This window comes from Bubalus kerabau, chromosome 16 (assembly GCF_029407905.1).
Source record: "Bubalus kerabau isolate K-KA32 ecotype Philippines breed swamp buffalo chromosome 16, PCC_UOA_SB_1v2, whole genome shotgun sequence".
NCBI classification, from domain to species: Eukaryota; Metazoa; Chordata; class Mammalia; order Artiodactyla; family Bovidae; genus Bubalus; species Bubalus kerabau.
This window is the reverse complement of record NC_073639.1, coordinates 75,757,272-75,888,675: the sequence shown is the minus strand read 5'-3', so window position 1 is coordinate 75,888,675 and position 131,404 is coordinate 75,757,272. Positions and strand designations below refer to the sequence as shown.

The 131,404-nt window shown below is 56.8% G+C and overlaps 2 protein-coding genes across 9 annotated transcripts; both read left to right on the top strand.

Moving 5' to 3' along the window:
* Positions 1-9,765: 9,765 nt before the first annotated feature.
* SPECC1L (sperm antigen with calponin homology and coiled-coil domains 1 like) lies at positions 9,766-96,258 on the top strand. 7 transcript variants are annotated; one of them, XM_055549714.1, is made up of 18 exons: positions 9,766-9,915; positions 17,464-17,668; positions 32,673-32,862; positions 36,557-36,710; positions 40,084-41,720; positions 42,663-42,870; positions 54,249-54,322; positions 55,432-55,607; positions 58,093-58,256; positions 59,469-59,560; positions 61,030-61,120; positions 66,826-66,909; positions 69,003-69,159; positions 69,639-69,861; positions 71,739-71,841; positions 91,491-91,607; positions 93,526-93,585; positions 94,651-96,258. In XM_055549714.1, exons 3-18 carry the CDS (start codon positions 32,710-32,712, stop codon positions 94,683-94,685), a joined length of 3,528 nt encoding a protein of 1,175 aa, XP_055405689.1. In that variant the 5' UTR covers positions 9,766-9,915; positions 17,464-17,668; positions 32,673-32,709; the 3' UTR covers positions 94,686-96,258. The 7 variants fall into 7 exon arrangements, with proteins under 7 accessions (XP_055405689.1, XP_055405690.1, XP_055405686.1 ...); XM_055549712.1 differs by lacking the exons at positions 9,766-9,915; positions 17,464-17,668 and adding an exon at positions 10,197-10,961 and having other exon boundaries at positions 40,084-40,119; positions 40,201-41,720; XM_055549715.1 differs by lacking the exon at positions 69,639-69,861.
* A 4,291-nt stretch (positions 96,259-100,549) lies between these two features.
* Positions 100,550-116,010, top strand: ADORA2A (adenosine A2a receptor). 2 transcript variants are annotated; one of them, XM_055549717.1, is made up of 4 exons: positions 100,550-100,721; positions 101,379-101,547; positions 107,605-108,174; positions 114,366-116,010. In XM_055549717.1, exons 3-4 carry the CDS (start codon positions 107,849-107,851, stop codon positions 115,258-115,260), a joined length of 1,221 nt encoding a protein of 406 aa, XP_055405692.1. In that variant the 5' UTR covers positions 100,550-100,721; positions 101,379-101,547; positions 107,605-107,848; the 3' UTR covers positions 115,261-116,010. The 2 variants fall into 2 exon arrangements, with proteins under 2 accessions (XP_055405692.1, XP_055405694.1); XM_055549719.1 differs by lacking the exon at positions 100,550-100,721 and having other exon boundaries at positions 100,921-101,547.
* Positions 116,011-131,404: the final 15,394 nt, after the last annotated feature.

Below are 131,404 nucleotides of genomic sequence, written 5' to 3'. Positions count from 1 at the left end.
GTGGGACCGTTTGCTGCTGTGGGGTCTGAGGCCTTAGACCTCAAAGACCCTCGGAATCAATCCCTTTGCTTGGTAGGTGGGTAAACGGAGGTTGCACGGAGGCCCCCTGCCGCCATCTCTGCTGTTTGAAGAGCAGAGACAGGCTGGGGACGTGGTGTCTCCATGCGCCCCACAGGCCAGCTCCCTTTCTCCGTCTAGACGCTAGACGTGGCCAACCGTGCTGGCCTCAAGCCGAGGCCTGGTGTCACACACGTACCCCGGGCTGATGAAGACGGGCAGGATTTTGTGTAGAGACCTCAGGAGAGCCTATATACCCCCCACCCCCCCAAAAGAAAAGAAGGCCCCAGTGGCCTTAAAAGGAATTATTTCCATGATGGAGCAAATGATGGGCTGTTCCCAACAGCTCTGAAAAGATAAACAGAAAAAGCGAGGGGCGACAGACACAGCAGCTCTTGAGGCCCAGACGGCCTCCCGTGGCGAACGCCCTGGGTCAGCGGGCAGGATGGGGGCCACGCAGCACCCCGGGGCAGGGAGCCCACAGCAGGCATAGCGCGGTCTGCAGGCGGCCACGGTCATGGTCCTGAAAGACGGGGCCCTGCTGCATCTGAGATGCCCCAGGCTGGGAAGGGAGACTGCTTGTGGCGGGGTGGGGCAACGCTGCTCCTCCGTGTGTCCCAGTATCACAGGCCACGTGTCTTGGAACAGACCTTCTGGGAGCCTCTCTGGCCTGTTCAGCCAGATCACTGAGGGCTCGGTCTGCACACCAGCTCCCTTCCGTTCCCCTCCTGTGGCGGACCTGACCGGAAACTCTTCCTTGGGATTTTCAAGTCCCTTGGTAGATGGGAGCCGGGCTGCTGAGATAAAAGCTCTGTATATGTGCTAAGTTCCTTCAGTCGTGTCCAACTTTGCGACCCCGTGGAAATGGAGCCCGCCAGGCTCCTCCGTCCACAGGGATTCTCCAGGCAAGGCTGCTGCAGTGGGTTGCCACATCCTCCTCCAGGGCCTCTTCCCAGCCCAGGGATCGAACTTGCGTCTCTTGCATCTCCTGTGTTGGCAGGTGGATTCTTTTACCAGGAGCACCAGTTAAGAAGCGCAGCTGCTGGGGAAGGGTAGATTCAAATGGGATTCTGGCTGAGGAAGGGGCCTGAGGGGTGGGGTTTACAAGGGAGCAGCCCACCTCCACCCCCTGGGACGGGGTGGTGGGGGTGTTGCCTGGATCGTGGTCGGCCCAGACCTGGGGCCTCCCCAGGACTCGGGGGTGTGAGGCTGTGATACCTGACTTTTGTGTGTGTCCCCCATTAAGATGATGCACCCCTGAGGGGCGCTCCCCAGGGTGCCTTACGGTGACCGCCGGGAAGAGGCTCCGGGGGCTTGTGGTCGGTGGGTGGCGGCTGCAGGAGCCTATCCACCAGGCAGCCTGGCCTCTGGCCCGTTTGAGTCTCAGGCCACCTGGTGTAACCCCGCCTCCGACACCCCCCCCAAGCCCGCACCTCAGGAGTTCCAGACTCCACCGCTCCAGGTGGTTACAGATGGAGCTGTGCTCCCAGCTTCAAGTGCTGAAGCCCTAAGGCCCAGCAGAGGTTAAGGGTGAAGCCCTGATCCACAGGCCTTATGGCTTCATAAGCAGAGGACGAGAGAGGGCTGCCTGGCCGTCCAGTGGTTGGGACTTTCAGTGCTGAGGGCGCAGGTTCGATCCATGGTTGGGGAACTAAGACCCCATAAGCCATGAGGCACGGCTCGGGGGGAGAAAAAGAGCGTGAGAGGCCAGAGCTCTGTCTCCGCTGCTCACAGAGGAAAGGCCGTGTGAGGACACTAGAGAAGCCGCAAGCCAGGAGGAGACTCCGGGGGAGGAACCAACCCCCACGGCACCCTGACCTTGGGCTCCAGATCCATGGGACACCCGTGCCGGCTGCGCGAGCCCCTGGCCGCGGTTCTCACTGTCACGGCCGCCCGGGTCCGCCTGGGCCCACCGGCCGGAGGCCTCTGGCTGTTCTGACCCCTGGCTGCGGACCCAAGCCTGGGACCCGTGTCCTCCCCGTGCCACTCCGGGAGCACGGCCCTCTCGCCGGGCCCCAGGGTGGGCAAGTGACCGCACTGAGCTCGGGGAGTGCTCACCCCCACCCCCAGCCCGGTCCAGGCCAGCGAGCCTCATGGCTCTCCCGCTGCTCCCCCCGCCCCTGGCTGCCACGGCCCACTTCCCTCACCAGGCCCAGGCCAGCCTGGTTCTGGCTGGAACCCCGGGCCTCTCGCGGCCAAGCCAACCCACTCCCGGCCCCTCTTGCTGCCATGGGCGGGCCTGCTGACCCAGTTAAATGAGCCCCCCAGGGTGCCTTATGTTTCCTCAACAGGCTGGTCCTTCCTCCGGGTCTTTCCAGAACTCCTCGGAACCACTTTCAGGGCTTCCTGCAACCCCGGCGTGTTTACACAGAGCCGTGCTTTGGGTTCCACGCGGGGTAAGGGACTCTTATTCTTAGGTCCGCCCTCTTTACCCCTTTGCTTAACGTCTCCCCAAAGTGAAAGCTACCCTCGCGGGGAAAATTTTTCAAAAAAAGGGCTGCGAGCCTCGAGATTGATTCTCAAAGAGGAGACACGGGTGTGTTGGGAGCCTTGGGGTGTGTGCAGGCTTGTCGGGAGGCTAGTTTGCAAGGGGGCCCTGGCGGCTGAGGGAGGGGCCCCAGGGCCCACAGGCCACAGTGGGGGCCATTCACATAGGTCCTTGGGCCCCACTCTCCTCACCCGCAAAGCGGGTTTGTTTTTGGGTTTTTTTTGGCCACGTGGTGGCTTGTGGGATCTTAGTTCCCCAACCAGGAGTTAAACCCAGGCCCTCGCAGGGAATGCGCCGAATCCTGACCACTGGACCGCCAGGGAGCTCCCTCCTCACCTGTAAAATCGGGTTTTAATCAGACACTTTGGCACGGGAAAGGGCCACAGGCAAGCGGAGGAACATGAGTGGAGGCTCAGGCCCGTTTGGACGGAATCCCTTGATCCGGCTCAATATCCCTCCGCCCCTTCCATGTTGTTGTTTCTCGGGGCCCTCGTGGAGGTGGAACGGGAGGCTGGACTAGAGTGAGCGCTTCCTATGGATGGGGACCCAAAGCTGAGGGCAGTCAGTTCAGTTCAGTCGCTCAGTCGTGTCTGGCTCTTTGCGGCCCCATGGACTGCAGCATGCCAGGCCTCCCTGTCCATCACCAACTCCCGGAGTTCAGTCAAACTCAGGCATCGGTGATGCCATCCAGCCATCTCATCCTCTATCGTCCCCTTCTTCTCCTACCTTCAGTCTTTCCCAGCATCAGGGTCTTTTCTGATGAGCCAGTTCTTCACATCAGGTGGCCAAAGTATTGGAGCTTCATAGCATCAGTCCTTCCAATGAACACCCAGGACTGATCTCCTTTAGGATGGACTGGTTGGATCTCCTTGCAGTCCAAGGGACTCTCAAGAGTCTTCTCCAACACCACAGTGCAAAAGTATCAATTCTGTGGCGCTCAGCTTTCTTCATAGTCCAACTCTCACATCCATACATGACTACTGGAAAAACCATAGCCTTGACTAGACTGACTTTTGTTGGTAAAGTAATGTCTCTGCTTTTTAATATGCTGTCTAGGTTGGTCATAGCTTTTCTCCCAAGAAGCAAGCATGCGTCTTTTCATTTCATGGCTGCAGTCACCATCTGTATTGATTTTGGAGCCCCCCAAATAAAGTCTGACACTGTTTCCACTGTTTCCCCATCTATTTGCCATGAAGTGATGGGACTAGATGCCATGATCTTAGTTTTCTGAATGTTGAGCTTTAAGCCAACTTTTTCACTCTCCTTTTTCACCTTCATCAAGAGGCTCTTTAGTTCTTCTTTGCATTCTGCCATAAGGGTGGTGTCATTTGCATATCTGAGGTTATGGATATTTCTCCTTGCAATCTTGATTCCAGCTTGTGGTTCTTCCAGCCTGGCATTTCGCATGATGTACTCTGCATATAAGTTAAATAAGCAGGGTGACAATATATAGCCTTGACATACTCCTTTTCCTATTTGGAACCAGTCTGTTGTTCCATGTCCAGTTCTAACTGTTGCTTCTTAACCTGCATACAGATTTCTCAGAAGGGAGGCCATCTCTTTAAGAATTTTCCACAGTTTGTTGTGATCCACATAGTCAAAGACTTTGGTGTAGTCAAAGCAGAAATAGATGTTTTTCTGGAACTCTCTTGCTTTTTTGAAGATCCACCAGATGTTGGCAATTTGATCTCTGGTTTGTCTGCCTTTTCTAAATCCAGCTTGAACATCCGGAAGTTCTTGGTTCATGTACTATTGAAGCCTGACTTGGAGAATTTTGAGCATTACTTTGCTAGTGTGTGAGATGAGTGCAATTGTGCAGTAGTTTGAGCATTCTTTGGGATTGCATTTCTCTGGGATTGGAATGAAAACTGATCTTTTCTAGCCCTGTGGCCACTGCTGAGGTTTCCGTGTTTGCTGGCATAAAGAAAGCATTTCCGGAGCCCTGGTGTGTGCCAGGCTGTGCCCTTGGGACGCTCTCTGTCTCCAGGGCCACAGACATTACTGTTTACTAGCCGTGTGACTGCGTGTGCAGAGAAGCACAGGGTGCAGGGGCTGCTTTTTGAGGTGGGGACCTATTATTTAGTTCTCCAACATTCCTGACCGGTGTGGGAATACCGGTATTCTTCAGAAAAGAACTGGAGGTGCAGAGAGGTTGAGGGCCATGCTCGAGGTCACACAGCCGTCCCGGCCCGAGTTTGGGCTCAAGTCTGGGGGCCAGCAGAGCTGTTACATAGGCCCCCTTCTTGCTGGCATCAGTCTCCCTGACTGTGAAGTAAGGCGCCTCTTTTTCTGGCTGCGCTGGGTCTCAGTGGGAACACTTGGGATATCTTCGCTGCCACACGGAGGACCTTTTGTTGCGGCGTCGGGGATCTAGTTCCCTGAGCAGGGATCAAACTCAGGCCCCCTGCGCTGGGAGCATGGAGTCTTACCCTCTGGACCACCAGGGAAGTCCCTAAGAGGGTTTCATGTTCTCTGATCTTTGTGGGCCATGAGGAAGGGTGGCCACCTTGTCCTGAGTCGGTGGCCCTCCTGTGTCTCCTCTGGACTGCCCCCCTCCCCTCCCCACCAGGCTTCAGAGCGTGGCCGCCGGTACGTGAGTCCCTTCCAGGGCCAACAGCGCAGCCGCGGAGGCCAGGCAGCCCATCTCGGCCTGCGGACACTTCTGCGCTCTGCGGACAGCTGCACGTCCTGGGACACAGCAGCCCTGGCTCCTGGAGAGGCGTGAGTGGAGTCCTGGGCTCGCTGTCCTGGCATGCTAGGAGCCGACGACTTGCTAACTGCTGGGGACACCTGTTTTCTGATGAAAACTTGGCCTGTGGGCCCTCCCTGTTTGGCCCCTCCAGCTGTGGAGCAGACGGAGCAGCTGGGCCCCAGTAGGGTGGGCAGGGTTGGGGGTGGGCGTCTGGGGGGGCCGAGTCGGTCAGCGGGGAAACTAGAGCACAGGGCTCAAGGGCCTTCCAGGTTGCAGAGCTCCACCCATCTCAGCTGCAGGGCCGGCAGGGCCTGACCAGGGGGCGATGTCCGCCTCTGAGGCTGGTCATCACACCGTCCCAGATCCTGCCACTTGGTGGTCGGGGCAGTGGAGGCTGGGCCCTGGGAGGGGCTCCCATGGTGACAGATGTTCTGGACAGCCCGTGCTTCTGGCCAGCAGCGGCCCAAGGTGCCTGCTCTTCCTGCCCCCTCCACTCCTGGTGAGCAGAGGAGGAGGAGGGGACAAGGTGCGGTGAGGCCCAGCCACAGGCCGGGGTGAGGTCTGGCCAGGTCTGTGTACCCCACCTGCAGACCTGTGACCTCTCCTCTGACCCCAGCACCCCCCAGGCCTCCCGGCCTCTCCAGGTCCCCAGGCTCTCAGGGCCTGCCTCCCAGTCTTCCCGCATGTCACTTCCCAGTCCCAAAGCTGCAGTGACCGGCTTCTGTCCACAATACAGAAGCCAAGTTCGAGGTCTAGCGGGGGAAGCGCTCTCTGCCTCAGATCCTCCTCAACTGCCATCTCCTCCTGGAATCCTGCTCATGCCTTCAGGACACCTGGGCCCCATCTCACCTGATTCGGGACCAAGTTACACGGCTGCCTATCCGGAGAGACTAGGGACCTGGCCAAAGCCCTCTCTCACGCCCACCCACCCCCTGCACAGGTGTGCAGACTGGCTGCTACTCAGAAAATGTCAGCAGCCCCTTTTACTTTGGAATTCCAACGGCAGAAAATCTAACTTCGTGGTTTTGACGCATGAAAAGTAATTTGCTGTGTATCAGAAGGGTCATGGGAACTTGATTCCTAATGTTAACGAGTAATTTTTTAAAAAAGTAAAATCGTGACTCTTATACAAATATAAAATAAACATATATCAAAGAGTCTACTGAACTCATTCATTAAGTGAGGGAACCGGCAAGATGTTACCATCAGTTGAAAGGAGACACAAGGTCAGACACATTTACAGAATAGAAATGTTGAAATGAACTTGGAGGCAAAACTGGTTTTTCCACTGTGGGGGAGGGTTGTCCCAGGACAAGAATTATTTGCATTGCTATCAATCTTCTATATTGCAAAGGAGCTCAAAGACAATACAAGGCCCAGGAAGTGAAAAAGCGAGAAAATGTTAGTGGCTCAGTCCTACCTGACTCTTTGCAATTCCAAGGACTGTAGCCCTCCTGGCTCCTCTGTCCGTGGAATTCTCCAGGCAAGAATATTGCATTTGGTAGCCATTCCCTTCTCCAGGGTGTCTTCCAGACTCAGGGATCAAACCCAGATATCCTGCACTGGATCGAACCCAGATCTCCTGCACTGCAGGCAGATTCTTTACCACCTGAGCCACCAGGGAAGCCCATAAGGCCCAGAGCCCCCCAGAATTCAGAATCAGATAACCTAAGGGCGTGTACCAAGGATGCATATAGCTTCCCATTGGCGATACCAGGAATGTTTTTTTTGCTTAGCTCAGTTTTCATTCCACAAATAGCTCACAACTGGAGACAACCCAAATGTCCATCAATAGAATGAACCACGGCATGGTAAATTCATACAGGGCGGTGATGCTCATTTCGCATGCCACGGATGCACGCAACAAGATGGATGCGTCTTGCAGACTTAATGTTGAATGAAAGAGTGACACAGGAGGATACTTGCTACAGGCTGAACACTGTCCCCTGAAGATACCCAGTGCTTCCCTGGGACCTGTAAATGTTAGCTAATTTGGAAGAGTCTTTGAAGATGTGATAGATTAAGAATCATGAGATGGGGGGTTTATCCCCGACTATCTGGCTGGGCCCTAAACACCAGCATGAGTGTCCTTACCTAAGAATCAACGGGAGGTCTCACACAAACACAGCAAAGACCACAGCCCAAGGCAGAGGTTGGAACGAAGCAGCGACAAGTGAAGGAGCATCAAGAAATGCAGGCAGCCGGCAGAAGGCAGAAGAGACAAGGACCTTCCAAGGAGACTCAGAGCTGCTGACTCCCAGGGGTTGGACTTACCGCCTCCAGAACTCTGAGATGATATGTTCCTGTAGTTCTAAGCCACCCAGGTTGTGGTAACTTGTTACTGCGGCCCTTGGAAATCAATACGATAGAATTTCGCATGTATAAGTTCAAAATTGGCCCATATTCATCCTGAGTTAGAGGTCAGAATGTGGTGACCCTTGGGGAAGTTGCAGTGTTGGCAAGGGAGAGGGGAGACTTGGCAAACAGCTCAAGTTCTTTTTCCTGACCTTCAGATTTTTGTATTTCATTGATTCATATACTTATTTTGCATACGTTTATATTCAGTTCAGTTCAGTCGCTCAGTAGTGTCCGACTCTTTGTGACCCCATGAATTGCAGCACGCCAGGCCTCCCTGTCCATCACCATCTCCCAGAGTTTACTCAAACTTACATCCAACAAGTCGGCGATGCCATCCAGCCAACTCATCCTCTGTCATCCCCTTCTCCTCCTGCCCCCAATCCCTCCCAGCATCAGAGTCATTTCCAATGAGTCAACTCTTCGCATGAGTTGGCCAAAGTATTGGAGTTTCAGCTTCAGCATCAGTCCTTCCAGTGAATATTCAGGACTAATTTCCCTCAGGATGGACTGGTTGGATCTCCTTGCAATCCAAGGGACTCTCAAGAGTCTTCTCCAACACCACAGTTCAAAAGCATCAATTCTTTGGTGCTCAGCCTTCTTCACAGTCCAACTCTCACATCCGTACATAACCACTGGAAAAACCATAGCCTTGACTAGACAGACCTTTGTTGGCAAAGGAATGTCTCTGCTTTTCAATATGCTATCTAGGTTGGTCATACCTTTTCTTCCAAGGGGTAAGCGTCTTTTAATTTCATGGCTGCAGTCACCATCTGCAGTGATTTTGGAGCCCAAGAAAATAAAGTCTGACACTGTTTCCACTGTTTCCCCCTCTATTTCCCATGAAGTGAATTACAGTCTAATATATTATGTTCGTCTTTTATATTAGATTGTCCTCCTCTGTGCAGTTCTTACAGGGCTGGCGTTAGGTCTAAATGATGATGAGACCTGTTTGAACTGTAAAGGCCAAAACGGATGCAACGTGAATGCCCTTCACGGTCACCAGGCATTTGCTGGCTGCTGGGCATCACGCCAAGCTCCCTTCATGCATTATCCCACTTAATCCCCAAAACCCGTAACAGCTCCCATTTTGTCGATTAAGAAACTGAAATGCAAAGACAAATGGTTCGAAAGTGAGGAAGCCAGGATTTAAACCCAGGCTGTCTGGTGATGAGGACCATGAGTCAAGTCCTACCCACATGTTGGATTATCTCCAGGCTATTAAACCATCGTGGCTATTCTGATTTTTTTTTAAAAAGGTACAGATCATGATGTAAAGTAGGCCATCAGGGAAGCCCATAGTAGACTACCATTTCCATTTGTGGTATATATAAAAAGAGAATCAAAAGAAGCAATCCGGTTATTTTGGATATTTGCTTATATTCATAAAATTTTTTTAGGAGGATATCAAGAAACTCAATGCAGTTAGTTGCAGCTGGGAAGAGCAACTACAGCAGGGGAGTTGGGGTGGAGAAGGCGCTTTCTGAACTTTTAAACATGTGACTGTATTAGAAATTTATTCAGAAGCAAAAAGGAACAAAGATTTATATTAATAAAAACCACCAGAGAATTACGTGAACAACTTTACGCCAATGGTTTTGAAAACATGAACACTTTCCTGAAAACATATAACTCTGTAAAGATGATATGGGAAGACACTGTCTAGACTTAGAACGGCTAATGTTGTGCTTATTTTAAAACCTGCACCCCATCTCTTCCAAGACCTCCGGGTGGTACCGGGAGGGCAGGGCTTCTGTGTTTTTCTCACCCCTGTCCAGCTCAAGCCCAGCACTGTTCCTGGCAAGCTGTAGATACGTGCTGCATGAAAGCTGGACCTTTGGGCTAAGCCGAACCTTGGGACAGGATGGGGGGAGCGCTAACGCATCACTGGGCCACGCTTGGAACAGCCGCCAGGAAAATCCATCGCCAAGAGCATCCGCCACCCGGAGCGCCCGCGAGAAGCCTGACGCATGCGCAGTGCTGCCCGAGACCAGTCGGACGGTACGGCGCCTGCGCGATTACGGGCCGGGGGGAGGGGGGACGCGAACGGGGCCGCGCGGCCGGCGCCTGCGCAGCGGCGCCTGTGGGCGGGGCCTGCGCCGCGCCTGCGCAGTCCTCGGCGGCCGTGGGGGGACGGGCAAGAGGCGGGCCCGGGGGCGGGGGCGCCGTGAGGGAGGCTGGGCCGGGCCGGGCGGACGGCGCCGCGGGGTTGGCTGCCGCCCTGAGGCCGGACTCAACGGATTCGGGCCGCGCCACCGGGCGAGCTCGCCGCCCGGCCCCAGCCCGCGGAGCCAGCGAGCGAGCGAGGCGGCGGCGGCGCGCGGTAAGAGCCTGCTCCGGGCCCCCTCAGCGCGAGCGACGGCCGGCGCGCCTCTTCTCCTCCGCGCCGCCCGCGCGGCCCGGCCCCGGCGGCCCCGCGGACCCCGGCGGCCCGCGCCTGCGCCGTCCCCTCCCGGGCCCCCCAGCCCGGCGCGCGCCTGCGCCGGCCGCTCCCCGGCCCCCGAGCCGCCCGCGAGGCCGTCGCGGCCGGCAGCCTCGCCCCCCGACCCCGGCCGCCCGGGGCCGGGCCGGCTCCGCGCGCGCGCCCGCCGCCGCCCTCCCCTCGCGCCCCAGAAGCGGCCGGGGCCACCGCTCCACAGCCCCCGGCCAGTAGTGCTCTGGCCCCCCAGCCCCCGGCTGGCTCCCTGGCCCGGGCCTCTTGCGGGCTCCGTTTCCGTCGGCCGCGCGCCCCCCACCTGCGCCCCGCTCTCTGCTGGCGGGGTCAACCGAGCGGGCGGAGGGTCCTTAATTCTCCAAACCCGGTTCATTGCCTCCGGTTGAACGTGAATATTCTAGTTGCCGAGGACATCTTTGCATTTCCCGCAATCTGGTCATTGTATGGCTTCAGTGGTTAACGCTTAAGGCATCGGAGTTGGTCTCTGGGCAGCTCCCCTGGAGATAGATGACTTGGGAAAAAGAAATCAGTGACCACATAGTTTCGGCCTGCTTAACAAAACCGAGGAAGAATCCCTGTGATCACTCAAACGCAAGAGAATCTGGGTTTGCTGATGCCCTTGGTAATTCTCCGGCAAGCACGCGAGGACCCGAGGGAAATGACCATAAATTCGTCGTCCTGTATCGATTATGGGGGAAATGTCTTTTTTTTTTTTTTTAAGGCATCTCCAGACATTGACAATGTTTCGTAAATTTGCAAGAGATGCAAGAAACTACAGATAATGTTTGCTATCACCCCGGGAGCTGCATCTTGAGATGAAATCAGAGCCTGGGGGCTTGGTAGATACAGCAGACATCAGTACCTATGGATAGCTTATCAAATAAAGACATCGATGAAGGGTGTACGCTGTGAGGAGAAGTGGGGTATTGGCCTGGGTAAGATTTTTTTTTTTCCTATAAAGAGATAGCTGGGCCGCTGATTTTTTTTCCTCTCCTTTTCTCCTTTGATTGCGCTCCAAGCAGTCTTTAAAGACTCAACTTGAGACAGCTGGAGGACGCTCTTTGCTGAATTGCCTGTGCGCATTCTTGGTATGTAGGGATTTCCTTGACGTTCGTTTTTAGTAAGACCGAGAACATTGTGCCGTGGTAAAGCTTTATCGCTGCGCACCTTGGCAGCAGTCCAGGCACCTGAGTGTCCAGTTCCGCATCACAGTGAGTGGAAAGTGATCACGGTGCTTGTGGCTAAGGTGAGGCCTGTATCAGAATTTCTGTTTTAAACTCAGCCTTTGGGGGTGCGTATCCGCCTTGCGTCGTCTTGAGACGGGGTTTCTGTGAGGCACAGGCTCTCTCTACAGCTGACTCGACCCAGCGCATCTTGTATTCCAGACCGGGTGTGCGCGCTCAGTCACGTCTGACTCTTGACGACCCAGTGGACTGTAGCCCGCCAGGCTCCTCTGTCCGTGGAATTTTCCGGGCAAGAATACTGGCGTGGGTTGCTATTTCCTACGCCAGGGGATCTTCCCGACCCAGGGATAGAACCCCTGTTGCCTACGTAGGCAAGAGGATTCTTGACCACGAGCGCCACCTGGGAAGCCCGTATTTCAGATGACTCAGATGATAATACTGCTTTAGTTCAAAGTAATTATCAGGGTTGGGTTTCGTAATGCATTAAGACTTGGTGTGTAACCATACACATATTCAAATCACGCGGCTCACTTATGCGCAGTTATTATGCAGTAGAGGAAAAGCGACAAGGTGTTAGGCGAGGTAAATGCTCTTTGTGGCTTTGGGCAAGTCAGCTTTCCTTTCTGGGCGTCATTTCCCCACGTGTAAAGGTGGGATTTGGAAGTGGAGATGGAAGGGCTCTGCTTGAGGTGTCGGCTTTAATGTTCAGTGGCTCCTTGGCTACTTCGTCCTCTCCAGCCAGAGGTAGAACTGGGCCTTCTCACCAGTTCCATGACACTGGTCCTTCCTTAAAGATTGGAGAGGTGGTGTCGGAAAGCTGGGGTGAACAGACCATGGTCAGGCCATGAAACGAAGTGTTGAGTGGGCTTCAGTGTGTTAAAGAGCAAGGACAGTATAGAGAGTTCTTTGTAAAACTAAATTTATTCAGTTAAAAGGCTGTTCTTTCTAAAAATGTCATTTTCTTGATGTTAAAGCATCTTTTATGGCATGATGGGGATAGTAAATGGTGGTATATGGGATTGTAAATGGCAACTACAAGGTTCGTTTCCTTATCACAATAAGATTTTTTTAGAAAAAAGAACCTAAAATCTATTGTTTTGCTATTGCAGTGAGGGAGTTTAGGAAAAAGTTCCTGGGGCTTTTGCTGCAAAGAAGGTTAAAATATAGATACTTTTTAAGAGTAAATATGAGCTTACTTTGTGGTTTGTCACTCGTTTGTCACGATCCACAGGCAGCTAAGAAGGCTCTGTTATGTATTAACGATACTTCTATTCTGATCACCCTTTCTACCAGATATAAAATGTCAGGATATTCGTGGGTGTGTGTGTGTAAGCCCAGGCAGGGGAATTCCTCCCGGTGGTTGGGATTGTTCATGTTGAATAGACTGGCTGCTGAGGTAAAGAACCCCTGTGGGGATTCGCAGTCCGCTGGGAACTCTCAGTACTGTGGCCCCAGTCTTGGCTGTGAAGCACCGTGACATCAAGAAGTTACGCTGTGCTGCTGGGAGACGTGGCTGGCTTCGTCCGTTTTAGAGTGGATGTGTAACAGATGGCCTTTGTGTCCATGAAATCTTAAACATTTTTAAAGATTTAAAAACTCTTAGCAGATTTAGAGTTATTGTAAGTTTTTTTTGTACTTTTAAAACTGCAATGTATAATGTGTATCAGACATGCATTTTTAAGGTGTCTCAAAATATTATAATCTCTAATTCCTGAAATACTCATTTTCGCCTTGGAGGATGGACCGGTCTCACTCACCTCTGAGTGCTCCACTTTCGGAGGAGAATGTGGTAACTCTGTAAAGGACATTTGTCCACAGAAAAGAGGGCAGATGTGTTTTTCCTGACCTTTCCTCACGTCCTCATTGTTGTCCTGGCTTTATTTTTTTGGTTAAATCCTGAGGTTTGCTCCTGCCTGTCTTTCTAAAATGTTAATCTGCTGAGTTACTTCCCCGCCCTGGCACAATTTAAAACCCTTCAATGCCGCCCCCCCCAACCCCCCCACCCGCCCCCACCCCCCGGTACCCACACATCTCCTGCTGGAATGCTCTTCATTCACCTCGTCCTGCAAAACTCGGCTCAGAGTCCCTGCCTGCAGGGCCTCCCTGGCCCTGTCTTCCGCAGGCCCGTCCAGCCCCTTCGCCTTAGGGTTTGGCCCCTGGTGCCTGACGCAGAGCAGGGTGCAGAGACCCTCAGGCGCAGCCCCTCCAGAGGTCCACTGGCCTTGCCAGCCCTGCGACACCTCCCAGCCACGCACGCCAACTTGCGGAGTCCATTTAATTGTGTCTTAGCGTCTCCTTCAAATCTGGCTTCTTGATAGAGAAGACTCTGTAATGTCTGTTTTATCAACAGAAATGAGGCGGGCATCATCTTTACTTGTTGCATATTGTCTCCTTTCCCCTCCTTGCGTGCCTTCTGCCGTGTGGTTTTTAAAAATCTGATGTTACTGAATGGTAAAATATTAAGAAATGATATCAAATTTCAAGTTTGTCTTTTGTGCATATAGCCCAGGGAAAACAGGAATGTTAAAGGGGAAAAAATACTTTGTCTCTTAAAACAAAACAAACCAAAACCCATATTGCACTACTTGTCAAAAGAACTGAGTTTATACCAAAGAAAAAAGAGAGAGAAATCCTGATTAAGTTTAGAAAACAGGCAAAGAAACTGGCAACAGGGTTAAAATTTGTCAAGAAATACTTGTTAAAAATGAAAGTTGTCCCTTTCTTCCTCTCTCCCTTCTCATGTTCTTGGAGAAAGTCCCAACTCAGCCATTTTCCCGGGACACCTTGTCTCCCAGGAAGTCTTGAGGCAGTTTGTTAAAGCTGCTTTTTTCCACAGCAGTCACAACTGGACTCCTTTCTCCCACGAGGGACCCTTTTCCTCCCACGCAGGAGACACCAGTGTCCCGAGTCCCACTCCTTTCTTTCCCTGAAAGTGTCTCCCGGCCACAGCTGTTGTGCTCACCAGGCCCCAGAGTTCTTGAGCAGGAGATACTGAGTTTTCTCCTTGCATACTTTTTTGGAAAACGAAAAACGAAACCTTGATGGGTTTGTCTCAGTCTTTCCTTGGCCTCACAGCTCGCCAGATCTTAGTTCCCCAACCACAGATTAAACCTGGGCCTCCAGCAGTAAAAGCACCAAGTCCCAACCACTGGACGCCGGGCAGTCCCATGATTCAGGTCAGTCTTCAGTCTTCCATCCCGGCTTCTAGTTCTCTCTTCCTGGGGTCGGTGTTTTCTGCAGACCCCATCACGCCATTGCACTTGCTCAGCTGTGCTTCACCTCTCCTGTTACACATTATCTGCTGGGGTTTTCAAGCCTGGTTCCTTCATTTATATTCTTTTTTTGGCCGCACTGCGAGGTTTGCAGGCTTAGTTCCCCAGCCGAGGGTGGAACCTGCACCCCCTGCATTGGAAGCTCAGAGTCATAACTGCTGGACCACCAGGGCAGTGCCTGGTTTATTCCGCTTTTGGCTGTTACGGATAATGCTGCTGTGAACCTCCATGTACAGAGTTCTGTGTGGACAGATGTATTCTCTTGTCTTAGATGTGTACCTAGGAGTGGGATCGCTGGGTCACATCATAGCAACGTTAAGCCTTTAGCGTCATCACCAACTGTTCTCCACAGCTGCTCCATTTTACAGCCCCTCCAGGCCCATGTCACGTTCTGAGTTCTCCACTTCCTAATCAGTGTATGGGTATTCGGGGGTACTTTTAAAAACATGGGACATTTTTGGTCCTTCTGCTTTTTGTTTTTCTCACTCACTTGATACTTCTGGAAATTCTATTAAATTAGCTCGTACCATTCTGACTCATTATGATGAATAGCTTCATAGTCTTGATAATATTCCATAGTGTAAATATACTGTGTATTCATTCAGTTCAGCAGATAGTAAGAGGCTGCTATGTATCAGGCACCGATTTAGACTCGGAGGCGATAAAACATGATGCTCTGTGCTCTTAGGGTTTACTTTCTAGTAGGGGTGGGAGTGAGACATCAAGAAATAAACAGGTAGCATAGCCTAGGGTTTCACCAGGGCAGTCTGAGTCTGTGGCAGCTTTCTGAGGAGCACCTATGAGTTACCAAGGCTAGACGGCCCTAAATGTTGTTGCAGGTTACTTTAAGGAGAAGGTAGAAACATTTTCGTAAAATAAAAAATAGGAGAAAATAAATAAAAGATCTAACTGGTTAATGTGGCTGAAGAGTTCTGGGTGATCCACTGATCTGTGGTCGGGTGGTCAGGGCAGGAGTCCTTGGTGAGCGAGTTAGCACGTTTATGAATTGCATCCAAGTCCTCGTACTCCAGTGCTTTGGCCGCCTGATGTGAAGAGCTGACTCACTGGAAAAGACCCTGATGCGGGAAAGATTGAAGGCAGGAGAAGGGGACGACAGAGGATGAGATGGCTGGATGGCATCACCGACTCGATGGACATGAGTTTGAGTAGGCTCCGGGAGTTGGTGATTGACAGGGAGGCCTGGCGGGCTGCAGTCCATGGGGTTGCAAAGAGTCGGACACGACTGAGCGACTGGACTGAGCCTCTTACCCTGGTGCCGAGTAGTAGACGCCCCTCCGTGGGGCCAGGTGAAGGACGTGGGGGTGCTTTCTGAAAGGTGCTGGGCTGGGCTGAGAGGACTTTGGGGGGACGTGGCAGAACTTCGCACCCCAGTCTTGTTTTCTTCCTGAACCTTCTGTATTTATTATGTGGCCCTTTGAATTATTGAGGTTGTCCCTCCAGTAAAGCCTACTCTAAATTACTCGTGGTGAAGCCTAGGGAAAAGCCTAGGGAAAACAGTTTGGATCATCTGAAATGGTTAGGCCTGGAGGGCATTCCCTCCAGCGAGGGCAGCTTTGTATTGACATGCAGCCTAGCTGGGCCTGCGCTGATCCTTCTGTGTTGGCCCTGGGGGTCACGCAGGTAAAATAAATGTTTGGTTCTATTTTGGTTTTTTTATTTGGCTTTGAAATGAAGTTAGAAATGCACATGTAGATGCACAGTTACTCACCCTTCTTGTTACCCATCCAGGTAAGAGGCCAGCTCCATCATCACGGGATGCTGGTTGTCTATGAATAATCAGAATGTCACTCTAATGAATAAAATATTATCCCGCAGAAGTTTTTGGGGGCAGTTCGGTTACTAATGTGCCTTGTATTTTGAAAAAGCAACAAAACAAAACACACCTGCAGGCTTGTGTTGCAGTAATGTTCCTGAAGGTCTGGTGTAGTGTAATATAATGTACTGTATATAAATGCCAGCCCGGTGCTGCCTGGCTGCGCAGGCTCCTCCTCTCCTCCTCCCCTGGTTCTGCTGCTGGCCCTCCTTCCCACCCCCAGCACACATGTGCTTACTGGGGTTGGGTTCTAGCACTTTATTTACAAAACTAGTTGAATTCATAAGATTTATGAGGTTTAGGTTATTAGTAGGTGGAATCTAGTGAGCCTCCATGGCAGCGTGGTTGAAAACCACACATCCCACCTGTACTGTTCGTTAGAGGGTCCTCTCACAACACATTTTAAAGTAGTTAGCATGACTGTTATTTTCCTTATTTTATAAATGAGGAGACGAGGTTAAGAATGCAGAGTTCACCAGGGGCCACGCTCGGTTTTGAGCCCAGGTTTCCCGTGTTCTTTCCACTGTGATCTGCTTTTCAGCTGGAATGCTCTGCCCTGCGGTTGAAGGAGCCGCAGCGCCCTGCCGCCTGGAGAACAGAAGGTGGGGCTGGGCGTTGTTCCTCTTGAGGTTGAACTGTTTGAAGAGCCTTCACGTGGAAAGAGCACTGGATTGATTTTGTGCTGCTTTGGCAGGTCCCCTAGTAAACGGCAGTCACCGTCGCACTGACGTTCGGCTCCACGTGTGAGAACCTGCCCGAGAACTGAAGGGGCCCCTTGTGACGAAGGCCGGCGGGCGGGGGCCAGCCGCGGTGCCCCCGGCCTCACAGGCCCGCCCCGCTTCCCCTCCTCTCCCGAGTCTCGCCTCTCCTCCCTGCAGCCCCTCAGAGCCAAGCTCTGCGTACGGGACGGTCGTCTGATAGTTACTGGTGGCTTTGGTTCATTTTTCTCACGTATGCAGTCCGTCTTCACTCCTTCCATGTTTTAAATACAGTGACAGATATGAATTTGGAATTTGTCATTTTTTTCTCCAATGCTGTTTCTGTAGGGATTTTTTTTTTAAAGCTGGAAATAAAAATTGAAGGCGGGGGATTTATTGCATGAGAGTTTCTGCTGAACGGCTAACAAAGGGTTTCCTTTCTCCCCCAGGGTTTATTATACTCAGAGCTAACCCCTCAAGGCCGCTGTGCTGTTCCAGTCCTCGCCGCACGTGGCTGCCCATTGCGTGGGCGCTGTGTCTGTCCGGCCAAGGCGTCCCGCAGGTGTGGAGAGAGTGGTCAGCCGCGGCCGCATCTGCATCGAGGCCACAGAGTGGCTTCCGAGAAGGGCTCCCCGTCCCTGAACTGCCTTGCAGGTGAAGCTTCAGAGCGTGGTGAGGTCGGGGAGAGGCCTGTCCCCCCTCTAGCCGCTGGTTGCTTTGTACACAGCAGTTACTGTTTCGTCTGCCTTGTTGTCGGGAGCCTGGAGCTTAGACATGTTAGCCCTGCTGCGTCTCAGGAGTGAACCAGGGACGTTCCAGGTGACTGGGGCTGGAAGGGGTGGACGGGCGACTGCCCTGCAAAGGAGATTCCCTCAGGAAACAGGCCAGTGAGAAAGTGAGCCCGGCGAACTCCCCTGCGAAAAGTTCCCTGCGATGCTCATGAAAGCCGGTGTTCCCCCACTGTTCCCTGGGGCCCTGAGAGCTGCAGCGCGGTGCCTGTCAGAGGGTCTTCACCAACCCAGCCTAGTGCGGGAAGCCCCCGTTCACCTGGTGTCTGCTGCTGACCTCCCAGCCCGGCCCCGCGCGAGTGGGAGCCTTTGCTGAGCGGAGGGCCCGGCCGTGCGGTTGGCCGTGCGGTTGGCGTAGGGGCCTCGCTGATTATTAGCTGCCTCGGAATCTGTTGCTGGAAAGCTTTCACTCACTACTGCTCTTCCTGCCTTCCTGGACCTTTTGAAGTTTGAAAACGGCTGTTTGGAAAGAGGAAGTAAGAAGTCAGGATGAGGGAATTCGCCTCTGTGGGGCAGGGAGGAAGTCTGCAGCTCACCCTTTGGTGGGACTCCGGGCCTCCACCCAGAGGTGTGAGAACTGACTCCTGGACGTGAGTAGCGTGTCCAGAGTCGTGCAGCTAGTGCGTGGTGGAGCTGGCGCTTGGACCCAGATTCCGCCTGAATGACCCACGTGCTCTCCTCTAGTGCACGATCTCTCTTGTGTTCTGGAGTCCTTAGAAGGGATGATTGCTTTTTAAGGCTGAAATAGTTAAATTACTCATTTACAGTAAATCAGCTTAGATAGGCAACGTTCTCAGAGGTAGGATTTGGTCCTTGGAGGAAATGTTTTGAATTTAAGAAATAGTTTTGGAGGGATAGAATCCGAAGACCCTCCCACCGACTTGAGTTTGGGGTGAGCTGCTGTGCCCTTTGTAGGGATGCCTCTTGTCCTTGATATCTGTTACTAATAGCCCAGAGTCTGCTAAATCAGGCAATGTTGTTTTCAAGTTTTACTTGTTAAGAATTAGAATGAGGTACTAGGAAGAAAGATTGATCTCACGTGTTCTGTTTTCTTGACACACGATGGGTTGTGTCGTATTGAATTTCTGATCCGTGATTGAGTGGGGAGTTTGGGCGTGTAATCGTTACTCACGCAGTAAAGACAAACCGCGTGGTCCGCAGTTGGCAACAGCCGTCGGTGTGCTTGGGGCGCACGGTGCGGCTCAGCGTTCCACACGGAAGCAGGCACCGTGACATTTGGATCTCAGGAGGAAGTGCTTGCCTCGGCCTTCCTCTTTCCCTCCTGCATCCTCATCCTGCCGCTGATAAGTGCCCTAGCGGAGTCCTTCATGCGGTTGCAGGACGTGGTGAGGGGACGTGCCCTGTGTCACGGGGGTCTGGAGAGCGCTTCCAGGATTTCCCCTGACACGCAGGTCCCTCCAGTGGCAGATCGGGCCCCTCCGGTCCTGGCTTCGATTCCGCCTCTCGGATATTTGGCTCCCCTCTCTCTGTGTGGTCCTTAGAAGATGTGCGTGGCACTGGCCCTGCCTCGCCTCGGGTGTGGGGCCGGGAGAGGCCTGCCCGTGCCGCCCTCGTGTTCACCGTGTGGGAAGGCGCGCCTTCCTGCCATCCGGGGCCTCCGAGCGGCGCCTGTCCTGAGACTGCTTCCAAGGCAGGGGGCTTCTCACCCGGCGGACTCTGGACTTGCGGATGACGGGCCAGCGGGGAGCGCTGTGTGAAGCAGGCGCCGGGTGCAGCTGGGCACCAACCCCAGCGCGTGGCCTTGAACTCTGGGTCTGGAGCTCTGTGGAGGACTGGCTGACCGCGCCTCCCTCCCTACTGCCGAGCCTGTGCCCAGCTCTGGGTTGCCAGGTGAGCTCCTGGACGCCAGCTGCACTTAGGTTGCGGGTGAAGAGCGAATACTTTCTGGTCCAGGTGCGTCGCAAAGGTTGCGGGACGGCGTGCAGTGAGGCCTGCTGTGGTCCCAGTGCCGGGGGACGGGGCTGGGCAGGGGCGCAGCGTGGCCTCGGCAGGCTCCGGCCTGAGGTGTGCAGGGGAGTGGGCACGCCCTGAGGGGCTGTCACGCCTGAGAGGCGGGTGGTGTGGAGTGCTGGGGCGGAGACAGGGGCTCCAGGCTGTGCTGCCCTCCTGGCGTAGATGCTGGAAGAGGGCTGCAGGAGGGGTGGGCACAGAGACAAGGGTTGTGTTGGCTACCGCCTGCCTTGGGGGCTGGTACTCGTCTCCACTGGGGTTCGGCGTCTCACGTCTCACCACAGCTGCGCCTGAGACTGAGGAGGGCAGCCCGTCGTGGGGAGCCTGGTCGATGCTGCTCATGCCCTGCCCTCGGCGGCCGGCTTCGGGAGGCTCAGGTCTGCGCGCCTCCGGGTGAGAGTAGGGAGGGGACCTGCTGCGCGTGGAATCCAGGGCAAAGCGCCCGCAGGCAGTGGGCCCTCAGGGTTAGTCCCCGCCTTCCCTCACCGGTGTGCCGTCGGGGCGCCGGGCCATAGTGGCTTTTCACTGTCCGTCTGGGGCCGTGGGTCTGCCCGGCAGCGAGCGAGGAGACCGCAGGAGGCACAGGTCAGCGCGAGCCCCTGCAGCTCCGAGCCGCCTCCGAGCGGCTGTCCTTTCCCAGAAAACGTGGTTGGAAACCAGGGGTGTAACTGGCCCGTGTCATAACTGCTCCCTGTTCTTCAGCCAGTTCCGCTGGGTTGGCTTTCTCAGCTCAGCAGGATGTCTGTGCAGATGAGACCCTATCTGTGGTCTGCTGCGCAGAGACGAGCATCTTCCTTCCCTCCTGGGTTTAAACCGGGCTTTTTGTGCCCAAGTCTTTCAGCCTGGACGCTGTTGATTTTGGGGTGAGGAGTGCCCTTGAATTGTAGGGTGTTCAGCACCCCAGCTGCGACACCAACAGTGTCTCCTGACGGGGCCGAGTGTCCCCTGGAGGCCGGACCGCCCGCGTGGTGACCGCTGCCTGATCCTCCATGGGCAAAGGGAAAAGGGATCCTTTCGGTTTTTCATGAGTTTTCATTTTATCTAATCAGCAAAACACTTACTGAAAAAAGATTTCATTTTTATTAAACTGAACTCAAGTTCTAATCTATTTTAATTTGGAAAGACTTTCTTTGTGCTATTGGCAAAACATTTCTCAAATCTGAAATTTTTAGCTTTTTTTTTTAGGGATTTATTATATTGTTGCTGCCGCTGCTTCTAAGTCACTTCAGTCGTGTCCGACTCTGTGCGACCCGGTAGATGGCAGCCCACCAGGCTCCCCCGTCCCTGGGATTCCCCAGGCAAGAACACTGGAGTGGGTTGCCATTTCCTTCTCCAGTGCGTCAAAGTGAAAAGTGAAAGTGAAGTCGCTCAGTCGTGTCCGACTCTTTGCGACCCCATGAGCTGCAGCCCACCAGGCTCCTCCATCCATGGGATTTTCCAGGAAAGAGTACTGTTGTTACATTTGAATAATTAGCGAATTACAAAAAATGTTTCTTTCTGTATTTCAGAGTTAAACATGTTCAAATATATCGAATTGGTATTTTTAATTAAAAGTATGGCCGACAGTTAATTTTATGAATACAGTATTGTGCAATTTTGTAACTGCCTGCCAAAAATCTGAGCATAAAGCCATGGTTTGAAAGGATCATGAATAAACATTTTCTTTTTGTAAATATTCAAAAACCTTGGCTGAGCAGGGAAAGGAGGCTCAAATTTTCTTGCATTCTGGGAGTTTGAACTTTGGGAACTGATTTGTTTTGGACTGAATCTGGAGAAATCATTTGTGTACTATAGCCAGAAATTCTTCTGGGCTGTCTTTTTCCAGCCGTGTCACTCGTCTGGAATGTTAAGCATCGGCAGTAGTTGAGCGGTCTTTTAGCAGCTTGTATTAAAAAGGAGGTCTCCAGGGTGGATCTGAAGCGGGCTTCGTATAAGATTAGGGTTGGTTGGTTTGTTGTTTTTGTTATTCTTTGCAAGCAGTAAGAAGACGACTTAGAGTTCTACGTTTGAAAAAATGCAGGGAGCTTCTAGTTGTTTTCAGATATTCCCTTGTGTTAAACCCTGCAGAATAATAGAAATGGTGAGTTCGTGTAAGTGACTTTTTCTGTGACCAGAGCGAAGAGAAGCAGACTCGCACTTGTGGATTTTTGTTGCTGGTAGTTGGTGCCTTTCTCCTAGTGTCTGGTCAGTAGCTGGAGTTCAGTGACGAGCTCAGACTCAGGGCAGGCTGCTTACCTGCCACCCTGGCCTCAGTCTCCTCTTTTCCAGGCACATAGGGTGGCTTCTAATCAACTGTGCTGGTCTGGGCAGCACATCTCTCCCCCAGCAGCCTGCTCTGGGCTTAAACAGCAACACCAGCAAAGTGTCTCAGCCACCTCATTACTGTCTGACTCTCTGCCCTTCACAAAGCTGCATTTTTGAAATGTTCTTCATCCTTGTCTCCTACTCAACCTTTTATTCCATTCCAGTGACATCTGACTTCTCTCCAGCCGTCCCCGCCCTTCTGGTCGACTTCAGTGTCCACTCGGGCACGTGGTCCTGTGGATTTGCCCCCCAGACCCCTCGCTGCCAGCGTGGCCAGGCAGAGAGGAGGTGGCTCTGAGGGGCAGGGGTGGAAGTGGGAGAGGGGCTGCTTTTTCCTTTCCCTTCCTCTGTGGCCAGGAGAGCGTTTGGAGGGGAGCGCACACTTGGGGTTAGTGGTGGAGGTGGAGGAGAGGCCCACCGGAAGGCCGCCTTTCCGTGGGGCCGGAGTCTGCGTCACTGGTTTCTGGGAGCAGGGAGAACGCCTACTAAATGTGCACATTAGTCGATGGGCCACACCCTAATTTTAGGCAGGCAGTAAAATCTGTGTTAAAAATGAGAAAATTTCATTTCCTCTACCCTTCCCCTTCCTTCTCCCCACTGCCACTCATGGTTTGTTCTCTCTGTGAGTCTTTTAAATGTTTATTTTTATTATAACATGGGGTTGCAAAGAGTCGGACACGACTGAAGCGACTGAGAGGCAGCAACATAACCTTTAAAAATTGTGGATCACGATACTATACATCTGTGGTTTGTGTAATGTTTGAGCTAAATCGCTTCAGTCGTGTCCCACTCTTTGTGACCCCATGGACTGTAGCCCGCCAGGCTCCTCTGTCCATGGGATTCTCCAGGCAAGAATACTGGAGTGGGTTGCCATTTCCTTCTCCAGAGGATCTTCCTGACCCAGGGACCAAACCCACACCTCTTACGTCTCCTGCATTGGCAGGCAGGTGCTTTACCACTAGCGAGCGCCACCTGGGAAGCCACACTTATGCAACAGTAAGTGGTAGCTTGTGCTTCTATTAAAGATGGACTTGAAGGAACTCCCTGGTGGCTCAGTGGATCAAAATCCACCCGCCAGGGCAGGGCACATGGGTCTGATCCCTGGTCTGAGGAGATTCCATGTGCCGTGGGACAGCTAAGCCTGTACGACACGCCTGCCCTTTAAAGCCTGAGCTCCAGCACTGCGGAGCCTGTGACTGACTCCCGAAGCCTTGGAGTCGCACCCACTGGACCACCAGGGAAGTCCTTCCAAGTCTGTATTTTTCTTTTTTAATGTACATCTTTAAATGTACTTTCTGGTTGTGTGTTAGAATTCACAGATTTAAAAAATGTATATGTTGAGGAATTCAGAATAGAAAGTCTGTTGCATTATGATTTACTTAATTAAAACATTTCTAATTGAAGTAGTTTTCAACCTTCTGTTGGAGTACTCATGATTTTATCAATTGGTTATTTGTTTTGATATATTTAGCAACATTTGCTCACAGGCTTCAATTTAGTTTGCTAAATTTCCATTTTCCCTTGACAGTGATTCCTTCTTAGTGTTTTAAGTCTCTTTTCTTAATTTAAAATTTTAATATTCTTACATTTTGAATGTGGAGTTTGTGAAGAGAGAGAGATATTTAGATTGCTTGGATTGAAACCTTTTTTTGAATTTTAGTGGAGTGTTACCAATATATAACATAAAAACACCATAGCTAATACCCAACACCATAATTTAAACACCAAAGCAGTTTCCTTTTTTTTTTTTTTAATGGTTCTGATCGTGGCTCTGAGGGTATGAATTATGAGATAGAACGTTTGAATTTCTGTTGCTCCTAATCCGTCCTCCTGGCCTTGCCAGCAAGGCCGGCAGAGTCGGCGTGACTTTCTGAGGGCTGTGCGGGCGGGCCTGGGGCCCCAGTGCGGCCTCCTGCTCACCCTTCCGGGAGCCCCGCCACGCACTGGCCGCGCTCCTGGTGTGTGGTTTTCAGTGGGCCGGGGGCAAGTGCTGTTTGTTGACATCGATGTGCCGCAGTGTATAATTTAATGCAGTAGTGAGTAAAAATAATCTTTAGTCATTCCTGATGAAGGGTTTCTCTGACAGAGAGTCCTTTGAGTTGCTGCTTTTGTTTTAACAAGGCATTAGTCATACTTGGGGCATGCCGTGTGTTGGTATAAATCATGCCAGCTCACATTTGTGCCATCCTTGCTGTGGGCCACCCTGCTGAGCACTGGGGGGTTCATTATTTCATTTAATCCTCCCCAAATCCTTATCAGGTGGGTAGTATTATTGCCATCCCATTTTATAGATGAGGAAACAGATTTCAGAGAGGCCGACTTACCTGCCTCAGGATACAGGTTTGATCAGACACCGCAGGTGGGGCAGTCTCCCAGTGGTGGTGGTTTGGTCACTAAGGTATGTCCGACTCTTGCGAGCCCATGGACTGTAGCCCTCCAGGCAGGAATACTGGAGTGGGTTGCCATTTCCTTCTCCAACGGGTCTTCCCGACCTAGGGATCGAACCCCCATCTCCTTCTTTACCAACTGAACCATTAGGAAAATCTCCCAATACTGTTTTTTTTTTTAAATATCACAGTGGATTTAATAAATGATCTTTTTTAGGGACTCCCTAGTGGTTCAGTGGTCAGGACTCCATGCTCCTGCTGCTGGGAGCGTGGGTTCGATCCTTGGTCGGGGAACTAGGAAGCTGCGAGCCTCGAAGTGTGTCCTAAATAAATAAATCAATAGAAACTGTCAATTAAGTAACAAATCCGTTTTTCTTTACTGAGCCGTGCGGCATGTGAGATCTTAGTTTGCCCAACCAAGGACCAGCCAGGCCCCCTGCAATGAACGTGCAGGGTCTTAACCACTGGACCACAGGGAGGGCCCCACGGGTCCATTTAAATAGTTGTAAATACCAGTGCCCTGAGTGTAACAGGGGAGAGTGGTTCTATTCGGAGGGGACTAGGCGGAGCACAGAGGCCTTCAAAGGAAGAAGTGGCGAGGGGTCAGGATCCTGGCGCGGCTCCCCGCGGGAGGCCGGCCCCTGTGGTCACCACGTGGGCTCCTGTGGGCGCCGTGCCGGGCCCTGGCGGTGCTTCTCGCCAGGGATGGCCGCAGAGCTCCCTCGTGGTTCCCAGGACAGTCCTCTCAGGGAGGAGCCTTCCTGATGCAGGGCAGTGACGGTTAAGGTAAATCTTCCGGTCCTTTTGCATTATTTCTGAAACGTGGTTAGTGTGTTTTCTATGGGTGGATGGTTGGGGAGGGTGGAGTTTCTGAATCACTGAGAAAAATTGCCGCCCCCAATCCTGGGTTCTTGCTACACTTTTCTGACCTTTGAGCCCTGGTGAATAACTTCTAGAACAAGGATGGTGGGATTTTTGTTCTCTTCCTTGGTCTGCACGTGTTATTTTGTATAGTAACTCTGTAAATTGGGTTTTATCGACTCTCCTTTCTGGGAAAGGAGGCAGCGCGAGTGGGCGCCCCGCTGGGGCCCAGCGCTGTGCGCTGTGCTGAGGCCCGAGGTGGGGGTGCGGGGTCCGCGATGCAGCCCAAGCCCTCATCACCGTTTGCTCTCTGCCTGTGACATCGCCATCAGGTGCGAGAAGCGCGTTAAATTGGAAGGGTTTTGGAGTCAGGAGGTAACCGTCGAGATTCCTTAAACTCAGCCTCCTTTTATTTTAGGTGAGGATCTTGATTGGACAAATTACTTAGATTGAAAACAGCACTTTTTACAGGGAGAGCTAGTGGGTTTCAAGTCAGAGTCAGAATTTCAGAACGTCCCAAAGGCTGGACCTGCAGCTGAATTTGACCTAATGATAGTTTTGACAGATCCAAGTGTAGGGCTTTCTCAGAATGTGAATGACGCAGCTGTGGAAGGAGAGTGGTGGAGTGTTTGCTGTCCGGTTTCTTCAGCGTGTCTGTGTGTTTGGAGAGATTCATACTAAAGTGTTATCAGTAGGGGAGAAAGGAAAGCAACTCAGCAGGGGTGTGTGTGAGAGGACCTTGTAGTATTGGTGAGGGCGAGGCCCCGCGTCTGGAAGGGGGAGGTGGGAGCAGGCGGGCTCTGCTTGCAGACCGGGTCCTCCAGCGTCTGGGAGGCGGGGGTGCGGCCCTCAGGTCCGGGCGAGCCTGGGCTGAGGGCGCTTCTGAGCGTGGAGCTCGCTCTGGGGGCAGCGAGGCCCTTCCAGCCCCTCTCCCCGAGCGCCTCCGTGCGGCCTTCGGCCTGCCCTGCACAACCCCAGGTTTCTCTGTGGGAAGGACCCCAGTCGGGGCGGCGCCACCCTCAGCCCCCTTCTCTGTTCTGAGCAGACGCAGGTCTGCAGGGGCCTGTGCGGTCGCCGCCTCTGCCCTGTGCCTCCCTCCCCACTCCCGCATCAGCCTGCACGTGTACAGACCTCGGGTTTCAGTGGGATTTGTAAAGGGTGGCCCTGTTCACTTAGGCACCTCATTCTTCCCCCGGACTGTGAGCCCCTGAAAAGTAGGTGCAAGTGAAGTCGTGTCCGCCTCTTTGCGACCCCATGGACTGTAGCCCGCCAGGCTCCTCTGTCCATGGGATTTCCCAGGCCAAAATACTGGAGTGGGTTGCCATTTCTTTCTCCAGGAGATCTTCCCAACCCAGGGATTGAACCCGGGTCTCCCACATTGTAGACAGATGCTTTACTCTCCGAGCCACCAGGGAAAAGTAGATATCTGTGTCTTAATCAGCTTTGGGCGTTCATGCATTTGTTTGTGCCTTGCTGCACTTGCTTCCTCTGGTGACCAAGGCGAGAGCAGATGAGCCCAGGAGGGCCTTGGAATGAAGGAATGGAAGCCCAGACCCTACTATCCTCCCCTCCCCATGGTGTGACTGTTGACGGAACAGCATCACCTGTCTCCCCTCCTGCCCCCCGGGGAGACAGCGTCTGCCCTGCTTGTCCAGTCATCAAATGACCGCAAGACCCCTGTTCAGTCGGTTCTCCCTTGAGCTGGCCCGCTGTTTTAACAGCGTCTCCCTCTCTAATAAACTTTATTCCCTCTCATTGTGTCTCATATCTGGAAATTCTTTTCCAAACCGCACCTGGACCACGACACTTAGCAGAGAACTGGTGTTTGGCTCATCTTGGTACAAAATACACGTTCAGTGCCTGTTGAGGAAGCATTGCCTTGCCTCCTGACTTAGTGGTCAGCACCGTCCGCCTTCTGGCCGGGGCGGGGGGACACGCTGCATGTGGGGTTTCCTGTAAGTGGCCTCCAGGATACTTTGCATCCTTAAGAGCCGTGGTTTGACTTGTAAGCAGTGTTTGATCTGCCGCTTGTGGAAGGCGGGGTGGCCCTTGGTTTTCCTTCGGGGATTCCTGACACCTGTAGAGGGCACGCCCACTTCCTGTGTGTCTGGGGATGTGTAATTAGCTTTAGGCCGGGCTCCTGGAGCGGTCAGTCCTGTCCGGGAACATCCTGGTGAGAGGTCTGGCCACCCAGGCTGAGCGCGGGCACTCCTATAAATGGGAGCAGTTGTATCTCTGCCCTCGCCTAGCAAAGAGTTCTAAATGAAACAGTCGCAGGCCTCTGCAGACGAGCAGGACCGTGGCGCAGGTGTTCACATTTACATCTATAACGTAACACATACTGATTTGGACCTGGTGCTAAGTTTTCTACGATCTCTCCGAAAGGTAGCTTTTATATTGAATAACGTAGTAATTAATTACACCTTCAAAATGAAAAAGACGGGTCAAGAGGACCAGCACTGGCCCCTAGGACAAGTAGATAAGTCTAGAAGGGGAGGTTGAGGGTGTAGTTTTAGCTTGTTGAAGTGAAGTGAAGTCGCTCAGTCGTGTCCGACTCTTTGCGACCCCATGGACTGTAGCCCACCAGGCTCCTCCGTCCATAGGATTTTCCAGGTAAGAGTACTGGAGTGGGGTGCCATTGCCTTCTCCAGGGGATCTTCCCAACCCAGGGATCGAACCCAGGTCTCCCGCACTGTAGGCAGACGCTTAACCATCTGAGCCACCAGGGGATCCTTGCCCTTAATAGGGATCATTTTAGAAAATTGTAGCCTTTTTTTTTTTTACTGACCTGTCTCAGCAGTTGGTGGACACTGTTGACATTTTACGGGTGGGGGCCCTGGAATTCTAGATGCAATGAGGTGACAGTTCCGGGTATAAAAACTCCTCCTGAAACCTGAGAAGCTCGGAAATATCTTGCTAAATTATTTATGTGGATAGAAACAAACAAACTTATGACTGAGTCTAGAATCTTATTGCACCAAGAAAGCTTTTTTAAAGTATATTTTTTTGATATACGTGGAATTTTCCAAGATTGCAATTACTGTAGACACTGAGGGGAAATTGTTCTGTTCTCAGCTTTTTGAAGTGTGTTAGGGTTCTCCGGAGACAGAGATGGAGAAGGAAATGGCAACCCACTCCAACATTCTTGCTTGGAGAATCCCATGGACTGTAGCCTGTCAGGCTCCTCTGTCCATGCGGCCGCAAGAGTTGGACATGACTTAGCGACTAAAGCACCACCACCACGGGAGAGAGCCGGTAGGGCAGAAGCAGCCTTGGTAAAAGGGCTTGGCTTCCGCAGCGATGGGGGCTGAGTCGTCCCGAGGCCTGCAGTTGGCAGGCTGGGCCCCCCCGCCCAGAGACTTGGTAGCAGAAAACACCAACGTCCCACCTCAAGCCAGCGAGGAAGAGTTCCATCAGACTCCAGCCTTTTTCTATTCACATCTTCACTTAGTTGGGTAAGGCCCACCGACATTAAGGAGAACAATAAGCTTCACCCACCCAGTGAACTCAATTATTGATCTCAATCAGAAATGCCCTTACACCTAGAATACTGCTCGACAGAATGTCTGGGTGCCCCGCTGCTTAAGTTGACAGACGGTTAGCCGTATCCCACGAGTGTGGCTTCCCCTTTCAGAAGGCGACACTCTTAGAGCGTGTGCGGGAGACAGCGAGTGCCCAAGCTGCAGGAGCTCGGGCCCAAGTCGGGACTGTTGGTGCCTGCCATAGGGGTTCCGCCCAGAGCTGTGGATGTCTGACTGTTTAGTTCCTAGTATACTCTTGCTTGAGCAGTTTCCTGTCGAGATTCATGTGCGAGTTACTATAAATCACCTTCACATTGTTGGCACATTGTGTGGACATTTTTAGGAAGAACGTGTGTAATGAATAGGCTGTCTCTGGATTTCATCTCAGCAGTAACGGTGTGCTTACATATCTGTTGGAGCGGGGACCCGGGTCAGGCGGTGAGAGCCACTGGCCCGAGAGTGTGCCTGGACCCCACTTGCCAGCGCCCCGGGCGGTCTGTCTGCATCTCAGCCCCGAGGGCCACTGCCGTGCGCGTCTCGTCTCAGGCGCCTGCGCACCGCCGTCCCCTCTTTACCTTGCCGGGCGCTGCACAGCACTGGGGCCTGCCTTCCAGAGGTTCTGGTTTGCGGCCGTCGGTTTCCCTGAAGAGTAGCACTATTCAGAAGCAATTCATATGCCACACACCTCACCCACTAAAATGTAAAATGTGGGAATTATCTGGCGATTCAGCGTTTAGAGCTGCATGCTTTCACTGCTGAGGCCGAGGTCAAACCCTGAGCTGGGGAACTGAGATCCCGGAAGCCTCACAGTGCGACCAAAAAAAGATGTAAATTCAGTGGTTTTTAGTATATTCACAGGGTTACCACCGTCACAAGGTGAGTTTAGAATGTTTCATCCCGAAGAGAAAGCTGTACCCATGAGCGGTTAGTACTCTTGTCTCCTTCCCCTAGGCAGCCTCTGTGCAGCTTTCTGCCTCTGGGTTGGATTTTTCTGGAAAATTTGTGTAAGTGGGGGTCACAGAGCACATGCTCATTTGGATCTGGTCTTTTATCCGGTACCGTGTTTCCAAGGCTCATCGTGTTGTGCCAGTTACAGCCGAGGAGCAAGTAGTTCACTGGGTGGATGGACTGCGTTTGTGAGAGAGAGAGAGAGTGTGAGTGTGTGTGTGTGTGCGCGCGCGCGCGCTCAGTCGCATGTGACTCTTTGCGGCCCCGTGGGCCGTGGCCCACCTGGCTCCTCTGTCCATGGCATTCCTCAGGCAAGAGTACTGGCGTGGGTTGCTATTTCCTACTCCAGGGCATCTTCCCGACCCAGGGATCAAACCCACCTCTCCAGGTGGATTCTTTACCACTGAGCCACCTGGGAAGCCCTTACATTCTGTTTGCTGCTGCTGCTAAGTCGCTTCAGTCGTGTCCGACTCTGTGCGACCCCATAGACAGCAGCTCACCAGGCTCCCCTGTCCCTGGGATTCTCCAGGCAAGAACACTGGAGTGGGTTGCCATTGCCTTCTCCAATGCGTGAAAGTGAAGTCGCTCAGCTGTATCTGACTCTTAGTGACCCCATGGACTGGAGCCTACCAGGCTCCTCCGTCCATGAGATTTCCAGGCAACAGTACTGGAGTGGGGTGCCATTGCCCAATTAATGGACATTTAAAATTGAAACAAAATGTTATTTGTATGCAGAAAGCATGTAAACACAGAACTATATGATAATGTATATCCAGTAAGTAACAAATACATGCTAATAAGTAGAAACTTATTTAAATGCTAGCAAAGAATTCTGTCGTGGTTTAATTGGTCATTTTTGAGGTTGTTTGGGTTGTTTCCTTTTTTTTTTTTTACCATCGTGCATAATACTCCCATGGACATTGGACGTCAGTTCCCGTGTGGACACATGTTTTCACTGCTCTCGGGCGTGTGTGCGGCAGGAGGACTGCTGGCCTGCGTCACCTCCTGAGGAGCTGCCAGGCATTGCCTCTGCCGGCAGCCTGTGAGGGCTCCGGCCGCGCCGTGGCCTCACCAGCGTTCGTCAGCGGCCATCTGCTCGCCCGTAGCCACCCTTGGAGTGGGGAGCGGCTGCTCACTTGGCTGTGCCTCTGGGCAGAGGCAGTGACGGTCGCACTAGGCGGACTTCAGGTGCCCAGGAGCCACCCGTGGGCAGCACAGGCGGGCACAGGACAGCTGCATTGTTGCAGTAAGTTCCCTTGGGTTGTGCAGACCAAGGAAAAGTTTAGGGACTGGGAGTGGGGCTGAGTGGTGTGGGAAGGAGGGCTGCCCTGGAATTTGGAGCAGAGACACTTCGGGGAACCATTGACAAGACAAGAGACTTAGAAAAGAGAAGGTGATACAAAAGGAAAGAGAGGCTGAAGGAAACGTTCTTAGGATCTTGATTTTTCTACAAAATCGACTTAGTGATAGGTCCAACCCAGTTCTTTGCTGGTACAGGTAGAAGAGCGGAGTCGCTGGTCGGCAGGGTCAGCATAGCCGTGGTGTGTGTGTCCTGGGAGGCGTCTGTCTGGGTTACTTTCAGTGTCCTCCGGGGGCCTGGAGGGAGCCTGGAACGAGCAGCTGGTGGGTCTGAAGTCTAGGGAGCGTCGGCCTCGGGCCAAGCGCTCATGGCGTGCGGAAGAAGAAGAAGGCAAGCAGACAGTGATCTGATCACCGAATACAGCATTTTCTGGAAGGAATAACTGAGAAGTTGGGGGGAGGCCAGAGAGGAGCCCGAGGTCTCGCTGTGCTTCCCTTGTGGGGTGTGGTGGCAGTCACAGCGTTCTCTTTGCTCTGAGGCCTTACCAAGGAGAGGTGGAGCGGAGCCCCTTCCTTCTGTCTCACTGTTCCTGCCGCCAGACCAGTTGGTACAGTTTGCGCAGATCGGGCAAGATGACTCGGGAGCGTTTGAGCAAAGTCTGGGTGAAGTGGTCGTTGAGGCTGTTGGAAGGGAGCTTTTCTCTTCCAAAAGGTTATTCTGTAACTTTCCCTTTATTTCTAAGTGTGTAGAAACCTTCCTGAAACAGACCAGCCTCTTTTTTGTGCTCAGCGGCACTGAGTGCAAAGGCCCTTCTGTTCACAGCAGACTTTCACTTCTGTTAGTTGTGTGACTTTCTTTACCCAGACCCGGCCAGCGTGTCTCCCCAGACACAATCTTGCTGCAGAGACTGCATTCCGGCTCTGCTGATAGAGGTGTGCTGGGCGGCTGTCTGGCCACGGCTCTGTGTGCTCTCTGTTCTCCAGGTCCTCCGAGCTGTGAAGCCCAGTCTCTTCCAATCAGGCGGGAAGTTTCCTGTCACGGTTCTCACAGGCGTACAGAACGCCTTACTTTCTGAACGAAGCGTTGAGTCTTATGTTCTGATAGGGCATTTTGGAGCTTCCTCTTGATAAAAGAGAGATGCTGGGAAACATTTAGATCCTGATGCTGGAGTTTCTGGGCTGTTCTGCTGGTCTGTGTGCAATGTCAGGACAAATATTTGAACCCAGGACTGTGCTGGATAATTTGGAAAGCGTGATCCCCGTGGGGACCTGTAAAGCGGCTTGTGCTCACTGCAGGACGGTTATTGCTTCTCTGCGCGTGCGTTGAGTTGGCCCCTTCCATTAGAGGTCTGGGGTCTTCTTTGTACTGAGAGAACCAGAATGCAAAGAGTAACTTCCGATCAGTAGTGTTCAAGAAGGAAGTGCATTCTGATTAACTAGTCTACGAATTTTTCCTCATTTTCTGTAACGACATCTAGCTTTCAGACATTTTTATTTCATGGTAAGATCCTTTGAAAACAAATTTCTAAAGCACTTTCTTGCCGTTTTGTTCTCGGGATAACGCCGTTTCTCTCCACAGATTTGCCTGTAAATGCATCGCGGAGAGGCAACCCAGAATGAAGAAAGCAAGCAGGAGTGTCGGCTCAGCGCCTAAGGTGTCGGGGACGAGCAGAGTGCAGGCAGCGGACAAAACCAGGCCCGAGAGCAGCTCCTCAGCCTCTGCGGGCAGCAGGCCCGTGAAGCCTGGGGCCACAGCAGCGTTGTCGAAGGTATTCGTGTGACGTGTTTGCGCGCACGGCGGGTGTAGGAGGAGCATGTCTCCCTGTGTTGGGCCCGTCATTACCAGCGATGCCGGGTGGCAGCTCGGTTGTGAGCAGAGCGCTGTGCCTCCGGGGAAGGGCCCCCTTCCGGGAGCCCGCGGAGCATGGCGTGGAGGCAGTCATTTGCAGGAAGAGCTCAAGTACTGAGAAACAGTCAGCTGTCTGGGAGAGCAGGAGAGTGGACTGCGCCGTTTCCAGCAGGGAGACGCTGCTGCTGCCTGAGGAGGCTGATGGGGCGCACACGCGTGCAAGGTCTGGCTGGATGGCCAGTGCGACATTCCCGAACCTCCGCACGGTTCTTCTTCCCGCTCCACCCTTTATTACACTGCCCTGAAGAGTGTGCTGGTTGGTATTAATCCCACGTAGAACTGGGTGGTATCAGTGTAGGTAGAGCGTGACTCGTGTTCTCGTTACACCCCTTCCTTTGGAGGCTGCTTTGCTCCCTGTTGGTCACGGGCGTGATGTGTTCGAGCCTCGGCTCTGGGGCAGGCTGGCCAGGCTGGCCGTGCGCCCTCGGGCTGCGGTCAGGTTGCAGCGGTGCACGGGCCGGCCTGCGAGCAATGGCAGCAGGCTTGTGCGGCCCGGCCCGGGAAGCGCCCTCGGCCCACGGTCCATCCCCGACAGGGCCGGTCTCCCCGCGGCACTCCCGGTGTCTGTGGGAGGCTGCTGCGGGCCTTTTTCTGCTGGTCTGGTGTTGGGTTCGGTGGGCCGAGGGCCCCACGGTCTTCCTCCAGACTTTCTCAGGCCAGAATTCATCGTGCCTATTCTTTGCTTGCTTGTTTTGGGGTGGAGACTTTGCCTCTGCAGAAAACCTGGAGCGCATTGCTGCTTGTCTGATGGGGAGAAGCCAAGCAGTGCCTGAAACACAGGCTGTCCAGAAGCCTCTGTCCACTCAGGGCTTCACGGACTGTGACCTAACTATTTTAAGAAGTGCCTCGCAGGGCGCCTCACAGGAGCAGCTGATGAGGGACTTCCTCGCATGTGTGGAAAGATCTAGCAGGATCTAGATCTAGTTTTTCTATCCCAAGGTTGTCAAACCTGAAGACAGACTCATTCCAGGGGCTGGGAGATGCCTCCAGGTTTCTCCTCGCTGGGGCCGTGCTGAGTGGCTGGGTGTCACCCTGTGACCCTGGGGTGATACCCGGAGTTCACCTTTGCCCTGCTTCCTCAGTCTGAATCAGCACACTGAGCCATTTCCTCTGCGACAGAGCTGCCTCTCCTATAGGAGAACCGGGGTTTTCTGCCGGCCACTCAGTTGCTGGGCTGTCTTTGCAGCGGAGCGCCTGTGTAGCTGGGTGACCTATGACTTACGGGGCTGGAGGAGCAGGTTGAAGCGTTGGCTCGGGACGTGCACACGGCCAGCCGGGTTGCCTCTTCCTCGCTGGCAGGCAGCGTCTGTGCGGTTCATTCTGGAGCGCGCCCTGAGCGTGTCAGGTCTCGAGAGGCTTGGGCCCCGTTGATAGCCCCTGGTCTTGAGCAGTGAGTCCTTCTCCACCGTCAGGCGGAGAGAGCCGCGTTCTCGCTGTGCGCCCGTGTCTGTGGCCTGGGCTCCGCTCAGCTGGCTGACTTGTGAGGAGCTTTGTGCGCGCCGGGGAGGGCACTCAGGAGGGCGCTGTGCCTCCACTGCAGCACATGCTTTCACTGTTGGAGTGAAAGGTAAGAAGGAAAGAAGAAAGTAGTGAAAATGGAAAAATTGGAAGAAGCAAAAGGGCCTGGAGAGCCCACAAAGCTAAGCGTCGCTCTATCTTCCCTGCACGCTTCCCTGTGCTGCTTCAGTAGATGGCCACGTCCCACAACCGGATTCACGCCTGTCACTGATGAGCTTTGATGATTAACCCCAAGAATGAGGTGTCGGACGTTTAATCACTTGGGTGCTGTGTGCACACACCCGCTCCCGTGGACACCCACACGAGGTCTGTCGCTGCCCAGCACTCGTGGACCATGTGGCACTGTTCCTGCGGTCATGGGCTGTGGAGATGTGCCTTTTTCTTTCTTAAGAAATAACGTCTTACTTTTTCCGCCCCGGGTCTTCCCTGCTGTGCCCAGGCTCGCGCTAGCTGCAGCGGTGGGAGCCCTCTCGAGTTGCGGTGCGCAGGCTGCTCTCTGCGAGTGTGGGCTCTGGGCCCCCAGGCTCCAGCGGCCGCGGCGCGGCTTCCGCAGGCGCAGGCTGTGGGCTCCCGAGGGCACGGCCTGCAGAAGTTGCTGCACGAGGGCTCCAGTTCCTTCGTGGCTGAGGCTCTTCCCAGACCAGAGGTGGAGCCCATGCCCCCGCATTGGCAGGCAGACCCTCGTCCACTGCAGTACCAGGGAAGTCCCGTTTCTTCCTTTTGTTTTTTGGCTGCAAACAAGGATTGAACGCAGCCCCAGCATGGAAAGTGCTGGTTCCTAACCACTGGGCAGCCAGGAAGCCCCCGAGTGTACGCGTGTCTGCTTCTTACTTCAGATGTTGTTTGTGGCTAGGCCTAGTAAGATGCAGGGGAGGACCACTTCACCTTAGTGGGCAAAACTTTTGGATCTTTATTTGTTCAAAAAATGATTTCATTTATTTTTGGCTGTGGTGGGTCTTCGGTACGCTTCGGGCTCTCTGGTTGCGGTGCTGAGCCGCCTGCTGCGGTGGCCCCTCTTGTTGCCGAGCGCGGGCTCCAGGCACCCGGCTTCAGTAACGGTGGCATGTGGCTCAGCGGTGTGCGTCCCGGGCTCCAGAGCACGGGCTTAGTTGCTCCAAGGCATGTGAGATCTTCCCAGATCAGGGATCAAACCCCCATCTCCTACATTGGCAGGTGGATTCTTTACCACTGAGCCACCGGGGAAGCCCTGGTCCTTTGATTTAAAAGCACATTTTTGTTTTTTTTCCTCCCGTAGATCTTTAACTCCTCTGTGTTCTCTCTCATTTCTAGGAGAAGTAAAATCAGATTTTTTCACTTTTTTTCCTCAAGTAATAATTTTATGCCCAACCCAGTTATCTAGAGTACTTGTTTCCTTTTTAAAAAGCTCACATGTTTTTCCGTCATCTTCATAAAGCATAAGTAAATCAAATGGTCTTTCTCACGTAGAATGATCATTTAACCCTCACTGTAACCATAAAGTCTCTAGTTTTTTATTTGTATGTTATGTGGACTTTTTAAAAAATCCCCTTCTTTCAATTTTGGCTTAGGCTACCAAAAAAAAAGTAGATAAACCTTAAGAAAATAAACTTGAGAGAAACTTCTATTAGATGTTGGCTCCATCACTGGATCACTTCAGAGCAGTGGGGCTGCTTCTCGAGGAACTGCCCGGTGGCGCGTGCCGGCTCCGCGGCTCCTGCTTGCTGAGTCACCGCTGAGATGAGGGGCAGCAAGTAGGGTGTCCTCACCTCTTCTCACCCCGCACTGAATCTGGCACGTGGGGGCATATGGTGGGCTCCCATGACGTCTTTGAGTCCATTGTGATCTTCATATCTTTAGAAAGAAGTTGCAGCTGTTTGTGAGCCAGCGAGAAGGTTCCGTTTCTGCAGCACCAAGGCATGTGCTGCCTGGTAGCTGCCAGGAGGTCTTTGCAGAGGCCTTGGACTCAGCCTGAAAGTCAAGGACTTTGGTTAGGGTCAGAATGTTATTTAATCTCGCTTTATCTAACCAGCTTGTTTTTAATCTTTTGTTGCTTCTAGACCAAGAGCAGTGATGACCTTTTAGCTGGGATGGCTGGAGGGGTGACCGTGACCAATGGTGTCAAAGGCAAGAAGAACGCCTGCTCTTCCGCCGCGCCGTCCGCGCCCGCGCCTGCCGTGAGCGCTGCAGAGAACAGGCCCAGGACCAGCACAGGTGCGCGCTCGGCGGGGTCCCGCAGGCGGGGCGGCAGTGTGCAGGGAGTGCCGCTCGGTCCTGGGCAGTGTCTGGCCTGTGCACAGCTGTCTGGTACTTCACCTCCACATGCTCATCACCCTGTCACTTGAGGCCGCTCTCGGCGCCCTGACGCCCACCCTCAGCTCCAAGCGTCACCCACACATACCTGATCATCTCTGAAGGATAAGTGCGTGTTTAAAACTATATTCACAGTGCCATTACCAGGCCTTAAAATAATCACTTCTCATATCGTTATTCAGTAAATATTTAAATTTCATACTGTCTTATAAGTGTTACATACATACACTTACTTATTTGTCTGGATTAGGATTTACCAGGATTCACTTAAGGTCCACATACAGTAATTGCTGGTGTCTCTTAAGTCTTCATTTTTAAATCTGTGAGTTCACCCCGCCCCTTTTTTTCCTCGCAATTTAGCTTTTGTAGAAACTGGTTGTTTGACCTATAGAGTTTCTGGATTTTATTTCCTCCTTTTTGGCCATGTCATGCGGCTTGTAAGATCTTAGTTCGCTCACCAGGGATTGAACCCAGGCCCCAACAGTGAAAGCACGGAGTCCTGACCACGGGGCCTCCAGCGAGTTCCCTCTGGCGATCTGGATTTTGGTATTGCGCTCCTGTGATGCCCGTTGCCGTGTTCCTGTGTTCTCTCTGCTCACTGTCAGTGCCCCTGGATTTAGAGCCTCGATGGGGCAGATTTAGGGTCCTCCCCTCCTCTCGCCCGCTCCTTCACGCAGGACTGCTGTCTGTCCATCTGCCCATGGTGTCTGGCTGTCTCCCGCTGCCTGACGTTAGCAGCCTCTGATAGTCAGTGCCTAGATCCATTCATTCCAGTCCTGCCTTTCTTTCTTCCTTCATTAGCAGCAATTTTTTTTTTTTTAAGGTTTCATTCTGTAATCCGGAGAGTAACACTTTCATATGTTGCTTCTTACACTGAAAGAAAAAAACTTGGAAACTTCCAGTAGTCTTAAGATACTGTGCTTGTAGTAAGTGTGTGAAAGCAGATCGGCAGAAACTAGAGCAGGCCCTCCCTTGCTCTCGTCGTTCAGGTTCTTGTCCCCTCTTTGTGTACTGGACTTCCTCCTCGGCTGGCGTGCCAGCTGTGCCCTCGGCTGGGGTTCCAGCTGTGCCCCCCGCCTTGACCCCGCATGGCCTTTTCCTTCCACGCAGACCCCGGCCCACGCCGACTGCGGCGCCGCGGTTAGCAGGAGGGAGCGTGGCCGTCCTTACTCGGCTCAGTGACAGGTGTCACTCCATCTTCTCCTCACCGCAGCCCTGGAGGTTGAGGCCATCCTCAGGGGTGTCATTTAGAGGCTCTCAGCTCAGCATCGTGAGAGCCCCGCACAGAAGCTGCAGTGCCCCGCCCAGGCCGTGCACCCATTCGCTCAGTGAATGCTTCCTGGGCGCCCGTTCTGTGCCAGGCCTCAGAGCTGGTGATGGAGCACCCTGGACCATAGGTCTCTGCCCTGGAGCCCGGGTCGTCACCACATTTAACGCTCTGGCTTGTGTGCCGAAAAGGAGGTCCAGTACTCTGACCCCTCGTATCCCTCCCTCCCCGGCCTTCAGGGTTTCCCTGTGTGCAGACGCCGCTCCCCTGCTCCCGCCTCGCACCCTCGCAGGCTGCCTTCGGTGGCCACTCCCCGGGCCCTTTACCGCGTCTCCCCTTCCCAGCCTCCGTTTGCAGTCGCTCCTCTGCCTTTGAAATCTAGTGCAGATTTGTAATCCGTCTCGGTTCTTGCGGAGAGCGTGCTTTTCGCCTCAAGCGTGGCCTCCCTGGGCTTCGCTGCTCCGTCTGCCCGCGCTCCTCCTGCTGCTCTTCCTCCTCCTCCTGCTTCACGAGGCGCCCTCTGGCTTACTCTCCGCCACAGTGCTCTAGAAGATTCACTGAACATTGCTGCTGCTCAGGGCCTGTGGAAGCCTTCCTCTCCTGCCCCATCTGCCACGTGGCCTTACTTTTCCTTCCTGCGTGCGATGCCTCATCTAGCGCCTCGTCCCCGTCTGCCGAGGCCTCCAGCATCCCCTGCCTGCGCTCCCCTAGCCGCGGCAGAAGCAGGGGCTTCCCACAGCGTCCCCCGTCAGGCAGAGCTTCCGCCCTTCGCCCCCTGGTTAGCCTGGTGCTGACACGAATCGTTATTGGTCAGGTCTAGAACTTACTTTTCAAAGTAAAAAAGAGTCTAATGATTTCTTTAAGTGTTTGTGGATGAGCACGTTCTTCTTGTGTTAATTGAATGCGCGTCACGCCAGCTGTTTGCGCAGGTCCAGCTTTAGCAGGTGACACTGTGCTTGCTTCGTGCACGTGTCGCCAAGGCCCTAGCGGCGCTGCTGCGTCGCTTCCAACACCGATAAAGGCCGAGCGGTCCTGGTAAGTTGCAGGTTCTGCCGCACGGCCTGCCTGCGTTTGAATCTTGGCTCACCCATGTATTACCTGTGGGACATTGGCAGATTATGTATCATCTCTTCTTGGGTTTCTTCATCTGTAAAACAGGATGATGGTAATGAAGCCTGTGTAAATTACCGTGTGTGAGCTGGTAATACGTGTGTGTAGTGAGGATGAGTGCACGCTGCCTGTTTGAATAATTCTTGTTACTGCTGCTGTTTGTGCGACACTTCCCAAGTGGTGCAGCGGCAAAGAATCTGTCTGCCAGTGCCAGAAACGCAGCTTCCATCTCTGGGTCGGGAAGACCCCCCTGAAGAAGGGGAAATGGTGGCCCCCTCCAGTATTCCTGCCTGGACAGTTCCGCGGGCAGAGGAGCCGGGTGGTCTGCCACCTGTAGGGTCACCAGGGATGGGCCGCGACCGAGCGACGGCACGCACATGTGGCGCTCCATGACGTGGACGCGTTTTGCGTTTTCTGTGATCACAGCTCTTGTGTTTGTTGTGGGCAGCTTAGGTTTTTCTTTGTCCAGAGGCTGCCCCTCCCTCTGGTCACCCGTGGTCTTCCTCCCTTCCTGCTTCTGCAGGTGGTTTGCTGTGTGGCCAGCTGTCCCTTAAGGCACCTTCCTACAGCCTCCCTGGACGCTGGGCTCCGGCCGCCTGTGGAAATCCACGGTTTGGGATTCAAGTCCACGTGTACTGAGATAGGACTCACAGTCCATAAACCTGGCCCTTCACAGCACGAAGCCCAGTGTGAAACGTCTTTTTTCATCGATAAATAAAGGGTGATTGATCTTCCTGTTTGGAGGGGGCCGAACTTGACAGTAACCAGACTCGCAGGCAGGGCCAGCGTGACGGTCCCTGTGCAGGGCCTCAGATCATTCCTCGTTTCCTTGGGGCATAGCTGTGTGCCTGTCTCTTGCTAATGTTCTGCCTTAAACTCTCTGTCTTAATCATGTAGGCACGAGTTCTTCAACCAAGCGGAGCACTTCCACAGGTAATAAAGAGTCCAGTTCTACTAGAGAAAGATTACGTGAACGTACCCGACTAAACCAGAGCAAAAAACTGCCTTCTGCAGGTCAGGGGGCTAATGACGTGGCGTCGGCCAAACGCTCCCGCAGTCGCACGGCTGCGGAATGCGACGTCCGCATGAGCAAGTCCAAGTCGGACAATCAGATCAGTGACAAAGCTGCTCTGGAGGCCAGAGTGAAGGATCTTCTCACCTTGGCCAAAACCAAGGACGTGGAGATTTTACATCTGCGGAGCGAGCTCCGGGACATGCGTGCTCAGCTGGGCATCAGCGAGGACCCCCTCACCGAGGGCGCCGAGAGGTGCGAGGAGAAGGAGGCCAGCGTCGTGCACCAGCCAACTGACGTGGAGTCCACGTTGCTGCAGCTGCAGGAGCAGAACGCCGCCATCCGCCAAGAGCTCAACCAGCTGAAGAACGAGAACCGCATGCTGAAGGACCGGCTGAACGCGCTGGGCTTCTCCCTGGAGCAGAGGCTGGACCATTCCGAAAAGCTGTTTGGCTATCAGTCCCTGAGCCCAGAGATCACCCCTGGTAACCAGAGCGACGGCGGCGGGACGCTGACCTCCTCGGTGGAGGGCTCGGCCCCTGGCTCGGTGGAGGATCTGCTGAGCCAGGATGAAAACACGCTCATGGACCATCAGCACAGCAACTCCCTGGACAACCTGGACAGCGAGTGCAGTGAGGTGTACCAGCCCCTCACGTCCAGCGACGACGCCCTGGACGCACCCTCGTCCTCGGAGTCAGAAGGCCTTCCGAGCGTAGAGCGCTCTCGCAAGGGCAGCAGCGGGAACGCCAGCGAAGTGTCCGTCGCGTGCCTGACGGAGCGGATACACCAGATGGAGGAGAACCAGCACAGCACGAGCGAGGAGCTGCAGGCCACTCTGCAGGAGCTGGCCGACCTGCAGCAGATCACGCAGGAGCTGAACAGCGAGAACGAGCGGCTCGGCGAGGAGAAGGTGATTCTCATGGAGTCCCTGTGCCAGCAGAGCGACAAGCTGGAGCACTTCAGCCGGCAGGTTGAGTATTTCCGCTCCCTCCTGGACGAGCATCACATTTCCTACGTCATCGACGAAGACGTGAAAAGCGGTCGCTACATGGAGCTGGAGCAGCGCTACATGGACCTCGCCGAGAACAGCCGCTTTGAACGGGAGCAGCTCCTTGGCGTCCAGCAGCACCTAAGCAACACCCTGAAGATGGCCGAGCAGGACAACAAGGAGGCTCAGGAGCTGATCGGGGCGCTCAAGGAGCGCACCCACCACATGGAGCGGGCCGTCGAGTCCGAGCAGAAGGGCAAGGCGGCCTTGGCCGCCACCGTGGAGGAGCTCAAAGCCACCCTGGCCAGTGACCAGATCGAGATGAATCGCCTGAAGGCCCAGCTGGAGAACGAGAAGCAGAAGGTGGCGGAGCTGTACTCTATCCATAACTCTGGAGACAAGTCTGACATTCAGGACCTCCTGGAGAGCGTCAGGCTGGACAAGGAGAAAGCAGAGACTCTGGCCAGTAGCCTGCAGGAAGACCTGGCCCACACCCGGAATGATGCCAACCGGCTGCAGGACGCCATCGCAAAGGTACCGTTTCAGTAGATGGAGGGCTCTGGAGCCGCGCGGAGTGGCTGTGGCGCATGGCACGCTTCCCGAGAGCCGGCGGCCCGGGGGGCGTGCCACCAGCGCTTCCTGAGGGCCTCTTTTTCTGAGCTGCTTGTCTTGGGAGGGAGTGAAAAGTGTTCTGGTAACGATGTCACTTCCACTCTCACTTTTCCACCGTGGTCCTGCCTGTGAAAGGCTAAGGCTGGGGTCACACCTGACGGAAGTTGTCCCCAGTTCTGGGGGTGCCCAGGGGAGCGTGGCACGCAGGGTCACAGCGCCCTCGCGGCTGTATTGACACAAGAAAAACGGAGAGCCAGAATTCCAGTCTGTGGGGCCAGCAGCGTCTGCCTCTTCTTCTGTGGTGTGGTTTTTCAAGTAGAGTTCTAGGAGTTTGGGTTAAGCTGCTGTGCAATTTGTATGAGAGTCTGTTCTTAATATGTAAATCTTAATTTTTTAAGGCATGACTTTCAGAGATACAGTTTAGGAGATATATGTGTTGGTGCGTACATGTTGGGGGCCCGTGTGAACTAACAGTTTGACAGTATTTGAGAATTTTTGGTTTCTGTTTTTAATTTGATACTGAAACCGTCAGAAAGCAGACATAATTTTTGTAGGAAAGCATGTTAATCGTTGATGAGATGCATGCCTTCAGTCCAAACTTTGGAGAAGGGAAGACTTCCAAAACCTCTTCGTAAGTACTGTAGCGAGGTTCAGTGTGATGTCAGCGCGAGGTCAGTGGTGAGGCAGAGCGCCGTGCTGAAGCGTGTTGTGTGATGTCCGAGGCACTGGATGCCCAGGGCGGTCACACGGCCCTCCTCACTCTGGCAGAGCAGTGCCCCCTTCGCTCCCAGCCCAGGGGGCCTGTGCCTCCGTCCTGGGACTTAGCTCAGAACAGCACTCACTTTTCTGATCAATTTCACACAGGTAGAAGACGAATACCGAGCCTTCCAAGAGGAAGCTAAGAAGCAAATAGAAGATCTGAACATGACCTTAGAAAAACTACGGTCAGAGCTGGAAGAAAAAGAGACAGAAAGGAGTGACATGAAAGAAACGATCTTTGAACTTGAAGACGAAGTGGAACAGCACCGGGCGGTGAAGCTTCACGACAACCTCATCATCTCGGACTTAGAGAGTAAGTGAGGCCCCCCACCCAGGGACGTGCTTGCCCATCTCCGACTTAGAGAGTAAGTGAGGCCCCCCACCCAGGGACAGTGCACGCTCAGGACGGACATGGTGGGTGGCTCTGCCTGGGCAGGGCTCTGGGGCAGCAGCGCTGTGGCCGGGCAGGCACGTGTGGGCTGGGGCCTCATGGAACCGCCCATCTCCCGGCCGCTGTTTTGCTCCTGAAGGACTGTTACACAGAAGCATCTCTTTAAAACTGCGTAACTGTGAAAAGTCATTTCAGTGAGACATTAGTGGGGCTGTTAACTCTCTAGATCTTAGGAAAAGCCGTCTATCACCAGCGTCTAGCGGTTGAAGTGTAGTGAGACCAAAGCTCCTGCTCTTTAGGCCTGCAGCACGGGTTTCTGTTTGCCTCTTTACTTGCCCTCCTTTCAGTGAAGGTTTATGGTGGATTTGGATTCGGATTTTGGATTTGGATTTTGAGTTGGTCTGTTTGCTTTTTTAAAAGATTTTTATAAACTCTTTTGTAATTATTTCAGACTTATAAAAAAAGTTGCAAAAATAGTGCAAGCATTTCTGTGTGAAAATTTGATGAAGAATGGAAGCTTGCGTGATCCTCTCACAGACTGTGCATTATGTTGCACGTGAGGAAAAAGCTGCACAGTGGGGCAGTCGGGCAGCACTGCGACGGGCACGTGATGTGGCTGGGCCACATTCTGGCTGAGATGCGACTTCACCTCGTCACAGAGAAACGCTTAAGACAAAAAGATGAGCAACGTTGTACTGGGAGGACTGAGTGGTGTTTCCCCAAAGATGCCGGTGTCATGAAGGACCGAGGCTGAGGGGGAGTCCCAGGCTGCAGGAGTGGGGACAGGCCAGCCCCTACTCCCTTGCCTGCCGGGCCCCGGGCTGCCCTCAGCCTGTGGGGACGGACGTCGGCACAAACGCGTGAGGTGGACAGCCCCCTGGGTCTGAGTGCTGGTAGGACCACACACTGCATTGTGCCGGGGTGAGGGACGTGGTGTGTGTCCTTAAGAAGGAAAGATGAATACAGGCAGACAGGCAGGGAGCAGAGACAGCAGAAGATGGAACACGGTGCACCGTTAGGTAGGCGAGGCTGAATCAGAGGTGCGTGGGAGCTCAGGTCCGGGTCCTGTGTTACTTCCTGTATCTTTTTGTAACTTTCAAGTTATTTCCAAATGATACGTTTTAAAAGTTCTTATGTACTCTTTACCTGGATTCCTTGAATATCAGCAAATTTTAAGTAGTAATGGCTGCTAAGGATGGCCTGGTGGGGATGGGGAGGATGGAGGTAACCTTTCTGGATGCCTTGGTGGTTTTTCAGTCGCCCATACGTGCCTGACTCTTTGTGACCCCATGGACTGCAGCATGCCAGGCTTCCTTGTCCTTCACCATCTCCCAGAGTTTGCCAAAACTCATGTCCATTGAGTCAGTGATGCCATCCAACCGTCTCATCCTCTGTCGCCCCCTTCTCCTCCTGCCCTCAAACTTTCCCAGCATCAGGGTCTTTTCCAGTAAGTTGGCTCTTTGCATCAGGCGGCCAAAATATTGGCGCTTCAGCTTCAGTCCTGCCAGTGACTATCCAGGGTTGATTTCCTTTAGAATTCACTGGTTTGATCTCCTTGCTGTTCAAGCAACTCTCAAGAGTCTTCTCCAGCACCACAGTTCAAAGCATTAATTCTTTCGCGTTCAGCCTTCTTTATGGTCCAAGTCTCACATCCGTAGATGACTACTGGAAAAACCAAAGCTGTGACTAGATGGACATTTGTGGGCAAAGTGACATCTCTGGTTTTTAATACGCTGTCTAGCTTTTCATCCGAGGAGCAAGCATCTTTTAATTTCATGGCTGCAGTCACCGTCCGCAGTAGTTTTGGAGCCCAAGAAAAAGTGTCATAAGTCTGTCATGGTTTCATTTTTTTCTCCATCTATTTGCCATGAAGTGATGGGACCAGATGCCATGATCTTAGTTTTTTTGAATGTTGAGTTCTAAGGCAGCTTTTTCGCTCTCCTCTTTCACCTTCATCAAAAGGCTCTTTATTTGTTCTTCACTTTCTGCCATAAGGGTGGTGTCATCTGCATGTCTGAATTTATTGAAATTTCTCCCAGCAATCTTGATTCCAGCTTGTGATTCATCCAACCTTGCATTTCACATGATGTATTCTGCGTAGAACTTAAATAAGCAGGGTGACGATACACAGTCTTCATGACATACTCCTTTCCCAATTTTGAACCAGTCTGTTGTTCCACGTCTGGTTCTAACTGTTGCTTCTTGACCTGCATACAGGTTTCTCAGGAGGCAGGTAAGGTGGTCTGGAATTCCCATCTCTTTAAGAATTTTCCACAGTGTGTTGTGATCCACAGTCAAAGGCTTTAGTGTAGTCAATGAAGCAGAAGTAGATGTTTATCTGTGATCCAAAGGATGTTAGCAGTTAGATCTCCGGTTCCTCTCGTATGTCTGTACATCTTGTAAATCTGGCTTGTACATCTGAAAGTTCTCGGTTCAAGTACTAATGAAGACTAGCTCGAAGGATTTTGAGCACTACCTTGCTAGCATGTGAAATGAGCTCAACTGTGTGGCAGTTTGAACATTCTTTGGCCTTTCTTTGGGATTGGAATGAAAACGGACCTTTTCCAGCCTTGGCTAGAGCTGTTGAAATTTCGGGTCATGCTTCTTTGCGGACCGACAGGCAGATGCAACGTGGAGCTGGAGCACCTGTGCCGTGGGTGCAGGGGTTGGCGGGGGGTTGACCTACTCCCAGGAGAGGGGGGATTGTTTGCATCAGCCCTCAAGGTGTCTGGTGGCGATTCTGAGCTCTGGCTGGTTGACCTGGCATTTGTAGGATGACCTCAGGGCTATTCAGACTATTCCAAAGTGTGAGGGTACTGAAGTGGCTTGTGGGACTGTATTCCTGAGGGACATAGTGATGCACTTTTTCATCTAAAGTTTTAGAAAACTTTTAGTTTAACATTTATGTCCAGTTTGTATTTCATTGTCTGAACTGAGAGAGTTACTGCATTTTACTTCCTAAATACAGATGGTTCTAAAGTTTCAGATTAACTTGGGAGTTCAGTGTCGTCCTTTAGTACAGATAATAGCCTTTTCCCTTGCAAACCTTTTGCTTTGAATGTGGAAAGAGTGACACCTTGTGGTAATTGGGGTGATAGCTAGAAAAATGTTAGAGGTTTCCAGGGACAAAATTTTCCATATCAATGCCAAAATAAAAATTACATAAACAGGGTATGGATTTTAATTATAAAATGGCTGAAAATCCTTAATAAAATCTTTTTAGCCATGTAGTTTCTCTCCTGAATTTTAAAATAATATTTTATTTTGTATTTGGGTATTGCCAATTATGGAAATAGTAACAGGCTTTATTTTCTTGGGCTCCAAAATCACTGCAGATGGTGATTGCAGCCATGAAATTAAAAGACCCTTGCTCCTTGGGAGGAAAGGTATGACCAACCTGGACAGCATATTAAAAAGCAGAGACGGTACTTTGCTGACAGAGGTCCATCTAGTCAAGGCTATGATTTTTCCAGTGGTCATTTATGGATGTGAGAGTTGGACCATAAAGAAAGCTGAGCGCTGAAGAATTGATGCTTTTGCACTGTGGTGTTGGAGAAGACTCTTGAGAATCCCTTGGACTGCAAGGAGATCCAACCAGTGAATCCTAAAGGAAATCAACCCTGGATAGTCACTGGAAGGACTGATGCTGAAACTAAAGCTCCAATACTTTGGCCACCTGATTCAAAGAACTGACTCATTGGAAAAGACCCTGATGCTGAGAAAGATTGAAGGCAGGAGGAGAAGGGGACGACAGAGGATGAGACGGTTGGATGGCATCACTGACTCGGTGGGCATAATTTCAAGCAAGCTCCGGGAGTTGATGATGGACAGGAAGCCTGGTGTGCTGCAGTCCATGGGGTCGCAAAGAGTGGGACATGACTAAGCAACTGAACTGAACTGATAGCTGATTAATGGGCTTCTGTGATGGCTCAGCGGGTAAAGAATCCACCTTCAATGCAGGAGACACAGGTTCAATCCCTGGGTCAGGAAGATCCAGTGGAATAGGGAATGGCAACCTGCTTCAGTATTCTCGCCTGGGAAATCCCACGGGCGGAAGAGCCTGGTGGGCTGCAGTCCACGGCGTCGCAGGGAGGCGGACGCGACTGAGCACGAGCACAGAGACGACGGCGGATCAACAACATTGTGAGGGTCCCAGGCGGACAGCAGGGGACTCGGCCACACGCATGCATGTGTTCCTTCCTGGCCGCGCAGACTGCCACGCGGCGTGAGCAGAGCTCCCTGCGCCGCACAGGAGGTCCTTGTTGGTTATCCGTTTTAAATACAGCAGTGTGTACATGTCCAGTTTTTTGAAATAAAAGTTGAAATAGGCAGAGTACCTGGAGAGCTGGGTGGCAGTTAGCACCTGCTGCCTGGACGCGGCGGTCAGTGGCGTTTTGCGGCGTTTGCCTTCTGAGTGTGTTTAGCTGGGTCGGTTGGCGGTGAGCTGTGGACACTGACGTCCGGAGTAGGCCAGACCTCTCCTTGTTTAGCTGGGCCGGTTGGCGGTGAGCTGTGGACACTGACGTCCGGCGTAGGCCAGACCTCTCCTTGTTTAGCTCGGCCGGTTGGCAGTGAGCTGTGGACACTGACCTCCGGGATAGGCCAGGCCTCTCCTTGTTTAGCTGGGCCGGTTGGCGGTGAGCTGTGGACACTGACGTCCGGAGTAGGCCAGACCTCTCCTTGTTTAGCTGGGCCGGTTGGCGGTGAGCTGTGGACACTGACCTCCGGGATAGGCCAGGCCTCTCCTTGTAACCACGGTGTGGTGTCAGTTACAACGTTGGGCGCGAGTGCCCAGTGTCATCAAACACCCCATGTGCGGGTTTCCCTAGCTGATCCTGGAATGTCCTTTATAATTGTTTGATAGGATCCAGGATCCAGACACATTTCATGTAATTTTTGTTATAGCTACATAATCTGATAGGAGTTAGTTTTTTCCTCAAGAATTCTAGCATTTGAGATGCATGCTAAGTCAGCACTTGATTTAGGGGAGTCCATGAAAGGGAATACTGCTAATTGGGAAATGAGGGATTTTTCCTGTGGAATGAAAGCATCCCATGGTCAGTGTTAGAACCTGTTTAATCACCCCCCTCTCCAAAGAAATCCTGCGCCATTAGGGGTCACTGATCATTCACCCCAGCGTGGTTCTGACTTTGGTATTAATAGACAAGATTTCAAAACAGCTTTTGTGAATGTACTCAGGACATGGAGGAAAGCGTACTCGTCATGATGAACAAATAGCAAATCTCCAGAGGTAAAAACTGTTAAAAAGGAACCTAGTAGGTATTCTGGAACTGAAACATTAAGACAGCAAATACAGAAAGTTACTGAGTCATTTAAACTGCAAATCAGAGATGTGGAAGAGCCACTGACCTTGAACGTCAATCTGTAGACGTATCCAGGGTCTGCACGGCCCCCTGGAGAGCTTGGCTTCGGCGCCGTGTAGACCTGGAGGGCGTGCCGGGCTGGCCTGGCCTGCGGTGTCCTTGCCGCACCAGGACGTCACATCTGAGCCGGGAAGGTCTGAGTAGCAGCTCTCCCAGTAAATACTCTTTAAGACTTCCAGCTCAGGACGATGGCACCTCCTTTCCCTCCCACAGTCCTAGGGACATAGCGGGAGAGACATTATAAAAATACTCTGAACAGTAGAGCAGAGAGAAAACGGGAAGGATCCTGTCCATAGGCCAAGAGTTCTAAGCAGTCTCTGGAAGACTTTATGTATCTATAAAGCCGATGGAGTTGGCCGTGGGCATCAGCGGGAATAGAGAGGTCTGCGGCCTAGAGGGCTTTGCACCTCCTCTCAGTAGTGATGTCCCCACTGTGCCCTGGGGCTGAGGGCACCATCCTCCCTGTGGGGTCTGAGGCCGAGGGATAAGGCACTGGGGATCCTTACACGCCCTCCTCTGCTGGGCGCCGGCTCAGCTGCTGGCCCGACGCTGCCCCTGGGCTCGTCTCTGTCTAAGGAAGGTGGGGCTGTGGGCCCGGGGGCCCCCAGCACCACGCCCTCCGTACTGTGCCAGGGTAACTGCCGGCTGCCGTGTTATCTTGAAAAGGAGACCACACAGAGGGCAGGGCAGCTTGGCCCCGTAGTGAAACGGGCGCGCGCGCCCCTGTCGCCTCCGCAGAAACCGCCTTTTCCCTCTTGTTCGTCCAGAGTGTGTCCCCCCACCCCCAGCAAAGGCTCCTGTCGTCAGCAGAGCCTTCTTTAGCCGGTGGTCCGTCCAGAAGTCTCTGATGCGAATCGTTCTTTGTAAGTAAGGAAGACCAGCCAGGACTCACTAGACGTTTTAATACCTTCTTGTTGTTTTGTCAAGTCCGACTCTGCGACCCCGTAGACTAGCCCGCCAGGCCTCTCCGTCCATGGGGGTTCCCAGGCAAGAGTGCGCGACCTCGTAGACTAGCCCGCCAGGCTCCTCCGTCCATGAGAGTTCCCAGGCGAGAGCGCTGGGGCAGGCTGCCATTTGCTTCTCCAGGGGGTCTTCCTGATCCAGGGATCGAGCCTCTGTTTCCTGCATTGGCAGGCAGACTCTTGACCTCTGAGCCACCAGGAAAGCACCTTTTAACATCTTAGAAGAGCTTAGAGGAGAATAGCAGAAAGAAACAGCTCAACAGAGCCTCCAAAATAAAGCTGCTAACGTGCCGAGCGAAACACAGCTGACTGGTATCAAGAACAGTGGTGCCAGCCAGACCTCAGGTCCAGCTTGGCCGTGACCTCACCTCCCACTCGCTGTCTGCGTAGCCCTGTGCCCTGCACACTTGCAGCTGCGTTCTGCCCTCTGCAGTTCCTGAGGTTCAGGCCAGCTAGGGCCTGGCATCCTGATACATGGAAGTTGATGACCGTGGTGAGCATGGGCAGCTCGAGACAAGAGAATGGGCAGGAACAAGAGGAGGAAAGCTGTGTCCTGCTGTGATGAGACGACCTGGAAGGCACAGTACTGGGGAGCCTTCGTGGAGAAGAGTCATGTTGACTGTGTATGATTAAAACTTTCAGTGAAGTACCAGAATTATTAATAAATGGCATTGGGAGAAGTATTTGTAACATATATCAAATATGTAGAGAGGTTCAGTAAGACTAGACTAACCTGTTAGCTAAATGATGTGTGTGGATAAGTAAGTCCAAAAAAGATACAGGAAGATGCTTGACTTCTGAAAAAGCCAGTGAAACAAGACAAGATGGGGGTGTGAGGAATCGAAGAGCTAGCGTGTAAGGGAGGAGCAAAGGGCCCCTCCTGGAGCACTGACCACAGTCCCTCCTGGAGCACTGGCCACAGTCCCTCCTGGAGCACTGGCCACAGCCCCTCCTGGAGCACTGGCCACAGCCCCTCCTGGAGCACTGGCCACGATTCTTACGCGGATGGCACTGCCGCAGCAGCCTGCCTGCAGAACCTGCTCTTCAGAGAACGCTGAAGGGCTTGCAGCTGTACACACAGATGTGGATGCTCCCGAGGTGCAGGTCACCAGAGACCAGGAAACCACCTATATTTTCAACAGTCGAGGTCCAGTTAGAAGCCCGTGGGCTCGGTGCGTCCCTGCCACGCCGCCCTTTCACCAGCCGGGGTGGGCACGCCTGGCTGGCGTGCCCATGCCAGAGAAGCGTGCGTGTGAAAGAAAGCACGCGCCAGGGGATGAGCCGGGGGTGTTATCTGCGATGAAGACCAGGGCAGTTTCACCACAGCGTCACAGTCAGACTGCAGCCAGCCGTAGTGGCGTTCCTGAAGAAACACCGATCTCAGTGCATCCCATCCCATGAAGTCTCTAACTTCGTGACTTCTCAGAAAGAATTCTGTCTTCTAGAGCAAGTGCGTGACTTGGGCCCTGTTGACGGTTTCGGGTGGTCCTTCAGCGCTGCTCCTCTCTCTGGGGGTGAGTCCTCAGGTAGCGCCTGAAACCTGGAGGCGCTCGTAGTGTTCATGAGAAATGCTGAGGCCGTGCTGGCTCTTTGTTAATAGGAGGCTGCTGAGGCGAATCATGATATTTCCAGTTGATGGAGTATGATTGTGGCCATCAGAACGGTGCTGTGGGTCCATATTTATTGATAAAAGTGTCCAGTATCTACTGACTAGTGGGAGAGCTTGTAAAGCAGTAGAAATAGTATAATTTTTTTTTCCTGTATACGTGTAGTACTTTTAGAATCAAGGGGTAAAAGTTATAGCCACATTTTGGGGGGAGGGATAAAAATGAGTAAAATAAAAAGCAGTAGGGACTTCCCTGGCAGCCCGCTGGATTAAACCTGCACACTTCAAGGCAGGGGACGCGGGTTCAGCCCCTGGGTGGGGGGTTAGAATCCTGCATGCTGTGAGGCGTGGCCACAACATAGAAAACGAAGACAGAAGTAGTAAGTGGTTTATTCTAAACTCACGCGTATCCTCCTCCTGCATCAGGGGCTTTGTTTTGGGGGTACAGCTGTGGCCTGGTGGCTGGCTGCCCGCCGCCCCGCCCAGCCCTGAGGGGTGCAGCTTTAGCTGACAGGTTCCCGGGTCCTTCCTGCCTCTGAAAACGGCGCCTGACGGCCATTGGCAACACCAGCCAGGTGCAGGGCCGGCTGAGCACTGGGCATCTTCTGGCATTGGAGGGCAGGGGAGCTTGCGGGCACTTTGCTCCCTTCACACTGCAGGGGTCGTGGGGGGTCCCATAGTGAGGTTGCTGACCACGGCGCCCGCAGGGGGACGGGCCCGCGGCCGGACGTGGCGCAGAGGCCCAGCTGATGGTTCTGGTTTGTCGTCGATGGTGGGAAGATTGTGAAGCCCACTGTTAGATGGGCAGACTGGTGCCCAGAATTGTTCAGAGCAAAGTTGGCCCAGTGACAGTGACAGAACAGAGGCGCACCGATTCCCAGAGTGTACGCAGCGCTGCAGAGCTAGAACCGAGAGAGGGAGGTTGCCGCGGTTCTGCAGAGCTAGAACCGAGAGAGGGAGGTCGCTGCGGTTCTGCAGAGCTAGAACCGAGAGAGGGAGGTCGCCGCGGTTCTGCAGAGCTAGAACCGAGAGAGGGAGGTCGCTGCGGTTCTGCAGAGCTAGAACCGAGAGAGGGAGGTCGCTGCGGTTCTGTTCTTTGATAGAAGGTGATGTTGCGTGTGAGATGGAGGCAGTAGACGGCAGCGTCTCTCCCACTCAGGCTGTGAGGCGGGAGCTGTGTGTCGAGGCCCCGGGATGACGAGGCCCACGCTGCCCTGTGTGACAGGCGGACTGGGCCACCGCCGCCCGTGTTTCCAGGGAGGGAAAGCCTGTTGTTGCTTCTCGTGCTTCTGTGAAGTCCTTTATTCCGCCTGAATGTGTCCACTGGCCGTCAGTGCCTTCTGTTTAAGTGGAGACGCGACCGCAGTGGACTCGCGGTGCTGAGGGTAAGGGGTGTCCTCTGAGAGCCGCAGTCCCGTGAGTCCTGTGGCCGTGAACGTCGAGCCTGCTACAGAGGAAAGGGTGAGAGCAGAATAAGGGCACCTGGGGTCTTACGGTGAGCCTGAGACGGCCGTGCGGCTTACGTGTCACCTGAGGGTCAGGGCAGTAAGACCCGCAGTCGCGCGCCTCATGTGCGTCCCCTTACACGACTGGCCGTCTGCCGCCAGAAGGGAGGGAAAGCAGTTTTCAGCAGAGGAGAGATACACACTTCTGTTTCGCTTGTTTTAATTGTAAAATATCTTTTGCGCGTAAGTGTAGTATAAAGGAAAGGTGTGTGACCCCTAGTGTTTTCCACGCTAGAAATGTTACAGCTTCTGTCCTTGTTCCTTGGCCGTGTCTGCTGATAACCACCAAGACCGATTTCATCCACACGTAGGTCAGACAGAGCCCAGGTCCCTCTGGTTCCAGAGTCGTCCTCGCCTCGGGGTGCTGGACTTGCCCGCTCACCCGTGTTCCCACTTTGCCCTGAGCCAAGCGGGGTGGCCCGTTTGGCCTCTGAGTTTCCAGGTGAAGTGAGGTCTGAAGCAGCTGTATAGAGCCAGACTGTTAAAATTTAATCCTTTGCAATGAAAACATCCTCTTTTCTGTCTCTGAAAGGGTAGAAACTGCACCTATTTTTCCTTTCCTTATATCTCAGGCACCTTGTGCAAAAATTTAACACAAAAGCAGGTACTTATGGGCAGTTTCTTGAATTACTGAGTAAAAGTAATTAACTTTTTATTTCATAAAAACCTGACTTTTTGGAATAGTAGCCAATGATGTCCCTGTGCCTGCCTGGCCCTGGGCTGTGGCGTGCCTGCGTGCTCGTCTGCAGCCCTGCTCTGTCCTGCCTGGCCCTGGGCCGTGGCGTGCCTGCGTGCTCGTCTGTGGCCCTGCTCTGTCCTGCCTGGCCCTGGGCCGTGGCGTGCCTGCATGCTCCTCTGCAGCCCTGGTCTGTCCCGCCTGCGCGCTCCTCTGCAGCCCTGCTCTGTCCTGCCTGGGCTGTGGCGTGCCTGCATGCTCCTCTGTGGCCCTGGTCTGTCCCGCCTGGCCCTGGGCCGTGGCATGCCTGCATGCTCCTCTGCAGCCCTGGTCTGTCCCGCCTGCGTGCTCCTCTGCAGCCCTGCTCTGTCCTGCCTGGGCCGTGGCATGCCTGCGTGCTCCTCTGCGGCCCTGCTCTGTCCTGCCTGGCCCTGGGCCGTGGCGTGCCTGCGTGCTCCTCTGCGGCCCTGCTGTGTCCCGCCTGGCCCTGGGCCGTGGCATGGCTGCATGCTCCTCCCTGGGCCGTGGCGCACCTGCGTGCTCTGCTCTGTCCAGAGCGGCCTTTGCACGTTCGCGGCACGCGTCAGGTGTTCATGGTGCAGGACGCTGTTTGAGGGAAATTCACGTTATGCAGGAAATAATTTGAGAAGTATTGATTTACTTAATCCTTTGTGGAAAGATTTTTCTATAGAATTAAATAGCAGCTCCCCAAGCTATTAAATAATTAAGTTTGTAAAAACTTTAGTAAAGTCATGACTTTTCTGGAATTTGTTGCAGTGTGCAGAGTTAAGTTACGCTTGTGAAAACAGATTAATAGCCCTTTTGATTACAGCCCCCGTTTTAATTGCGGTCAGCGTTGTTTTGATTGGTTCTGAGCCAACAGCATGTGCGTTTCCAACAATTGATTTAACTTAGCTTTTTGTTTCAGAATTAGGACACTGCGGAAGGAAGTCATCCAAAAGTCGCAATTTAAATTTGATTTTTTCCTTACAGAGTCATGCTGGTTTATACTTGGATTGGAATTCCTTTTCAAGTTTTGTATTAAAAATAGAATGTCTTTGGGTAGGATGACTTTTTGAATAGTATATTTAAGTACCCCCTCCCTTTCTATTTTTCCTTTTAAACGTGGTTTAAGAATAAATAGTTAAACTTTTGTGGTCTTTTCAGATACGGTTAAAAAACTCCAGGACCAAAAGCATGACATGGAAAGAGAGATCAAGACCCTGCACAGGCGACTGCGGGTAGGAGCGTGCGCGCCACGCCGTCGGGAGGCGCGGCTCCCCGAGAGCTGCGCCGTGCCTGCGCCCCGCCGCGGGGGGCCCTGACCCAGAGCCGCGGGCTGCGGGCGGGGCGCGGCGCCCCCTCAGAGAGGGGCTGGCGCCGTGTTTGACGGGCTGCACCTGGGGAGCAGGGGTTATATCTTGGGAAGACACGTCATGAGCCCTTGCTGATGAAGGGTCCCAAGCTAAGCTGCCTTTTGTGGGCTCGGTGACGCTCTGACGCGGAGGGCGGGGGAGCTGGTCTCGAGGTGTGGGTTGACCCCGCAGTGCGGAAGACCTGGGTTCAATGCCTGGGTCGGGAAGTTCCCCTGGAGAAGGGAATGGCAACCCACTCCAGTGCCCTTGCCTGGAGAAGCCCACGGACAGAGGAGCCTGGCGGGCCCCAGTCCATGGGGTCACACGAGTTGGACATGACTTGGCGCCATCTTTCTTTCTTTCTCTCCGTTGCTCGGGCTGTGAGGGGTGCTGGGCGCTGCCCCTGGGGTTGGCGGCCGTGGCTCCGGGGGCGCCTGCGTCCTCCCCGCCGTGGAAGGCCACCCAGAGGACAGTCCTGAGCGCCTCCTCCTGTGTGTTTTGTCTGCTGAGATTAAATTTAGTGTTTTCCTTCTGCTTCCTCTTCCTTCTGATTTTTTTTTCCTGTTGGTTTTTGATGTCAGGATGTTTATAGCTTTTCACTGTAAGATCTTCCACTGTAGTTCACACACCACGTATCTACCTGCTTGAGCTCTTCACAGGCATATTTTGGATGATATGTTTATTTTCACAAGACTAACTTTGAAGCTTACCACAGGGAAGGGAGGCCTGACCTGGTCATGCTTACTGAGCAGTCCACGTGCTTGCTGCCTCAGCAAGCAGGTCAGCTGGCCGCTTTCCTCACCAGGAGCACCGTTCACTGGACGTCGTTATGAACCCGTTAGAAACAGGTCACAGCAGTTCTCTGGGATTTAAAAGAAATCAGTCATCACTTGAGACAGCGCATTACAGCAGTCTAATCATAAGCACGTTTTATTGTTTTAAAGTATGTCTTCATTGCTCTCTTTTGGAAATAAAAACGTAGTTTTTTAACGCAGGAGGAATCAGCGGAATGGCGGCAGTTCCAGGCTGATCTGCAGACCGCGGTGGTCATCGCTAATGACATCAAGTCTGAAGCCCAAGAGGAGATTGGTGACCTGAAGCGCCGCTTACATGAAGCTCAAGAGAAAAACGAGAAGCTCACGAAAGAATTGGAGGAAATAAAGTCACGCAAGTAAGAGTCGGGAAGCCAGCTGTGCCCCAGTTTCCACAGGGAACTCACGAGTCCTGGTTCTGTGATGCGGCTTTTCGGGGAGACTGCGTCCTGACGCTGCTGTGACTGAGTGTGGCTCCAGTGGGCGTGACCCAAGCCCAGGCTTGTTCCCGGGCTCCCAGGAGCCCGTCAGTCTTTGAGTAGCCCCGTGAGGTAGCACGGGCTCCGTGGCCTTCCCGAGCTGTCATCAGCGTCCGCAGTGCCCGACTCTGGAGGGGCTGGAGTGGCCACCGCACGTGGTCCATCGCGGTTCCCGCCTGTCCTCTGCCCCCGCCCCAGCCCCTCGCTCTGCCATGGGCTGTCGTCGTCACGGAGGGTGCAGACCCTGGAGACAGACAGACTCGGCCCCGTGCAGCTCTGCCGCTGCTGGGCTTGGGGGTCTCGGTCGGACCTCAGTTTGCCCGTCTCCACAGTGGACACGGTGCTGCTTCCAGCACAGAGTCGTGGGGCTGAAACGAGATGCCTGGATGCCGCTCAGGGCCGTGGCCGGCGTCCGTCAGCGGGTGTCTCAGAGAGTCGAGTGAAGGACGCAGGCCGATTTCTCTCTGCCGCTCACTTGCAGAGTGCCTTGTGCTTGTAACTCGTGGAATTTCTCCCATTTAACATAGACATCTTTGGAATCCTGTGAAAAGTCTTAGATGATGCACCCCAAGTTCCTAGGGGGCCGTCTGTGAGGGGAGAGACTGGTTTTTGAGGGGTTTTTTTTAATTAAGTATAAGTGAAGTGAAGTGAAAGTTGCTGAGTCGTTTCCAACTCTTTGCAACCCCATGAACTATACAGTCCTTGGAATTCCCCAAGCCAGAATATTGAAGTGGGTAACCTTTCCCTTTTCCAGGGGATCTTCCCAACCCAGGAATCCAACTGAGGTCTCCTGCATTGCAGGAGGATTCTTTACCAGCTGATTCACCAGGGAATCCCCAAGTATCTCTAAGTATCAGAGTTGGAGGTTATTATTAAGAATTTTATTGTTCATTACGTTGAACAATTCTTAAATAGCCGTAGGGAAAAAATTCAGAAAAATATTTAACAGGCCAACTTGAAAAAGCTGTTGACTTTTATCGTTGCCCAGGTCTAGCGGATGGCCTGGTGGAAAGTCATGGTGAACTGTTTTTCTTTGGCATCTTTAGTAAGCAGAACATGGAGTGAGTGGGGCGGTCATTGCTGCTTCACTCGTACACACCCTTCCTCCTCAAAGCTCAGGCTTCTTATGGGCGCGCGGACGCGCGGTGTGCCCTCCACACTGTGCTGCCGTTTGCCGTCGAGGAGGAGGCAGGCGTGAGTGCTGGGGGACCCGGGCCTCGGCTCCCGGCTGTGTTGCACGCACCGGTGTGAGGGGGGCTGGCGGAGAGCCCCGCGTGTCTTCATGGCGGGAAAATGCTTACTTGAGAATGACTGACTCGAGCGGTTGGTATTCAGACTCTGGTGCTTGGTGGGTATTTCTTGAAAATGATTAAAGGAGCTGGTCACTTCAAGGAAACAGCTGACAGTGTGTGCCACCAGTGATGAGACGTGGGCTTCTAAGTAAATGCGAGGATTTTGGAAAACTCGTATCTGCCACTGCAAGCTCAGCAGCTCCCCATAACGGGTTTCCCGATGATATCACTAGTGATACTAACGAGACTTGAAAGATAAATCGTTTAATGACAGGCATCAGCGTTTGGGGAATACGTGTAACTCTGTGAGCTGTTGCGTCTGTATGACCAGTGCAGTATCACTAAAATACTTTTCCCTTTTCCAGCTACATACCCATGAGGCTGCTTTTTTTTTCTCATATCTCAGTAGACTGAATACAGAAGGAATGAGAGTCCGGCTGTCGTCTCAGCCTAGGCCTTGAGGAGGTGCAGGAATGTGGGGACCCTGCTCTTCTTCTGTTTGTGCTGTTCAGTGATAAGCTGTGTCGGTCTTTGTGACCCGTGGACTGTAGCCCCCAGGCTCCTCAAGTACTGGAGTGGTTGCTGTTTCCTCCTCCAAAGGATCTTTCCGACCCGGGGTCTCTTGCATCTCCTGCATTGCATGCAGATTCTTACTCCTGAGCCACCGGGGAAGCCCGAATGGCACGTTGGATGGAGCCAGACTCACCCTCCTGGGGCAGGACAGGCCTTCCCAGCAGCCCAGACGCCGGCCCCCCTGTTCTGAGTCAGGGTCTTCAGCCAGGCCACCTCCCCTCTCACTGCTGATTGATTACCAGTGTCCTCACCTACACTTAACACAGATGGAGATGGAAACCGATGGTTACTTAATCTAGTTAGAATAACCTGATGTAAAAATTTTTAATATCGTTTCCCGGAATTCGCGAATCTAATAAGATTATCAGACCAGGTGATTTACTCAGCTCAAGTGATACGATTGTTTTTTAGCTGATACTTTCTAATGCTTCTCCGCTGGAAAAGGGGAATGTGTGTTTTCTAGGGCATGTTCAGAGCCCTGACTCGGATGTTGTTTTCAGGCAGGAGGAGGAGCGTGGCCGGGTGTATAACTACATGAATGCTGTGGAGAGAGACCTGGCGGCCCTGAGGCAGGGCATGGGGCTGAGCAGAAGGTCCTCGACGTCCTCGGAGCCGACGCCCACGGTGAAGACCCTCATCAAGTCCTTCGACAGCGCGTCGCAAGGTAGCTCATGTGCCGTGCGGGCGACGGCTCACTCATGCACACGTGTTCTCTGGGCTGGCTGGCGTGCCGCACCGTCCTGCTCTGAGTCCCATCACACTCCAGGCAATGTCAGGGAGTCCGTCTTCCTGCAAGGAGAGTTTTAACAGGAGGTTTGGGGTCTGTTCGGCCACAGAGATCTCGGTGTCAGGCTCGGGCTGACCCCACGTGGGGGTCAGGTGTCTTCTCCGAGCCGGGCAGCCTCCAGGTGTGGGACTTCGGGCCCGCTCGTCCTCCGAGCCCCTCGGGCCTGTGTACTCAGGTGCTGCCTGACCCCGACACCCGGCATCTCCAGATGTCGTCTCTCGTCCAGAAGCAGACCTGGCCCCTCAGCTGCCGTCTCTCCCTGTGAAGGCAGTGCCATGCCGCCCAGTTACCAGGCTAGGAGTTTCGGAGCCTCCCTCCTGCTCACCCGGCGTCAGTCCGTCATCAAGGCCTCTTACCCAGCCCCTCGCACACACCTGCTCTGCTCTCTCATCTCTGGGAGCGCAGTTGGCGGCTAGCTCAGGCCACCATCCACTGCCATTCGGTGGCCCCTTTTTATTTTGTAATACAGATTTTTTTCCTGTTTTTGGCCACACGGCACACGGGATCTTAGTTCCCCAACTAGACACTGAACCTGGGTCCCGGCAGTGGAAGCACAGAGCCCCAGCCGCTGGCCCCCAGGGACTTCCCGGAAGCCTCCTTCTGAGCAGTTCATTCCAGAGAGGGAGGTTGACATGTGAGCAGCTATTATACATTGTGCGTTAAATGCACCCCCTGTGGAAATCCACGTGAGGGGACGTGCTGAGCCCCACAGGGGCGGGGAGGAAAGCTGCTTTGAGCCCAGCTCCCCTTCATGTAACGTGCCCAGAACGTCCACCATGTGCCCAACCTCTCACCTGATGCAGCCACAGAAGCACTGCTGAGGTTTTTGCATGTGGAGTCCTTGGTTTGTGGAGTACTTAACCATGTAATTAAACAGCAAGAGTGACGTGACCGGCACAGCCAGGCCTGGGAGTCAGCACCGCTTGTCTAGGGAGCAGACTGTCCCCCTGGCGGCAGGGCTGCTGGGGCTGAGGAGGTGGGGCGGCAGCTGTTCCCGGGGAGCCTGCGTCTGGCTGCTCGGTGCTCCTGGGGGGTTTGAAGCTTCCGCTCTGTCATGGCCTCGCTCACCGTGCGCTTGCTGTCTTCCAGTGCCCAGCCCCGCCGCGGCAGCGATGCCCCGGACGCCTCTGAGCCCAAGCCCCATGAAGACGCCCCCTGCGGCCGCCGTCCCCCCCATGCAGGTGCCTGTGGCTGGTGTCTGCGCGCGTGTAGGAAGCGCCACGCTCTCCGTTTGGAAGGAGGGCAGCGGAAGCGCCGTGTTCCATCTGTAGGGAGCTTTTTCTTGCTCTCTATCAATCAGGTTTTTCAAAGGCGTGAAGATATAAATGAAAGCAAGTAAAGGCACTAAGACGTGATAGGCGTCAAATCCGGTGGACTTGCTCTAAGTGGCTGTCAGCGGAGGCTTAACGCTCATGATGTCACTTTGTAAACTTCTGTAAAGATAAGTTAAAAAATTTCATCTCTCCACCTTGGAAAACAAACCAGTAATTATTAATAGAAGTAATTATTAATAGACGTAATTATTAATAGAAGCCCCAGTCAGCAGCATTTCAGCACTTGTGTAATATCCCAGCACACGCTCCTCAAGCCTGATTGTGCACGAAGGTCGTGTGGAGTTTTACACATGTAGACCCCAGGCCTCCTCCCATTGAACGGGTGTCCAGGAACGGGGCTCGAGATGAGCAGTGGTGGTTTTTCAGGCCTCGCTGAGGCCGTGAAGGGTCTGGGCTGGGTGGCCCTGGACCACGGGCAGCTGGGAGGCCAGACCAGGGGTTGGAGGCAGTTCCACTCAGACGTCGTTGGACAGGTGGCGTGGGGCTGAGATCTGTGGTTGGGACATGGGCTGAGCCCTGCTGCAGGCCAGGCTGCTGTCTGTGGTGACCAGGGAGGAGGCACCCACACGGAGCAGGGAGGCTGCCTCTGGGGAGGCCAGGAGGGAGCTCGAGGGCTGGGGTGGGGTCGCCCGGGGCCAAGAGCCGCGCGGACAGGCCGCAGCCTGCAGGGCTCCCCCAGGCCCCGGCCGAGGGTGTCCACACGTGCAGCACAGGGTGGGCCCAGCCAGCCGGGCGGGGGCCGCTCTGCAGGGAAGAGCAGCTCCCGGGGCTTCTCAGCGTTTGCACGAGGCAGGGTTTGTCTGCCTCTGCTCCTCTGCCCACTGTGGGAAGTCCTCTCTGAATCCTTGGAGTGTTCATTAGGGCCCTCAAGGGCCGCACCTTGAAGTGGAGCTAAACAGCCCTGCCCTAAACGACCTCAGAAGCAAAGGGCCAAGGAGATCCCTCAGTCACAGGGCAGCGGGCTCTGAGCTGCCCCCGAGATCCTGGCCGCCTCTGCCCCGCTCGTGTGTCGTCTGCCCCTCCCGGGGGGGCTGGGCTCAGTGACTCGCTTCTGATGAGCAGAGTGAGGCAGGGTGATAAGCGGGGAGCGGACGCGGTCCTGTCTGGGGCACTCCTCTCTCTGTCTCCTCCGTGGTCCTGTGGAAATGGATGGTTTCATGCAGTTTGTGTGGAAACTTGAAAGACTTTGAATATCCCAGGCCTCTGGGAGGGGGCCGGTGGGGGAGGAAGCAAGTTTGGGGGGCATCCCCTCCGTGATGCCAGCACTTGAGTGACCACGACAGGGCCGTCTGACACCCTTTGTCCTGTGGTTTCAGAGACATTCCATCAGTGGACCGATCTCCACGTCCAAACCCCTGACAGCCCTCTCAGATAAGAGACCAAACTACGGGGAGATCCCTGTGCAAGGTACGGCTCGCGCACCGAGTTTCACTTCCGCTGTTAATTTTCATCTGACTCTCTTCATTTGTTCTTGGTGTTGTTTCCGCCACCCTGGTATACGTCTGTGTCACGGGTTTACTAAGAACATGCCCTGATTACAGATCGGGAGAAGTTACTCGCAGACGTGGGAATGCGACGCTCCTGGCGTCACCGTGGGCGGCAGCAGTCTGCACACTGCCAGGCCCTGTTCTCGGCGCTCCGTGGGGCGGGCGCCGTTAGCCCCACTCTGGAAGTACGGACAGTGAGGCGTCAAGCAGCTGAATGTCTCAGGAACACAGGCTCACGTAGTCGCTGAGCGGTGGAGCCGGGCAGCCTGGCTCCAGAGCCCGCTCCCCTGGCCCCTGTGCTCCAGGGCACTTGTGAGAGAGGGGACTGAGAGCCGGGCCCGGGCGGTGCCGTCAGCACGGGCTCTTCGAGGCACCCACGTCGGGGGTCGGGTCCCCCTCCTCCCCACTGCCTCCGTCGGGTGGGGCTGAAGTGCTGTGGGGGGCCGTGCGGGGCGGGGCGGCTGTGGAGACACTTGGCAGGCCCCGCCGGCCCGCCTGCCCCCTGGGCCCGCGCAGCTGTGGGGACGGGGCCAGTGCGGCCCAGGGCAGGCTGCTGCCGCCTCCACTTCACCCGCCGGGGGGACCCGGGGTCTCCCCTCCGCCCGGAAGGGCCTCCTGCCCAGGGAAGGCCCGTGGCAGTTTAAAGGGTCCCCTCCTGGCCCCCAGGTGGGTCCAGGATTGTGCGTGTGCTCACAGGTCCCGGGGCTGACCCTTGATGCTGCTTCCTGGTGTGAGTCGGGGGTCACGGGCACACCTCGCTCAGGGCCTTCTCTTCCCCCAGGCTCACGCCCCCTGCGGTCAGCCTCGCCTGCTCCCCGTCCCTGAGCGGCCGTGCTCCACCGTCGCGGTGGCTGCGGGCCGTCTGCGGTCGTGCTGAGCACCTCCCCGGACGCGTCCTGGTTCCTTCATGCCGGCTACGCGTGTGCGCCCGGCTCCCCGCTCGGCCCTTCTCCAGGGCCCCCTCTCCTGTGTGTGGTCACTCTGTAACCGCGTCCGAGGAGCCTGTCCCCTTCCAGGCTGCCATACCCACTCACCTTGGTCGGCTCACAGCAGCACGAGGCTTGTAGGGGAGCCGTGCTAGCCCCAGCAGTGTTTATCAAACTTACCTGTGGATGAGCTTCACCCGAATCACTCGATAAAATGTGGACCCCTGGGCTTCACCTCAGGTGTGTGGCGTGGAAAGGGAAGGGGCATGGACACTTCTATTCACGAGCACCGCAAGTGGCTCTTAGGAACGGACCAGCTTGGGGAACTGGGCAAAGATTGCCGTTGAGTTTCCCTGTGACCCTGGTTTTGTTGGTGGAAAATGGGTGTATCAGGTCTGTGGGCCAGGGTTATTGAAGACACAGACTAGTGTGGTAAGTGTCTCGGGGCTTTTTCTGACTGCCTTCTGTTTATCTCCTGGTAACGGTTGGGTGATGACGCCACCAGGCAGGGGGGTCTGCGGTCCCCTGTGAGAGCCGCCTCACCCTCCACGTCTGTCTGCTCTGGTGCCTTTACTGGGCTTGCTTGAAACTGCAAATACGGAGAGCAGGAGACACTTTTGGGGACTTCTTACCGGAGCATTTGTTCATAGTGTAGCCTTTTATCTTAAACATTCACTAGGGAAAGCAACCACTTACAAAACCAAGAGCCAGCAGCTGAGTCTCGGTCCTCAGAAGCCATCGTGGCTCTCCAGGCCGCCTGAGGGGGAGGCCGGAGCGCTGCTGCGCCGCGTCCCCTGTCCCGGCGTGGCTCAGACAGCACAGTCTGCACTTACAGGTTGAAGAGCCCAGAAACTCGGAGGCACTGCCTCTGCTCCTGCACCGATAGTGGGTAATTTGCTGGTTTCTCCAGTGAAGTACGTTATAAAAGATGTAGCTTTTTTGTTCTTTTCTTCGTCATGCTTGTATGTCAGACACAGAAAGGGGTTTCAGACCAGAGATCTTGGTATAAGTAGACTTCTGTTGGTATGGTTGGCAGTTGAATTCGGTGGTCTGGGTCATAACGCTGGGCCTTTGTAGACTGCGTGTGGGCTCGTGCTTGTAGCCTGAGCAGGCACGTGGGTCCAGGCAGTCGGGAGGGTCTTCACTGCCCCCTCGCACAGTGATCTTTAAGGCCCATGGTCAGGCGGAGACTGTGGTTGGTCCTGCAGATGGTTGGGAGCTGGGGTTGCCTAGGGTCGGCGTGGCCTGAGGGTCGTGTTGGTGTCCTCAGCTCAGACGTCCAAGAAAGCGGACCGGTCCACGGATAGTCACCTTCTTTTTTTTTTTTTTTTTTTGATAGTCACCTTCTGCAAGGAGACTTGCTGTGATCGTCCCACTGAGTTGTGTTATTTGCGGACAGAGATGTACACCTTTTAAAAAATTCAGTATTTTGAAAAAACTGATTTATGATAAAGGGTACATGTAACAAGTGTCGTACGAAGTTCAGAGGCTTCAGTGGAAAGAAAGCCACGTCTCTTAAGTCAGAAAGAAAAGAACCTTTTATTGAAAAGTTTCCCAGCAGTTTGCCTTCTCCAAAGGGTGGACCCAAGCCCGATTCTGGCCTCGCACGAGCGAGGAGCTTCCCAGCAGAGGCTGAGAGAGAATCCGTGCCCGGCTGTGCTTGCAGCCTGGCGTGCGTCCGCTCACTCCTGAAGGTGCTTCTCGCTGTCCGTCTTGATAAACCAGACTGTCCAGGCGCTCATGTTTTCTCCAGCGTATTGTCAGAAAAGTGGAAAGAAGTCACGTATTTCTGTTTTGTCACAGGTGTTTCTTTTCTTTTGGCCCTGCCCTGCGGCATGCAGGATCTTAATTCCTGGGTCAGGAATCTAATGGGTGTCCTTGGGGGAATTGCAGAGTCCTGCCCTTGGACCTCCAGGGAAGCCCTCGGCTCCTGGTTTTAAACCCGCTGCGCTGCCTGTAAGTTTGATGAGGGAAGTGAGGACAGCTGCCAGTCTCAGGTGGGAGGACTGAGGAGCAGGCCATGTGCCTGTGCGTTGAGGGTGGGCGGGGGTCTCTGTGCGGCTTTCTCCCTCCGCCTGGGCCCCAGCTCACCCCTCGGGCTCTCCTGCGGCTGCTGTGTGGCCAGCCCTGCGGTTCCTGCCACCTCTTCACCTCGCACACCCACCGCTTCCCGGCTGCACTCTCCTCAGCACGCTTGCACCTCTCCCTGTCCCCAACGTCTGCAGCGGCTCCGACCCCGGCCACCGTGGCCTCCTGCCACCAGGTCGTCCCCCTCTCGTCCGCTGGGTGGTGACAGAGCTGGGTGTGTTCACCGCTGTCCCCAGAACGCGCTGACTGCCGGCTCTGGTGGCCCTGGGCATCTCCCCGGCTCTCAGTGTGGCTTGTGACCCTCGCTTCCCTCCCACAGCCCTCCTCCTAGCGCATCTGTGCACGGGGACCCTCCTTTCTCTCACCTGCTCGTCCACGTGGTCAGCAGTCTGTGAGTCTGCTCCTGAGGAGCCTTGAGCCCATTTCTGTCTCCCCTGACACCGCCCACGTCCAGGCCGCCCGCTCTCTGCCCTGCAGTCCGCTCGTCACCCGCGTCTACCGCACCCCGCCCCCTGCACCCCACCCCTGGGACGGAAGGGTGTCCGCCTGGGACCGTCCCCGACGCCCTGCCCCAGGGGTGGGGCCGCGCTCCTCAGCCCTGCCCTCAGCACTGCCGGTCTGGGCGTTTCCTCCGTCTGCTGAGCTCTGAGGAAGCCCCTCTCCTTTGCCTGCGTAAAGGCTGTCAGTCACCCTCGTGCTCACTGCAGCCTCGCTCCCCGGGGAGGCCTCTCCAGAGCCTTCGGGCAGCTCACGGCCCGGGGCTGCTGCTTCCCTGTGTCCCTCACGTGGGTTAAAGACGAGAGGGTTTCCGAGAACAGACCCGGTCACCACAGCGTCTGCTGTCTCCTGCCTGCCGCCTCTGCCGTGACGCGCTGGCCTTTCAAAGGGGCGTGCTGGCAGTTCACGTGCGGCTCTGACCCACACGGCAGAGCGGAGGGTGTGTGCATGTGGGGGGCGCAGCCGCCCCCCTGGCCCTCAGAAAGGTGCCTCCTCAGAAGGGAGGTGTCAGCCTGCGCTGAGCTGAGACAGCGTGGGTCCTTGGACGTGCAGTGAGCCAGCTGTGGCGGGCGGGTGGGCTTCAGTGCGCTGCGCCCCTGTCGCGTGCCCCGTGGCCCTCGCCCTGCACCCGTGTGTTTCTATCACCTGGTCTCACTCTCATCTCCCGGGCGATGAAGTCTCTGGGACAGGACCCGTCTTGTGTCTGTGAAGTGGGCACTTGGGCTCCATCTACAATGCCGACTCGTGTTTCCTGCAGCTTCCGTGCTCTCCCAGCTCTGCTGAGTCCGTCTGTGTGCACGATGGGTGCTTCTGTGAGGGCACGCGCAGCCGCTCGGGGCTCAGGGTGCGTCGGTTCAGGACGAGGAAGGGGTGGTGGCTCTGGGCTGGGTGGACCTGTCTTCACGGGGCGTGAGTCCAGCTGCCCTGCCTCCCCTCCAGGGCGCCGTGTGGGCATGGCCTCACGTACGTGCCTTACACACTTGGGAAGTACGTGTCAGAGTGAGAGATGCGCTGTCCTGGAGAGACAGCTGACATCCTGATGGCTGAGAGCGAGTGTGTTTTAAGCGGGCAATGCGCACGGGGCTGGCTGTGTCGGTCGCGCTCTCCTTTCCCATCCAAGGGTGTTGCTCTCAGAAGAGGTGAGCAGTCTTCGCTGCCCCACCTGGCACGTGTCTCGGGCACATGCAGCACATCCGGCCCCCCTGTGCCTGTCCTCCCGGCCTGTCTGCAGTGGCGCCGGGCACGGAGGCGAGCTGGCCTGGGTCTGGGGCGCCCACTGTGGGAAGCAGGTGCCGGGGAGGGGGTGTTGGAGCTAGGCCCCAAGGTGGTGAGATGGCTGGGCCAGGGGGCAGGGGAGCTGCTGCCCCAGGGCCGGGGACTCCAGAGTCCCCCGACCCGGCCTGGTGTGGCGGAGGGGGGGACAGGCGGCGGTGGGGGGACTGCTTCTGTCCTCCCTGGGGGTCCTTGCTGCCCCCAGACTGAAGCTCACACAGTGGCCGGGGAGGCTGTCGTCCGCCCCGCGGCCGCCTCTGCTCTCCAGCAGCCCCGAGGCTCAGCGGCTGGGACTGCGGCCCGACCTTTGTGGTGTGTCCTGGGCTGAGTGCTGCTCCCCAGCACAGCCGACCAGACAGGGTCTCGTCAGAACGCTGCTGAAGGCTTCCGGTCGCCCCAAGTCGTGGTGGTGGCCTCTCCCTCTGGCTTGATGACCCTGAGTCGTCCTGTACTCCTGTCCGTCCTGACTCGCCTCTGGCCGTGGGCTTGTGTGCCCCCGATACACAGACATACACTGTGGGCTGCCAGCAGGGTGTGGACTTAGTGCCTCAGGACCCTGGTGCAGCAGAGGGTCTCGGGCTCCTGGTTGAATCGCATCAGACAGAAGTAGCTCCCAGTGGTTTGGAAGCGTTTGCACTGATGTCTCATCCCTGGAAATACAAGTGAATGAAATGGCCCTTGTCGGCTGGAGGTGTTTGTATCGGGCACTTTGTTTGGGAGCCGTCGAGGGGCCTGGACCGGGAGGAGGGACTAGCCTCTGGGGCGAGAGGAGAGCGTCCTGCTCCCTGTGTCCTTGAAGTTCGGGGTCAGGTCTCCTCACTGCGCACTTTCCACTCTGCAGAGCATCTACTGAGAACGTCTTCGACCAGCCGACCTGCTTCTCTGCCGAGAGTGCCTGCCATGGAGAGCGCAAAGACCATCTCAGGTACTGCCCTTCATCTGAGTCGGCCTTTAGAGGTGCATCTGGAAGGTCTGCTGATGGAGCTGAGTTCCTTCTCTTTAGGCTCGTTTAACCTTACCTGTCTCTTTAATTGATTGTTTTTCACTTTGAATGTCCCCATTGTATCTTACAGATCTCATAGAAATCATATTTCATGGCCCTGATTTCAAAAATAAAAAGAGCTAGATAGTTCCATTCACTTAACAAATGTGGGATCTTCCCAACCCAGTGATCAGACCCAGGTCTCCCGCATTGCAGGCGGATTCTTTAGCAGCTGAGCCACCAGGGAAGCCCAAGAATACTGGCGTGGGGAGCCTATCCCTGCTCCGGAGGATCTCCCCCCCCCAGGAAATGAACCGGGGCCTCCTGCATTGCAGGTGGATTCTTCACCAACTGAGCTGTCAGAGAAGCCCGTAGTCGTGGACGGTTGGGATATTTACGGCAGGATGTGTTGCGACTGTTCTGGAGGTGGTTTCCGAGCGGAGACGCCCTGCAGCCGGAGTGTGCAGTGTGGCGGGCCGGGCTGCAGTGGCGTGTCTGATGGGCACACGCCGCTTTCCTTGAGCTAACATTCCACTTTGTCAGCGTCCTTGTTAATTTCCCTTTGTGGCTTTTTTTAACCCTCAATATCTTAACAAGAAGTTGGACCAGCAAAGGAGAGGTTTTTTAACCTGCCTCCTGTGGACACCATCCCACTTGGATGTGAATTTCAATTGGTACAGTTTTTGGACACCTTAGCTGAGAGGGAAGTGCAACCAAAATCTCTCCTGCAAAGCCAGGGTCCAGAGCCTTTTCCTGTAACAGGGTTCTTCCCATTCTTCCTTAGTCTATATCTTGTGCTTTATATAAAATTATGAAGGCTTCTCATCCAGTTTCCTAGCACAGCGCTTGAAAGAAACTGCAGATTTATACAGGGATTTGACAGTGGAAGAAAAAGGCAGAATGATTATAAAACTGTGTCGGACGCGCAAGCGCATCCTTCTCCTAAGACCTTGTCATCAGAGAAAGCGCGTCTCCTCAGGCCTTGGAGCACATGACTGCGCGGATGCAGAGGTGCAGGCCCTCCACCGCCAGGAGGTGCCAGCCGGCCGGCTGGGGAGGTGACTGGTGCCCGCAGGGCTGGCGCCGCAGCGCTCCCACTCCAGCGCCTCTGAGGAGGCCCGTCTGGGGTCAGGGCCTGGCCTCGTGTCTTACGGCTCTCGTGCTCAGCCCAGCGCTGTGAGCACCCGCTGGTCCCCTGCGCCTCGTGGACAGAAAGCTGCCTCCCCTGTGGCCCCATTGTCGGGCTGCTTCCACCTCCGGTTCTCAGGGCTTTGTAAGTCCAACCCGGCACCTGCCTGACTCTGTCAGACTCTTCAAGTAGGACTTTCCTGACAGTTCTTACTTCTCAGTAGTTGACTTGACATCTTTTGCTTTTCAGTCTCATTGATTCCTGTTTTTGTAAAATTTGGCTTGACTGCAAATTACACGTGGCCCCTGTCTCTCCTTTCTGTCTCCTCCGTTTTTGGCCAAGTTTAGAAGGGTTTTGTTGATGATAGTTGAGAGCAAGTGTTACTTTGGTCTTGGTTGTGTTTGTGATTGAACCAGGTTTGGAGGGACTCGCTGTGGCCAGGTGTGTGCTAGAATGTGGGCTGGGCTTCTGTGCACACTTCAACAGCTGTACCTTTTTTTACAGTTTTTTTGAAGTGAAAAAATAAGATCCATTCACGTTATCAGTCAGATAAAGACCCTTTCCCGTTATCAGTCAGATAGAGACAACATTAGTCCTTCCTCCTGTGTGGGAGTGTCTGGCCTCCCCTTGTGGCTCAGAAGGTAAAGACTCAGCCTGCGATGCGGGTGAGACCCGATCTGCCCTGGATCAGGAACATCCTCTGGAGAAGGGAATGGCAGCCTGCTCCAGTATTCTTGCCTGGAGAATGCCATGGACAGAGGAGCCTGGCGGGCTGCAGTCCCTGGGGTCACAGAGTAGGACACGACTGAGCGAGGAACACACACACGGTGGTTTCTGCTCTGTGGAGGACCTGCTGAATGAGATGTCTCAAGAGCTCGGTTTAAACTGCTTCTGCTCTAACCTGCAGTGTCCAGACGAAGCAGCGAGGAGATGAAGCGCGACGTGCCTGCTCCCGAGGGCGCGTCGCCCGCCGCGCTCATGGCCATGGGGGCCGCCTCGCCGCAGCTCTCGCTCTCCTCCTCGCCCACGGCCTCCGTGACCCCCACTGCCCGGAGCCGCATCAGGTAGAGGGTGCTTCCCACGGGGGCACTGCCCTCAGGCCATCCCAGGCCTTTTGAGAGTGAATGATCGGGTTGTGAAAGTTTCGAGCCCTGGTGTGTGTTCTCTCTTTGTGGGTTAGGTATTTTCTGATCCATTCTGCTATGCCCAGAGTGGAGAAAGATGATAAAAAGTACAAAAATAAAACAAAGTTATAGAGATATAATTTCCCCCAAGCAGCGGGTGTTTTTATTTTTGTTTTTTGTGGGTTTTTCTCTTTTTTCCCCAGTTTTGCTTTTTTAAAGTAGCGAATGGCTGAGTACAAAAGTGAGTTTGGGGACGCTGGAACTCCAGCTGTGTGTGGAGCGTAGGGTGGGGAGGAGGGCGGGCGCTGGCAGGCCCCGAGCCTCAGTGAGTGCACAGGCGGGACTGCCCCTGGTTGTTGACCTACAGGTCTGAATAAGAGTGCACTCTCTGGGCTCTTAAACTCAGATTATACACTCAGGTTTAACGCCCTGCCTCTCGGCGACCGACCTCTTAGAAGAGCGGCCCCGGGCGCAGTGAGCAGCGGGGGCACCCGCCTTTCTGGCCGAGCGAGGGGAGCACTGTCCACGTGGGCTGTGTCTCGTTCCCCCGGCGGGGGTGCCCACGGCTCCGGCCCCTCTGTGAGAAGCCGTGCGCCTGCCCAGGACCGCTCCTGGCCTCGGCTTCCTTGCCTGGCCGTAAAGGTACAGGAGACGACCCCTCCCCCTCGGAGGCTCCCTCCTGCGGCTTCTCGCGGTGCCCGTGGGCTGCACTGGGCTTGGTGCCGTTCTAGGCTGTCTCTGTAGCAGAGTGGCTGTGTGAGGAGAGGGAGCCTTTCATGGTGCTTGTGACAGGTGCTTTTGTTTTTCTCTTGGCTTGCTCTTCTGTCTTGTTCACTTCTCACCTTTATCTTCATTCTCATTTCCTGTGTTCGGTGCTGTTGTGACACACCGCCTTGAGCCCTTTAGTTAGAACAGGGGCGCGGTGAGGACAGGGCGCGGTGAGCCAGGGGCGTGGTGAGCCACACACGCATAAACCCTTTAGCCAGGACAGGGGCGCGGTGAGCCCGCACACGCATAAACCCTTTAGCCAGGACAGGGGCGCGGTGAGCCCCCACACGCAGAAGCGTGTCGTTCTTTAGCTAGAACAGGGGCGTGGTGAGCCCGCACGCACGTAAACCCTTTAGCTAGGACAGGGGCGTGGTGAGCCAGCACGCGCATAAACCCTTTAGCTAACAGGGGCGCGGTGAGCCCGCACGCGGGTAAGCGTGTCATTCTTCGAGACAGGGGTCTGACTGCAGGTTGGAATATTTTTGTATTTTACTTTTGGTTCTAAAATAAAAATCGGTGCTATTTCAACACACCTCTGCACTGGAAAAGCTTCGTTCTTTACGCGTGCTCTGGTGTCCTATCATCCTTTGTAGGGTGAATGCAGACGGAAGGGGACTCTGCCGCCTGTGACGTCCAGGACACGGGCTGGACGTTGTGGGGCTGGAATCTGCTTTACTTGCAGTCATGGCTGGAAATCAAACCAGCTGTGCAGAGGGCTCTGCTGGTCAGGGACGGCTTGTTCTGTAGAGCTCGCTCTCCGCAGGCCCCTGTGTTCTGTCCTGCCCCTGGAGTGGTCCCTGCAAGGAAGCATTGGTGCTGGAGGGGTTGGGTTCGGGTCTCCCTTGCTCCATTGGCACGCTGGCCACAGTCTCTTTAGCCTCGGTGTCCGGTCTGGGGCAGGATGTTCTTCTGCACCCAAGCAGTGGGCAGTGCCCTGAAGTGCGCCACGTGGAATCTTTGGGGAGGACCCGTGTGGCTGTTGCCTCCTCCCCAGCTTCAGCGAGCTGCCCGCCCCGTGTGCACGGTGATGCTCCCTGAGGGCGGGCCCCGTGTTGCCGCCGCCCAGCGCCTGCGCACGGCCTGACACGGTCGAGCCTCGCAAGGAGGTGCCGAGTGAGTGAGTGTACAGAAAACTCTATTTTTTATGCAAGGGAAAATGCTAATTGTTTGCAGTCAGTAAGGAGCGTGCAGCTGAGCAGTAAAGACTTGGAGACGCGCTGCGGGCGGTGTTCCTGCTTGCTGCTCTTTTGTCGTATCTGCCTCCCCAGTTGTGTGCTCTCTGAAGGCAGCAGTGATCCTGCACCTGGGTTAGCCCCATCCTTTGTGATTATACTCAGTGCTTTAAAAAGAAGGTGAAGTGACTGAGGACATAGACGTTGCGTGAGATGAAATGTAACAACAAGGAAGCCTGAGGCCCAAGGGGAAGGAGCCGTGGCGGCTCTTGCACGCTGCCGGCGTGGCCGCTGCACTCCAAGTGTCCCGGGCCACGTTGCGCTGGCCCTGTACACGGCTTCCCTGTGGGTGGTGACAGGGCCTCCCTTCAGCGGCTGAGCCCCCGACAGCAGTGGGTCTGTGGGGCCTGTAAAAGTTGACAGAGGAATCAGATGCGTGCAAATGCCTCTGGCTGTTGTCCGCCTCCGAGGGTGCATGTGTTCTGTTGAGGTGTTCTGTTTGTTCTGTTGGATTTCTGGCTTGGAAGGGTGCTCTGATAAGGAACACGAGTTGAAATGTTTCTTCTCTCCACTTCGCAGGGAAGAAAGGAAGGATCCTCTGTCGGCCTTGGCAAGAGAATATGGGGGGTCCAAGAGGAACGCCTTGCTGAAGTGGTGTCAGAAGAAAACCGAGGGCTATCAGGTAACTGTGTTCTTCTGTCCAGGGGAGCTGCTGCCGGCGCAGCCCGCTGAGCAGCACGAGCCCCAGACGTAGTGGGGTGTCCTGGGAGAAATAGTGCCTTCCCGTCCAGAGCAGCGGACTGCCACGCTGCTCCTGTTCAGCTGCCATAGCATTTCTCATCTAAGTCCTGGTTGAGTGCTCTGTGGAGGCCTCACTGGACTAAGAGTGAAAATACATCTTTCTTTAAATGAAGATGTTGCTTATCATGTTTAAAGTTTTCGTTCCGCTGAGCTGTATCTCAGCGTTTCCGCTTCCCCTGTGCGGGCTCTGTGCCCGTGTCGCCTCTCAGCCGGGCTCTTCTGTAGCCTGCGCTCCTGGCCCTCTGTCAGCCTCTCTCTCTCTCTTGTGGTATTATTAGCCTGTCTGTGGAAATTGAAGTATGACTGGTTTGTAATGTGTTAGTTTCAGGTGGACAGCAGAGTGATCCAGTGATCCATGCGACCCTTCTCCATCGCAGGCCCCTACTCGGCCCTGCGCGTGGCTCCCCTTGCTGTACAGCGAGGCCTTGCTGTCCGCCTAGCTTACGCACAGTAGCTCGTGTCTGCTAACCCCGCTCCTGGTTTACCCCTCTACCACTGTCCTCTGCTAACCATAAGTGTGTTCTCTACGTCTGCTGGTCTGCTTGTGTTTTGTGAGTAAGTTCACCCGTATCATTTTTGTAGATTCCACGTAAGTGATGGCATGTATGTGTCTCTGGCTTTCTTCACTTAGTACGACAATCTCTGTGTCCGTCCCTGTTGCTGCAGAGAGCATCATTTCACTCTTTTTTGTGGCTGAGTAGTACTCCATCGTGTATTTATACCCTGCGTCTTCATCCATGCATCTGTCGGTGGGCGTTGAGGTTTCTTCCGAGACATTATGCTGAACTCAGAAGTACAAATCTTAGGTGATTCCACTTATATGCAGTCCCTGAAATAGACTCTTGGTGACTGAGAGTAGCATGGCGGTTGCCGGGGCCTGTGTCACGGGCAGTCACTGTGTAAAGAGTAGACTTGCCGTCATGCATGAAGAAAGTTCTAGAAATGGATGCTGGCGATGGTTGTGCAACAGTGTGAATGAATGTACTTGATGCCACTGAACTGTCCACTTATAAAACAATCGTTCAGCAGAATAAGCAGAGCAGTAAATGATTGGGATACAGCCTGATAGAAACACCTAGCCAAGGACACGAGACCCAAACCATAGACAGTATTCATAAACTGCTAATCAGACCTGTGCGACGTCTCTCACAGGCTGTCCATCAATAGCAAAATACACATACTTCTCAGGCACCCATGGAACATTCAGAATAGGCTGTGTGTTGAGCAATAAAACAAATGTCGATAAACTGTAAAACGTTGAGACTATACAAAGTATCTTTTCTGATCACAGTGCAATGAAGTTAGAAAGTAATAGCGGAAGAAATACTTACAGCATGACATAAGGAGACTGGGGGAGATGCTGGAAAGGAGCTCCCAGGGAACGTCTAGCTGCGAGCACCGGCCTTTAGAAAGGAGAAAAATCCCGAATCAGTGACCTAATCGTCTACCTGACGAGAGTAGAAAAGGAAGAACAAACTCAGCCCAGAGCAGTCAGAAGAAGGAAATAATAAAGATCAGAGCAGAAATAACAGATATAGAATCAGCAGAGGAGATAATTGACACCAGCAGTTGGTTCTTTGACAAGATCAGCACATGTACAGACCTTTGCCTAGACTGACAAAAAAGAAAAAGAGGAGGCTGAAATTACTAGAATCTGGAATAAAAGCAAGGACTTTACTAAATGACCTTACAGAAACGAAAAGGATTAAAGGGAATACTGTGAACAGTACACAAACGAATTACTTAGCCTCGACGATTTAGATTCCCTGCAATATACAAGCTATAAAAAACTGACTCTAGAAGAAAGAAATTCTGAATAGACCTATCGCAACTAAAGGAACAGAATTAGTAATCAAAACAATTTCAACAAAGAAAAGCCCAGGGCCAGATGGCTTCCCTGGTAAATTTTACCAAACATTTACAAAGAATTAACAGCCGACTTTCTCAGACTCTTCCAAAAATAGAACGGAGAACATGTCCTCGTTCATTCTGTGAGGCCAGTATTACCCTGATTAACAAAGCCAGAAAAAGACATCACAAGAAGAGAAAACCACAGACCGATATTTCTTATGCAGAAATCCTTAATGAAGTACTGACAGAGTCCAGCGGCAAATAACAGGGCTTGTGCACCATGGCCGAGCCCGGCTTGTCCCAGGAATGCAAAGCTGGTCCAGCGTACGGAAAGGAAAACCAACACACCCTGCCACGGAGTAAAAGGGAAAACCCGTTCACGATGGACACGCTCAGCAAACCAGCTGCCCACGGCGTCTGGAATCCCGGCGCTGCCGTCTCGCTCACTGGTGAGCATGAGCAGGAAGGACGGCTCCTCACCGTCTACTCGACCTTTGCTGCACGTTCCCCCTGGGGTGGCGGTGTGTGAGGAAGGGAGAAAAGGCGTTGGAAAGGAAGAGGCAAAACTGTGTGTGTGCAGAGGACCTGAATGCCACCTGGCAAACCACTAGGATTCACAGAAAAACTGGTGGAGCTAGTGAACAAACCCCACAGTTACGGGATACATTTCAGTGCAGTCGCTCAGTGGTGTCCGATTCTCTGTGACCCCATGGACTGCAGCACGCCAGGCCTCCCAGTCCATCACCAACTCCCGGAGTGCACTCAAACTCATGTCCATTGAGTCGGTGATGCCATCCAGCCATCTCATCCTCTTTCGTCCCCTTCTCCTCCCGCCTTCAATCTTTCCCAGCGTCAGGTTCTTTTCAAATGAGTCAGTTCTTCACATCAGGTGGCCAAAGTATTGGAGTTTCAGCTTCAGCATCAGTCCTTCCAGTGAATGTTGAAGACTGATTTCTTTTAGGAATGACTGGTTTGACAACCTTGAGGTCCTATAAAAATTATCTGCGTTTCTCTATACTAGCAATGAAAACTGAAAATGAACTTCAGAATTTCCATTTATAGTAGCATCATAGAGAACAATATATCTGGGGGACTTCCCTAGGGGTCCAGTGGTTGATGCTGCACTTCCACTGCAGGGGACACAGGTTTGATCACTGTCCAGGGAACTAAGATCCCACATGCCTCTGGAGGAAAACACGGTTCAGAAGGACACACATCCCCCAGTGTTGACTGCAACGCTGTGTACAATCGCCGAGACATGGAGGCAACCTAGATGCCCATCAACAGATGAGTGGGTGAAGAAGATGTAGCATGTGTGTACAACGGAGTGTTACTCAGCCATTAAAACCAATGAAATAATGCCATTTGCAGCACCTTGGATGGACCTGGAGATTATCATACTTAGTAAGTCAGAAAAAGACAAATATGGTATCGCTTATATGCAGAATCTAAAAAAATAACACAAGTGAACTTACTACAGAACAGAAATGGACTCACAGACTCAGAGAGGGAGCTGATGGTCCCCAGGGGGCGGGGGGTGGGGGCCAGGCGTTTGGAGCAGTGCCCGCTGCGGTGCTCACAGTGGAGGAGCCACGGAGACCTTCCTGTGTAGCAGAGACGCCGCTCCGTACTCCGTGCTCGTCTAATGGAAGAGAATTTGAAAAAGAACACATACACCTGTGTGTATAATTGAATCACTTTGCTGTACACCTGAAATTAACACAACATCGATAAAGTAAAAATTTTTAAAAAACAGTAAAATACTTATAAGTAAATTTAACCAAGGGGGCACAAGGTTTGTTTGCTGGAAACTACAAAACATTGTGAAGGAAATTGAAACCTAAGTAAACGGAAAGATCCTTTTTTTGATGGATTGCAAGATCCATGATACAACAGGGATGAATCCTGGAAACATTATGCTGAGTGAAAGCGACATCAGTCCTGCACCCTGACAGTGGCCGAGCCGCGAGAACACCAGTGCCGAGATCTGGAGCGTAAGTCCATACTGCCCGGCCTCTTAGGTTTTTTCCTTTACATCGTTTTTATTGAGCTGTACTTCACATGAGACACGGCACCCATGTCCAGGTGTGCCCAGAGGCGTGTGCCCAGAGGCGCGCGGCCCTCACCACGGCCGGTCTTACAGTGTTTTCATCAACCTGAAGGGAGGTCTCGAGCCTGCCAGCAGCCACTCCCCGTGTGACGTGGGCCCCGTGGGTCTGCTTGCTGCCTCTGTCGCGTGCCTGTTCCAGACGGGTCACGGCGCGTGGGCCTCTGTGACTGCTGCTCTCATCCAGGGCCGTGCTTGCTTGGTTCATCCGCAGCGTGTGAGCCTCCGTGGGTCGCTCCCGTGACTGCGCTGAGGTCCGCCCTGTGACCCCCTGTGGTCGTCCCGTCTTCTGCTGACGGTGTGCGGTTGTTGTGGGCGTTACATATGACGCTGAGGCTTTGCGTGGACATAAGTGATTTTCTCATCCTCCTGTCCAGCTTCTTGGCTGCTGAAACAGTTTGAAATTGCCATCTGGTTATTTCTCTGTCGGCTGCTTCCCCTCTGCCATTTGGTTAAAGCCCCAAATCCTTGGTGTGGAGAGCAAGGCCTCTGGTGGTTGACCTGGCCTCTGTGTAGTCTGGTCGGCTCCTCCACCGCCTCACCTCCGCCCCCGAACCCCCCACCCTCTCACTGCGCCCCCTCCGTCTGGGGGGCATCCGCCCCTGCAGCTTCAAAGGCAGCATCTGTGACCTTGCTTCTGCCCGCCCCGCCCCACGAGGGGTCATCCCTCAGGGGCGTCCTCCCAGCGGCGCTGGAGCTCGTGCTTCCTTGCCTCTTGCATCCCGGACCCCAGTCCAGAATGCGTGCTTTTCTGCATTTCAGGGCATGTGTGGGGGGGCTCTCTGTATCTGCAGTTCATGTTCCCCGTGTCACAGAGCCCTGCCTGCCAACCCTGAGGGTACTGACGTGCCAGCATGTGTGTCTCCTTGTCCAGACTGTGAGCGCCTTATAAGGGCCCGTCTGTGCCTCCCAGCGCCCAGCAGAAGGCCCTGCACACGGCAGAGCTCAGTGGCTGGCTGAACTTGTATATCAAATATCATGGGAGACGTTGGAGGTTCATGTTCAGAATAGCAGTTCTCAAGTTTTTCTGTAAAATCCTGTGAAGACTGTGGGGAAAGCGCAGATTCCTGAGGACCAGCCCTCAACATTTCTATTTCGAGAGGTGCTTAGTGAGACTCTGAAATCTGCATTTCTGTAGGCATTGCGCTTGATCCATGGACCATGTTGTGAGAGTCGCACACAGAGTAGTGATTAAGACCTTGGACTTGAGGGTCCATAAGGTTTGCTGTTAGCTCTGCCTGTTTCTGTGTGACCTTTAGCAAATTACTTAGTCTCTCTGGGCCTCCCTTTTCCTCCTAAACTCCATTCCTGTAAAATGGAGGCTTAAGTGAGGAAGTCGTACACATTCTAGCATTTGCTGCATGTTTAATAGATTTAAAGTATTATTTTTCTGTTACTTTGTGTCGTCTTGTAACATGAGCTTTAAATTTTTCTAGACCATTACATAAATTGACTAATTTGAGATAATTAGAAAGTACTTCCCCCTAGATTATGGAACTTTGCCATATGTCAAGTTGTTTAAAAATTTAAGTAACCAAGTTGATTGAGATCATTCAAACATTAAATCAATGAGTTAACTAATGTCTCTTGCTTCCTTCCCACTTAAATTCTCTGATTCTGTGATTTTAAGGCACATTGCCTTAGGTTAAAAAAAAAAACGCAAATCAATTCTTTAAAATCCTCCATTAATAATTTAAAATTTTTTTCATTTCCTGCATACTTAAAATGCAAGAGGAAATACAATGCAAAGCAAAATGGGTCGCTGTACATAAAGAAAAGCTCTTTTCTACACTGGACAGTCTGCTGCAGACGCGCTTCCGCTTGCTTACCGTGTGGACTTCTGCTGTGGTATCTACATACGGCTTTATTTTACTCTTTGTCTGGCTTTCGTTTCCTGTGAAACTAACATCTGTTTTGCTGTTTAAAAGTCAAGTAGGATGCTGGCTGTTGTATTTTCAAGGTCTGTGAGTTAAAATTGGATATAATTTTATATGCATAATCTTTTTAAGCTGAGAGATGTATCTGATAGAGCTCCTAATTCGTCGAGAGCCATGTCGGACGTGCCAGAGCCCTTTCCTCATCTGGCCTCAGGTACTGATGAGCCTCCCCTCCCTGAAGCCCGCCGCGTGGGACACACCCGGCAGTAGCGGTCCCGCAGCCGGCAGGAGCGGGGCTGATACGTGACCGGCAGCACGCGCCTCAGGTCCCGACCGCCCTGTGAGCGGGCCTGCTGCCCGTCGTGGGCGCGGCCAGCGAGCGGGGGCAGCCTCCCCGGCCGACACCTGGCTCGCTTCCGCTCAGCCTCCTGAGAGGCTCAGCCTCCTGAAGGCGCCTGCGGTGGCCGTGGTCGCCGCTGTGATATGAGTCACTGTCCATTACACTGCACGGCCTTGTGAGGGCCTTTTATCCAACACGTTCTCCTCCCTTAAATTGCACCCCGCCACCAGCTGTTCACTGAAGTTTTAAATACGGGAATATCACCATCGGAGGGGCTTGTCAGGCTTGCAGACGCGGGCCTGAGCCCCCCCCCAGGGATCGGGACAGACGACTCCCTGAAGGCCGTGGGGTGCTTCTGAACCACTGCCCTACAGATTGAGGCTTTTCTTTTTCTGTTCTAATCAGCACCCCAGCTTGTAGACAGTCGTGTTTTAAAGCCAATTTAAGTACACAGTTAGTTCCTTAGTGCTCACGGAGAGAGGAGGTGACCCACCGCCCTCCGCCATCGCCCGTGCGCGCTGCTGCTGGGAGTCGGCGGGCCCAGGTCTCTGACTGCCCCTCCAGGGCCTGGCAGTGTGAGCTGACCACAGCAGAGGAACCAGGCAGCGGGGTAGCTCACCCTCTCAGCATGTTTTCCTTCGGTTCTAAATTTCATATCTACCAGCTTCTGTTGTACCATTGTTTTCTTGTTCTTGGAAAACCTAATTGAATACAATCAAGGAGCCGCTAAAGGTTGATTTAAGAGCTTTCCTTTGAAATCTCATTGTTCTCTGATAAAATGCTAGGCCTGGAGATGGATTAGTTAATCCAAAGACGATGAAATCACTTCATCTACTACAGAATGGTTTTAATAAATGAGCAGAAGCTTTTAGTACTGCCCGAGATGACTTAATCTCAAACAGTAAGAATACAGTTTTATTGAAGGATTTGCTCATTAGCGCGTGGACCGAAGAAGGAAAGATGCTGCGTTTCTGAGTGGAGGTGAGCGGAATCAGAATCGATGGACACGAATGGTTTCACAGGGATGTGTGCTGTGCCCTCCTTGCCTTCTAGCAATATTTCCCAATATAAAATTAGGTTATCACATACACACTAAGCCCTGTGCCAAGTCGTGTGCTGGGCGTTGAAACAGGAGTCAAGAAATAGAAAGGCGGTCCTATCTCAGGAAGCTTGTGAGCTACAAGTCAGTGACTAAAGTTCTGGGTGGACTTGTGTGTGACTGACAGATTCTCAGATCAGACTCTGCTAAGAACTTCGATTCTGTGTAAAAGACAAGTGTCATTTAAACATACATACAATACAAATGTGTGCCAGTTCGTTTCCAAGCACTTAAGGATTTTCCAGAGAGCTTTGTGTTATCGATTTCTAACTTAATTGCATTGTGGTCAGAGAACGCACTCTCTGTAACCTGAGTCGCTCTCAGATTTTTCGAGACTTGTTCTGTGGCCCAGGACATGGTGTGTAGTTTTTAAAGGCTGTTCTGCTGCTGTGGGAGGTCAGTTAGAGCCGTGGGTTGCCTGCCATCCACATCCTCTGGCTCTGTCGGCTGCTGAGTGAGGAGCGGGGGTGTCCGCTCGAGCTTGCGGGCTCTCCGTGTCTCCGTGCAGGGCTGAGGGTGTTTGCTTTGTGTGTGTTGCAGCGGTTACTTGGTACATAAATGTCGAGGATGGAGGAACTTCCCTCTGTCCTGAAATGACCTTCATCCGTGCTACTCTTCTTTACTCTGACGTGCCCTCTGGCCGATACCCCCACCCCGGCTCTCTTTGGATTGCGTTTAGCATGGGGTATGTCTTTCTAGTGTTTCTGGTAGGCAGGTAGCGCAGAACCAAGTATTGCCATATCACTGTTTTAAGTTGTTTTCGTAACAGTTGCTCTAGAGATTACAGAATGCACCTTGCCACCGCTTCCCTGAGGGTTTTCTGACTCAGCTTGGTAAACTACTGCAGGCTTGCTGCGTGCGGCCCCGTCCCCCTCTGTCCTGCGCTTGTCCTGGGTGTTGGATTTGTGTTGTCAGCCCAGCCGTGCGGCCCCGTCCCCATGCGGCGTTGCAGTTGACTCCTGTATACAGTGGTGCTGTTTTAAAAAGCCTGAGAGAAGAGAGTAATGAGTGCGACTTCTGGCGGGGTGGCTGCCTGCTTTCTGTTCTTCCCTGCCATTTTAGTCCCTTTTCCTGAATAATTGCCTTAATTTATTTCCTGGAGATCAGTCAGCTCTCCAGAGCCCTGAAGCGGTTGTTTTTGACCAGCGTGTCCAGTCCCGTGATGCTTTTTAGGAGAGGCTTTGTCGGCCCCTGCCCCACCACAGGGAAAGTCTCCCAGCGTGCTTCCTTCTGGGTTCTTCTTTTATTCCCAACTGTTTTTCACTAAGAAGCAGCAGATTCTCCCAGAATTGTATGTCCCTGTGGATTGAGGAGAGTCTGCAGAGTGAGAACGAATGGACAGATAAAAATAGCCAGACCTTCCTGGCTTCCTTTGAAGCAGGGTACAGTCAGTAGGCAAAGTAGGAAAAGGAAGTTCCCTTCGCAGCTGCATGCGTTCACTGGGAGCGAGCTGGCGTCAGCCCACATGGCCCCCAGGCCCTGTTTGTGCCCCCCCCGGCCCTGCATGGAGCTGCCCCCAGCATCTGCTGGTGCCCCCCACCCTGGCCTTGTTCATGCCCCCCTGGTTCTGCACAGAGAGACCACCCCCCAGGCTCTACTCCACACCTGGGAGCTGCAAAGGCAGCTTTCCTGCCTGAGAGGCTGGCCCCAGAGGCCCAGGTTCCCTGTGGTGCCTGTTGGTCACCCCATGGGGGGGGCGGGGGGGTGTGATGGGGGAGGGGCAGGGGGTGGGCAGGGAGGGAGAGCTGCGCCCCTTCCCACGCCTGCCCTCATTCCGGAGGCCCTGGGTCCCTGGGAGGCGCTGCGAGCATCCCTGCGCCATCCTCTCCCCTCCCTCCTACCATCGTCTCCAGTGACTCAGGGCGGGAGGCTGGGAAGGCTGGGGCTCCTGCAGTCCAAGAGGCTCCTGAGCGAGGCTCAGCGTTGCTTCAGTTTCCTCTGCTATATCTGGAGGCTTATGTCACAGGAATGGCTTCCCAGAGGTGAAAATCCAAAAGGTGCAGGCAGCAGATAAGGGTTTGATCTGAATCAAATCGAGGTTGGAAGTCTGAACTTTTTTATTGTACATTGTCAGATTGCATGGAAACTGAGTTCCCATACAGAAAGCTCTCATTGTTTGTAAATATCACCGTGTCCCAGGGTTTAAAATACTTGAACAAAGGGAAACGAGTGGCCAGATTTGTGGTCCCACCCGTTCTTTATGTGGACTCACACACTCACAAGTTCCCGCCAGTGAAGCCATGGAAACTGCTGGTCTGACTGTCCTGACCTGGTGACACGCCGTCTTCGTCCGGAGTGGCGGCTGGGCCTGGGGCTCACACGTCCGCCGGGTGCCAGCGGGCTCTGCGGCCTGGGCTCGACTCCGCGCGGCGGCCACAGTGGGTGCATGGGCTACCTCCTGTGTTGAGGGGCCCTCGGCATGCCGAGCACAGCAGCTGGAGACCAAGTTTTCCCTGAACCACGATGTACTTCTGGTGCTCCGTGGTTTCACCATGCTTTGACAGCAGCTGCTAACATGTGTTTCCAGAAATGTCAGGGCTCTAATTTTTATATTAATTGCTTAGTTAGCATTTCGATAAATTAGCTTGATCATCGTTTTAGTGTGAGGTAGGAGAAGGCAATGGCACCCCACTCCAGCACTCTTGACTGGAAAATCCCACGGACGGAGGAGCCTGGTAGTCTGCAGTCCATGGGGTCGCAGAGTCGGACTCACCTGAGCGACTCCACTTTCCCTTCAGGTGGCGCTGCCCAGCCAGACTCCCCACGGCGCACTCAGGGTTCCTGCACCGCTGAGCGGCTCGGGCAGCCCCAGCAGCCCCGGTTGAGCCCCAGTTCCCACTTTCCTAACCGGGCATGTCCTCCAGGGCCTGTGCCCTCGGGAGGGTGCTCAGGAGGGGTGGCTGTCCCCTGGCCAGGCAGAGCCTCTCAGACGCACCTGCTGAGGCTCCTCCGGCAGGAGGGGTCCATGGGGTCGTTGACTCCAGGACTCAGGGTCCCGCCCCTCGGCCTTCCTTCTGTCTTCCCATGAACTCTGCAAAGACAGAGCAGCCGCTGGGTGTGGCCGACAGCCCGGCTACCAGTGCTCGGTCAGCTCGAAGTCTCAGGAGTGCGCATGTTCATCGGAAGCCACACCTCGAAGGTCACCCCCGAGACGGCCCTAGGAATCGTGATGAGGGGCTCCCGCTCCGCCAGCCAGAGGTGCTTGCGGCCCCTGCGCTTGCCCTGGGGTCTCCCGACGCCCAGCCCCAGGCTCTTCCCGCCAGACAGTGCCCTGGGCTCCAGGAGGTTTCCAGTAAGCAGGCCTTTTTATTCTATGAGGAATGCTGAGAAATAAGAGAGAAATCAGATAAGCAATGTTTTCAAGTGCTGTGTAATTTTTTTGCTAAAAGCAGAACCATTAAATTCTGTCTGGGTCACATAATCTTTATGTATCATCTCCAGCAGCTCGCACAGTCCTCAGTTTCTTCCATCGTGAGAGTCCTTTTTCCTTTTGTGCTTCAGTGACTTTGCACAGGAGGCCAGCCTAACTGTGTGAAGGCCACAGAGGAGTCGAGGTCTGGCAGGTTAATTTCATCGCACGCGTGAGTTTAGCCTGAGGTCCGTCGGGAAGTTTGGGGTGAGCGCCCCGTTGGTGGAGGCCGGTTATGTGTGGGGGTGCTTCACGGCCGTGGGAAGGGTGGCTAACCTCCACGCGCCGTCGGGAGGGGAGCTGGGTCTCTCGCCAGCAGGCTCTTCAGTGCAGGACACGGCAGGCTGGCTGCCACCCAGCCAAGAGGGGGCAACACAGGCTCGCCGGCACTGACGTGGCTCAGGCGTGCCCGTCGGTGGCGCGCAGGAGGCATGGTTCTCTGCTCCGTCGGAGGCTCCTGCCAACACATGTCTGGGTGGACCCTGACCAGGGCTGTCGGTGGACACCTCCCTGTGGCCAGGGCTTCCTCACAGCGTGCTGGCCACAGCCCCAGGGCGGGCATCCTGAGAGGAGGACGGGTAATGGCCCCTTGCCTCTCATGACCTGGTGCAGGGGAGGGACGTGGAGCCCACGCTGATGGGCAGCAAGGCTCTGAGGGGGACTCAGGGCAGAAATACCACCAGGCCACTTCTCAGGAGTCCAGGCCATCTCTAAAGGAAATGGAGACACTACTCATGCGACGCGGACCCCAGGTGAGAGGCGCCTGGGCAGAGCCTGGGTCAGGGAAGAGGGGAGGGGCTCTTGCCGCGCACGCAGGGTGCCTGTGGGCTCGCTGGGGACCCCGCCCCCGAGCAGCCAGCACCCCGGTCAGCCCACAGGCCGGGCTGGCTCTGCTGTAGTTTAACTGCGCTGTGTTCAGTCACAAAATGCAAGACACTGGGGATGAGCTGCAAAGGTGGGAAGCTGCGAGAGCCCGTGTGGAGCCTGGGTCTGACTGTGAGCGTGGTCTGCGCTCCCCTCGCGCCCTTTAAGCAGATGTGCCGAGGTGGGCTGACCGCGGCGCAGGTAAGCGTCAGGTGTGGGGCGTGATGGTCCGACCGTACACGTGGAGTGTGCCCACAGGAAGCTGAGCGAGCCTCGGCTCACATTTGTGCGGAGCAGAAAGACGTTCCGTGATGAGAACTGTGAGGGCCTCCTCTCCACGTTCATGTGCGACACATGGTGGTGGTACGTCCCTGCTGCTGCTGCTGCGTCGCTTCAGTCGTGTCCACCTCTATGTGACCCCACAGACGGCAGCCCACCAGGCTCCCCCGTCCCTGGGACTCTCCAGGCAAGAGCACTGAAGCGGGGTGCCATTGCCTTCTGCAGTGCAAGAAAGTGAAAAGTGAAAGTGAAGTCGCTCAGTCTGGCCGGACTCTTCGCAACCCCATGGACTGCAGCCCACCAGGCTCCCCTATCCCTGGGATTCTCCAGGCAAGAGCACTGGAGTGGGGTGCTGTTGCCTTCTCCAGTTACATCCCCAGGACCTGTTTATCTCCAAACTGCAGGTCTCTGCCCTCCGGTTCCCCTCCCCCCACCCCACTTCTGGTGACCACAAATCTGATCTTTTTCTCCAAGTTTATTTGTTTGTTTTTGAAGTATAGCAGCCCCACCACAGCGGGAGGCGTATCTCAGAGGCTCGGTGTTACTGTGCGTAGTGACCGCTGCTGCTGCCCGGGCTTAGGTTTTACAGCTTGCTGACTCTGGGTCCACGTACACGCCTGGGGAACTGTCCCCGCATGGACAGACGTCTCTGTCTCCTCAGGAGCGCCTGCCCCTGGCCTGCTCTCACTGCAGGGCTTGCATCTTCATGGTTTTGTGCAAATGGAACCATGTGTGCAGTTTGGGGAGGGTCTGGCTTCTCTCATCGGGCATGACTGTTCTGAGATTGGTTTGTGTTGTTGGGTGTCAGTAATTCACCACCTTTCCCGGAGACTCGGCGTTTACGGCTGTGTCCCCGTTCGTTATCCATTCGGCTGTCGGTGGACATGGGGCTGTTTCCAGCCCTCGCTTGTTGTGAGGAGAGGCCCCCTGGACTGTCTGTGTGGGCGTGTGTGGAGGCATACGAAAGTGGTGGTCAGAGGGTCGGGGCCCCCGTCCTCCCTGGCCGGGGCTGGGCACGGGCAGCCGCAGTCCTGTCCTGCATGTGTGGTTTGGCTTCAGTTCTGCAGGTGCCTCTGAGCCCATGATGTTGGGTGTCTTTCCACGTGCTCCCTCGTGACACGTCCAGGACCCTTCTCGGTGAAGTGTCCATCGCGAGGTCACTCACTCCAGGGGAGATGTCATGCCGTCTGGAGCATGAGCCCTGCCCTCAGGGAACTTCCAACATTTGTTTTGAAACTGTATTTCCAGGCCTGTTACAGCGGTGCCTTTTCCTGGGCGGTAGGCCACCTTCGGATGACTGAGACTTGTGGGCCTGGCGTTCAGACTTCTGCACACCCCACCTCCTCCTCGCGGCCCTCAGCCTCTCTGGCTGCGTCCTGAACCCTGTTACCTCAGAAACCAACCTGTGTGCAAACTGAAACCAGGATGGGGGGTGGGGAGCCGGAGCCCCTCAGGAGGGCACAGGGCCGGCAGGCTGCCCCGCCCCGCCCCACCCCGCCGAGGGTCCCGGGAGCCACGCCCCTCTGGACGGGATGCCCTTGGTCGGTGTGTAGAACGAACCGCCGACAGACGGGAAAGAGCAGCGGTTGCTGCTGGAGGCCGTGAAGTGGGCTCCTGACCAGGTGTGTGTGCTGAGCGGTTCTGTCCCCACGTCGCCGCTTCCCTTGGGGCCCTGAGGGCGGCCTGGTCAGACAGAGAAGACCCTGGTGCTTCCAGGCCCCCTCCTCCTCACACGGCGTTCTGAGCGCGGGCTGGCCTCCCCGCCGGGCCCAGGGCTGTGGTCGGAGCCTCTGCTCTTCTCTGGTGGCTGAGCCCCGGGCCATCGCCTTGCGAGGACTGTTTCTCAGACGTAAGGTGTTTGAATGAGCCCAGGTGTCCATTCTCTGTCTTTGTAAAGTGAAAGTGAAAGGGAAGTCGCTCAGTCGTGTCCGACTCTTAGCGACCCCATGGACTACAGCCCATCAGGCTCCTCCATCCATGGGATTTTCCAGGCAATAGTACTGGAGTGAGTGCCATTGCCTTCTCCAAATTAACCTAAAAGTTCATCAATAGATTGTTGGCTACAGAAATTAGGAATTATCTGGGTAGTGATATTTTATAGGGCCATTTGAAATATAACATTAATCTGTGTATCACCATGAAAATAACTACAGTATATTAATTCAAAGATACTTAACAGTATAACTTCCTTTCAGTAAAAATACCCATCAAAGTATCAGTGATGGCTACCTCGAGAAAGGGAGATTTTTTTAACTTCATTCAATTCCCTACTACTTGTCTTTGTAAAGTGATGTCTTATTTTCACCAGCCTTCATGTTCAGAAGCTGAAACTTGCGTTGTAAAGCCCATTCGGTACTGAAGCCTCTGGATCCTCTGGCCTTTTCCCCTGGATTCTCCCTCCTTCCCTTCAGGGTGCTCCTAAGCCAGCCCTGGAGCAGCCTCTGCAGAGCCTGGCCCAGGGTCGGGGTCAGGCATGGTGTTTCCAGGCGCATCCAGCTTGCCGCGCGTACCCTTCCCCCATCCTGTGGGCGTGCCCTTCACGTGTCCGTGTTCCGCTCGGAAGACGTTTGTGTTGCTTCCTCTTCCGGCTCTCGTGCTGCTGTGAACACTCCCATGGGGACTCGTGTCCATGCTGTCTGGGGGTGGCCTTCCCGGGGCCCGTGGTGACGCTCTGTGTGCGTGGCCAGGGGTCATCCCCCTGCCCCGCAGCAGCCAGAACGGGGCTCTGGCTTCTCCTCACTGTCCCCAGCTTCTGGGGTTCCAGCTCTCAGGGCGCTGTGCAGCCCGGCGGGGGAGGCGGTGGTGTGGGACAGTTCCGGCCTGCAGTTCCCTGGTTACCAGCGGCACTAGCTTCTTGTGCTGCTGGTCATCCGTCGGCCTTGGAGACACGTCGGTCCAGGGCCTCTGCCCCTTTCCGTGTTTGCTCCATTGGGTTGTTTGCTGCTGAGTTGTAGGTTTGTGTTTCAAGGAAATTTTCAGATATGATGCGCTAAAGCAGTGGGAACAGTAAAAAAGACACACCCCAGGCCCAGGTGTCCTGGTTACTCCCCCACCCCCAGGATTCCATGTAACATCACCACTCGTTTCAACACCATCCCTGGCGGCTCAAGTGTAAAGAATCCACCCACAATGCGGGAGACCTGGGTTCCATCCCTGGGTCAGGAAGATCCCCTGGAGAAGGGTACGGCAACCCACTCCAGCATTTGTGCCTGGAGAATCCCATACACAGAGGAGCCTGGTGGGCTGCAAGAGCTGGACACGACTGAGCGACTAAACGCGCGCGCACACCCACGCACGCGCTCACACATCTGGACAGAGTTCAGAGTTCCCAGCTGAATCCGGGTCAGCCTTACGGTTGATTTGCTTGAATTAAGATCCAAACAAGGTCCGCAGGTCGCCTTTTTTCCTTTCAGTGTCTGTCTGGAAGGAACTGGACAGTGTGTCTGGTGGAGCGTCTGTGTTTGGGCTTGGGGAGGCTAGCCCTGCAACGCTGTCCGGGGGTGAATTGGCCGGATCTGCCCCTGGCTCAGGTGTTGGGCAGAAGCCCCTGAGCTGTGGGTTTGAGTCCATCTGTCCGTCCAGGCGAGGGGGTGGGGCCGGCGTGGAGCATGGTCGCCAGATGGAGCCACTCCAGCCGCCTGGCCCGGGGAGCCCTCTTCCCAGACGGGCTCCTTGGTGGCCTTCTGTCCCACACTCGACCCTGGCCTGGCTCCCCGGCGGGCGGCGTCCCGGGTGGGGTCCGGCGGCCGACGCCCTCGTGCTGTGGCGTCCCGCCACTCCTGCCTGCAGCCACTCTGGTCTTCGGGTCAGTGGGCCTGCCTCCGGGCTGCACGCTGGGGCTCCAGACCGTGGAGAGCTGTGCCCGACTGACGGCCGGCTCCCTGACCGTGGAGAGCTGTGCCCGACTGACGGCCGGCTCCCTGACCGTGGAGAGCTGTGCCCGACTGACGGCCGGCTCCCTGACCGTGGAGAGCTGTGCCCGACTGACGGCCGGCTCCCTGACCGTGGAGAGCTGTGCCCGACTGACGGCCGGCTCCCTGACCGTGGAGAGGTGTGCCTGACTGACGGCCGGCTCCCTGACCTTGGAGAGCTGTGCCCGACTGGCGGCTGGCTCCCTGGGGGAGGGCAGGCCGGGGGCACCTGGAGAGGCCTGGCCGGCCGTGCTGAGGCTCGGTGAGGGGCCTGGGGCCTGGCTGCCCTGCCCTCACAGGGCGCAGGAGGCTGTTCATCCTCGGGCCAGCGCCCGCCCCGCGTCTCCTTCCCGCCTCCGCTTCATGCACAAGTCCCGACGTGGACAGCATGACGAGCAGGCCTCCCTCCCTCCCCTGACCCGGAGCAGAGCCTGGCCAAGGGCCCGGGCAGACGTGCACGCAGCACCGCGGGTGCTCCTCCGGGGCCAGCGGGGCCTCTGCTGACCGTCACAGCAGGGGTCACTTGTCACTCAGGGGTCACTGGGGAGCCACAGAAACCGCCTCTTGCCGGCTCTCCCTCTTTGGGCCCTGCCTCTGCCCCATCCGCACCCAGGCTCTAACATCCCCAAACGCTGCCCCTGGCCCGGGCTGAGGCCTGGAGGCCTCTGGGCAGGGGCTTGTCTGTGGCTCTGTCCTGCCTCCTGTCACCGGGCAGTGTGGTTGGCGGGAGAGCCCACCGTGATGGCTGAGCTGGTGGAGGAGGCTGTGTGCTGCAGAGGCCAACCCCGCGCTCAGGCCCTTTGCCTTACTGCCTTAAACATGAAAGTGTCCATCGCTGAGGCGTGTCCAGCTCTCTGCAACCCCCTGGACGGTATGTAGCCTGCCAGGTGCTGGAGTGGTTGCCATGCCCTTCTCTGGGGGGTCTTCCCGACCCAGCAGTCAAGCCCGTGTCTCCTGCACGCGGAGTACGTACCGTCTGTGCCGCCGCCGCGAGGTATCTGGGGTGCATTTTCTGGCCCTTAATTAAAAGTCAGACAAGTGACAACGTGTTACGATGTCCCTGACACACGGTTCGTGTAGCTTGTTGACCCTCAGAACCCCCTCCCCTCCGCCAGCGTCAGTGCTCAGAGGTGGGTCCCGCCTGCTGCAGGGGGACAGGCTGCGTCTGAGGTCAGGAGAGCCGCGGGCAGGGCGGCGCCACGGGTGAGTCTACGGGAGCTGAGATGGCAGCGGGGGCCCGGGCACAGGCAGGCCAGCTGCCCGCAGGGCCCCGCGACGCTCCCGGGGTGGGCAGAGCGCCCTGTGTGAGTCTGTGCTCGGGGCTTTGTGAGCTCTCCCTTCGGCTCGTCCAGTGGCCTCTCGTGTTTGTCCAGACTTAGACTTATCTCTCACAGCAGGAAAGCCCCGAAGAGACAGCCCCGCAGGATCTGCAGTCAATTACAGCTTGTGATTACGTGTGAGTCTATCTTAGGAGAGGACCGTTCCCTCTCGGAGGGCAGAGTAGTGAGCAGGCTGAGCTGCTCCATCGCGGCGGGCTCCCCTCAGAAGGCGCGGCTTCGGGCTGCGGGGGGTCAGCTGCGGTGGGGGGTCAGGACCCGCCGGGAGGAGGAGCCGGGCTGTGCAGGCGGCCCTCCTCTGCCCTGGACGAACCGCTTCCTGAGACGAGGAGTCCCCGTCAGATGGCTTAAAGAAGTCGGTGCAGGTCGCGTGGCCACGCAGGTGGTGCCCCAGTCCTGCTGCGTCGGGGATCCCTGTCTGCTGCCCCACGCCCTCTCCCTTGGGCTCCTGGTTTAGGGTGGGCCCTTCCCTGTGTCCACTCAGGGCAGGTCCACGCGGCCCGTACGCCCAGGAGCCCCGAGCCTCGGAGACGGGGGCCGGCATGTCCCACCTGTTTCTTAGCTTTGGGGACAGCGTCATCTCTCTGCTGTCCGTGCTCTGACTGTGTCAGTTCATGTAGTGTGACTTTTCTGCCCCAAATGTGAAGAGGCGGACGGTGAGACGGAGCACAGGTGTGGTCTCCCGCCCCGTCTCGGGGCCTGGCTGCCTCCCCAGGGTTGCTGGTCAGGCCTCCGGCTCGTAGGGGCTGCAGTGGGGGTCTGGGCTTCGGTCGTTTCGATACGGAAGTTGGTGGTCGGCGCCCTGGGACCTGTGTGTCCGTGGGCTTTGAAGGCTCTGGCGGGCCTCGTACCGGGTGCTGCCTGACCGCGGGCCCAGCCGCTTCCTGCGGAGCTGGGGTCTGCCGCGCCGCTGAGGCCAGGCACGTAGGCGGCTCTGCCAGGCTGGCCGGTCGCTGGGCAGGAAGTGGGGTGTACTTCCTCCAGGCCTGCATGAGTGGCCGGGGCGTGGCCTCGCCCGTGCGGAGCTGGACACGTCGTCAGGTGCTCCCTTTCTGCTGCCCACAGGCCACCCGTGTCCTGGCTCCTGGTCGGGATGCTGCGCCCCCAGGACTGGGCGGAGGGGTCCTGTGGGGGTCCTGTGACCTGGGCCTCTGTGGGGAGCATGCGTCAGTGTGTGGGAGTGCGGAGACCCTGCTGTGGGGGCCCTGCCCCCCAGGGGCCGTGAACAGGTAGCCTCCTTCCCATCCTGGTTTCTCCCACTGGCTGCGTCCTGAGATCCCCGGGAGGTCACAGGGGCCATGGTGGTGACTGCGGGCGTCGCAGAGCAGAGGCCATGAGGGCGGCCAGCCCGCCAGGACTGTTACGTGGTCACAGTGGGGACCAGTGACACAGGGCTCCCGGGCCTCAGCGTGGGGGGCTGGCTCTGCCCTTCGCTGGCTGTGGCAGGTCCACCACAGGCTACCGCACTTGCCCCGGAGCTCTCGGCAGGTCTGTGCCCCCGTGGCGCCTCGACCTGGTTACTTCCGTCAGCACAGTCTAGGCCTCGAACAAGGCCTCCAGGCTGGATTGGCAGCCACTGGGGGAGTGACCTGCACTGGGGGAGTGACCTCCGGCTCGTCACGCCCAGCGGGCAGTTCCCTGTGCCTGCGGTCAGGGCCCAACGGTTCCTTTTGGCAACAGAGCTGGTGTCCGCCCCCCTGCGGCTGTGTCAGGAGCCCCGCCCTGGGCCCCGGGCCCCGGGCCCCGGGCCCCGTGTGGGGTCAGGAGCTAACCGTCTGCACAGGGGTTGGTGGGCAACCTTGGAGCTCCCTGCAGACACAGGGCAAGCTCTGTGACCACTGCTCAGGGAGCCGGGTGCGGTGCCCCGGGCGTCCCCTAGGAGGGCGGCCCTGAGACAGCACCCAGGACGTGCCAGGCTGGGGGCACTCTCTCTTTAGTTCACGGCATTCTCATAAAGCGTGTGAATTTCCAAATGTAATCGTGAGTTTCTGCTTCAAAAGCATTCTTGCCAATAAGGGTAAAGGCTACTTTCTGGCTGACCTGCTCTGTCATGTGATAAGATATTCTAAGGGATGTGTTGCGTCTGTAGTTGGGAACAGTGCAACCTGGAGATGGAGTTGGGTACTTGTCGGAGCCAAGCTGACCCTTGGACACGCGCTGCGGGGGCCTGCCGCCCGTGTCGTCGGCTCTGGGTGTCCCCACTGCAGACTGGCGTCCACGCCCTCGCTGTGAGGTGGGGCGTCCTGTGAGTCGTGGGGTGCGGGGCAGCTGGACACAGCTCTTCCTAACACAGAGTTGCTGCTCCCGTGGCCCCTGACACCAGCTGGCCCAGGCCCAGGCCCCCAGCCCACAGTAGGGGCTCGGCCTGCCGGGACTTGAGGGCCTCCACCCCCTCCACCATGACCTGAGGAGCCCAGGGGGCGGTGTCACTCACGTGCTTTCTTCCTTTTCTGCAGAACATCGACATCACCAACTTCAGCAGCAGCTGGAACGATGGGCTGGCCTTCTGCGCCCTCCTGCACACCTACCTCCCCGCGCACATCCCCTACCAGGAGCTCAACAGCCAGGACAAGGTGCCGGCACGCGGTCGAGGAGGGGGGCGCTTCTGGGGGGGCGGGGGTTGGGCTGCCGGCTCACCCCCTGGCTGACGACGCAGGCTCAGGGCTTGGCGAGGAGAGTGGTCTGGGCAGCACCACCCACGCCAGGCCAGGCTCCTCCCCATCCTGCCGGGGCCAGCTCAGTGCAGTTCAGTTCACTCACTCAGTCATGTCCAACTGTACAACCTCATGGACTGCAGCACGCCAGGCCTCCCTGTCCATCACCAACTCATGGAGTTTACTCACACTCATTCATGCCCATCGAGTCAGTGATACCGTCCAGCCATCTCATGCTCTGTCGTCCCCTTCTCCTCCCGCCTTTAATCTTTACCAGCATCAGGGCCTTTTCCAGTGAGTCAGTTCTTCACATCAGGTGGCCAGAGTATTGGAGTTTCAGCTTCAGCATCAGTCCTTCCAGTGAATATTCAGGACTAATTTCCCTCAGGATGGACTGGTTGGATCTCCTTGCAGTCCAAGGGACTCTCAAGAGTCTTCTCCAACACCACAGTTCAAAAGCATCAATTCTTCGGTGCTCAGCTTTCTTCACAGTCCAACTCTCACATCCATACTAACCACTGGAAAAACCATAGCCTTGACTAGCGGACGTTTGTTGGCAAAGTAATGTCTCTGCTTTTTAATATGCTGTCTAGGTTGGTCATTTTTCTTCCAAGAAGTAAGCGTCTTTTAATTTCATGGCTGCAGTCACCATCTGCAGTGATTTTGGAGCCCAGAAAAATAGAGTCAGCCACTGTTTCCACTGTTTCCCATCTATTTGCCATGAAGTGATGGGACCAGATGCCATGATCTTCGTTTTCTGAATGTTGAGCTTTAAGCCAACTTTTTCACTCTCCACTTTCACTTTCATCAAGAGGCTTTTGAGTTCCTCTTCACTTTCTGCCATAAGGGTGGTGTCATCTGCATATCTGAGGTATGCAGGAATATTGATATTTCTCCTGGCAATCTTGATTCCAGCTTGTGTTTCATCCAGCCCAGCATTTCTCATGATGTACTCTGCACATAAGTTAAATAAGTAGAGTGACAATATATAGCCTTGATGTACTTCTGTCCCAATTAGGAACCAGTCTGTTGTTCCATGTCTGGTTCTAACTGTTCTTCTTGACCTGCATACAGGTTTCTCAGGAGGTAGGTCAGGTGGTCTGGTATTCCCATCTCTTTAAGAATTTTCACAGTTTGTTGTGATCTACACAGTCAAAGGCTTTGGCATAGTCAATAAAGCAGAAATAGATGTTTTTCTGAAACTCTCTTGCCTTTTTTGAAGATCCAGCAGATGTTGGCAATTTGATCTCTGGTTCCTCTGCCTTTTCTAAATCCAGCTTGAACATCTGGAAGTTCATGGTTCATGTACTGCTGAAGCCTGACTTGGAGAATTTTGAGCATTACTTTGCTAGCGTGTGAGATAAGTGAAATTGTGCAGTAGTTTGAAGGTTATTTGGGATTGCCTTTCTTTGGGATTGGAATGGAAACTGACCTTTTCCAGTCCTGTGGAAAGGGATTCGATCTGATAGAGCACCTGAAGAACTATGGATGGAGGTTCATGACATTGTACAGGAGGCAGGGATCAAGACCACCCCCCAGAAAAGAATGGGCTCAGTGCAGCCGAAGCCTTCTGCTGCCCCCAGTGCCCCACCTCGGGGCCCCTCATGCTCTTCAGATGACTTTGAAGACCCCCACAAGGGGAAAACTATAAGTGTTTCTTATTAGCTTTGGGGGTGTCCAGGCAGCTCAGGCCGACCCTTGTTTGGGGGTCACTGCACAGCTATGAGGGCAGGAGAGGGGCGGGAGGGCCCGGGGCGGCGGTCAGCGCAGCAGGTGTGGGCGGGCTGGTGGCCCTGCCTGGCCTGCTCACGCACCTGTCCTGCGGCTTCTCTTCCAGCGGAGGAACTTCACGCTGGCCTTCCAGGCGGCCGAAAGCGTCGGCATCAAGTCCACACTGGTGAGACCTCACCCTGAGGGGGTGGCTGCCCGGCAGGGCCCTGCGCCAGCTGCGGGGACTCCCTCGGGAGGGTGCGGACGCCTCCTCCACGCTGTGCACCCTCTGCCTCACATTGAGCACCCGAGGACGGGCCCTGAGCTGGGTGGTCAGGGTCACCATCGGAGGCGCACCCCAGCAGCCCGGCCTGTGCCCCAGTGGAGGGCGGGGGCCCAGAGTGCAGGGCGCCTGGGGGTGTGGTCAGGGTGGGGCGGGGCTGCCCTGCTTAGGGCAGACTGTTCCTGTGGGGGCTGCTGCCTCGTCGGCAAGTCTGACTTCAAGGGAGAAAACGCTGCATCCAAGTACAAAGCCCGCCCCCCCCCTGCACCCAGAGACACACAGCTTAGGGTATTCGCAGAGTGAGGGACCCCCCGGGGCCAGGTCAGGAGCCCCCAGGGCTGTCCCCAGTCCCAGGGTGCCCACCACCTGCCTGGTAGCAGCTGGTGGCTTTGAGTGAGTGTCTGTGGTCGTGTTTACCCTGCAAGAGTGTCTGCACAGAGTCTGTAAACGTCTTGTGAGCTCACAGAAGCATGTAGCTGTGAGTGGCTTCTGTTCGATTGTAAACGTAGAGACAGAAGTTGCGGTTATGCAGTGGTTCCGTTATCTGGAAGGTTCACGCCACGTGTAAAGTGCTGATGTCTAAGAAGCGCGCAGTCCCTCACCCTGATAGCTTCCCGTTGCGGCTCTTCCACTGAGCACACGCGTGCTCCTTCTCCCCGTCCGGCTGGCCCACACTCGCCTGTGCCCTGCACCCCCGGCTCCCCGGTGGGGGCCTCCCGGGGCCGGCTCACAGCCCAGGTCCCCGCCCACTTCCTGGCAGCATCGCCCGCACGTGCAGGCCCTGGGGCCTCCAGACCACGGCTGGGGGCTGTGGGGTGCACATGCGTGGGGATGAGCCCTGTTGGGCCTGGGCGGCCGCAGGTACCCGGCGGGGATGGAGCCGCGTCCTGCCCTCTGGCGTGTGACAGACGGAGCGGGGCCCGGAGCCTGCAAGCCGCCCAGGCTTTAACGGCGTGTCCTTCCCATCAGGACATCAACGAGATGGTGCGGACCGAGCGGCCTGACTGGCAGAATGTGATGCTCTACGTGACCGCCATCTACAAATACTTCGAGACCTGAGCACCCGCGGCCCATCACCGGGGCCAGCGCCTGCCGCTCCGTGCCCGGCGAGCTTCCTGCACCCGGCCGCCTGCCCCGTGGGGACTCAGCCCGGGGCACGCAGCTTCCTGCGCCCGCGGCTCCAGGGGGCACCTCAGCCGCCCACCTGAGACCCGGGGTCGGGAGCCTGCCAGGACCCGCCCGCCCCCCGCCCCCAGGCTCCCGCTCGCAGACATGTTGGCTGCCCTCCAGCTCCAGGGGCCTGGAAACGCGGTGCCGGCTTCAGGGTCCTGACAGAGGAGTCCTCCACAAGCAGTTCTTGAGTTAAAAAGTGTTTTTTTCTTATGAGCGATATTGGGGGGAAGAGCGCCTGTTCTCTCAGTACCAAAGTTAAATCGTTTTACTAAGCATAGTGATGAAACAGCGTCCGGACGTGAGGCGGTGAAAGCCAGGACCAGCGTCACGAGAAACAGGAGGAAAAGCTGAGTGAGCCGAGGCCCAGACACTGCGACTTCAGCCCCTGAGGCGCTTGGACATGGCCTGCCTCCGGCGGGTGGACGAAAGTGCCTTAGCTCTGCAGTCCGGGCCGGTGACCAGCTTCAGCCCGTCCTGGGGCCCCGGAGCCGCTGGGGTGACCCGCGTCCAGAACCCGGACTGACACGGGCCCACAACCCCGGGGTTCAGAGCGAGGAGGCAGCCGGGTGCCGCACATTGCGGCTCCATGAGGCGGGAGGCTCTGGACCAGGGCGCGGACGGGCCTCCAGGCGGGCAGACGTGGCGGGACGGGCCGCTGGCCCCGCTCAGCAGCTCCGCCTGGGGAGGCTTGGGCTGAAGCGCCGTTGTCAGCCGTGAGCAGCGCCCGGCCGCAGCCCAGGGGCCCCCGAGGACGCCTGCCGGCCGCCCTGCCAAGCCTGCCCTTGCGTCGGCCCTGCAGGCGCTGCTGGGCCCGCCCGTGGCCGTTGGGGAGGAGGGCCGCCCTGCACGTCTCTCCGCTCGGCTCCTCCCCCACGCTCGCGGCGGCCTGCGTGCCCGGCCTGTGGCTGCGATTGAGCCTATTAAGCGGGGACCGCTTTCCTGACCGGTGGAGACCTCCCAGGGTCTGCAGGCCGCTTGCTGTCCCTGGTGGCGCCCGCTGCAGGGCCCTGGGGTGGGGGCCCCGGTGTCCCCAGGGGAGGGCCCGGCTTCGGCCCAGGGCTGGTGGGGCTGCAAGGGCTCTCCCGGGGGCCCTGCTGCCCCTGATGACAGCCCATGTAGCCAGGCCCTCGGTCCACACGGGGGTCCCGTGAGGAGACTGCAGGAGGCCCCTTGGGACTGCCGGCTCTAAGGGGCGGTCTGGATGGCCTGGTCCCGGACATGCTGCTGGGCCCAGCCTGCCTGCAGCCAGGGTGCCAGGGGCCGCCTGCCTCCTCCCACCAAGCACAAGCTTCCTGCAAAAGGACCCGGGGGCTTTCTCTTGACAACAGGATTCTGCTGACTGGATGATACCCTAAATTTTGTTGTATTAAATACTCTTGAATGTATTAAAAGTGTTGTAACACATCGGCTTGGGCTTTTCTGGGTCTCCGTGAACAGGACGCTCACTGCTTCCAGGGTCTGGCTGTGCAGGGAGGACAGATGTGAGGAGGTGTCCCGGGGCCCGTGGGGGGCCCGGCCGTCTGCCTGCGTGGCGGGGGGCACGGCCTGGGCAGGCGCTGCTCCGCTGGGGGAGGGCGCCTTGAGGCTTGCTGGGTGTTTTCAGAAGTGTATCTTCTTGGGGATATCTTGAGAATGTATAAAATTATAAAGAAACAAAGCCAGCTGTACCATCACAGCGCCCAAGCAGTCAGCCTTTCTTCCTCGTGTGGAGGGGCTGAGCGCACAGCCCAGCCGCACCGTGCCTGTTGGTGCCGGGCAACGTGGGCATCCCTCCCGGGCCCACAGCCCCCTCCCCACGTCAGAGCCTCGTCCGGGGAGGCCCGGAGCCCCCTCTGCTGCTGCCCTGCCGGGGACCATCCCACAGCAGCCAGAGACGGCACTGCACGCAGGCCCTGCTTGAGGCAGCAGGAGGGGAGGCACCACCCTGGGCCCCGGGCGGCGGGGGGCAGACACCCCTGCTGCCATGCCAGCCTCCTCCACGGGGCTGGGAGGTGCGGGGTGCCCCGGGCTCCGGGAGGCCTGGCTGTCGCGGAGCTGGGAGGTACGCAGCGTCCCAGGCTCCGGAGGCCTGGCTGTCCGAGGTGGCCCCTCGGTGGGGGCTCCGAACCTGCAGGCCCAGGATTCTGTCAGGGGCGAGGAGGGTGAGCAGGGTTCTTACTGGGGCCCAGGTCGCTAGGAAAGCACTGATAAGGTCAGGACGGGGCTCTAGGCTTCCTGGTTCTGAGACCTGCCCTGTGGTTGGGAGCCCTTGGCGTCTGGAGGAAGGGCCAGGAACTGGGGGGTGTGGGGGGCTCTGCCTGCGGGCTGTGCCAGGCCCAGGGCACTGGGGCCCCCAGATGGCGGCGTCTGCGTCCTGTGTGTGTCCAGGGTGGTTGGGGTTTCAAGGAGGGAGCCACCATGAGGTCTGGAGCCTCAGCTGGCAGACCAGGAGGGCCGGGGAGGGGCCTGGAGCCACAGGTCACCAGCACCCATCAGGCAGGACGCGGGACGCCCGGTCGCCCCCAGGTCTGGCCCCCAGGTCTGCCTCCATCTCCCGGGAGGCACCGCCTCTGCAGCAGGGTAAGCCCAGGAAAGGCCCCCCCCCCCCCCCCCCCCGTGAAGCACAGTGGGGAGCTGTCTGCTGGGGGTGGGGCAGCTTTGATAACCTGGCTGCTGCTGCTGCTGTTCAGGAGGAGGCCCTGCTTCCACCTGAGCCTCAGGTTCCCCGCCCACAAGGACGCGCACAGATCCATCAGAGGCATAGGGTTCCCGGAGCGCTCACCTGGGCCTGGCCGGAGCCGGGGTCTACAGTCACCTCCCATGTCTGCTCTCCAGGGCCTAGGAGCCCAAGCTGGAGGCCCACGAGGCCCCCGCCTCCACAGTTCCAGAGCCTCCCCCTCGCAGAGGAGGGCTTGGTGGGCACTCGCGACGGCCTGGCAGCTCTCAGGGACCCTGGCCCCAGCACCCTTGGGGTGCTTCACCCCACGTCTGGCCTTCTGCTCCTGGTGCAGCCCCGCCGCCCCAGAGCCGGCCCAGCTGGAGAGGCCACACAGGTGCATCGTGGACGGAAACACACAGCCCATGGGAGTGGGCTGGGGGAGAGCCCAGCTGGCAGCCCAGCTGGCCCCCCGCCTGGCCTGAGCAGCTGGGCCCGGACGGAAGGAAGAGTGGGTGCCCACAGCTTACACAGGCTGGTGTGGGGCTGAGCAGGAACGCCACGGCCCATGAGGGGCCTGCTGGGCACCCTGCCCCCGTCACCTTGGTGCGGTTACGGACTCGCAGGGCTCCCCGGGCTCCCCTGGCCCGGCCTGGCCCTGGAGGAGCGCACTCAAGGCCCCCAGGTGGCGGGCAGCAGAGGATCGCCACGGGGGACACAAGACCTGCTGAAGGGCCCCTCTCTGTGCCTGCCTCCTGTCGTCCACTCTGGGCAGAGACTCGTGGCAAATAACACAGGACCACAGGAGCAGAACCCCCCACCCCCCCCACCCCCTGCCTCTGCCGGAAGGCTGCGGACCCTGCTGTTTCCAGGCCAGGTGGGTTCCGGTGCCTGGTGAGCTGGCTCTAGGGCTGGAGTCCCACCTGGCCCAGCCGACCACCCCGTCTTGAGGACACAGCTACCCCAGGCCTGGGGAACCCACGCAGAGGAGGGGCTTCCCACTGGGCCCCGCGGGTGAAATCCAAGGGCTTTGGCCCTCTGGCCCACGCCGGCTTCAGCCCCTGGGCGCTGGCTGGTGCCAGGCCACACCTGCGGAGGTCTGGGCAGGAAGGCCATTGGGCCCTGGAAGGGAACTGGGGACCCACACTGGGGGGCTCGGGGGTGAGCGCGACCTGGGGTCGGCTGAGTGTTGGTCCCCGCCTTATGAACCCCCGCAGACCCGTCTGGGCCCCAGGTGACTCTCAGGCAACTCCCTGGATGTTTGTTGAGTGAGGACTTGAGTGAATTCGGGCTGATGGGTGTGGCCGGGAGGGTTTTGTCCCCACTGTAGGAGCTTGTCCCACCGGAAGGCCTAGAAGCCAGGGAGGGAAGCCGAGCGCCTCCTCCGTGGTCTGAATGGCACAGCTCCGTGGGCGGCAGGACAGAAAGACAACAGCCGTGCTCTACAGGTGAGGCAAGGGGCCCCCCCCCAAAGCCGGCGGGAAAGCCACAGCACCAGGGTCCCAATTCGCCAGCCGTCCACGGTGAGTGCCCGGGAGGGGGAGACAGAGCCAGCTGGGCTGGACCAGGGCCCAGGCTGGGGGGTGGGCAAGGGGGCTGAGCCCGGGGGTCATGGGGACACGCTCCTGTGCCTCTCCCCTGAGGCCTCAGGGTTCCATCCTGGTTCCCCCAGCCCTCCTCCTGTGCCTCCCTGTGCCTGGGGAGGGGGCCCCTGGACATCAGCGGAGACAGGGAGCAGGGGTCCCCTCTGGCTGAATGGGGCGGGGGACGAACTGGGGAGGCTGCACTCCCGGACGGAGGAGCTCCCGCTTCCTCCCACGCTTCCCCCAGCCTGTGGGCTTGCTGCAGAGACAGCTGCCCGCCCCCAACCCAGCCTCCACCCCAGGGGCCAGCAAACAGCGCTGGCCCCCACCCCGGGGTTCCTGCGAACCCTTGGCAGTGACACCCTAGCCTCAGAGCGGCTTGTCCTGCTGTGCTCAGGACTGGGGTGGCCCCGTGTCTGTCCAGAGTCAGGGTGGAAGGGGGCTCCCTTGAGTGGCTGAGCTGGAGACGGATGGACGTGGGGCGTTCCCATTCCGAGTCCACACAACCCTGGATCCTTGAGGCGGGATTCCAGGGGGTCGAGAAGGCCACCTCCTTTTGCTCAGAGAAGTTGGGGAGGAGAAAGGACCTGACCTGGGGAGGGCTCAGAGGGGTCATTGGAATGGGGGCGGCATCTTGGACCAGCGCGGGGCCGGCGGGACTCAAGGAGGGCGCGCAAGGCTGGGGACCAGCCCCCAGGACCCTGGTTTGAGGCTGAGCTTTCTCCTTCCGGAACGGGCGCCGCGGAAAGGACCGAGGGGCGCCAGGCACAGGGCACTTCCCGTTGGCGACACGGTGACACGGGGGCTGGCGCGCCTGGGACTTCGCGGAGGAGGGGAGCGAGTGCGGGCGGGCGCCCCAGGCCGAGAGAATCGTCGGAGGGGACGGGCCAGGTGGCCTGAGCGGACGCGGGAGCCGGGAGCGTGGAGGGCGCGCGGGGGGCGCGAGCCGCGGCACGAGGCACCCGGGCTCCGCGCGCGGCGGGGCGGCAGGGCGGTGGGGCGGGGCGCGGGCCGCGCGGGGCTGGAAGCCGCCGGCGGGGGGCGCCCGCGGGCGGAGCCGGAGCCCCAGCGACGCCGAGACCGCGGGTGCCGGCGCTCGAGCAGCAGGTCAGTGGGGGCCGCGGGTCTGGGGTCGCAGGCGGGCGGCCAGGGTCGTGGGGCCGGGAGCGCGGGCGGCGCGGACCCCCTCCTTCAGGCGCGCAGCCGCTGCGTCTCTTCCCGCCGCTCCGACAGCGGGTTCGAGGGCTGTGGTCCGCGCCCCGCCGGCGGCGGGCGCGGGGGCAGCTCGGGCGCGCCGCCGGCTCCCCAGCCCGGTCGGGGGGCGCTGCGCGGACCCCTCCAGGCCGCCCGCGGACTGGACCGGAAGGCGCGCGGGGCAGGCGGCGAGGGGAAGGGGCGAGAGCGCGCGGCCCCGGCGGCAGGGGCGGGGGCGGCCCCGGTGCGCCCGGGGCCCGGGGCCCTCGCCGAGCCTGCGGGGTCCGCAGAGGCCGGCCGGAGCGGAGCGGGCGGCCCCCGCGGGCCGGGACTTCCACAGGCGGAGCGCCCTAGCGTCCCGACGTCCCGGGGAGGCAGGCTGAGCGGACGGCGTCCGAGCGCCTGGGGCGCGGCGAGGGACGGAGCTGAGCGCCGGCCGAGCGCGGGCGCGTCCGGTGGGCGCTGGTGGCGGGAACCGGCCTCGGGGACCCGCCCCGGGGGAGGCCGGGGTGGGGACAGTCCTGGCGGCCCGCCGGGGCCGCCCTGAGCCAAGGCGGGACTGGCGGGAACGGTGGCGGCCCTCGAGGGGCTTGGCTCCGGGTGCCCAGGGGATGGGGGGCCCGGGCCAGCGAGCGGAGATGTCTGCGCTGGGGCGCGGCCACCGCGATGTAGACTTCAATTTCCCCGACTGTACAATGGGAGGAAGGCGGGGGCCAAGGGCTCCGCGGGGGAGAGGAGAGAAGCTGGGAGCGGAGGGCGTGTCCCCACCCCCTTTTCTTTGTACCGCAGCTGACCCCCGGGGGACGGCTCCTTTTCCCCATTTCAGGCGGCCCCGAGCCTGCTTCCACCCGCGGGACCTGTGCCCCTTTTCTGCGGGGATCCCAGACTGCTCCCCCCCAGCACCCGCTGTTAGATCCTCCATGTCACTGCCAAGCCCAGTAGGGCTGCCCCGGGTGTCCGGCCCAGGGCCCGCGATAGACGGTTCTTGGGCGCACAGCGGGCCGGGAAGGTGGGGTGCTGTCGGGGGCTCCTCCTCCTGGGGTGGGCTGGAGAGGCTCTGCCCCTGGGGCCGGAACCCATCCTGAGGTGTCCGCTCCTCCTCGCTCCGCCAGCATCCTCTGGAGGTCCCCGAGCTCTCCCAGGTCCCGGATGTCTCTTGGGCCGCTGGCCCGTCCCCTTAGAGCAGACCGTGTTCTGGGCTGACCCGGCCTCCCTCTCCAGTGCTTCGGGAAAGCGGAGGACTGCCCACACACGGCCGGTGGGAGACAAGACTTTGGCCAGGTGAGTCTGTGTGGGCTTGCGCGTTTCCTTTCTCCCCGGGGGGCCTGGGACGTGCAGGCCCCCAGCCAGCCCCCGCCCCGGTCTGCTCCCTAGGAGCCCACAGCTCACGAGGGCCGTGGGCAGCTTCAGGAGCAGCCGGGATTGAGAGGCCCGGACGTCCAAACGTTCTGGTCTGGATCCACTCACTGGACTTCCTGCCCCAGCCAATCTGCCTTCTCATCCTGTGAAACGTGGGATGGTGCGTGCAGGAGTTCATGTTCGGGGCTGTGTATGTTGGGTGGTGCAGGGGGGCAGACTGGGGCCTGTGCTTGAGCTGGGAAACCCTGGAGAGAAGCTGTTAGGCTTGCAGGGCGAGGGGGCCATCACAAGAGACCGCTGTCAGCAGAGGGCCAAGTGACTAGCACCGGGTGGGGAGCAGGCGCTTGGCTCCAGGGCATCGTACCCTGAAAACTGCGGGGCCCTGGGGCCGCCTTGGGCAGCGTCCACCGTGCAGGGCCGTGGCCCCGGGGGCTCGCAGCGCTGATGTGAAAGCTGCAAGCAGCTCTCGTTCCACCTAACCTGCCCGACTCCCGAGCCCCCTGCCTCTGTGAGCTGGGACTGGTCTTGTGGGCTCTGCCTGTCTGCTGAAATCTGTGCACGCGTGAGAGTCCAGGGCAGCAGGGCCAGAGGGCAGGTGAGGGCTTGAAGGCTGGCTTGAAAAGACGTTCTGGGCGGTGTGTGCATCCGGCGGCCCCGAGGAGACTGCGGGCCTCGGGTGCTGAGCTTCAGAAGGATGAGCTCCAGCCCCCGGGCCTGGGGAGTGTGGGCGGCCACAGGAGGGTTTGCCCTGGAAGCGGGAGGGACGGCAGGAGCTTGGAGCTGCGATGCGGGGAGAAGCCCTCCCGGGAGACCCCTCGCCTCCCGGGCTGGGCTGGGAGGAGGCTGGGGTCCCCCCATCGCCTCCCACAGTCGTGGGAGGGCCCCCTGGGCGTGGAAGCCGTGGGATCCTGACAGGGGCAGGAGGGGCTGAGTGGAGGGGGGCTGCCCTTGCTCTAGGGGCAGAGAGGGTGGGGGTCGGGGAGGCAGGGCACTCCAGTTGCCCAGCCCCCCCGCCACCCCGAGCCTCACACGTCCCCGGAGCGCTCTGCTAGACGGTTCTGGCCCGCACCTGCTCCTGCAGGACAGGCCTGAGTGAGAAGTTGCTGGGCAGGGTCCTTCTGCGGCTCTGACCTCGGTTGCTGCCCCCGTTGGTCCAGCCGTCTGTCCCCTGGAAGAGAGGGGTGGGCCTTGGGGTGTGCCAGGGAGAAGCAGGCAGGGGCCACCTGGGTGCCTCCCCTGCTGGCAGGGCGGTGGTTTCTGCCCATCTTCACAGGAGGGTTCACCTCTGGCCCCTCAGTAGCCTCTGCAAACTGCAGGCGGGGACGGGGGCCACTGAGGGGTCAGGGAGCCAGCCGCTCTGGCCCACCCACCCCCATACGCCCCTGGAGCTGCGTCAGCACCTCTCCACGCCTCCAGGCCCAGAGGTGGGTCTGCCTCCCCCACCCCCCATGTGGACACCTCCGCAAGCCCCGGGCACCGCCCCTTGAGCAGGCCAGCCCCCAGCCGGGCCCGCTATGGTCTGTCCCCATTTGGAAAGCACCCCCACCTTGCCCTCTTCAAGCACAGGAGCCAGTCCTGCCAGTTGAAGATTTGCCTGGGAGGGCTCTGGGAGCCAAGACCCCCCAGGGATGTGCAGAGCCTGGGGGCCACCCCTTACTCAGGGTCTCGGAGCGTGAGCTGGAGGAATGGGCACCCAGGGCCTTGTATGAGGAGCGGCCCTTTGGAGGGGGTGTTGGGGAGGTGGCCAGGGGGCGCCATCTGAGGCTGGGGGGCCGGGCCTGCAGCCTGTCCAGCGTCTGGCCTGGACCGGAGGGGACGGAGAGGTGGCCCGAGGCCCCCAGCAGGAAGAAGGGCCCTGTGTGTGGCCCCAGGGCCTGCTGTGCGGAAGCCCCGTGGGGTGGGGCCCAGTGCAGGGAGTGCCCTCAGCCCTGCCCCTCGCCACATCCTGCCCTCAGGCTCCGAGAGCAGTGGCTGCACCCCAGGGGCCCTAGGGGAGGGATCGCCGGCCGGTGCCCACCCGGGGGGCTGCCCTTGCCGAGTTCCTCGGGCTGGCAGCCCTGCAGGGCCGGAGGGAGGAGGCCCCCTGGCTCCTCCAGGCAGCGCTGGAGTCACTGCTCTGCCCCCGCTGATGCTTTTGGAGGGGGGCCGGGCGGGTCCCAGGGCCCTGGGGGTTTGGGGGAGGCGTGTGCCCAGACTCAGGGCCCCCTGACGGCCAGCGAGGGGCCCACGGTTGGAGAGGACTGCAGCTGCCCACCAAGCCCCCCCCCGTGAGACGGAGGTTGGCGTTGCCCAGGCCACCTCCGGCTCTCGCCCTCCTGCTCTGTGAGGCCTGCGTGACGGTCCTCGGCGCGTCCTCACGCCCTGACGTTCTCGGCTCGTGTGCACGTTGCACTCCGCACCGTGTGCCTGTCGGTCCCTCTGTGGTTCCCTCCCAGGGTTTTTTCATTTCTGTCGTGTCTGCCTGTTCTTTTCGGTGCTGCCAGGAATTCTCGTTCTTTATGGAGCCCTTTCCTTCCTCTCTCTGAAGACCCTAAGTACCTTTGATCGTCGTTTTCGGTTACTGGATTGCCTTCGTCTCTTCTGGAACAAGTCTCTGTATTTTAGCCACTGGTTGCTTATCTGTCTTACCCTTAGTTTTCCTCCCGTGCTTTGAAACTGTGCTTCTCAGGCTCTCGGAGTGGAGCTGAGGTCTTGGAGGTGGAGTGTGACCTGCACACCAGGCTGGGCGGCAGCTCTCGGGTCGGCCTCCCGGGACGACAGCGCCTTAAGACCCCAGCCGTGGGCTCGGGCCAGGCAGCGGCTGGCAGCGGGCTCCCTGAGCTCCAGCAGGCAGGGTGCTGCTGGGCACAGGGTCAAGTTCTCGGAAACACTTGCTGAGAAGCTAGTGGAGGGGTCTCAGGCTGGGGCTCTGGAGCCCGGGAAGAGGCCCAGCGTGGCTGCGACAGGCCCAGGCGGTACCCCACCCTTCGCGATACTCAGGGGCAGGTGTGCAGGGAGCTGTGTGTTAGCTGCCAGGCACCTCCGTCCAGCAGGCCCTGGGGGCCCACCCGCTACCTGGGCATGCGCAGCACAGAAGGCCTTGCCGGTGGGACGGACGAGGAGCCAGGAAGCGTGTACGTTTTGATTACACAGAGGTTTTAATCAGAGCGGCCAGGCTGGTGAGGGTGAGGAGGAAGGTGGGACGGAGCCTGTCTGCTGGGGAATCCTGTGAGGCTGCCCTCCCCAGGCTTAGCATGCTGCTTCCCTGGCACGTGACTCTGGCCTGCCATGGGATTTCTGCCCTCTGCCCTGTCCCCGGCCGGCGACAATCACAAGGAAATACTGCATCATTAATACCTAATTGCCCCTCTTGGCTAGCGACAGATGACTCAAGGATTAACGAGGGCCAACAGAGAGGGATAGGAAATTGCCAGATCTGGGTCCCAGCCCCAGCCCCAGCCCTGGGCCCTGGGCCTCTGACCTTCCTGTGGCTCTGGGACGCCTCTAAAGGCGGGGCGGTGGGGAGGCGCCCAAAGGCCCCAGGAAGCCTCCTTGCTGCCGTTTTCCATGGGCATTTCCCCAGCAAGGTTCATGGGGGCTCTCAGGCCCCTGCAGCCTCCTTTCCTGAGCTCCCCAGCAGGCTGCTCGAGCCTGGGCTCTGAGGTGGAGTCCAGGGGGAGCCCTGGGACAGCTCAGGTCTGGGTGGTCAGCGGGGGGCTGGATCCTGGTTCTCCCCAGCTGTGCGCGTTGATTCCCGGTTCCTGTCAGTGACGCGTGACTGGCTTGAAACAGGCCGTCACAGGAGCATTGATAACCAGCAAAGTCCAGCAAAGGGCCCAGGCTGACTTGGGTCTGACGGCAGGGACGCTCTGGCTGCTTCCAGCCCGCCTACCCCGGGCGCCCCCACGCGCTCCGCTTGGAGCTGGAGGGCCGGGTCTGGCCGATGCCCGGGTGGTCTGTGTGGCTGGGGCTGTGCTCGCAGCTGCGAGAGGCAGACGGGGTGCAGGGGCGCGCTGGCTCCTCGAGGGCCGACCTGGGTGGGAGGGCGCCCCCGGCCCCTGGTGGACGGCAGGAGGGTGGCTGCAGTTTAGAGGCCTGGGCGCCCCGGGTGCAGAAGGTGATGGGGATGCCCTCAGGATTAGAGGTCCCGGGAGGCGCTCACCAGAGGGCTTGGCTTAGGGGCCCCAAGGCCCTTCCGTGCCAAGCATCCTGGCTCTTGTGGGGTCAGCCAACATCTGGGGCATGTGCTGGCGGTATTCCCCCATCACTGGGGCTCCAAACGAGGCCCGGACAGTCCAGCTTCAGCTCCCCAGAAACACGGTACCAACCTGGGTCAGCCGGCCCCGGGGCCCTCGGTCTGGGAGACAGGCTGAGCCCACGTCAGGCTTCCAGCATGGGCCGTGGGCCGCCAATGCAGCTTCCCCAGGAGAGGCCGAGGCAGGGCAAGAAGGATGGCAGGGGGTCGGCAGGAGGCCGGCAGTTCACTGGTGGGGGACACAGGTCCCCAGGACCTGGCGCTGGACCCGAGAGGCCCCCCAGAGAGGAGCCTGCCCCTTCGCTCCAGTGGGAGGATGGCGAGACCTGGACGTGGAGCTTCAGCAGTCAGGTGCCCCGGGGGATTGCTGATTTGGGCTGCCAGCCAGAGGCACCAAGGGACACCACGTGGCCAGAGGTGGCACCGGGAGGCTCGGTCCGCCCACCTTTGCCGCTGGCCAGCTCTGTAAGCCGCTGCCTGGCACGTGCCCTGTGTTCAGCAGGGGCTCGGTGGGACTTGTTTGTGGCAGCTGGCAGGCCTGGGAGAACCCGCAGGCTGCAGGGACCCTCGGTTTGGCAGGGGCTCCGCCTCGTCTCTCCTGCTCCCTGCTGCTGTGTCACGGGGTGCCCACCGCTGGCTGCAGCTGCCGGAGGCAGGGGCGGAGCCGTCGGAAGGGAGCTGCGGGGCTCTCTGTCAGCGCCACAGCACCTCCTGGACCGGTGAGGGGACCCGGCCCTCTGAATGCAGCTAGGGGCCACAAGCAGCCTTCTCCCAAAGTGGCCTGTCCAGCCGATGCCTCGCATCCTGGAGGACAGACGGGCCGGGCAGCCCCCAGCCCTCATGCAGGCACCTGTCCCCGCGGCCGGCGGCCACCACGGCCCGCGTGCACCTGGGCCCCCGGCACGGGGAGCTTGGGGCGGGAGGAGGGTGCACTTGGCACGGGGGACCCTGCCGCGCAGCACGACGGAGTGTGGTGGGGAAGCCAAGGTGGTGGGGAGAGGCCTCTGAGTGTCGGGGGAGCTCAGGGGCCCCTGGGAGGCAGGCTGCTTCTGCAGAGCTGTCGCGGATTCTTGACACCAGGATATTTTGACCGGGTTGGGGCGGGGGGAGCTGTTTCACGCGTGCTCATTTCCTGCTCGTAGAATCACGGGTGAGAGCCTAAATGGCCCCCAGAGGCGACAGGGGTCCAGCCTTCCCACTGTGTCAGTGGGGAAACCGAGGCCGGTGCCCGCCGAGTCCTGGCTGAGCAGCCCCGCAGGCGGAGGAGGGGGCTGGCAGCGGGCGTGGGAGGAGGCGGCGGGCGGGGCTGATTAGCGCCCCGCCCAGACGCGCCTCAGCGGGCGGGGGCTGCTGGGGGCGGACCCCTCCGAGCGCTCCAGCACCCGCTGCACTCCCAGTGGGGCGCCCCGCAGTGGGAGCGCGCGGGGCCTCTGGGCAGCTCCCGGCATCCAAGGACGCTGAGCGAGGAGGGTGGTCCCGGCAGACCCAGGGGTTTCCAGGAGGGGGGGTGGGGGGGCTGCCACAGAAGGCTCGGGAAGCGAGCTGAGCCCCGGGGGCGACAGAAGCGATTCACCTCTGCGAGGTTTTGCTCCTCTGGGAGAAAAGCACTCGGGCTGACCCCCGCCTTCCCGGAGGGCCGGGCAGGGTGGGTCGTCCTCCGGCCGGTGCCTGTCTGTGGGGGGGCTGCCGGGTATCTCTGGCTGTGCCTGGAGATCCAGCTCCTCACGAGGCTTCTCCCTTGGCAGGTGTCTCAGGACCTGAAGCAGAGCTGAGATGCCACCGGAGCACCTGCAGGGGGTCTGCGTTCTGGAACCGCGCCGTGGGCGGTGAAGCGTGCTGGGGGAGCCCCCCGACCGACGGCAGGGTCGCCCGGCTCCTGCGAAGAAGGGGCTCGGGGCCTGGGCGGGGCCGGCCGTGCCGCAGCTATGGACCGAGCGCTGGCGCGGCCCGCGTCCTCGCTGAGCCCGCCCGCCGGCCACTGCGCGCGCCATGTCCGGCTTCTCGGTGTACATCGCGGTGGAGCTGGCCATCGCCGTGCTGGCCATCCTGGGCAACGTGCTGGTGTGCTGGGCGGTGTGGATCAACAGCAACCTGCAGAACGTCACCAACTACTTCGTGGCGTCGCTGGCGGCGGCCGACATCGCCGTGGGGGTGCTCGCCATCCCCTTCGCCGTGACCCTGAGCACCGGCTTCTGCGCGGCTTGCCACACCTGCCTCTTCTTCGCCTGCTTTGTCCTGGTGCTCACACAGAGCTCCATCTTCAGCCTGCTGGCCATCGCCATTGACCGCTACATTGCCATCCGAATCCCGCTCCGGTGAGTCCTGCTCCCGGGGGTGCCTCGTGCCGGGGGCTGCACCTGTGAGGGGCTGTGCCGGGGGTCAGGGTGAACTCAGGTCAGGGTGAATCGGGGGTCAGGGTGAACCCGGGGGTCAGGGTGAACTCAGGTCAGCGTGAATCGGGGGTCAGGGTGAACTGGGGGGTCAGGGTGAACCGGGGGGTCAGGGTGAACTCAGGTCAGGGTGAATCGGGGGTCAGGGTGAACTGGGGGGTCAGGGTGAACCGGGGGGTCAGGGTGAACTCAGGTCAGGGTGAACTCGGGGGTCAGGGTGAACCCAGGGGTCAGGGTGAACTCAGGTCAGGGTGAACCGGGGGTCAGGGTGAACTCAGGGGTAAGGGTGAACCGGGGGGTCAGGGTGAACTCAGGTCAGGGTGAACCGGGGGTCAGGGTGAACCGGGGGGTCACGGTGAACGGGGGGTCAGGGTGAACTCGGGGGTCAGGGTGAACAGGGGGTCAGGGTGAACTCAGGTCAGGGTGAACTTGGGGGTCAGGGTGAACCCGGGGGTCAGGGTGAACTCGGTTCAGGGTGAACCAGAGGTCAGGGTGAACCCGGGGGTCAGGATGAACTTGGGGGTAGGGTGAACCGGGGGTCAGGGTGAACCTGGGGGTCAGGGTGAACCGGGGGTCAGGGTGAACTGGGGGTCAGGTTTTGGCATGGTGTCATTGTGTTCAGCCGGGGCCGTGGGGCTGCCCAGGGCTTGGCACGGCCAGCAGTCGTGGCATGCCGGCTGATAGCTGTGGGCGTGGGCCAGGCTGGTCCTCCCCAGGGCTACCCGGGAGAGGCTGTCGTGCTGCAGCTCTTGGTGACCCGTGTGTTCCAGGCCTGGGGGTGGCTGCATCTGGGCCTCCCGTCACAAAGCGTGATGCTGGGGTGGGGTGGGCCCCACGGGAAACCACGGGCCTCGGCTAGAAGCCGCCTTCTTCCACCCCCTCCGGGCCAGCCTGCACTTTGCAGGTTAGGAAAATGACCCTGAGGGGAAGTGACTTGGCCAGATGCCTCGGGTGAGTCATTTGGACCTCTATGCAAATTGTGCTTCTTCCTCACGGCCTGCTCGTGCTGGTGGGGTTTTCCTGGTGAAACTTTTGTGAAATGACTTCAGGCAAGTGTTGTGGAATCAAAGACTCTCCCCGAGGCTGAGTTCACTTAAATGCAGCCTCCACCTACACCACCACCGCCCCAGGCGGGCTAGGAAGCTGCCCCTCCCCACCCCACCCCCGGAGGGGGCTGGGGGGCTTCGGGCCTGCCTCCCTGCCCCTCTGTTCTGGGGCTGAGCCCCACAACCTCGATGGCGGCAGGCCCGAGGGAGGTGGTGAATGCTAGCAGGTGGTGCCTGCTTCCGGAGCAGCCCCACGCTGGGCTGAGGGCGCCCGGCCGGGCCTGGGAAGAGGCTTGATGAGCAAGTGGAAATGTCGTGTGGAACCCGAGGGCACGCTCAGAGGTCATTTCCTCCCATCATCTGGGTGGGAAAACGAGACTGAGAAGCGCCAGCCCCCAGGGCCGCGCAGCACGTGGCAGCACAGCCGGGCCGGGTTGGGAAGGAGTGCGCCTGTGCCCAGGACTGCGGTCCTTTGCGGGGTTGCTCACAGGGCGGCCCCAGGCCCCCAGGTCAGGCGGCCGTCACTGCCCCGGGCTCTCGGGGGCCAGCACACGCCCACATCCTGCTGCTCAAACAAAGGAGGACCCGGGCCCTGCGTGGCGCTCCAGGGATGCCGTGTCCCGGGAGAGCCTAGGACGCTCGTCAGAAGGAAAGGCAACCCTGGCCCTAACCGAGGACCAGCCTGAATGGCGGGCTGGAGTCCAGGCTGGTCCAGGACACAGAGGCTGGTCTGACTGACATCCCTTTCCAGGTCAGGGCCAGTGTGGGCCTGATTCAAGCAAGGGACGGCGGGTCTGGGGGTGATCGGGGTTAGCCGCTGATCACGAGATAGGCCTGTGGCTTCTTGTCTGTTCTCCGAGAGTCACAAATCCCTTCCTCCTCCCCAGCGCAGGCGGGTGGCCCGTGCTGTGTGACAGTGGGGAGTCCGCCGCCCCTCTCTGGGCCCGTTTTCCATCTGTCCCAGGGGCCGAGTGTTTTGAGGGCCCAGTGAGTGGACTGGAGTGGTGGGGCCCTGCAGGAGGATGGCAGGAGGGTGGATGGGGATTTAGGCCTTTCTGAAGCTGCCGGAGGCTCAGAGCCATGGGCCTGGCCACACCTCCCCAGCCCCACGCCCTTCAAGAGCGGGGCCTAGTCCCACCCCGACCCCGGCCATCTGAGCTCCGCGAGGCAGGGCTCTGGAGGGGCCGGCCTGGCTCCCGGGTCAGGCGGCCGCGGGCTGGAGGAGGTGATGTGCATCCCTCCAGGGCCGGGCGCTAGCGCCGCCAGGATGTGAGCTCACGTCTCCGCTCATCCCGGCCAGCGGCGGCTGTGACCCTCCTGTTGCGCAGAAGGATGCCAGCGGCTGCTCCGAAGGAAAAGTGTCTCCTGACCCTGGGACTCAAGGGCCCTGGGATGTGAGGGCCAGGGGACAAGGCATGGGACGGTGTCTGCTGGGGCGCCCGAGAACAGGCCAGGTGTGAGAGGGACGAGACAGAGGCAGGCGGGAGCCTGGAGCTCCTGGCAGTTCCGGGGCACTGCCTGGCTCGGGACACCTGTCCCTGCCCCCTCCCGTGGGAAGCCAGCCCAGCCCGTGCGCCATTTCCGGCTCCACTCAGGAGGCCCGCTGGCTGCTCTGAAGTCCAGCCGCTGATGATGCTCTAAGGTGCCCGTCCCCAGGCCCGCACCATTCACCGTTAATTTCTCTTTAAAAACGAAGAATGCAGCTTCAGAAAGACCTCCGTGCGCCTCCCGAGTATAGGGCCTGCCCAGGGGCGGAGACAGGCGCTCTCCATGTCCCCCACGGACAGACTCCCAGGGGAACTCCAGGGCTGCCTCCCTCCTCTCTTGTTAACCCCCACAGACCCTGGGGAGCAGCCTCCTCGTGGGGCAGCAGAGTCCCGGGCCCGAGTGCTGGATCGCCCCGGAGGTCAGACCTGAGCACCCTGGCTTCTGAGTGGGCGCTGGAGAGGGCGCTCCCTGCAGGGCATGACGCCAAGCCTGCGGGGGCGTACCAGAGGCGCACCGGTGTTGGGGGGCAGGTGTCACGGGGGGCCCCACCTGGATGGATGCCCCGGGGAAGGAAGGAGCCTGCGGGCAGGCCCTGGGCAGGGAGAGGGGACAGGTGCACGGGCCCATGGGGCTTGTGCGGCCGCTCAGGCCTGCCCGAGCCTGAGAGGGAGGGTGGGTTCCAGCCGTGAGCCGCGGGCGCCTTTGGACGACGGGAAAGCTCTGCTTTCTCCTGGACAAAGGGCAGGTGCGCAGTGAGTCCCACCGAGAACTGGGGGGCATGACTGGATCAGAGGGCAGCCCCCAGTGGGAGAGACGGGGGCCCCCAGAAGGGTCAGCAGCACAAAGTGTGGGGGGTGCCAGCTCCCCGCGACACCTCCGGGCCCCCAGGACCATGCAGCGCTAGCTGGCCTGGGCACACCCCCGTCCGGCAGGCAGGCAGGCTGTCTGAGGCCCCGTGGGGCAGGACGCGACCGCCTCAGTCACAGACACAGCCCAGGGGCTGCCGCTGGGCCAGGCTGGGGCGTGGCCGTGGCTCCCTGTTTGAGCCCAAACATTGACCCGGTCCCCTGGGAGCCTGGGTCCAGGGCTCTCGGCCTAAGAGGCTTTCTTTTGAGTAACAAGATTAATCTGTCCGGGCGCTCCTTAAATAAAGAACTGCACGTATTAAAAACATCAAAAGGAAGAGAAGCAAGCACGGTGAGGAGCTGGGCCCCCGCCACCTTCCGGGAAGGCAGGGCCGGGGCTCCTCCAGACGTCCTCTGCCCACAGACGAGTGCCACCGGTGTCTGCTCCTGCCCCCAGGAGGGGCTTCCTTTACAGCTTGCAGCGGCAGACTTCCTCTCCTGGGTCTCCTCGTCTGCATGGAGACAGCTGGACAGCGTGGGCTTTTTAAACCATGTCCCCAGCAGCCTTCACGCTGAGCCCCGGCTTGCCCCTGGCATCCCCCAAGTTCATTTACTCAGGGAATACCGGTCAGCCTCCTCTCCCTCAGCAGCTGCGCTCTGGGACTGCAGCTGAGGTTTGCTTCTGCTGATTGCCCCCAGTGGCAGGAGGGTCACCCCTGCCCGAGGCAGCCCATGTCTCCTGTGAGCAGCTCCCTTACCCTGAACCACGACCCACCTGTCTGTGGTGTCCAGCCACTGACCCTCTGTCCTGCCCTCATGGGACACTGCTCCAGGCCCCGCATTCTTAGCCCCATTTTACAGACGAGGAAACTGGGGCTCAGAGTAACAGAACATGGCTAAGCAAGAACGCACCAGCACTAGACCCCAGAGAGGGGTGTGCTTTGCTTCCGAAAAATGTCAACATTAAAATAGCCTCCTATTCAGCGAGACTATTTAAATCACTGTTTGCGGAGTACTAGAAACAGTGCCTAGCACACAGCAAGTGCTACCTAAGAATTAAGTGGGGAAAAAAAATAATAACCTCTGGGCTTACATTTGAAGCTCCAGAACCGGAAATAGAGCAGTGTAGGCTTTCTGTGGCATGGGCGAACTGGGCAAGCCCGTGACCCTCTTCCTGCCGGAGGCACCCAAGCCCGCGCTGACTGGGGCCGCAGAGCTCGGGAGAGTGGGGTCCTGCTCGGGCACTGTGTGGGCTCAGAACTGATAAGCTCACCTTGGCCCGAGTAGCCTCCGGGCTCCTGGCATGTCCACGGCAAGGCCACGCCTCTCCTAGGGTCTCAGGAGAGGAGAATGAGGGGTTCGATGAGAGATCAGAGGTACCAGCTTTTCTTTTTCCCTTCATGTGAATCAGCTGACAAAATTTAACCCGTGGGCAATTTTACCCAGAACAGTGGGCTCCCGGGCCCTGAGATCCTGCAGCGTCGGGCAGGCGTGTGTGGCGGTAGGGGCGCGGGGGTGGCGGAGCGGCGTCTGGAGCCTCCTGCACACTCGGTGACGCGCAGCAGCCCACCGGCCTCGCACCTGTGTGGCCTGCAGGCCCCCGGGTGTGCTCCCCCTTGAGCTAGTTTCTGCAGATACTTCCTGGAATTAAGGGAAGCAAGCTTCTCCCGACACCTGTCACAGCTCTCTCAGTGATGGTGATGCAGACGTGGACGCAGGATCCTCGGGGCCCCCAGCTTCGGGAGCCCAGCTTGGGTGGGATTCGTTGCACTTGATACTCCTCTGGGAAGACAGCTGACCGGAACTTTAAAGGGATGGATCGGGTTTACTGGTAGAGGTGTTGGGGAACCAAAACCCTGGAGCGCAGCTCATCCCTCGGAACACTGAGGCCGCCCTCCTCAGTCTGGCAGATGAGTTTTTTGGACTGCCTGTTCTTTAAAATCTCTGCCGTCTTTTTTTCTAACTGATTTATTTGGCTGCTCCGGGTCTCTGGTGGCACGTGGGATCTAGTTCCCTGACCGGAGATAGAACCCAGGTCTCCTGCGTTGGGAGCTTGGTGTCTTACCCACGGGGCCACGACGGAAGTCCCTGCCATCTCTTTTCGTTGGCGTCAGCTTCTGGGCCGGCGGGTCCAGCCTCTCCCCAAGTGTGGAGCCCTCCAGAGTATGGAGTGATTCGGGCCAGATTACTTCTCTCTGGACCTTAGGATCTTGAGCAACTGCGTCCTCTTGAATATGAAGGCTGCTGTACAACGTTAAGACATCCTGACCTCTCTCCAGAGGGCTGTGGGCAGATTTGGAAGGGAGATGAGCATCTCATCTGACCTGGGACCTCCACCCTTCCCCTCCCCTACTGTGCTGCCTCTCCCTGGGGGGGGCTTCTGGGGATCCCAGGTCAAGTAGGAAAGGAACAGCATGGAGCACAGGAGGTGTGACCCTCTGACAGGCTGGATCTGGCTGGTGCTGTCTCCAGCCAGCGACCACCCTCCAGGGCATTCCCACACTACAGGGAAATGCGTTCTCACAGCGCCTAAGATCAGCATGGAGGTTATAACTTCTCCCCTCCCCCTTCCCAAGTCACATTAGCCCCTTCAAACCAAACCAAGTCAAGGAGTGCGGCCATCAGAGCACACTGAGGCCAGGTGGCAGGAAGCGCCTGGTCCAAGACCTCGGAGCCACTGGACGGGTCGGGCTGCTGGTGCCCGGGCTCCTCTCTGATGCGGGTCCCCTCTCCCCAGGTACAACGGCTTGGTGACGGGCACGCGTGCCAAGGGCATCATCGCCATCTGCTGGGTGCTGTCCTTCGCCATCGGCCTGACCCCCATGCTGGGCTGGAACAACTGCACTCAGCAGGAGAGCCGGAACAGCTCCCAGGTCTGCGGGGAGGGCCAGGTGGCCTGTCTCTTCGAGGACGTGGTGCCCATGGGCTACATGGTCTACTACAACTTCTTCGCTTGCGTGCTGCTGCCGCTGCTGCTCATGCTGGGCGTCTACCTGCGCATCTTCCTGGCGGCGCGGCGGCAGCTGAAGCAGACGGAGAGCCAGCCGCCGCCCCCGGGGGAGCGCGCGCGGTCCACGCTGCAGAAGGAGGTGCACGCCGCCAAGTCGCTGGCCATCATCGTGGGGCTCTTCGCCCTGTGCTGGCTGCCCCTGCACGTCATCAACTGCTTCACCTTCTTCTGCCCCTCGTGCGGCCACGCCCCGCCCTGGCTCATGTACCTGACCATCGTCCTCTCGCACGGCAACTCGGTGGTGAACCCCTTCATCTACGCCTACCGCATCCGCGAGTTCCGCCACACCTTCCGCAGGATCATGCGCAGCCACGTGCTGCGGCGGCGGCGGCCGCGCGAGCCCTTCAAGGCGGGGGGCCCCGGCGCCCGCGCCCTGGCGGCTCACGACCCGGAGCGCGTGGGCCTCCGCCTCAACGGCCACCCGCCCGGGGGCGTCTGGGCCAACGGCAGCGCCCCCCGGCCCGACGGCCCCGCCCTGGCGCTGCCCAGCGCGGGCGGCGCCCGCGGGTCCCAGCGGGACGCGCGCCTCCCGGACGTGCAGCTCCAGGACGTGCAGCTCCAGGGCCGGCGCCCAGAGTCCCCGGGCCTCGGGGGCCCCCGGGGCGGAGCAGGAGTGTCCTGAGGACCCGCCGACTGCGCCCCTTCGGAAGGGAAGGGACTCTTTCTCCTCCCGCGTGGGAGGACCCGTCGTGCTGGGAGCAGAGTGCATGTGCGGAGACCCCCTTTCTCGCGGTCGGTTCCCACTTTGGACCGAGGAGGGCGCCCCCCACCGGCTGGAGCGGCGTGAGGCCCGGCAGGGAGGGTCTGGAGTCCGCGGAGGCGGCCCTGCACCAGGCCAGGGCCGGTCCCCAGCCGCTGAAGCACCAAGTGCCGCCGAGTCTCCGCAGAGCAGGCTGGCTGGCCTGAGGCTGGGGAACGGCCTCACAGGGCCCCCTGCGCACTCACCCACTCCTCGGGCTTTCCAAGGGTTCAGAGCTGCTGTGCTTGGTGGCGGCGTTGGACTTGTTTCTGTTTTTCCAGGACAAAACGAAGGCCCGAGGAGACCCTTTTTATTTTACCTTCCCTCCCTGGCTGCTGGCTCCGTTTCGGTCCTGCTGCTAACCTGGCCGCAGGCGCCCCCACTGCCCTGAGCGGCCGCGCGTCCCCGCCGAGGACGGGGGTTGGAGCCGAGGGGGCCAGGGCCGGCCAGCAGGGGTGAGTCTAGGTGGCTCGGAGCTGCCCGGGCAGAGGCCCTCTCTAACTGCCTTGCCTTCTGAAGGGAATATTATTTTGTTGTTTTTTCTGAGATAAAATAAAAATGAGCCACGTCGTGTTTTAAGCTCGTCCCGTGAGAACGGTGTCTGAGTTCCTTTCCCTGCCCACAGCCTGGCCTACCGCACACCTGTGGGTCTGTGTTACAGGTGTGGGACAGACAGCCTGCCTGGGGCCGCGGTGGGTGGGTGGGCTCCGGGGCGCCCCTCTTCCTCCGGAGTGGGCTGTCTGCTTGCAGCAAAATCCACAGATCCGTGTGCAGCCCCAAAGGAAGGAGGCGCCCTCCCGGGCCCCCTCAGCATGGGGAGCAGGCTCCCGCCTCCCCGATGCCCCTGCAGCCCTCTGTGAGGCCACAGAGGAATCTGGAATCGATGCGGGGTGCGGACAGAGCCCACACTGCCTTCCCCTGGAGTCATTTCCCCCCTCTCTGCTCCCACCAGGGGGCTTTCCTGCTCTGACGCTGTCTCTGGGCCCTGCCCCCTCCAGCAAGGAGCAGATGCCCTCCTTCTGTTCCGGAGAAGCCTGAAGCGGGGGGTGCCCCAAAGAGAGCCAGGCCTGGTCTCGAGTCGCAGAGGCACACTTGGGGCAGAGACGGAACAGGAGAAGCTGCAGGCGGTGCTCACGTAGCCCCGGGAGCCCCCTGTGCAGGAGGCTAAACAGCAGAGGGAGGCTCAGCACCCATCCCCGTCCCCAGCTTGCAAATGGCAGAAGGGAGCTAAAACCCAGGTTTATCTGACCGGAAGTCCAAGGCCTCGATGAGCTGTCTCAGCCAAACTGAAAACTTCGCAATCATGCCGTGCTCCCACCACGCTGCTGACACGAGAGATAGCCGTCCGCTCCTTGTGTCTTCACCCTGCTCCCCGGGTCTCATGGCGTTGCATTGCACACCTTCCTACTCCTACTAAACGGGTGTATGTGTGACCACCCCATGGCCCCATCCATCAGAGGTCCTCCGGGCTGGCTACACAGAGAGACGCAGGACGACCCCCAAGCCTCTGCCGCAGAGATGTGGTGGACGCAGGCAGCGCCGGTTCCCAGGGCCTCTCACAGGCAGCCAGGACCAGAACTGCAGAGACCAATGCACAGCCCACCCTACCCACGCTGGCCCCTCCACCCCGCACGCCCTGGCATGTGCTGGCTGCGGGCAGAGGGCGGAACGGTGGCCAGCTTGGGGCCTGAAGCGGCCAAGAGCACAAAGGCTCTGAGTCCTCCTGGCCAGCTGGTGGGGAGAGGCCACCGAGAGACCCACAGAGGCCGGGAAGGAGAAAGCCTGTCTCTCCAGCCTTTGCTGAGGCCTCGGGGGAACAGAGGTTTGGGCTGGGGAGGAACAGAGCTGGGCCTCAGAAGACATTTCAAGTACCCCTGAGCCCAGGCCCTCGCGGGGGCAGTCCTGGGGTGACGGGACCACGCTCCCCCGGGCCCCCAGAGGGCCCCGCGCCCTTTCACCACACACAACGCGCCTGTGCAGGCTCCCACTGGGAGCCAGGCTTGTGCGTGCGTGTACACAGACACAAACAGATGTGTGTGTCATGCCCTGGCCATACAAGAATACACACACGTGTGTGCACAGGAACGCACATCTGGGCAAAGTCACCCCAACACCAGCCCCAGCGAGATGTGAGGCCGGCCCAGCCCTGGGGCTGCAGAGGCGTGCCGGCCGTGCGCCGAGTGGCTGGGGGCCACGTCGGGGCTGCGTGAAGCCCTGAGGCTCCGGCCCGGGGCCCCTCGGGCCTCTCCTGGCCTTTCCCGGGGCCCGGGGTGGGCAGCAGACTTCTGCAAGCCTGTCCCAGGCACGGGGTTCTATCAGAGACCAGCCCTCTCTGTGGTGTCACCAGGGTTCCCCGGGAAGCCTGTGAGCAGAGGCCCGGCTCAGGCTGGGTCCTGGCTCATCACTTGATCCAAGAGAGGTGGGCCCGCTTTCCCCTTGAAAACCTACCTCTGCGACGCTCCCCGTTTGTATTAAGGCCCCTTTCTCTTACCTAAGACAGCTGGGTTCCCCAGAGCCTGCTGTGGGGGGTCGAGCAGGCCAGCCCCAGTTCTGCACATACCACTGGGGGGCAAGCTCCAGAGACAGAGCCCGGCAGCTCAGGGATGAGGGCAGCCTGGGAAGTGAGAGGAAATGCAGCCCACGATCTATCTGGCTGGGCCAGGGGACCCCAGAGCTGGAAGCGGCCCTTCTTCTCAACTGTGATGGAGAAATAGGGACCCGGGGGGCTTGTGGAAACCAGTGGCTTGGGCAGGAGGAGCGGTCCGGTGCGGCCTGCCTCGACGCCGGTCCCTAAGGGAAGGCGCTCTGGGCCGAGAACACGCTCCTGGCCCTTCTCGCACGCATGCTCCCAGTGCGGCTGGTCCCGTGGGCTGTCGCCATGGTGAGCACTTTCCCCGAGCCCCCTGCCGGACCCACGCGCTGCCTGAGCTCTGGGATAACCTGTGCCCATGGCGGAGGCTGCGTTAGGGGAGCAGGAAATTGGGGAGGCCTGAGGTCTGCGGTGAGGCAGGTCGCCCCCTCAGGGCCCCGTGTCCTCTGGAAAGTGGAAAACGTGCTACCGGAGGTCGGATTACCACGGCCCCCTCCTGCCTTCACCCACCTCACCCGCGTCCTAAGGCACCCCTCACGGCACCGAAACTCCTCAGGAGCAGCAGCTGCCACGGCTGGGACAGCCCCCGTCGGGCTGCAGGGCTGGGAGGGGCGGAAGAACGTCGGATGACTTACAGACTCTAAGGAGAGGGCTGGACACGCAGAGCATGGAGCCTGGGTGTGCAGGCACCTTCTGAGGGGCTCTGGCTACACCCCGTCTTTTGCCAGAGGGGAAAGGGCAAGTTGGCAGAGCTCCCCAACAAGCCTGCTGCCCTCCTGTGAGTCGGGCTTGGAGAGAGGCTCCGGGGCAGGGGGGACAGGTGACGGGTATGAGGTATCCGTCTCCTCTGAGGGAAGGACTTTTTTCCCCGCCAGTAGGAAAGGCTGGATGCAGAACCATCCATGCGTCTCTGCCTTGCCCAGGGAAGTGTGTATGTGTGTTAAGAGCCACACAGAGACTTGCCATCTGGACTGGCGTCTAATGGCCAGGAAGTGCGCAGAGCCGGCTGGGGTGGGAAGGAGCAGGCTCGCCTGGAGCCCCGTCTCCTGACTCTCTTCCTCTCAAGCACTTCCTGGGCACCTGCTGGCGATGCTGGGGAGGGGCAGTCGGGGGTGGGCGGCAGAGCTGCTGCCAACCGGGGCAGCAGAAGGTGAGGCCGCCATCAGGACACAGGCCCCGGGAGTGTGCTGGGGACACTGGGCATCAGGCCGGCCGACATGGGTTCATCTTTCCAAGACCCACGGTCGCGTCCAGGGACGTGCCTTCCGGGTGTTTGTCAAGAGCTGCGGAGGAGGCTGAGCAGACACACGCCTGACTTGCATCTGCCCACATGGGATTACGCCTCCCGTTTGCAGGCAATTTTCAAGTTAAAATGTTGTCAGAGGCTTGTCACAGTTTTGATCTTTCTTTTCTGCTCTTTCTCAATCCACCCACGCTCTCTAGTTGGGTTGGAAGGGAGAATGAGGGTGATAGAAACTGGTTTAGATTCAGAGATTTTTTTTTTGAAATATCAGATAAAAATTATAAACTTCTATAAAATTATAAAAATCATGTAGTTTTCTCTTGGGAAAATTCATGCCCAGAGCCCATCACAACTGTTGGCAGCTGCAGAATCTTTAGGGGACTGGAGAGACGGGGCCAGGCCTTCTGCGGTCATCCCTAGCCTACCCGTTGGGGTTTTGGCTTGACTGTCTTTTCTGCCTCATCCAGAGATGCCAAACAATCCCCCAGTTCACTCCTGAAACCACCACCCGGCCTCACGCAGCTCTGCGTGGGGGTCAGTACCAGGTTCAAACGGCCTTGCCGCTGACTTCTTTGACTGCGGGCAAGTCCCCCTTTGACCTGCCATGCCCGCTTTTAGATAAAACATAACAGCTGTGAAAGTGCTTTGAAAGGGATGCTCCACAAACGCCCGACTCTGAGATAAAGAAACGTGGCAAACTTCTCCGGTGGTGCAGTGGATAGGAATCCGCCCGCCAATGCCGGAGACACAGGTTTGATCCCTGGTCCAGAAGATCCCACATGCCGCACAGCAACTAAGCCCGTGCCCCCCAGCTTGTGAGTCAGAACCACCGAGTCCACGTGCTGCGGCTGGAAGCCCGTGCACCCAGAGCCTGTGCTCTAAACAAGAGAAGTCACTGCAGCGAGAAGCCTGTGCCGCGCAGTAAGGAAGAGCCCCCGCTCTCTACAGCTAGACACAAGCCTGCGTGCACCAACAAAGACCGGCGCAAACACAACTCAGGGAGGCGGCAAGTGTGGCTTTAAACCGGGCACCTGGAAGCCTCTGGTTCCTGTGGGGCTGGGAGCAGACACTGGCTGACCGCCTCGGCGAGGAACACGAACAGTGGTCACCTGGGTCTGCGCCCCCTCCCGTCCCATCCAGTGAACGTCTCAAGTCCAGGGGACTCACAGCTTATCACAGAGGGAGCACAGAAGGGATACTGTACGTGTCTGGGCTGCCAAATTGGGGTTCAAAACGACCTCAGGGGGCCAGGCAGAGAAAACTGAGCAAAGATCAGTGGAAATGAAGGTTTCTGTAGCCAGTCCGAAAAGGCAAGCGTGCAAGGGCGAGTGGGAAGACGGAGCCCAGCCAGCAGCGTCAGTGCCCGCCGTGACGGTGGACGTTGCCGCCGCTAAGGTCAGCAGTGGCGAACTCTGTGCAGTGCCCCATGAAGAAACAGCTGCAGCCTCCAGCGGCCTCACGTTTCAGCTGACGGGAGCCCCAGGGAGGAGGAGGAGCTCCGTGGGGTCTGGGTCCCAGCTCAAGGCAGGAGGGTGGTCCAGTCTCAACATCACAGCCGATCATCAGCAAACTCAAGTCCCCAGTGAGGACGCGCCCGCCCGGAGAAGGGAGTCTCAGCGACACCCGGCGCAATCAACGAGTGACTGCAGGAAGGTGCTCAAGACCTCGGGGGTGGGAGGGCACTTCGAGGACACCCCCGCCTTGCTGGCCTGCAAGGGACGCAGACAACAATCCTCTATTGTCTCCAGCCCCATCCTGTCCCGCACAGTTAAGGCTCAGGGCCTGGGGAGTGAAGGCTTCTCTGAAATGCCCTGCTGTCTGCTGAGGTCAGCACATGGATGTCTGGAGAAGCCCGAGGAGCTCACATGTGGGGTAGGGAAGGCATCACGCAGCGCAGGTTAAGCAGACTTTGCCAGTTTATGACATACTCCACCTAACATGTGCCCGAGGGTGCAGAGGGGAGGGTCCTCACCCACCCCGCCTCCTCCCTGCCCAGTTCTTCCCACTGCTGGGATCCTTGTCTCCCCAGACCCAGTCTATGGTGTCGTGCCAATTCCTCTTTCCAGACATCTTCTGAATCTGTTCCATCCATCCTACCTCCAGGGATCCCCTCACAGTCATGGCGTTAGCGAGGCCTCATCCTCTCACCCACCTGGATGAGCTCCAGACCGACCTCTGTTTTTGCCGGCCTACTTGTCCCCCAGCCGCCCCGAATGAGCCAGCTGAACCGCTCTCCCCATCCTAACCCACTCCCCGTCTCTCCCTTTCAGGAAGGCCTCTGCCGGGAACGAACGCGGACCTTCTGAATCCCCCTACTTTCAACACAGCCCATGCTTCACCACGACCTCCTCCAGGAGGCCCCCCTGACCCCTGCTGGGAGCCTCTTCGCCCTCCGCAGCGAGCCTTTAGCACTGAGCGCCCGCTCTGTGCGCCGGACACCTACTCCCGCTGACACGGCTTCTGCTAAGCTGACTTAGCTCCTGGGAAATGTGCTGGTTGCCCCCGGCGCGTGCTCTCTCTCTCTTAGACCGTAACTTCTCATCCCAACCACAGATTTCCAGACAGTGTAGTGGGAATAGCTTCCCCTCCAGCCCAGGGTCGAGCATGGTGAGCGCCTGATACAGCGTGGTGCCTGGGTGCCCTAGGGACGAGCACGGCTGTGAACGTGGCACCTGAGGCCTGCATGGGGCCCAATGGGTTCACGTGACTTGAAATTCGGCGGCCAGCTTCCTTCTGCCATGCAGAATGCCCCTTCCAGTTCTGGGGCTCCCCGAGTCTGTGCGACTGGGGGCTGACCCGGCCCTCAGCCTGACTGGGAAGGAGCGACAGAGGCTGCGGACCGGCCCTCGGAGGGAGCGAGGGAGCGGGAGGGACGGGAGCTAATGGCTCTGGAGGAAGGAAGGACACGCTGGGCTAATGGGATAATTGGATAATTCTCCAAGCAAGGGGCTGCCGGGCTGGGCCAGCTGTTAGCAGCAGACACAAATAGCAGGAGCAAAACCAGGCCCTGGTGCAGGAAGCTGGTGCGGAGAGGTCCCGGGGGAGGGGCGGCGTGGCTGGGGGGCTGGGAGGGAAGCTGCGGAGAGGTCCTGGGGGAGGGCGGCGTGGCTGCGGGGCTGGGAGGGAAGCTGCAGAGAGGTCCTGGGGGAGGGCGGCGTGGCTGGGGGGCTGGGAGGGAAGCTGCAGAGAGGTCCTGGGGGAGGGGCGGCACGGCTGGGGGGCTGGGAGGGAAGCTGCGGAGAGGTCCTGGGGGAGGGCGGCGTGGCTGCGGGGCTGGGAGGGAAGCTGCAGAGAGGTCCTGGGGGAGGGCGGCGTGGCTGGGGGGCTGGGAGGGAAGCTGCAGAGAGGCCCTGGGGGAGGGCGGCACGGCTGGGGGGGCTGGGAGGGAACCTGCAGCCCCCTTCTCGGGGCTGGGGAGGACAGGCCCTCAGGGACTCGTGCTCTGACTCTGTAACAGAGACCCCATGAGGGACAGCCTTAGAGACCCTGGACTTATTCTGGCCTTGAGGGTGTCCCTTCACCCTACAACCCTTGGGGACCACGAAGGCCTCACCCCTGCCCGCTGGAGTGGCCGCTCAGACAGATGTGCTCAGGCAGATGGGCCGATTGTCTGACGAGCCTGTGAAGATACCGCTGGACCCCCACACAGCATCATCCTGGATGCGGGTCTCAGGGTTCCCCTCATTGCAGGCTAAGCAGTGGGTCTGTCGGGGGCTTGGGCAGAGAACAAAAGCGACTTGGACGGGGCTCTGGTCTAGGAGTCAGATGCCTGGCTTCCAGTTACATGATTCACGATGGGACTTCCCTGGTCCTCAGCCCAACCTTAAACACGGTGGTTCAGTCGCTCAGTCGTGTCTGACTCTTGTGACCCCATGGACTGTAGCCCGCCAGGCTCCTCTGTCCATGGGATTTCCCAGGCAAGAATACTGGAGTGGGTCACCGTGCCCTCCTCCAGGGGATCTTCCTGACCCAGGGATCAAACCCAGGTCTCCTGCATTGCAGGCGGGTACTTTACTGACTGAGGGGCAATAAACAACACTCTTCCTGCAAGGCTGCTATAAAGACAGAAAAAGACCATGAATGGGAGAGCAACTGGAAGTTTATAAGTGCTCTGCCAAGTACTTTAGTCCCAACTCTGTTTGTAACTCTATATAATTTTGGAAAGGCATTTCCTTTCTCTGGGTTCCAGTTTTTCCTTCTATAGTGATATGATCAAATGGGATGCTCTTTAAATTCCCTTCTGATTCTAATGGCTCTAACCCTTTTAAAAACAGTTTGTTTACACCTCTATATACTATAAGTATGAAAAAGGAAAACTTGTGGCCAATATTATCCACAAATTTAGACACAAAATATTCAGTATTAGCAATGTATAAGAATAAATCATGACCCATTAGAGTTTATCCCAGGAATGCAAGGCTGGCTTAACATTAGATAATCAATCAATATTATTCACATTAGTAAATTAAAGAGACATATCTCAATAGACACAGCAAATTATTATGATGTTAAAAATTCAACATCTATTCATCGTGAAAACTCTTTGTAAACTAGAAATATAAAAGCATTTCTTAGCCCAATAAACAGTATTTTTTGAAAACCTACGGCAAACATCATATTCAGTGCTGAACTATTAGAAGCCTTCTCTTTCTAGTAAAGACTATTCAATATTGTAATAAAGGTCTGAGAGATCACAATAAGCACAAAACTGATGCAAGACTGCGAAAGGAAATAAGTGATACATTAACTCTCTCTATTGAGGAATTCAAAAAATTTCCTCGGAGCTGACTGTACTGACAAGAGCGCATCAAGACTGCTGGATAGATGGCCAATATTTAAAAAACACAGCCTTCCTATAGACCACCAAAAACTGCTATAAAAGGACTTCCCTGGTGGCACGGTGGATAAGAACCTGCCCGCCAATGCAGGGAAACGGGTTCGATCCCTGGCCCAGAAAGATTCCATGTGCCACAGAGCAACTAAGCCAGCAAGCCTCAGCTAACGAGCAGCTGTGCTGCAGCGATTGAAACCCACGGGCCCCAGAGCCAGCGAGCCGCAACCGCAGAGCCGCCCGTGAGCCCGCGCGCCTCGAGAGAAGCTGCTGCAACGAGGAGCCCGAGCATGGCAACTGGAGAGCAGCTTCCACTTGCTGCACCAGAGAAGGCCCTCGCACAGCGACAAAGCCCAGGTGCAACCAAAAATGATAATAAAAGACATAAATTCTAAATAACGATAAAATTAAAAGCCATTCTAAGAAGCGATTTACAAATATATCATTTACAATAGCAACAAAAACTAGAGGGTACCTGAGAATAAATCTAACAAATATGCACAGAAAGAGAAGACTCTAACCAAGGCAGAGACGTGCCGTGCTCGAGAGTGGGAAGAGTCGATATTATACAACTGGCGATCATTCCCAAATTAATTTGAAATGAAATACAAACCTCTAAAAAAGCCCAAGAGGGTTTTCATGAGATTTGACAATCTGGATTAAAAAAAAAAAAAATCATGTGAGGAAAAAAGAAAAAAGGACCAAAAAGAGCCAAAACAACTTTCCTCCTTTTGAAGGTGAAAATGTTCCTTAACAGATATATAAAGTATAAAGCTCAAGGCAGACATTACAATAGGCAGACAGGCAGACAGACAAAGTGGGTGGGATCTAAAGGTCGGAGACAGCTGTGTCTTGCATGGGCATGGTCATGCAGCAGGAGTGACATTACAGATCACAGAAAAAGGACAGGGTGCTCATTCAATGGCTCGGAGACATCAGAGATTCTTAATGGAAAAGTCAGACTGCAAACAAAATAAAGGTGGCTAAAAAAACTTTAACTCTTACAAAAAAACAAAGATAACTTTATGATCTCTGGGGAAAGACAGATTTCTTAAAACACAAAAGCTGTAAGAGAAAATACTGCGAAATCTACTTATTTAAAATTTTCAACTTTTTTCCCCCAAGAAACATTCAAAAAGTACGAAGGAAAGCCACAGACTTGGAGAAAGTAACTATAGTGCAGGTAGCCAACAATCAGTAGAGGATGAGGGTCCATAGGACGCAGCTCCTGTGAAAATCACCTGTTAGCCAAATGGGTGGAGTTACAACCAGAGAGTTTAGACGAGGAAGTCTAGCTGATCAATAAGCATGTGAAAATAAGTTCCATCCCTCTGTACATTATTGGTGATTCCGAATGTAAACTGGCCCAACCTCTATGGAAAACATTATGGAGGTTCCTCAAAAACACAGATTCACCCTGTGGCCCAGCAACCCATTCTTGGGCACACAGTCAAAGGAAACGAAAACAGGATTTCAGCAAGACATCTGCACTCCCACGCCCATCGCAGCGCTAGTCACAACAGCCAAGATATGGAAACAACTCAAATGCCCATCGGTGGATGAATGGGCACAAAAGACGCAGCACAAACACACAACGGAACGTGAGGGCACCCTGCCGCTCGAGCGCGGGGGCCTTGAGTGAAGGACCAACGTCGCGGACCTTGGGTAGGTCACACAGAGAAAGACGAGCGCTATATACCCCTCGCACGTGGAACCTAGAAAAGTTAAACTAAAAAAGCAGAATAAATGACGGTACTAGGAGACGCTGTGTGTGTGTCTGCGGCAACGGTGCTGGTGTTTAAGAGGACACACTCGTCTTCCGTGAACCAGTCGTGGAGTTCTGATGCAGAGCCTGAAGGACACACACGGTAATTTGCCTTAACAAATACAACTATGTAACGTGATAAATATCGTTGCATTGGCAATCGTTACAAACCGTAAGTGCATACGCTACACGTCAAAGTAAGCCTGGCTCCCCCGCTTCCGCCCACGATTTCCTGGCAGCATGTCCCCGGCGAGGGCAGCGGCCTGGGGTTCCCCTCGGACAGGGCCACCGCTGAGGAGTGCGTTGAAGTTAAGATTGTGCTACCCCTCTTTTCTCGTGTTTAACATGTAGAAATATTTCCAATTCTCCTCCTTCACAGCACTGTCAAGAATGAAATGTGAATTAACTGATGAAAAATTAAAGATTAAACTTGCAAAGAAGGAAGGGAAGAACCGGGGCACCTCCGGAGCCAGGCTGGCCTGCCAGCTTCCGACTTTGGTCTGGCGGCCCGGGACCACTTTCGGTGGCCAGACCAGAGACACAAGGACAAAACACGGAACCCTGCCTTCGTGAGTGACCTCTCATCGACACAGGGTTTCTTTCTCTGCCAAACAGACCGAAAGGAAGGAAGGCCAGCAAGACATTAGTTCTTTTTTTAGCTTCTCAATGGCTGACATTTCAGGAAACCAAAATTCTGAATGGAACCAGAAAGGATTTCAATTCGCGGGGATTCTGCTACCAGGGTGCAAGTCTAGAGGTTCGGGGCAGGCCTTTGTCCAAAAATCTCTCCCAAACTTATGTGCTCATGCTCAGAAGTCCATCATTAGGGCTTTTCTTCTTTGGCACAAGCCACACATGAGTTTTTGTCTTCTGTACAATCACCCAAATCATGCATATAGAATCGTATTAGTCACCTCACTGGGGATGTTAACTCGGTCCTTTCCTGACTACAGGCTTGGGTGGAGAACGGAAGGCCGGGACACTGCAGTGGGAGCCCCTGTGGGAGGCGAGATGGGGGGCGTGCCCACGAGGAAGGCTGTGGAAGGGGTGGAGCTGGGGAAGCCGTCTCACCTGGACAGCCAGGCGTGGCCGCCAAAGCGCCCAGCAAACCAGTGCAGAAAAGGCCGGACAGAAAGACAGACCGCACTCTGTGATTGAATTTATACCGAGCAAATGCAGACTAATCCACAGTGACAGAAAGCAGGCCCCCGGCTGCCTGGGCAGGCCGCGGGAGGCGGGAGGCGGGGTGACAATGGGGATGGGGGTCTGGGGGTGATCGGAATCTCGGCTGTGATGATGGTTGCCTAAGTATGTGCGTATATATGTGTGCGGGCCATACGTGTGTGGGTCAAAATGATCAAGTCACACACTCTAAGTATCTTCAGTTTGTTTATTATACATCAATTATAACTCAGTAACACTTTTTGGAAAAGAGTAAACAGTGTCCGACTCTTTGTGACCCCGTGGACTGCAGCCCGCCAGGCTCCTCCGTCCATGGGATTCTCCAGGCAAGAACACTGGAGTGGGTTGCCATGCCCGCCTCCGGGGGATCTTCCCGACCCAGGAATCAAACTCACATCTCTTATGTCCCCTGCATTGGTAGGTGGGTTCTTTACCACTAGCGCCTCCTGGGAAGCCCAAACAAACGAGGTACGAGAGTATAGTGAAATCATTCCTCTCACCCGCCCTGGTGAGTTCTGGCGGAAACAAGTGTTTTCCAAGAGGACCCTTCCTGTCTCGGAGACCTGGGTGTTCTCTCTGTCAGGGATGGGGATGAACCGGACGACCCCAAGGTTCTGTACAGACACCACATTCCAGACTGTGAGGGCAAATACATTAACTAGTGGGACATTGTTGTAAAAGCCTAATGGACTTGAGACAAACAGAAGGTAGGAATTGTTGGAGAACCAATGCATTTAGAGACACTGGGTAAAAATAGTGGGCTAACTGCATGCATCGAATCTCACTATATCAAAAACACCACCGAAAACAGGTTGTTGTTTTTTTTTTTGGTGGGGGGGAAAGTCTCTAAGCTCTTGGAAAGGAAAAAAAAAAGACATCAGAAGTTTAAAAATGTAATAAAAGCATTAGAAGATAAATTGAGGAAATTTCCCAGAGAGTAGGACAGAAAAGACAAGGAAACAAGGGAAGAACTGATGAGAAATTCATCCCAACAGCTGAATCATAGGAATTTTAGAACGACAATGAAGGATATAAAATAACTCAAGAGAATACTCCAGAATCATAGAATGTGAGCTTTCACACTGAAAGGGCTACCAAGTGGCCAACACAATAGGTATGACCTGGTGACATTCTTGATGCTGAAGACAAAGAATTCCTACCAGGTCACATGCAAAGAAGGCGTGGCCTCCACCGCAGCCCTGAAAGCTACAAGACAATGGAGCCATGCTGTAGAAGTTCTGAGGCAAAAATGACTTCTTATCTAGGATCCCACACTTAATCAAGCAGGAGTTGGACATTTCAGACATGCACAGTTTAAAAACATTTCCCTTTCATGCACTCTCAGAAGTTTCCAAAAATATAAGTCATCAAAAAAGGGAAGGAAGCAAAAAAATGAGAAGACATGAGATCCAGAAACAGGTGATCCAAGACAAGCAAGAGGCAAGGGAATTTCGGGCTGACGGCAAGCGGTGGGGGTTCCTGAGACGGCAGCCACGCACCTCTGCCCCCACAGCGGGAGAGAAGGAAGCCTCCAAGGGCACACTGAGAGATCTGGATACCTGGCAGGGTTGAGAGGTAATTAGTGCTACGATCTTAGAAACCTAAATGTATGAAAAAAACAAGACTCAAACCAGAGAGAGACGGTGGAAAGGAAAAGCCATCCTAGCTGACTCCACGGCTTAGCTCTGACATTTGGACAAGAGCACAGTTATCGGTCTACGCAAAACTACACTCTGCCTATAGTGGGAACAAAGGAGCGTGGGAAGCGCACACGCATGTAGGGGACAAAAGGGGGCCGAGTCCTCACGTCCTGTGGGGGGGGCATCAACAGATAAACCCTGAACTGAAAAGCCAGGAAGCAGCAGTACAAACCTGCTGCTAATATTTATAGACAGGTATTAGTAAAAGAATGAGCCAAGCAAGTTGAAAATGGTCCCTCTAGGGAAGGCAAAGTGGGGATGGGGTGCGTGGAGGGAGGCCAAGGAGCACTCTCGGTCTTAATAAACCTTGTAGGGCTGTAGAAGTTGCCTTTTTAAATCACATGCCGGTTTGCTTTTGATCAAATACGATTTTTAAAATGAGTGTGGTGACGTTCACCTAATTGAGGGCCGACAGTGCAAACAGCCGTTTGTGTGCACGTAGGCACCAGGCTGCTGTTTCTATGAAGACGCACGGATGACGGTGCTCCCACACGGAAAGAGCACGGGGTCATCCCACGCCGGGGCTGACTGTCTCCTCGGCGGCCTAAATCTCGGAATGTCTCCTCGAGAGACCAGACGCAAGCAGTGGGGAAGGTTTTCTCAGCAAATGACTGTGGGATGCAGAGTGAGCAGAGCCTAGAGCTACAGGCCGCTACTTCCGGTCCTAATTTGGAGAAAAGCAGGGGGCAGAGGAAATGGCAACCCACTCCAGTGTTCTTGCCTGGAGAATCCCAGGGACGGCGGGGCCTGGTGGGCTGCCATCTATGGGGTCGCACCGAGTCGGACACGACTGAAGCGACTTAGCAGCAGCAGCAGCAGCAGCAGGGGGCAGAAGTGTAGTGAGGGGGTCAGAAAAGCGTGCCGTTTCCTAGAGAGGGCTAACTGACTCTGGCCCCAACAGCATGGAAGGGGCCAGAAGGAAGCCCTGCTTGTGAGCGGGCTCACCCCCAGGCATCAGGCTTTGTGTCCTAAGTTTCGGTGGAGACTGGACATCTGCGTGTTGACACGGTGACCCATGAGGCCTGTTATAGCAACACAGGCCAGATCTCGGCAGAAACACCAGGCAGAAAGGCCGCAGGCTCGGCAGCGGGCCAGAAGGGTTAGATGCCAGGCACAGTGCGGGAGAAAAGCACCTCAAACTTGGGACAGAAAGACCCAGCTTCCCAGGCCCCCTCTTTGCCACGTCTTACTCCAGGCCCTTTCTTTGCTTCCTCAGTCATTCATCCGCATGACTGAGCTTTTCTCTAAAAGCACCCAACCAGATGCTTTCCAGGGGCAATCCTGGCAGGTAAGAAAGTGCACGCCCCGAGGGCAGGGTCCCTGCCGGACTTGACCTGCTGTCTAGGCCTGTGCATTCACATGGTGGGGCGGGAGTGCGGGAACCTGCAGAGGAAGCTTTTCTTCTTCTTCATTCTTGGGTTTTCTCTTCTGTTGCTATTGTTTTCTGTTGGTAAGAAAGTCAAAGCTCCAAGTTTATTTTAAAAAGAAATGAGAAAAGGGGGGGAAAGTGCATAGCACAGGGCCTGACGCATAGCAGATACTCAATAACTGTTTATGGGATGGACAAAACAGAAGATAGAGACAATCGGTTTGTTAAGACTCTTAAAGCTGGAAAAGGACCCTCGTCGATGAAATTAATCCCAGATGAAGAAACAAAGGCCTAGTGAGGACGGAACATGTGTTTGCGGTCACCTCAGCTAAGCAGGGACGGAGCAGAGTCTCAAGTCCCAGCGCTGTGGGAGCTCAACAGAGGGCGGTCAGGAAGGAATGCACAGGGAAGCGTGCGAGCCACAGGCTGGGATGTTTAGAGGAGAGCATCCGTGCCCCAAAACACTGTTCTGAGCTGTCTAGTAGACTTCGGAGGTGCAGGAGGACGGAGTAAAGAGAGCACCCAGTGTTTGGTTCAAGTCCAACCTCTGCACCCCACCTGAGTGATTCGGGGCTAACTACCCATCTCTGAGTCTAAACAGTATGGATAATAGTAGCATGCACTGCAGAGAGCCCTTGTGGGAGCGAAAGCAGGTTAGACGTGGAATATGAAGAAAGTGTTTCACCAGCTATAAAGTATCGCAGGTCGTTAACCGTGGCTAGGATCCCCCCTGGGTAATCTTGCACCAACGAGTCAACATGGATTATTAATGACAGTTTTCAGCCAGCTACTTGTCGCTTTGATAATCAAATGGAAGGACTTGAAGTGGGGTGTAGGTTCCGACGGAGTGGGTGGGAGGAAGAAGCTTGCAGTCAGAATCCAGGTCAGGGTGCTAAGGGGCTGGTCCCGAGTGGTCAGGGGCAGATTACACCAAGGCAGGGGATAGAGAGAGGCCCAGGATCCGGAAACCAGAGTCCAGACACTTTGTAACTGGGCGGGAACCCGGGAACCCTCCCGGTTTGGCTTCCCCTTCTGTAGACGAGAGGTAACATCATCTCTACTAACCGGGAGATTCCTGTAACGTCATGGGGGGTGGTGTCTGTGAAGCGTCTTTAACAGCCATGGATCAGGACTTCCCTGCTGGTACAGTGGATAAGAATCCGCCTGCCAAGTCAGGGGACCCAGGTTCGATTCCTGATCCAGGAAGATCCCGATGCCACAGAGCAACTAAGCCCGTGGGTCACAACTATCGAGCCTGTGCTCTAGAGCCTGCGAGTCGCAACTACTGAGCCCACTCAACACACCACCGGAGCCCGCGCGCCCTAGAGCCTGTGTTCAGCAGCATGC

Excerpts from the sequence above, each read along its gene's own strand:
- SPECC1L (XM_055549714.1), top strand. The coding sequence starts at position 32,710 with ATGAAGAAAGCAAGCAGGAGTGTCGGCTCAGCGCCTAAGGTGTCGGGG. Across the intron at positions 32,863-36,556 it reads CCACAGCAGCGTTGTCGAAG|ACCAAGAGCAGTGATGACCT; the intron begins GTATTCGTGTGA and ends TGTTGCTTCTAG. Across the intron at positions 54,323-55,431 it reads CCCTGCACAGGCGACTGCGG|GAGGAATCAGCGGAATGGCG; the intron begins GTAGGAGCGTGC and ends TTTTTAACGCAG.
- ADORA2A (XM_055549717.1), top strand. The coding sequence starts at position 107,849 with ATGTCCGGCTTCTCGGTGTACATCGCGGTGGAGCTGGCCATCGCCGTG. Across the intron at positions 108,175-114,365 it reads GCCATCCGAATCCCGCTCCG|GTACAACGGCTTGGTGACGG; the intron begins GTGAGTCCTGCT and ends CCCTCTCCCCAG.